General features: G+C 41.4%; 11 protein-coding genes and 1 long non-coding RNA gene across 30 annotated transcripts in view; 7 read left to right on the forward strand and 5 right to left on the reverse strand.

Moving 5' to 3' along the window:
- Positions 1-9,040, forward strand: part of LOC122770819 (son of sevenless homolog 1-like) — a 29,974-nt gene extending 20,934 nt beyond the window's left edge. The window contains 15 exon segments of the mRNA XM_044027959.1: positions 2,035-2,116; positions 2,246-2,362; positions 2,434-2,537; positions 3,898-4,120; positions 4,224-4,343; positions 4,492-4,654; positions 4,842-4,959; positions 5,042-5,214; positions 5,334-5,450; positions 5,522-5,795; positions 5,908-5,952; positions 7,750-7,871; positions 8,175-8,355; positions 8,358-8,579; positions 8,582-9,040. Coding sequence (XP_043883894.1) covers positions 2,035-2,116; positions 2,246-2,362; positions 2,434-2,537; positions 3,898-4,120; positions 4,224-4,343; positions 4,492-4,654; positions 4,842-4,959; positions 5,042-5,214; positions 5,334-5,450; positions 5,522-5,795; positions 5,908-5,952; positions 7,750-7,871; positions 8,175-8,355; positions 8,358-8,579; positions 8,582-8,652 — 2,132 coding nt within the window. The 3' untranslated portion in view covers positions 8,653-9,040.
- On the reverse strand, positions 5,786-7,417 carry LOC122770852. 5 transcript variants are annotated; one of them, XR_006360563.1, is made up of 3 exons: positions 7,166-7,417; positions 6,393-6,529; positions 5,786-6,002 (listed from the first exon to the last, which is right to left on the reverse strand). It is a non-coding gene; the product is annotated as an uncharacterized LOC122770852 (long non-coding RNA). The 5 variants fall into 5 exon arrangements; XR_006360560.1 differs by lacking the exon at positions 5,786-6,002 and adding an exon at positions 6,109-6,238; XR_006360559.1 differs by lacking the exon at positions 5,786-6,002 and adding an exon at positions 6,109-6,238 and having other exon boundaries at positions 6,335-6,529.
- Positions 9,041-12,108: 3,068 nt separating the features above from the next.
- Positions 12,109-18,856, reverse strand: LOC122770834 (opsin-5-like). 2 transcript variants are annotated; one of them, XM_044027993.1, is made up of 6 exons: positions 18,592-18,856; positions 13,626-13,831; positions 13,446-13,545; positions 13,255-13,302; positions 12,900-13,135; positions 12,109-12,690 (listed from the first exon to the last, which is right to left on the reverse strand). In XM_044027993.1, the coding sequence occupies exons 1-6, from the start codon at positions 18,725-18,727 to the stop codon at positions 12,229-12,231; spliced, it is 1,188 nt and encodes a 395-aa protein (XP_043883928.1). In that variant the 5' UTR covers positions 18,728-18,856; the 3' UTR covers positions 12,109-12,228. The 2 variants fall into 2 exon arrangements, with proteins under 2 accessions (XP_043883928.1, XP_043883927.1); XM_044027992.1 differs by having other exon boundaries at positions 13,255-13,359; positions 18,592-18,855.
- Positions 18,857-22,562: 3,706 nt separating this feature from the next.
- On the forward strand, positions 22,563-31,221 carry g3bp2a (G3BP stress granule assembly factor 2a). Of its 6 annotated transcripts, XM_044027980.1 has the most exons (14): positions 22,563-22,745; positions 22,992-23,039; positions 24,394-24,512; positions 24,593-24,674; positions 24,884-25,057; positions 25,372-25,462; positions 25,591-25,696; positions 25,825-26,005; positions 26,610-26,711; positions 26,880-26,982; positions 27,088-27,147; positions 27,324-27,455; positions 27,546-27,673; positions 28,020-31,221. In XM_044027980.1, exons 3-14 carry the CDS (start codon positions 24,418-24,420, stop codon positions 28,299-28,301), a joined length of 1,536 nt encoding a protein of 511 aa, XP_043883915.1. In that variant the 5' UTR covers positions 22,563-22,745; positions 22,992-23,039; positions 24,394-24,417; the 3' UTR covers positions 28,302-31,221. The 6 variants fall into 6 exon arrangements, with proteins under 6 accessions (XP_043883915.1, XP_043883914.1, XP_043883918.1 ...); XM_044027979.1 differs by lacking the exon at positions 22,992-23,039; XM_044027983.1 differs by lacking the exon at positions 22,992-23,039 and having other exon boundaries at positions 27,546-27,664.
- Positions 31,222-34,498: 3,277 nt separating this feature from the next.
- Positions 34,499-36,114, reverse strand: LOC122770993. The gene is made up of 2 exons (XM_044028244.1): positions 36,073-36,114; positions 34,499-35,739 (listed from the first exon to the last, which is right to left on the reverse strand). Exons 1-2 carry the CDS (start codon positions 36,112-36,114, stop codon positions 34,522-34,524), a joined length of 1,260 nt encoding a protein of 419 aa, XP_043884179.1. The 3' UTR covers positions 34,499-34,521.
- A 445-nt stretch (positions 36,115-36,559) lies between these two features.
- uso1 (USO1 vesicle transport factor) lies at positions 36,560-52,611 on the forward strand. 5 transcript variants are annotated; one of them, XM_044027965.1, is made up of 27 exons: positions 36,560-36,789; positions 38,517-38,603; positions 39,085-39,149; positions 39,273-39,349; positions 39,599-39,610; positions 39,836-39,889; positions 41,591-41,691; positions 41,788-41,890; positions 42,039-42,094; positions 42,200-42,320; positions 42,435-42,613; positions 42,698-42,838; positions 42,930-43,018; positions 43,129-43,283; positions 45,260-45,465; positions 45,613-45,633; positions 47,461-47,571; positions 48,045-48,163; positions 48,458-48,639; positions 48,734-48,855; positions 48,981-49,119; positions 49,625-49,791; positions 50,015-50,080; positions 50,244-50,342; positions 50,427-50,531; positions 50,884-51,099; positions 51,776-52,611. In XM_044027965.1, exons 1-27 carry the CDS (start codon positions 36,724-36,726, stop codon positions 51,851-51,853), a joined length of 2,937 nt encoding a protein of 978 aa, XP_043883900.1. In that variant the 5' UTR covers positions 36,560-36,723; the 3' UTR covers positions 51,854-52,611. The 5 variants fall into 5 exon arrangements, with proteins under 5 accessions (XP_043883900.1, XP_043883901.1, XP_043883902.1 ...); XM_044027966.1 differs by lacking the exon at positions 45,613-45,633; XM_044027967.1 differs by lacking the exon at positions 39,836-39,889.
- A 2,925-nt stretch (positions 52,612-55,536) lies between these two features.
- On the forward strand, positions 55,537-87,684 carry coro2aa (coronin 2Aa). Of its 2 annotated transcripts, XM_044027976.1 has the most exons (13): positions 55,562-55,619; positions 70,352-70,431; positions 74,966-75,166; positions 77,611-77,727; positions 78,308-78,457; positions 78,789-78,968; positions 80,310-80,426; positions 81,760-81,864; positions 81,961-82,057; positions 83,216-83,328; positions 83,424-83,514; positions 83,808-84,067; positions 84,145-87,684. In XM_044027976.1, exons 3-13 carry the CDS (start codon positions 74,966-74,968, stop codon positions 84,277-84,279), a joined length of 1,566 nt encoding a protein of 521 aa, XP_043883911.1. In that variant the 5' UTR covers positions 55,562-55,619; positions 70,352-70,431; the 3' UTR covers positions 84,280-87,684. The 2 variants fall into 2 exon arrangements, with proteins under 2 accessions (XP_043883910.1, XP_043883911.1); XM_044027975.1 differs by lacking the exon at positions 70,352-70,431 and having other exon boundaries at positions 55,537-55,619.
- A 1,460-nt stretch (positions 87,685-89,144) lies between these two features.
- Positions 89,145-94,899, reverse strand: anp32b (acidic (leucine-rich) nuclear phosphoprotein 32 family, member B). 2 transcript variants are annotated; one of them, XM_044028002.1, is made up of 7 exons: positions 94,412-94,899; positions 91,954-92,103; positions 91,737-91,859; positions 90,844-91,036; positions 90,511-90,635; positions 90,358-90,424; positions 89,145-89,320 (listed from the first exon to the last, which is right to left on the reverse strand). In XM_044028002.1, the coding sequence occupies exons 1-7, from the start codon at positions 94,463-94,465 to the stop codon at positions 89,238-89,240; spliced, it is 795 nt and encodes a 264-aa protein (XP_043883937.1). In that variant the 5' UTR covers positions 94,466-94,899; the 3' UTR covers positions 89,145-89,237. The 2 variants fall into 2 exon arrangements, with proteins under 2 accessions (XP_043883937.1, XP_043883938.1); XM_044028003.1 differs by lacking the exon at positions 94,412-94,899 and adding an exon at positions 92,527-93,092.
- Positions 94,900-96,737: 1,838 nt separating this feature from the next.
- hemgn (hemogen) lies at positions 96,738-98,772 on the forward strand. Of its 2 annotated transcripts, none has more exons than XM_044028001.1 (4): positions 96,738-96,898; positions 97,145-97,223; positions 97,610-98,238; positions 98,345-98,772. In XM_044028001.1, exons 1-4 carry the CDS (start codon positions 96,805-96,807, stop codon positions 98,455-98,457), a joined length of 915 nt encoding a protein of 304 aa, XP_043883936.1. In that variant the 5' UTR covers positions 96,738-96,804; the 3' UTR covers positions 98,458-98,772. The 2 variants fall into 2 exon arrangements, with proteins under 2 accessions (XP_043883936.1, XP_043883935.1); XM_044028000.1 differs by having other exon boundaries at positions 96,739-96,898; positions 97,145-97,235.
- Positions 98,773-100,048: 1,276 nt separating this feature from the next.
- trmo (tRNA methyltransferase O) lies at positions 100,049-104,508 on the forward strand. Of its 2 annotated transcripts, none has more exons than XM_044027989.1 (6): positions 100,049-100,088; positions 102,079-102,248; positions 102,391-102,565; positions 103,180-103,337; positions 103,485-104,003; positions 104,120-104,508. In XM_044027989.1, exons 2-6 carry the CDS (start codon positions 102,083-102,085, stop codon positions 104,353-104,355), a joined length of 1,254 nt encoding a protein of 417 aa, XP_043883924.1. In that variant the 5' UTR covers positions 100,049-100,088; positions 102,079-102,082; the 3' UTR covers positions 104,356-104,508. The 2 variants fall into 2 exon arrangements, with proteins under 2 accessions (XP_043883924.1, XP_043883923.1); XM_044027988.1 differs by lacking the exon at positions 100,049-100,088 and adding an exon at positions 100,999-101,030.
- Positions 104,509-107,462: 2,954 nt separating this feature from the next.
- spag5 (sperm associated antigen 5) lies at positions 107,463-117,205 on the forward strand. The gene is made up of 24 exons (XM_044027958.1): positions 107,463-107,504; positions 107,602-107,712; positions 107,912-109,980; positions 110,091-110,277; positions 110,398-110,514; positions 110,698-110,790; positions 110,936-111,070; positions 111,362-111,481; positions 111,574-111,666; positions 111,797-111,931; positions 112,036-112,129; positions 112,237-112,384; positions 112,510-112,560; positions 112,842-113,016; positions 113,422-113,555; positions 113,689-113,857; positions 114,296-114,443; positions 114,924-115,161; positions 115,298-115,430; positions 115,526-115,606; positions 115,723-115,872; positions 116,232-116,306; positions 116,455-116,535; positions 116,655-117,205. Exons 1-24 carry the CDS (start codon positions 107,466-107,468, stop codon positions 116,724-116,726), a joined length of 4,848 nt encoding a protein of 1,615 aa, XP_043883893.1. The 5' UTR covers positions 107,463-107,465; the 3' UTR covers positions 116,727-117,205.
- Positions 117,206-117,508: 303 nt separating this feature from the next.
- foxe1 (forkhead box E1) lies at positions 117,509-120,169 on the reverse strand. Its single transcript, XM_044027995.1, has one exon. It carries the CDS (start codon positions 119,870-119,872, stop codon positions 118,775-118,777), a length of 1,098 nt encoding a protein of 365 aa, XP_043883930.1. The 5' UTR covers positions 119,873-120,169; the 3' UTR covers positions 117,509-118,774.
- Between the last annotated feature and the right edge of the window lie 21,224 nt (positions 120,170-141,393).

Consider the following 141,393-nt stretch of genomic DNA (forward strand, 5'->3'; position numbering starts at 1 on the left):
GTTTAGCAGTAGTAGTTGGCCAGTGTAGTAGTAGTAGTGCCAGCGTAGTAGTAGCAGCAGCACTGTAAGTGTAATAGCAGTGTAGTAGTGCAGTAGTAGTAATAGCAGCAGCAGTAGTAGTAGCAGCAGTAATAGTAGCAGCAAGCAGTAGTAGAAATAGCAGCAGTACAGTAGCAACAGCAGCAGTAGTAGCAATAAGTAGCAGCAAGTAGTACAGCAGCAGTAGTAGCATAGCAGCAGTAGGTAGCAGTAGTAGTAGTAGTAGTAGTAGTAGCAGCAAGCAATAGGTAGTAAGCAGCAGCAAGTGCAGTAGCAGTAAGCAGCAGCAGCAGTAGCAGCAAGTGGCAGCGCGGCAGTAGTAGCAGCAGCAGCAGCAGCAGTAGTAGTAGCAGTAGTAGTAGCAGCAGCAGTAGTAGCAGCAAGCAGTAGTAGTAGTAGTAGTAGCGCAGCAGCCAGCAGTAGTAGCAGCAATAGTAGTAATAGCAGCAGCAGCAGTAGTAGTAGCAGCAACAGCAGTAAGAGCAGTAGTAGTAGTAGTAGCAGCAGTAGTAGCAGCAGTAGCAGTAGTAGCAGCAGTAGTAGTAGCAGTAGTAATAGCAGCAGCAGCAGCAGTAGTAGTAGTAGTAACAGCATAGTAAGCAATAGTAGGCAGCAGCAGTAGTAGCAACAGCAGTAGTAGCAGCAGCAGCAGTAGCAACAGCAGTAGTAGCAGCAGTAGTTGTAGAACAACAGCAGTAGTAGTAGTAGTAGCAGTAGCAGCAGCAGTAGTAGTAGTAGTAGCAGCAATAGTATTAATAGCAGCAGTAGTAGTAGTAGTAATAGCAGAAGTAGTAGTAGCAACAGCAGTAGTAGTAGTAACAGCAGTAGTAGCAGCAATAGTAGTAATAGCAGCAGCAGTAGTAGCAACAGCAGCAGTAGTAGCAACAGCAGTAGTTGTAGTAACAGCAGTAGTAGCAGCAATAGTAGTAATAGCAGCAGCAGCAGCAGCTGCTTGAGTAAAAGTCTTAAAGTACCTGACATTTATTGTACTTAAGTATCAAAAGTAATATTCTGATATAAAATGTACTTGAGTACCAGAAGTAAAAGTATTTAAACAAAGTGAGCAATTACACTTTTGAATATGACATTTATTGTGACTTCTTAACAATAAAAGAATAATAATAGGTACAGGCAAACAACTTCAATCAATATTAAAATGAACATTCTCTCTCTGTCTGAACCTCCCTGTATCTGCTTATATTTTTGAAACTTTTTGGAACCTTTGGAGTCTGTGGAGCTTCTAGACACACTGTTTAACTTGGAGAAAAAATCTGCGGTCTATCTGCGTGAGCTCGCTAGCTCACCGGTTGGCTGTTCAGGTGACAGCTGAGAGCTGAAACAGCTGATAGCTGAAACCCGGTGTCCGGAGTGAAACCTTGTAGTGTTTCCACCTTTTGTCGATTTGCAAATCACAACGCTATTGCTCTTCATCTGTAATTCGAATCCCGAAATACCTCCAAATAGCAGCGCCATTATTTTTTTTCTTGGCCACCAACTGCTCATTCTCCACTGTGTCTGCCATGTTTTTGTTCAAATGTCTGTTTTGATGCGTGGGTGGGAGAACACTACATAGTACGTACATGTAAGGGGCGTGATTGGGCAGCTGAACTAGGCTTGTAAGCTCAAAGAGAAGAAGTCGGCATCATTAAATAGTGTTCGCAAGGCAACATAAAAATAATATATAATATACTGGTATAGCGATATTGTATCAACTACATATCTCTTTCAAAAATATATCGATATAACTCTTGCCGGTATATCACCCAGCCCTAAGCAGCAGCAGCAATAGTAACAACAGCAGCAGTAGCAGCAGTAGTATTAGTAGCAGTAATAGTATTAGTAGCAGTAGTAGCAGCAGCAGCAGCAGTAGTAGTAGGTTTCTGGTTGGTTCAGGTCTTTGATGACTGTTCTGGTCGGTTCAGGTCTTTGATGACTCTGGTCTGTGTGTGTTTACCTGTGTTTACCTGTGCTTACCTGGTTTCTCTGCTCCCTCAGATCCAAACTTCGTGCGGACCTTCCTCACCACCTACAGGTCATTCTGTAAACCTCAGGAGCTGCTGGACTTGCTCATGGAGAGGTAAGATCACATGACCCTGCAGACCAATCAGCTATTTGATCTCTGACTAACTGATCAATAACTGATGACAGCAGGTGATGACGTCATGTTAGAATTGAGGTTCTGATAGTTCTGGTCTGGGATATTCAGGTTTGAAATTCCGGAGCCACGACTGAACAATGTGGACCAGATGGAGGGAGGAGAGCAGCTGCTGAGTGCCGAACTCAAACGCTTCCGGAAAGAGTTTGTACAACCGGTTCAGCTCAGGTACAAGACTCTGGTTCATAGATCCTGGTTCTGGTCCTGGTCTTGGTCCTAATTCCCTCCCCCTCTCTTAGGGTGTTAAATGTGTGTCGTCACTGGGTGGAGCATCACTTCTACGACTTTGAGAGAGATTCTGATCTGCTGAAACGACTGGAAGAGTTCATCTGCTCTGTGAAAGGTGTGAACACACACACTAACACTGACGGCTCTGAAAGCGTGTGGCATCACGTGGATCTGTGCAATATAGCACATGATTTCCGAAAATATATACTATACTATACTACGTTGATATCAGCTCGATATCAGGAGGAATATTTAGCTGATTTGTCTCTGTGCATGTCCTCACACAGAGCGACACAACATAGGAGCTCAGCTTCGCGGCTGATGATTATTAGACTAAAACAGTGAAATATTCTGATATGTTCACATACTCAAAACAGATGGAGCAAAATAACGCAGTCAAGTTAGCTTACCGTTTTTATATGATATGTTTGTAATCGTGCTGTGATATGCAAACTGTTGCTGGCAAACTTTCTATTTGACTTTGTTATCGCCGCCACACTGTGATGTCTTTGACATGGATGTTGGAGGACGACTGACTGTAGCTCAAATTAAATAAAACCACAACGTCCTTTAACGTTTAACCTTAACGTACTAATCCAAAATACTGAAAACAAGGGGGATGTTCTCTGAAGACACGCTGTAACATTTAGAACTGATGAGTTTTAAGTCTGGATTTGAAGGATGGAGGAGGAGGATCTGAGGGAGCAGGAGGAGGTGGAGATGTAGAGAAGGTCCGAGAGATACAGAGGGGGTGATGTTGATGGCCTTGAAGGCATAGTGGAGGTATTTGAATTTCTGAAATTAACCAGGAGCCAGTGGAGTTGTAGGATGGGGGTTCTGGTGAAGTTTATGGTGGGATTTGTGAGGGAGACCACAGAGAAGAGAATTACAGTTGGGGATGCAGGAGGTGACAAGGCTGTGGACAAGGACTGAAGTTGTATGGGGGGTAAAGGAAGGAGGCGGAGTCACTTAATGTGGCGTAGATGGAAATATGAAGCAGTGGAACTGGATATTAAATTTGCGGAAGATATTGCCAAGTGAAAGGAGGTAGATTATAAAGAGAAGGGGCCCCCGGACTGACCCCTGGGGCACACCTGTAGTGACGAGAGGGCTGGGATTTGAAGAATTTGAATGAAACCAAGACAGAGCAGTACCGTTGAGTCCAAGGTAGCAGTAGCAGTCAGTAGCTAACACTCCCGCTGAGGGAAATCAGCCAAAACTTCCCCAAAGTCACATGAATCCCCGTGGTCTGGATCACCAGACGTCGTGAAGGCAATGGTGGCCTGATGTATTAAAATAAAGCTACAGTTAACAATTATGATACTAATGTTTATTTTTGACAAATATTTAGTCATGAAAAACATTGACAGTAAAAACTGAATATTGATCTGTTGACAACATGTACAAGACTTTGAAGAATGGTGCAGATTAAAACTGTCCTACACTCTTCAGATAGATGATGTCATATGTTCCAGGTAAGGCAATGAGGAAGTGGGTGGAGTCTATCACAAAGATCATTCAGAGGAAGAAGCAGGTGCAGGTGAGTGCATCCAGTCACAGCATCACCTTCCAGAACTCTCCTCCTCCAATCGAGTGGCACATCTGTAAACCAGGAAACATGGAGAACTTTGACCTCATGACACTGCACCCAATCGAGATTGGACGACAACTGACGCTGCTTGAATCCGATTTCTACAGGTGAGTCACCCCCTGTCACTCACCTGTCTCTCACCCGTCATTCATCTGTCTCTCACCTGTTACTAACCAATTATTTGTCACTTACGTGTGTGACATCATCAAGGGCGGTGCAGCCATCAGAACTTGTTGGCAGCGTCTGGACTAAAGAAGACAAAGAGATTCACTCTCCAAACCTGCTGAGGATGATCAGACACACCACCAACCTGACGCTGTGGTTTGAGAGGTAACTCTTTGTCTCTTCTATTTGTTCATGTGGAGTGTCTCCTGTAGCCTCCCATCTCTCCTGTAGCCTCTCATCTCTCCTGTAGCCTCTCATCTCACCTATAGCTCATCACCTAGTGAGTCGGCTGTTCCGATGTTTCTCTCAACAGGTGTATCGTAGAGACGGAGAATCTGGAGGAACGCGTGGCAGTTGTTTCTCGGATCATCGAGATCCTGCAGGTTTTTCAGGACCTCAACAACTTTAATGGTGTTCTTGAGGTGGTCAGTGCCATGAACTCGTCACCTGTGTACAGACTGGACCACACCTTTGAGGTAATCATTTTGTCAGATTCAAATCAAAACATCAATCATCTCAAGGCTTTTTACGCGAACTGGGATGTTACGATACATGAAGAACACTTCATAAACCCAACTGATCAGCGCCATCATCAGACCAGATCTGCAGGTGCAGACATCACATAATGTCACATAAACTCATGTTGATGTTTGTTTTTTTCAGCAAATTCCAAGTCGACAGAGAAAGATCCTGGAAGAAGCTCATGAGCTGAGTGAAGATCACTACAAGAAATACTTGGCTAAGCTGCGGTCCATCAACCCCCCCTGTGTGCCCTTCTTTGGTACAACCTACTTTATTGTCTCCTGTCCATAATATCAGGTATATGGCATCATCAGGTGACTCTCACACCTGTGTGTCCACAGGAATTTACCTGACCAACATCCTGAAGACGGAGGAGGGAAACCCTGACTTCCTGCGCCGGCATGGCAAAGACCTGATCAACTTCAGCAAGAGACGGAAAGTGGCAGAGATCACTGGAGAGATCCAACAGTACCAGAACCAACCGTACTGTCTGAGGGTGGAGAACGACATAAGGGTCAGTCCGAGCCTGGACCACTGTGTTCTGTCTGTTGTATGTTCTGACCAAATGTTGTGTGGTCTGTGTTCTGACTGTTGTGTGTTCTGATTGAATCTGTGTTCTGGCCGGCCCTATAGAAGTTCTTTGAGAACCTGAACCCACTGGATGACATGTCAGAGAAAGATTTCGCAGATTATCTGTTCAACAAATCTCTTGAGATAGAACCTCGAAATGCCCGATCATTACCTCGATTTGTGAGTATCACTATAGTAACCAAAGCTGAAACAACTCAGTCAGCAGACTCAACACTGCCATCTCTGTCCAGGTGAAAAAATACCCCTGTTCTTTGAAGTCTCCGGGGATTCGCCCCACGTCGGCAAAACCCGGGACCATGCGCCACCCAACACCACTGCAGAACGAGCCCCGTAAGATCAGCTACAGCCGCATTCCTGACACTGAGGCTGATGGGAGCGTTGTCTCCGCCCCCAACTCTCCCCGCACCCCCCTGACACCGCCCCCCACCTCAGCCGCCTCCAGCTCTACTGACGTAGGCAGCGTCTTTGATTCGCCACAGGGTCCCAGCAGCCCCTTCCACTCCAGTAAGCCCCGCCCACTGACCAGCTGACATATGTTGTTTCAGTGGTCAATCGATTGATCAGAGTTTATTTTCATCATGTTCCTCCTCCTCACAGTGTTTCTCCTCTTTCACAGACTGTGACAGTATCTTTGCAGTTTTCTCTCTTCCTCACGGTCCACGTTAGTATAATACTCCTGACTGTTCACCTTTGACTCACCTGTGTGTTCACCTGTGACTCACCTGACTGTTCACCTTTGACTCACCTGTGACTCACCTGACTGTTCACCTGTGACTTCTCCTGACTGGTTACCTTTGACTCACCTGTGTTGTTGACTCACCAGACTGTTCGCCTTTGACTCACCAGACTGTTCGCCTTTGACTCACCAGACTGTTCACCTTTGACTCACCTGACTGTTCACCTGTGACTCACCTGTGTGTTCACCTTTGACTCACCTGTGTGTTCACCTTGACTCATCTGTGACTCACCTGACTGTTCACCTTGGCTCACTCTGTGTTCACCTTTGACTCACCCTGTGTTTCACCTGCCTCTGTGTTCACTACCTGTGTCTAACCTGTGTGTTCACCTTTCACTCACCAGACTGTTCACCTGTGTCTTCACCTGTGACTCACCTGACTGTTCACCTTTGACTCACCTGACTGTTCACCTTTGACTCACCTGTGTGTTCAACTGTGACTCACCTCTGTGTTCACCTTTGACTCACCTGTGACTCACCTCTGTGTTCACCTTTGACTCACCTGACTGTGACTCACCTGTGTGTTCACCTGTGACTCACCTGACTGTTCACCTGTGACTCACCTGACTGTTCACCTTTGACTCACCTGTGTGTTCACCTGTGACTCACCTCTGTGTTCACCTTGACTCACCTGACTGTTAACCTTGACTCACCCTGTGTGTTCACCTGTGTCTTGTGTCTTCACCTGTGACTCACCTGACTGTTCACCTGACTCACCTGACTGTTCACCTTTGACCACCCTGACTGTTCACCTTGACTCACCTGTGTGTTGACTCACCTGACTGTTCACCCATGTCTTCACCTGTGGCTCACCTGACTGTTCACTTGACTCACCTGACTGTTCACCTTGACTCACCTGTGTGTTCAACTGTGACTCACCTGACTGTTCACCCTCACCTGTGACTCACCTGACTGTTCACCATGTCTTTGACTCACCTGACTGTTCACCCTTGACTCACCGTGTTCAACAGACTCACCCTGACTGTTCACCTGACTCACCTGACTGTGTTCACCTTTGACTCACCTGTGTGTTCACCTTTGACTCACCAGACTGTTCACCCTTGATTCACCTGTGACTCACCTGACTGTTCACCTTTGACTCACCTGACAGTTCACCTTGACTCACCTGTGTGTTCACCTGTGACTCACCTCTGTGTTCACCTTTGACTCACCTGACTGTTCACCTTTGACTCACCTGTGTGTTCACCTTTGACTCACCAGACTGTTCACCTGTGTCTTCACCTGTGACTCACCTGACTGTTCACCTTTGACTCACCTGACTGTTCACCTTTGACTCACCTGTGTGTTCAACTGACTCACCTGACTCTTCATTTGTGACTCACCTGACTCTTTACCTATGAGTCACCTGACTGTTCATCTGTGACTCACCTGACTCTTCACCTGTGACTCACTTGACTTGTCTTTGGGGCTGAGTTTGTTTCATTGTGGACATTTTTAAAACGGCTTGTTCTACCAAACGAGGGTTCTTTTTTTATTTAATAATCTTTTTCATTTATTATTTTTAGCCTCCACTCTCCAGCCTTTTCCTTGTCCTGTTTCCATAGTAACGGTTTGTCTCCATTAAAGCCATACGCTGTTTCTAACATTCTCTCAAGGACAAGAATATTAGCAACAGTGTCATCACAGCTGACCATGAAGATATCAGCTTGTCTCAAATGTGTGTGTGTGTGTGTGTGTGTGTGTGTGTGTGTGTCCTCTCAGGATCATCCTCAGTCTCCTCCATGATCAGTTTTACTCGGGGTTTAGATGATACCCCGGTTCCTCCTCCGGTTCCTCCACGAAGACGGCCAGAGTCAGCACCTGCTGAGTCCTCACCCTCTAAGGTACAACACTGCTACAGTGGGACTAGAACCTGTGAAAGACTGGACTAGAACCTGTGAAAGACTGGACTAGAAACTGTGAAAGACTGGACTAGAACCTGTGAAAGACTGGAAAAATGTGTTTGACAGTTGATTGACGGGTCAGTTGGTCTCTTGTTTGTCCTGTGTCTTTGTCTGTTTCTCTGTTTGTCTCTGTCTGTCTCTCTCTCTCTCTCTGTCTCTCTGTTTGTCTCTCTTACTCTGTCTGCCTGTCTCTCTATTTGTGTTTGTCTCTGTCTCTCTCTCTGTCTGTCTCTCTCTTCACAGATGATGTCAAAGGTGGACAGCCCCCCAGCTGTCCCCCCTCGTCAGCCCACCTGTAAGCTCCTCCCCCCTCGTTACTCGTCGTCCTCCCCCCCTGACAGCCCCCCTTCTCTGCCTCCTCGGGAGCCCCTCAGTTCTCCTCTGCACCTCCTCCCCCCCCCTCAAGGTCGGCCCCGCTGTGACCTCCATCCTCAGGCTTTTTCCCTTCCACAACTTCCTCCTTATCCTCTATAAGCTCCGCCCCAGCAGCCTCCTCGCCCCCCCCTGTCACCCCAAGTCCTGCCCCCGTGTCCAGGAAGACGCCCCTGGCCTCGCTTGTCCCCTTTGATGGTCCCCCTGTGCCCCCCCGCCACAGTGTCCCCAAACTTCCTCCCAAGACCTATAAGAGGGAGTCTCTGAGCCACGCCCCTCTACTGGACACACCCCCTGCACTGTGATCATTTGGCATCATTCAAGTGGCTGTGTGGAGGGGCGTGGCTAAATGAGCAAACACTATAGCTGATTGGATCAGCCAATCAGGAGGCTCTGATCCAGACTGATCATGTGATTGGAAAAACATTTATGGAACATTTGTCTGTGATTGGATCATCATTTTTGTTTGTTTGTGAACTGGGACCTGGTCAGAACTGGGTCTGATGAGACCGGGTCCGGGTTGGACCAGATTGTGTTGCCACTGGATTTTGGATAATCCTCGACAAACTGATTTGGACTCTGAATCTGAGGTGTTGGATTATCAACAGCCTTCAGGTACTAGACCAGAACCAGAACCACAGCGGTTCTGGTGGATGTAATGTCTTTGCCAGTTGATGGTGTTAAAAAAAAGTCATGATGCCTTCTTTAAAACAAGGGAATAAATGTGTTTGTATCCAGTCCTGGTCTTCATTCAGTCCACTACAGTCAGTTTTGGGGAATAATTACATGTAACGACGTTACAAAATGTACGTAATCTGTTACATTACTGGGAGAAAATATGTCATTAAATTACAGTTTTTCTTTTGGAAATTTCCATGATTACAATTTTATTTACATCAGCAACCGAATAATAATAACGGCCTCTTAATGATTTAAACGTAATCATTTCAATTTAATAAAACCAATAACGTAATAAAGTTGTTGAGCCAATAACGTAAGAACTTATTACATTATAGGCCTTGCATTAAAAAAAATCCTTTGATAATGTAACAACTGAGGTATCACTTTATTGTATTTTAGAGAACGTGTCACACTTAGCCTTAATATCCAACCTTGTAGATACCCCTCCACCCTCAAACCCCCCTCCACAGGAGGCCTAAAGGATTTACATATATATATATATATATATATATACCCAACTCCGTGACCATACAGACGCTTTGACGGGGTTGTGCGTTGCAGTTTTCAGTATGGTACTGCAATTCACCGCCCGAACACTAGGGGCTGCAGAACTGACCAATGACAGCACCGTGGTCTCCATGATGATAACATGATTTGGAGGCACACGTCGGGCTACAGAGAGCACTTTGCCAGTATCATAAACAAAGCTTTACATTTACTCTGGGATTGTTGAATCGGCCAAAACAGTGTTATGGCCAGTCTGATCTACAAAGCAACATTAAATTGCTTGCAGATTTAAAAATGTAATGACTAACCCCATAATGTAATAATATACAGTATAAATATGACTGCAACCCCCCACACTCAGTCATATCATATCATACTGCTTTATTTACCAATAAAAACCGTAATGTTTGTCTGATGCACTAGATATGCTGCTCCTACATTTATTTAATGCACTCATTCACCCACATGTGCACAACCATGTGAATTCTTCTCTTGAATTAAAGAAATCTGTGAATTCCATAAAGATAGTTTCAACTTCCTGTAATTCCAGAGGTTTCTTATGTGCTGATGTGTAAGGTTTTGTGTAGTTTGCTCATAAAATAGTGGATGGCATTGTCACATAAACACATGTCATATGTACTGTGCACCTCTCTCTTTCTTAGGGTCAGTCTTTTTAACAGCTCATTTGGGTCTTTAGTCATTACAATTCTTACAGATATTGTATAAATAGACAGTTGTTCATAATGGTGTATGTATGCAACTTGAAATCATGTCTCAGTGAGGACCTGAAATGAATTCAACAAATGTTTTCATGGAAAAACATTTTTAATTTTTAATTAAACCTTATTTGAATCTCAAAATGCCTCAAAGGGGTTTACTGAGGGCAACAGAACTCTTAAGTGATTTATTCTGAACAAACAAATGGAACTTAGCATCTCAAATGAAAGATGATCCGGCACTCATTTACAAATGTAAAAAAGGAGAAAAAAGCTTGAGGAATAGTTATCAAAGTGGAACTTAGGCTGGAGGCCTCAGATGAAAAGTAGCCCGACGTGTGCCTCCAAAAAATTTTATCATCGGTTGAGGCAACTGAGACCAATGGAGACCGCGGTGCTGTCATTGGTCAGTTCTGCAGCCCCTAGTGTTCTGGCGGTGAATTGCAATACCATAACTGCAACGCACGACCCGTCAAAGCGTCTGTATGGACACAGGGTTGGATACACAGGGTACTATAACGGAACCCTAAGAAGGACATATAAATCCAAATTGACTCTTAATTGCTCCTTTAGGCCTCCTGTGGAGGGGGGTTTGAGGGTGGAGAGGTATCTACAAGGTCGGATATTTAAGCATCTGTTGCAAGATGCAATATCAAGGCTAAGTGACACTTTCTCTCCAGAAATTGAAAATAAAATAAAGTGATACCTCAGTTATTACATTATTGGCTCAGTTATTACATTATCAGGATTTTTTTAAAGCCCACATAGACCGGAAGCTCCAATTAACGCTGCGTTTGTGTGTGTGTATCTGTGTCATTACCTCGTTTATGAAACCCTAAAGTTTCAGAACAAACAGTTCAGCCACTGCTGAGAAAATAGTCTTGTATTGTTTTCCTGGGCTCTGCGAAGCGGATCGGCACTTCCTTAATTTGATGTCGTCATCAGAAATCCTCACCACTCCTCTCACCACCGTAGCGCCTCCTGGTGCGGGCACTAGTCCGGGCACATCCGATTGCGTACATTCAACCGCAGAAGAAGAACTACTCTGGTTGTAGCTGCTGAGATGCAGAGCATCCACCTTGCCAGAGGGGGAGCTGTGTATCAGAGAGCTGGCCTATCTATTACGTCACTTCCAGGTACCTGGCCAATCACAGGACAGTGGGAAAGCTCTCATTGGCTGGCCAATCACAACACAGTCCACGTTCTGGGGGTGTGGTTTTGGTCAGTGAGGAGATATTTTGATCGGCTCATTTGCAGCGATTAGGAGGTTTTTAACCATGAAAACAAGTTCATATATGTAAGTAGACCTCCATAACTAACATATATGTGTGATTCTATGCATTCTATGTCACCTTTAATGCAAGGCCAATAACGTAATAACTTATTAATAACGTAATAAGTTATTACGTTATTGGTTTTATTACATTATTGGCCGTTATTACGTTATCTGTTGCTACAAGGTGCATCACCTGTATAACATTCTAACACAGGACCAAGTTGTGGACGTCTACTAAAGAAGCATCATTTTGAGTGGATGTTTGTTAGTAACCTGGAGCCTGTTTCAGAAAGCAGGTCTAGAGTTAAAACCTTAACTCTAGATTAACCAACTCTGAGCTGTCAAACTCTTAGTTTTTGGGTTCCAGAACAGCTGATCAGGGTTAGTTCAATCAACTGTGAGTATGTTCACTCTGAGTTAAGCGTGTGCGTTGGGAATGAAAAGAGCCATCATCAATGGAGTGCTGATACTACAATTCAAGGCAGAGATGAGCAGAAGGAGGAGCTTCTGTTCAGAGGAGTGGTCAGACCTGAGCAGGAGGAGGAGCTTCTCCCATTTAAAGTCACTTAAATCTGTTCCTACTTTAATTCATTAAATGTAAACATTTATTTTTGAGGATGAAAAGATTTATTTTTCTGATATTGCATTGATTTGATTTTGATTTGTTTACAAACTTAATGTAACAAACTAACAGACTTTTACTTTTATGAACTGTTACTGTGACTGCAGCGCCCCCTGCGGCTCGTCACAGTCTCTCACATTCATATTCAGAGAGAAGCTCGGACGCTTGCGGCACGTCCATGAAGAAAACCTGCGGCGGTGTGAAGGGTGGAGTTTGAACTGTTCCGTCTGAGGTGGGAGGCGGCTTGGGCCGGTCCTCTGATGAATGCTTACTCTCTGATTGGTTTAGAGGAACTTTGAGTCTGGCTCCACCTCCTGTGACGAGGCCACCTTGGGTATTAATGCGCTTCAGCCTGACAGAGTTTTTGACTCTGCGTTCACACGGCAACAGCACAAGCACGTCTTTTCGAAACCTGGAGCTCAGACCAAAGTAGATGAGCGGGTTATAAAAACTGGCCGACTTAGCAAAGAGACGCGTGAAGACACTGGTCAGGTTTGGGACATGAAAACCACATGAAGACCACATGGACACCACGGCGTACGGAGACCAGGCCAAGATGAAGGCCGTACAGATGACGATGGACACCTGGAGGACACAAAGAGACAGAGACCATAAAGACAGGACGACGAAGACAGAGACAACAAAGACGGACACGACGAAGACAGAGACCATAAAGCTTAAAGACAGAGACAACAAAGACAGAAACGACGAAGACAGAGACAGAGGCGATGAAGATAGACACGATGAAGACAGAGGCAACGAAGGCAGTGAAGAAAGAGATGGTGAAGACTCACAATGGTGACGTCTCGCTCCATCTTCCTCTGACGGTCACTCAGATGAAGCGAGGCCACGCCCTCTGCCGAGAGGGCGTGGCCTCGCTTCACCGTGTTGATGATTGACACGTAGCAGAAGAACATGATGAGTACCGGGACAAAGAAACATGAGACCAAGACGGAGACAATATAAGAGCGGTGGACACTGGAGGACGAAGCTTTGGTCCAGTCAATCTCACATGTCCCATAACCACGATCTGTAGGGCGGGGTCACACCAAGGTCAGAATCATAAAAAAAACCTTTAAAAACACTTAAGGAAAAAAATCACAGGAGTGAGTTTAAACGAATAAGTCAATAAGAGGTCAGAGGTCAAACCTGTGAAGCTTCCCCAGCCAAGAAGTGGAGCTGCAGACCAGAATCCAGCTGAGGTCCAGATCAAGACGAGACACAGTGAGACAGAGAATCTGCTGATGTGACGAGCTGAGACGCACACACACACACACACACACACACACATGATTCTGCGTTCTGGATAGTCTGATGGACAGATGGACAGATGGACTGACCTTTGCTCTGGTGACATCCTTTAATGTAGCGTGTGATGCTAATCACTGTCAGAGTGTTGATGCTGCTCAGTCCAAACACCAGAGTGAAGAAACCGTCCACCTGGTGGACACAGAGGGGACTGCAGTGACACTTGTGCGCGCGCGCGCGTGTGTGTGTGTGTGTGTGTATATCTGCAGTACCTGGCAGGTCCAGATGGACTTGATCATGAAACCACTGTCCTGGAAGATGTTAAAGATCTCAATGATTCCTCTGGAGTAACCAAACACTGAGACACTGGCATCAGACACAGCAAGGTTAAAGGTCAGATAGTCTGTGGGCTGAAGCGCCCCCTTCTGTCTGCAGAGCACGAAGAGAACCACGCTGTTTCCAAACCACGAGAGCCAACCTGAGGACAACATGAGACAACTGAGGACAACAACCTGAGGACAACAACATGAGACAACTGAGGACAACAACCTGAGGACAACATGAGACAACTGAGGACAACAACCTGAGAATAACATGAGATAACTGAGGACAACAACCTGAGGACAAAATGAGACAACGAAGGATTAATCAACGTAACCCCGGTTCTTTGATAACAGAGTGAGGTGTTTCACTATGGGATATCGCTTTGGCATGACCAACCAGGGAAGCTCCAATGGCACCACATCTGTCAGTGACATACAGGTTGAGCTGTGCTGGGGCACCGCCCCCTACATACTATCACAGCCGCCCCGCCCCTCAAAATCATTCAAGACCGGTTTCTTTCCGTGCCTCATGCAAGAAGGGGCGTGTGGTGAAACACCTCAGTCTGTTATCAAAGAACCGGGGTTAAGTTGAGTAACCCTTCATTCTTTCTCTAACTTCGTTCGGTGTTTCACTATGGGAGATATAAACCACTCCCAGATTGCATATGACTCCCGAAGCCTAACTACCACAAAAGGTTGAGTGACAACGTCACTCCAACCCCGGAGCACCGGCACCTAGCACCACTTGAGCCAAAGAAGGACCAGAGACATCTAGCCTGTAAAACTTGACAAAAGTGTGAGGCGTAGCCCAGCTTGCCGCAGCACAAATGTCCTGAACAGACACCCCTCTAAACAGAGCCCAGGAAGTGGCCATACTCCTGGTGGAATGAGCATGCAAACGCTGGGGCGGCAAACCACAGAAATGGCCTCCACAATCCAGTGAGGGTGGTAAATCTCCCCATGTGCCTGGGACAGGAGGTCTCTGCGTATGGGCAGAGGCCAGGGGTCGCCCGCCAACATCTGAACTATTTCTGCCACCCAGTGTTTGGATGGCCATCTTGGCGCCACCAGTATGAGAGACAGATTCTGAGGGGAGGGAATGCGTAGAGCAGCACGTTTGGCCACAGGTGAGCCAGAGCATCCACACCGAGAGGTGCAGTGATGTCCGACAGGGAGAAAAACAGCGGACAGTGGGCGTTTTCCCACGAGGCGAAGAGATCTACGGCGGCTCGGCCGTATCGCTTCCAAATCTGGTCCACAACCTGCGGGTGCAGAGCCCATTCTCCGTACAGAGGATTCCCACGAGACATCAAGTCCGAGCCAACTTGTGTAACCGTAGTGAGTGCCTCCTCACTACGGTTACACAAGTTGACATGTTGACGGTTGACATAGGCTACCACAGTGGAGTTGTCTGTTTTCACCAGAACATGACAGCCTTGGAGAAATTGCAGGAAATGTTTCAGAGCTAGAAACACTGCCCAGAGCTCCAAAACATTTATGTGAATATGGGCCATTTCTGGACCCCAGGAGCCATTCACTGCTCTGCCTGACATCGTTGCTCCCCCATCCTGACAGGGAAGCGTCCGTTGTCATGGTAACCCTGGACGTCACCGCGGGACCCCCGCGGTGAACGTCCCTGCGTTCCTCCACTGAGGAGAGACTTCACACACGTCTGAGTCACTTTAACTCTGTGGTTGAGGTGACAGCGCGGGCACAGGTGCAAAGCTGCAACCCACCGCTGAAAATCTCTCATCATCAACAGACCTAAATGCACTATGGCTATCACTGATGCCATCAGGCCTAGCAGACGTAGGCATAGCTGGAACGACACCACTCTCCCCATCTGAAAGAGGGAGAGACACTGTTTGAGAGATTTTATTCTCCCGTCTGATAGCGTGACGCGATATGACAGGGAGTTTATTTTTAGACCCAGATACTCCGCACACTGTACGAGCTCTCTCTGACTTTTCGTCCAGTTTATACTGAACCCAAGATCCCTGAGATGATTTATCACCACAGCGGAATCCATGACCGCCTGCTCGTGCGAGCCAGTGCATATCATGTATCATGTACGTCTACGTACGAAAGAATTCTAATGCCTTTGCTCCGTAATGGAGACAGAGCCCCCCTCTGTCATTAGCTTCGAGGGTATACAGCAAGTGTGTAATACCCTCGGAGCTAATGACAGCCTGAACGGGACAGTTTGATACTCGTAGGTTTTGCCTTGGAAAGCGAACCTGAGAGATTTTCTGTGTGCAGGGTGAATGGCGATGTGAAAATACGTGTCCGAAAGATCGATCGTTACAAACCAATCTCTCTGACGGATAGAGCGACAGAGCACTTTGTGTGTCAACATCCTGAATGTGTATTTCCGTAGGTGTTTGTTTAGCACACGGAGATCTTGGATGGGGCGAAGGGCTGTGCTTGCCTTCTTGGGAATGAGGAAGTACCAGGAGTAGAAACCCTGTTGTGACTCCTCGGCTGTGACAGCTCTGATAGCTCAAAAAAAACCCGTGCGGAGTCCCCCTTGGCCACTGAAACTAACACACCGTTGAACCTGGGTGGTTTCATGGCAAATTGAAGTCTGTATCTGTGAGATACAGTGGAAAGAATCCATGGGTGAACTGCGCATGCCGAGCTGTGGTGACGTCACCCCCTCGACTCGGTGAGAATCGTGTCTCGCCAGTGGAGCGTGAGCTCCCTCTAATGGCGAGGGGGGTGCATGATATTGATTTGCTTTTGTGTTTTTTATTTTGCATTTCACCCTTGGCTTTGTGCCTGGCTGCGAAAATGCTGTTTTTATTTACAACAGGTTTGGACAGGGTGGAAGTGTTTGGTGACACGTTAACTTGGGGGACCCCTGTGTCTTCTCCCCGTGGGCCTGCCACATGGGAAACTGAACAAGGAGCCCTGGAGAACAAATAACAGCCAGGGTTCCTGAACCACACATGACGGGGTCCTGTTGGTCCCCCTCCATGACTCTTAACTTGACTGGAGAGGGAGAGGGAGAAGCTGGGGTTATTAGGATGCCCGCTTCTTCTTTCCGTCAGTGGGGTGAGACAGGCGGTTCTTTGCTGCCACTGCTGCAAAGGAGTGTTTGCCCCACGGTCTCTGGGCGTCAGACCTGGGCGGCTGGTTGCCCTGCTGACCAGTCTGCCACTGAGGGCGGGCACTGCCCTAACGTCTCCTCATTGCAGCAGCTGAGGCTGCAAAGGTGGTCTTGGTGGCCTGAGGGGGGCGAGGGGCTTGGCGGCCCATTCAGAGAACAAACTGACTGAGCTGCATATTTATACATCCTCTGGAAGATGGAAGATGTGACGCGTTCCATCTTACTGGGCAGAGCGATGTTAGAGGAGGCCGAGACAGAGCGGCGATCAGGGTGAAGGTGGTGAGTCACTGAAGACTCCACCACTGGGGGTTCGGACAGCCCCAGTTCCTTCATCCCATGGATCTCCAGTTTAGAACATCCCTTGGTGGGGAGCTTGTTCTTAAAGGGAGAGGACCACAAATGGCTCATTTCCCTCATGCATGTGGGCACGGCTGGAAGAAGCTGTTTGGCTGGTGGTTGAGCTGGTGGAAGTCTCTTACCATCATAAAGGTCCCTCTCAGTGCCACCTGCGTCCTGAACCGCAGGCCACTGTATTCCCAGCTTAGAAGCAGCTCTTTTACAGACCTCATAAAGGCTGCTGTCAGCTGGAGGAGCGACATCAGATGCACCGGACGGGCGAGATGGCACTGGAAAAGTGGCATCTTTCTCCTCCATATCATCCAAGTTGAGGATGTCTGAGTTGGCATAGCCCTCAGCATCCTCCTCTGGCTCTACGCCAGGGAGCTCCTCAAAGAGTGGCGGCATGTCTGTGTATTCCTCCTCCATCATATCCGCCCAGCTCGTGGTAGCTCGCGGTATATGGAGGGTTTTAGCCACAGCGGTTTCTCCTGACAGACATTGGGTCCTGAGAATTAGCGACCGACGACGTCTCCTCTCCAAAATTTTCTCTGGCATATCCGCGTGTGGACATGAGTGCGGGTCAGCCAGGGACGCACAGGCGTCTCTGTGCTTGTTTAGCACCCATGCACGTAATACACATGGGATGAGCCGCATGACGCGGGACACAGGCGGGATGCAGCCTCTTTGACCTTCGGAACCGGCCCTTCGGCACCGTAAAGTCAGCTCACTGTAACGTGTTTGCTTTACTCTCGGTGACTGATGAAGCTTGTCGGCTAAGACACCGTGCACCGGCAGATTAGCTATGACGCTAAATCCTGCTTTGTAATTAGCATTATCACACGGAGATTAAGGTCCTAGCTAACGAGACACCATAGAGTTAGCTCGTCGCGACACGTTATCTCTGCTCCAGGTAAACACACAGTTAACAAACAAATGTCAACAGTATCCACACTGACTCGCCGCAACGCGTTAGTCTGTGGGTTACTGATCTATAATTGGCCGACCCCCGGTAGGTAATACAGGGTGGCCGGTGGAGCGGTGACGCGGACACTACACCAAGATCTAGTGGAAAACTTCTCGCAAAGTACTTACTCAGCAAATCCAGACGTAAGACAGGCGACAAGGACCTTAACGGCGCTTCTGCGAACAGCTTAGCAAATCCAAGCTAGCCCGAAGAGCTGAGGGAGCTTCCACGACAGTTTCTTCACGGGAAGAAAGCAAGAATGATTTTGTCACTGACAGACGTGGTGCCATTGGAGCTTCCCTGGTTGGTCATGCCAAGGCGATATCCCATAGTGAAACACCGAGGACAACAACAACAACCTGAGGACAACATGAGACAACTGAGGACAACATGAGACAACTGAGGACAACAACAACCTGAAGACAACATGTTGTGTTTGGTCAGATTTATGTGTGTGTGTGCGTGTATACAGTATGTGTGTGTGCGTGTGTGTGTGTGGTCACCCAGCAGCAGCAGGTAAACACCGATGACGGTTTCTCCGTGGTCAGACAGTGGAGGGTCTTGTCCTCCTCCAAACATGAGGCTGTTGTTCCTCCAGGGAACGCTGAGTCCCCTCAGAGATCCACCACTCAACGACATGTTGGTGTGTGACAATGAGCAGACTCTGACAGGGGTCAGAGTTCAGGATGTGGTCACTCGGGTCAGGTTCCTCCTCTGTCAGATAGCAAATCAGCTACACCCGCCTAATCTAATCCTAATCTAAGAGTTGACCTCACAGATTAAACTGTGTGTGTGCGGATCATGGACAGGTGCTGATCTCAGGTCAGATAAGTGGTTCTCTGCCGCCACCATGTGGTGTCAGCTGTAACAACCTCACCATGTCAGCAGCATTTAAACCAGGTCTCATGTTTCTGTGACAAATCTGACAATGTAATTAGTTTGGAGGTTGAGTTGGAGGCCTGATCAGACTTGAAAGGTTTTTGTTTTAAGTTAAGTTTGATTAGGGTTAGAATTAATTTGTGCACTCTCTACCCAGTCCTACGTAGCATCACAACCAAGTCTCATTCAGACCATGTGGAATTAAAGTGCCTAAATTAAATATCCAGACACTCTCAGCTCTCTGTGTCTGGGCTGCGTTACAATTTGGGTTTAATTCAAGGATGGTGTTTAACCAGGTGAGTGTGGAAGTCTTTCTTCCTAAAATATTATGTCTATATTGTGAGAATCTGGTGTAAATGTACACTAACATGTTTAAGGCCACATTGTTTGCAAATTATTATATACGCAATTTTTTGGAAGCAATATTTCCCTTACTATTGATTTTGTATATTCATTTGATTCTATTATTAGACACCTACACTTGCAGAATTTGTCCAGTGGCTTTGGTTTGGGATCAGTAAATTTTGGAATTTTTGCTTTTTCCTTCTCTATCCTCTTTCACCTCTATCTCAAGATCAAGTTCTTTCCCTCTGCTTTAACCTCTGCTCCTCAGACCCTATCCCTTCTTACCTTCTTCAGTCAATTGCTTCTGATCTTCTTCCTTTCCTCAACCATCTCATTAACACATCTTTATCATCTGGTTGCTTTCGTGACTCTTAAAGAGGCCAGAGTGAACCCCCCCTTTCAAAAAACCTACCCTCAACCTGTCTAAATTAAATTACTACAGACCTGTCTCTCTTCTTCCATTTCTCTCCAAAACTCTGGAGCGTGCTATCTTTAATCAACTCTCTTCCTACCTTCACTGGAACAACCTTCTCGATCCACATCAGTCTGGTTTTAAGGCTGAAAATGCTCTTCTTATTGTCACCGAGCCAGGGCTGCTTCTCTCTCCTCTGTGCTCATCCTCTTGGAGCTTTCTGCAGTGTTTGACACAGTTAACCACCAGATCCTGACTTCCTCACTTCAGGAAAGAAAGGAAAGGAAAACATCTTTATTGTCATTATACATATTATACGTATTGCACAACGAAATGTCGAGGTCAGATGGAGGGTTGATCAGTTGAACTAGGTGTCTCAGGCTCAGCACCTGCCTTATACTCTCATCCTATCTTCGAAACCGAACATACAGAGCAACGTGGAGAGGATCTGTGTCGGAACCTTGTCCTCTTACTACTGGGGTCCCTCTCCTCTTCGCTCTGTACACCAACTCTCTCGGTTCTGTTATTCACTCTCATGGTTTTTCCTATCACAGCTACGCTGACGACACCCTGGGTGGTGGATAATCGTGGGGAAGTATTTCCACCAAAAATAAAATGATTAAAGGATAAAAGATAAAAGACATCACTCTAAAAACAAAAATGCAACATTACTCACACAAGGTGCATCACTGGAGAAGAAAGGTTTTAATAAGTGTTTCAAAGAGTACACGGGATCTGCAAACCTTATCTTCTGTGGTAGGTTTCTTACTGTTGACAAACTCACCTGTGTGTGAATGACAGTGAGACGGGTGGAACCTTAAGGATGCAAGGGGTAGAGGCAGCGAAAGTGGATGATTTTAAATACTACCACTGTCAGGGGTGATGGGTGGCAGAAGGTTAGCAGCAAAAGTGAACAGGAAGGTCTACAAGACGGTAGTGAGACCCACTATGATGTATGGTGGAGGCAGTAGCACTGTTTTAAAGACAGGAGCTGGAGCTGTATGTGGCAGAACTGAAGATGATGGACACGATTAGAAATGAACCCATTCAAGGGACAGCAGAGAGGTTGGAATGGTTTGGTTACCTGCAGAGATCGGATTGTGATTATACTGGATAAAGGGGAGGACACTCTTGTGGAGAAAATAATTAACATTGCAGACAGGTGTGAAGTATTTACAGGCTAAGCAAGACAAAGCTTCATTTACAATGTACATGTTAGCAGTGGAGCGACAGTCAAATAGCCTCCCTTGATCTAAAATGTGAGCACTCTTTTCTACACTTTCACACAGGTCTCTCAATGAGCGTGCACCCGTGTGTGTGTGTGTGTGTGTGTATGGCATTACCTTATGCATGTGTTTGTGTTATTTGGAATTCCTCCTTATTCCTGGGAAAACATGTTGCATAACGGGTCACTCTGACTCTGGCTTCTAAACATTCATGTCATCCAAAAGTCTTGGTCAACAGCTCAGTCTATCTTCAACTTGTTAAACAATAATATAGTTTACAGTGGGAACAATCATTAGTTGGAACCAAACACCTCAGAGCCACATCTGGATGTTTCTAACCCCTAAGTTATATCAAAACTTGCTGGATCCCTGGCCCCTGGTCCCCTTTCCCTATATAATTTTGCCTCCACATTGAATTTGCCTTTGAGAGTGTACGCTCTCACAAAAGTCACACCTGTATCTTCTAATAAGATTTGTCACATGAGAGTGATATTTAATATGTAACAAATAATAAAAAGAGACGGTTCATGGATGTTGTGAAGGAGGACATGAGGACACTTGCAGAGATAGAAGATGACACAAGGGAAAAGGCAAGATGGTGACCTCTAAAGTGAGAAGCCAAAAGAAAAACAAGAAGTGGTCTTGGTCTTGAGTGGGTCTCGCTCTGCCTTTTTCTTAATCCAGACTCAGTCTCTGTCCTTAAAAGTCTTGGTCTTGTTTTGGTCTCAGTACTCTCTGGACTTGGTCATAACTTGGTCTGGGTTTATCGTGGTCTTGACTACAACACTAGTGTGAACAAACACTGCGCGGTAAGTAACATGGATCCTGCGATGCAGAAAGTTGTGGTAACTTGTGGCATCTGAACTTGACTCAACTGAGTGCAGATTTTATGTTCATTTCCATGTGAAACTTTCTCCCAAACTCAAACTAAAATTAATTCTGACTTTAGGCAGAGGGCTAGACTGCATGAGTATTTCCAAAGATGTTGACTAGAGCTGCGACTAACAATAATTTTCGCAATCGATTAATCTGTCGAATATTTTCTTGATTAATTGATTAATCGTTTGTTCCATAAAATATCAGAAAACCTTAAAAAATGTTGATCGGTGTTCGTCAACCCTGGAAATGATGATGCTCTCAAATGTCTTGTTTTGTCCACAAACCAAAATGATTCACTTTTAATGATTTCTTTGTTATCCAGAGCAAAGAAATGAAGAAAATACTCACATTTAAGAAGTTTAAACAATCAGAAATCTTGTTTTAATGAAAAAAGCTTCAAACCAATTAATCGATTATCAAAATAGTTGTTGATTAATTTAGTAATCGATTAATAATCGATTCATTGTTTCAGCTCGAGGAACTCAGAGTGAGTTGAACATCACTGGATTCAAGTTAAATGAAAGAAATTAATTTTGACACTGTTACATTTTAGTCAAAGTGAAATAATGGGATGCTTCACTTATTTTATCTGTTACATTTTACAGTGAAAAGTCTTGGGGCGGGATTAGTTGTCTTACGTCATAATTTATGTTGCCTAGTGTAAACAGTCCATTGGTTGAATCGTTGTGATGGGGGTTCCCTGCCCCAGACTGCAGGGGTAAAACAATAAATCGTCCCTATCACTTTAAATCTTCAATCTCTGGTACAACAGAGATCATAAATCGTTAGGTAGTCGAACGGGGGAAATATTTCAATATTTCGCCCTGAACAGTTTGTATTCAGAACAGTATACAATCGGTTACTCGTAGATATTTATTTCAAAGAATTCTGTCTATATAGATAGGTCATTCATAAGGTAAGTTAGCCTTTTTAAAGCTAAATTATCTATGAGACGGCTGACAACTAAGCTAACCATAGCAGCTAATGTTAGCTGCATTGTCTATTCAAAACCTCCGCTGCTACATAGACAGCAAGCGACTTGTCAGTTTTTGCCAGTTAAGCTTGTCGCTACCACATAAAGAGCCCAAATAAGCTTTGTTGATAACCACTTTAACGGAATCGGCTTAATGTGTCAAATCTGCCTTCCTTTGTTTTGTTGCAGGTAGCTCAGCTTTGAGCTTGCCCTTCTGGTAATTGCACAACAGGACCTGTACGTTTTGGGTGCTTGCTGGTTTTTAAAAAACAGTAAAATCGTGTCAAACTTTGTGGTTTTTATTTACAGTTACCATTCAATGCCATTTCAAACGCGACGTTTGTACGATGTCAATCCTTTTACCACACAGATGTACACTTACATTTGCCATCACTGGGTTTGACGGTAGTGATTCTCTTAGCTTCTCTTTGTGCAAATTGTTTGGCGAATTAAAATAACATGATTGTCAGGTGTGAATTGCATGTGCGCACCAACCGCACCATTGCGTTTCTATTCACTCTCAATCTGACCACCGGCTGGAGGAATAACGACGACGCCACAAGTTAGCTGCAGCTACCGAGCTAACTTTAGCGGTGAGCGAAGAGGCTGTAGATTAGCATTCACCTCCTTTCAGTTCACGTTACAGTTCGGACAAAGTTGATTTGATTGAACATTTCGGCGTATAACGTTTTTGAAATATGGAGCACTATCTTGCACGATTCCAATAACGAGTGTGTTATGTTATGACGACAAATGAAATGCGACAAATGTTAGGAGCGACACTTGAGGCCCAGCTAAGGCCTCTTGTTTACAAAGCAGTGCCGTGGTGTGCTTATCACATCTATGGGGTGTATAGTTTCACATGTACAGTTTTAACTCTTGTATAGTTCGCCTTCTGTTGTGCACAACTTTCAGCATTTGTCGCTTCTTCTTTCGTTTACAACCGGGTTCCCCCTTTGTCTCATTGGATTCTCATGATGGCGCAGTTGGACAAATGTTAGCTAGTGTGTTAGCCAGCGAGCTAAACAGTCAGCTGTCTCGCGTCTGCTGTGGGACTGATGAGGGTCCGCTAATCCATGGGCCCAGTGAGACAAAGAAAGTGAAACGCTCCGTTTTTGGACTTTCATACTGAGTGACACGTCATTTGGGATTAATCATGTAAACATCTGACGGACTTTTAAGCTTTATGTGTCAAGCCTTTGTCTCTTGTTCTTCAGGTACCTCGAGATGTAAATGAATACAAAAGCATTTCAATAAGTTCAGTCACTAGCTACTATAGCTTTGTTTTTTCCCAGGTGTTATTTAAATAGTGTGATAATTGATTATTTTGAGGCTGCTAATATATCTGTGTGTTGCTGAATTGTTCTGAGTTTTTAATAATAATAATAATAATATTAATTATTATATCTAATATTATCACAAAGGTCTTGCATGAAAGTTCAGTTCACCAGTAGCACAACCAACAGCCCATACATTTAAAATCTAATTTATTATACAGCTTTTGTAACACTTTTTAGAAATGTGCATCAACTGATTGTGTTGTCTCACACTGGTGGCACCACAACTAAATCATGGCTATCTTCTTTTTCAGCACTTAATATTGTTTACCAAAGAAATGGTGATGGAGAAGCCAAGTCCCCTGCTTGTCGGGCGGGAGTTTGTGAGGCAGTATTACACACTCTTAAACAAGGCACCAGATTTCCTTCACAGGTAAGGTCTAAGATTTTTTTTAGACTCTAAAACCTATGGTGTTGTTAGTAGCTTAACTGTCATAATGCTTTTCCTTTTAGGTTTTATGGGAGGAACTCTTCCTATGTTCATGGAGGACTTGACCCGAATGGGAAGCTGGCAGAAGCGGTGTATGGGCAAGCGGTATGAGCTCTTGGCCACTTTCCCATTTAAAAAAAAAAAAAATCAATTTGTAAGGCTGCTGGTTAAATATCATTTGTGTAAAAGTGAACACAACTGAATTGAAAAAAATGCTCCTCATAAAAAAATTAATTAATTTTACTAAGTATTAACAAAGGACATATTCTCATCTTTTTTGTTTGATTTGTGTCCACCTGCCTCTACTCTCACAGGAAATCCACAAGAAGGTTATGTCCCTGCAGTTCAGTGAATGCCACACAAAAATCAGGCACGTTGATGCCCACGCGACATTGAGTGATGGCGTGGTGGTTCAAGTCCTTGGAGAACTGTCCAACAGTGGTCAGCCCATGAGGAAGTTTATGCAAACGTTTGTGCTTGCACCAGAGGTGAGTACTTCCGTTGTTAAAGTTAATAATAAATAATAAAAACACATTTCTTCCGACTCTACCTCGACTAAGACGACAAAAAAAAAAAATCGCACTTATGACTAGCACTTCATAGTTTGTTCTACTTGAAGCTCTTACTTTCTTCTAGCTCTTTTATGTACCCAAATGTTTAAATGCACTTTTGTAAGTCGCTTTGGATAAAAGCGTCTGCTAAATGTCATGTAATAATGTAATGTAATGTTCATGGATAAAATGATTATAAAAAAAAAAAAAGTCCCTTAATGCTCTATCTGCATGTTCGATTTGTTCCTTAGGGATCCGTGGCAAACAAGTTCTATGTCCACAACGACATCTTTCGTTATGAAGATGAGGTTTTTGGAGATTCTGAAGCTGAACTTGATGAAGGTATGATGATGACAAATACCAGACACAGACCAGGGTTTTTGTTTGTGGGTTTTCGTTTCATATTTCTGTGGTTTAAAGATGGTATTCATTCATAAAGTGAATTCGTTTATTTGCTTTGTCAATGTCAGAATCAGAGGAGGAAGTTGAAGAGGAGCCTGAGGAGAGGCAGCCTTCCCCTGAGCCACTTCAGGAAAGCCCCAGCAGCACCACCTATTATGAACCACACCCTGTTACGTATGTGGAAAATTAATCATAACCCTAATAAACTGGGGTGTGTTTTGCAGATCTAGTATGATGATGTTTGCCCTTTTTTGCTTAATACATGTTTTGAAAGGGTTAATATGTTGATTTGTCCTTTGCAGCAATGGAGTAGAGGAGCCCATGGAGGAACCAGCACCAGAACCAGAGCCCGATCCTGAACCTGAGCCCAAATTAGAAGAGATAAAGCCTGAAGTAGATGAGAAGGTTCTGGAAGAGATGGAGGAGAAAGCACCTTCACCAGTTCCTGTGGAATCCCCACCTAACACCCAGGAGCCTCCCAAGGTCAGTCCAAAGTGTTCCATAGCTTTTAATCATGTCCCTTCAGCTGGGACCTGGAGGGCAAAAAAATGGAGTCTGTGCTTGTTATTAACCCATCTCTTGGATGTAGTGAGCTTTTAAATCATCCAACAGCTGCAGAAAAACAGAGGTATGAATGAAAACTTCAAGATGATGATGATGGAATCCTGTAAAAACACACAACTGTCCACCGTTGTGATTAAAAAAAAATGTAGTTTGACTGATGGCTGAATTGGGAAGCCATGTTGTGCCCTGCTGGTAGTGTTCCTAAAGGAGTGTGATGTCATGTGAAACTATGATTTGTACCTAAACCTATCCTTCGTTTAGGTTCTATAATACCTAGCTGTACTAAAAGTTTGTTATTATAATCTTGTATTTCCAATATTTGTTAGGTTTTGAGGATGATGATGTATCTTTTTCTGTCATTAGTTTTTGTTTGCTTGGTTGGCAGTTTTTTTTTTTTTTTTTATAATTTATATTGTCTTTACCTTATTGCCCTGACCAATACTACACCCACTTATCACGGTAGAATAGTAAGTCATTTGGATGCCATTACCGTCTTAATGATGCATTATTGCATCCCTCACAGACCTTCTCCTGGGCCTTGGTGACCAGTAAAAACCTGCCTCCCGCCGGCACAGTCACCTCATCTGGAATCCCACCTCATGTTGTTAAAGTGTCAAGCTCACAGGTAACCAACAAGGAAAAGTTCAGCGAGAATAGAGAAAAGGGGAGAGACTTAAAATAGACTGCCTCTCTGATTTCCCCCAAATCCCCTCGTACTGTATAAAACTGGTTCTGGGGACTTTTTAGTGCACACGTTTTATTTATTTTAAATCTATAACCTTCTGCAACACAGCCCAGAGTTGACGCCAAGATGGAGACACAGACGGCACCCCTTCGGCCCAGAGACCAGCGCACACGAGACAGACCAGCCTTTACTGCACGGGGGCCAAGACCTGGTAATGATGCCTCATTTACCACAAATTTATCTTCCTTTTCTTTTTAAATTATTTCTGTAGAAATGTTATCTTGGTTAATTCTTACTATCGGCACATCTCTATTAGATGGTGTTACATCTTCAGAGTCCCAACCGGGGAAACCTCACTTGAGTTTTGTTAACAAAGGTAAATATATCTGTTAAAGTCACATCAGAATCATTTTACAGTTGTTTTATGTGACCCGGGTGTCACCTTTTCAATACCAAGATAGTTACTGTTAACTTAACAGAATTTGTATGTATCTTAAGGCGGATAAATGTTCGTCAGCTAATCTGATTTCTCTTTCAACGTCATTGTTGCAGGTGGCAGAGGAGATGCAGAATCTGGTGACGTGGACAGCAGGCGGATTGTCCGGTACCCAGACAGCCACCAGCTTTTTGTCGGCAACCTCCCACATGATATTGATGAGAGTGAGCTCAAAGAGTTCTTCATGAGTAAGTTTATAACACACTTTACATGTCTTCTTTAAAAAAGCTGTGTATTGGACTGTTTTGTTTACACGATATCTTGCTCTCTTGTTGCAGCTTATGGAAATGTGGTGGAGCTGCGGATCAACACGAAGGGTGTTGGTGGAAAGCTCCCCAACTTTGGATTTGTGGTCTTTGACGATTCTGATCCTGTGCAAAGAATTCTGGGGGCGAAGGTAGAAGGGGCACGTATTTACGTTTCATTACCCACTTTCATTCATTTGGTGGTGGTTTTGGTGACTCATTTCTACACTTAATTGGACATTGCATTACACTTCTCTGCTTTGTTGTTATTCTTCCTTTATTCAACAAAATGAAAAGACAAATTCTTTACCCAGATGATCCTACCTCTCATGGTTTCACTAATGTTGAAGTGTGTGGTTATTTTCATATGGGGCTGTTGTCTTTCTGAACACAGTCCTGTGCAGATGGAAAAAACCTGTGTACCATTGAATGATATGGGTGGTGAATTTGAAAAGGAAATATTCAGTTCTCCTTACCCCTGTAGTGACCTTGCTTTTCTCCCTGCAGCCCATTATGTTCCGAGGAGAAGTGCGTCTGAATGTGGAGGAGAAGAAAACGAGGGCGGTGCGTGAACGAGAGACTCGTGGAGGAGGAGATGAGCGCCGGGACATGAGGCGTAACGATCGGGGCTCCGGAGGTTCACGGAACATCGTAGGAAGTGGAATGATGCGTGAGCGCGATGGGCGGGGACCCCCACCCCGAGGCGGCATGGCGCCTAAACCTGGAATGGGCTCTGGAAGAGGTTCTGGTGGGCAGGGAGAGGGTCGCTTCACAACCCAACGCCGCTGAAGAGCGCACCACCTTCAGTGTGGAAGAACAAGAGTTCTTCATGCTCAACCGTTCTCGTTAACGAAAAGAAATCTCCATGTATAAACATATTTTTGTTTTTTGTTTATTTTTTATTTTTTGTTCCCTCTTTGCTTTGGAATGTGACACAGCCTGTCAACCATTTGTTTGTGAAATAGACGAAACAAAATACGCAAACACAAATTTTCCTTGTTATTTGTGAGTTGAGCATACTTTTTAGGTAGCTCAAGAATTCACAAACTTTAATTTGTAAATTCGTGAAAAAAGGCAAACCAACCAGGAGTAATTTGCCATATTAAGAGGGACTGATGAGACTTTAAACTTCGATAATACAGCCCATCATTTGGAAAAGAGATTATATGCCTTGACTTAACTGGGGCGCTGCTTCACGAAATCCCTCTATTGCACATTTTATATGGTAGTTTTCTGCCCATTACTGTTGGAAAAGAGTGAGATGCAAAATTTGTGCAGTACCAGGGGAAAAGGCCTGCCTTTTTACTTTTTCCTTTTGAGAGACCACTGCTTCGAAATTGCATAATGCACTCATCAATATGCACTAATAGGTACTTTTTGTCATGTTGCATTGACACCCATGCTCGGAACGCAGCTGGAGAGACCTCTTTTGTCTCGTAGCTATACGACTTACTGGGGCAGGCCTCGCTCACAGCCCGTCTGCTGTGACCAATGTACTTTTCACACTTTTGACCCAAAACTACACTTCAATTACTGCTGGATGGACAACATGACAAGCAAAATCTGCATTATATTTTTCTTGTTAATAAATCAAATTTAAAAAGTGCAAATCCTGGACTTTCACCAAGAGATTTGGGGGCCAAAGGATAAAACTCAAAGTCGAACAATAAAAGAGTGGTGATGATGGAGAGCTCGCTTCCCCCCCTTTGGATTCCAAGTTTATTTTTCTTCATGTTTTTCCCTGCCAGTTAGATCACAGAACTGGGATGGATGCACCTTTTCCCTCCCTCTTGCCTCCCTTCTTGTCTTAAGTGCAGACAACAGAATAAATGTGCAGCGAAGATCATAGTTTACTGTATGTTTGGTTTTGTGTGTATATATGTGTATATTTTTTTTCTTTCAACTTGATAAAAGCATGATGGTGCCTTCTATTTCACCTTTCCAGTCTTACTAAAGTTAAAAAACAAAAAAAAACAACAACGGTTTGGGACTTGCTGCCTCCTAAGATATGGAGCTGCTCATTTTGAACTATTGTCGACTGGGAGCAGATTAAAAAAAACAAACTGCAGTATTCACAAGATTAAGTTTTTATTTCCAGGTGCAAATTTCATTTTCCATACTGTTTGACTACCTAAGATGATCTGCTGTGTGTTTTATACATTTGTCTTTTTTTATTGTCTGTTCTGGGTTTTTAAGAGACAATAGGTGCCTCGACTTCAGTTTGATGTTAAATGGTTAAGAGGTGCATCAACCAAGCAACCCCCAACCAAAAAAAGGTACATTAAAATACGGATGACGACAGTGAGATGCTTGGTCCTTGGTTTAACAAAGTCATAGCTTCACACAGACATGATCCCAGTGAACTAAGGTTTGTATTTATTGTCTCAATGGGATTCTGACACTGTTAGTCCACACCGTCAGCTTGACCGTAGTTGCTGCCTCTCACGGCAGCACTTGGGTTGATTCTTTAACTCACAAGTTATCGGACTGTTCTTTACTCGGAAACTATTTTGTAATCCGTGCGGATGGGCTGGCGGCAGCTCTAGCCTACAAACAAGCACGTAAACATGTCACTTTTCTAGCCATTAATGCATTTGTGTTTTCATATGCTGATTGTTCATTGTGCTTATTTTTATTTTTTTACTTCAAGGCAAATCGAAATCTCATTGCCTTACCAGTTGATTCCTCCGTGTCGTTGGGAATTGTTTGTTTTTGCCACTCTGTCAGGTGGGAAGGCATTGGGTCTTAGCTGGAGAGGAAAACATGACGCGAGATGTTATCTTTTTATTTTTTGTTTTCATGATCTTGCACTGAAATGGAAGTGAAAATTTACGTAGCATTTTTTTGGACAAATACTAATGAGGTCTTCCTTGTCTGGTATTGCACTATTTTCAACATTTTCTGGGACAATCTCACTTTGAACACAAGCCTCTCCAAATTTCTCCCCTGGCAGTGAAAACAAGATTCAGTGTGAAGTGTTTGCTCTCTCACAGTTGGGACATAATTTGATGTGCACACATGTTCTAATGCAGTTTTTGGCTGCTCTCCCTTGTCAGGTGGGATTAAATATTTTGGGATAGTTTTGTCATCACCCTTTGACACATAATTAGATGTTAACTACAGCCCTTTTGAAGGTTTTAACACAATTGGTGCCGCTACTCCAAATGTTTTGTCATGTAATTGGTGAATACAGGCACTTTCTACAACAATGGTCAGTAAAGAGTGAAGAAGAGCCATCATGCTTTCAGACCAATCTTGTGCTTTTACATTGTAGTGGTGGTTAAAAAAAAAAATTAAGTTAAAACATTGCATTTGCTGTTGAACAGTTCTTCTGTTTTGAGGTTTTTTTCTTTGTCCTTTTTTCCAAACATAAATGGATCCACCAAAGTAGAAGGATGAGTAAAACAAGGCTGTGCATTTACTTTCCTGTGGTTGAAAATGTAGTAGAGTGGATCCTCAATGTGAATCATTCCACCCGTTTTCCTTTTCTTTCTTCCTTCTTTTTGTTAAATTGAAGTAGAACCTTCTTGGCTTTAGTGGATGTGGTAAACAGTTGGCTGCCATCTTCAGTTTATTGTGTTTACTGTTATTGCTATTACAAAACTGTTGCAGGTTGAGAATCTTTTGATTTTTTTTTCTTTTCTTTCGTTTTTTCCTTTCCATTTTGAATGTGTTGGACTTAACATACAATAAACTACTGATATCAGCACCACTAATAAGTTTGTCCTGTTTACAGGTTACTCCATAAGAGATCCTCCATATAACTGTTTGCCCATTGAGACGTTTTCCGCAACGGGAAACTCCCCCTGTGCTGTCCGGCCCTTCTTATAAGACACTAGATTTGACCTTGAGTTGTTGTGCAGTCCAAATGGCGATTCCATCCCATTGTTTTTGGTAAGTTTTAAAAACTAAATAATCCAAGTGTACCTGCCGTCTTTCAGTCCGCTCAAAAGACGTCTAAAGGTAATAAAAAAAAAAACAAGTTAAAAAGAATATCTTTTCTTTCTTGTACCATTTCACATTACATTTCTATATATCTGATTTTTGTTGTTGTGGATTGTTCCACATCTTCAAACTCTAAGTGAAACTAACCTGATCGTAGAGGAGTTCAGTCCTTAGAGATTCAGTCAGCAAAAAAAAAGCAACAATAATAGTAAAAATCTGCCAATTAATTGGTTCCAATTAATTTTTTTGACACTGATTTGTCCAGGTCATCAGTAGCAGTAATCAATCAGGGAATTGTGACATGCAGCTGTAAAATTCATTAATTCATGCACCTGCTAAATAAATAGGCCTAAGATTTCATAAAATCAAATAAATTCAGCCATTGAATAGCTTCAGGAAGGCTAAATTACCTTATAATAGTGTTTCTAAGTTAAATACACATACATTGGGGGGCAAGCTACATCCAAAAAGATAAATCCTATTTTATATTTCTGAATGAACAAAGGTCAAAATCAGCAAGGGGAGGCATAGAATCGTTTTCTATAGATGCATATAGCTTAAAGGTCCAGTGAGTATGGAGTAAAATCACATTTATATTAAAATCTGTTTGTTGCTTGTTGCCTGAGAATAAGTCTTTAATATGTACTTAAGACAAGGACTTTGCCTTATGAGCTGCCATCTTTATTCTTCAACAAACCAGAGAAAAGCTTAACAGGCCAATGAGGAACAGCGACATCCTTCATGTGAAGGCCACTATAGTCCCATGACTCGAAGGAGGACAGTGGTGACCAGCAAGTGGAGAAGGAGATAAACAAGCTCATCACCTGAAGTGATACGGGCCATTAATGAGTTTGAGGTTGCCTGTTTTTTTGCCTCAAGCTAGAAGGAAAGTCTGGAACATCCAGAGTCCTCAGCTGCTGAACACAAGAAGTTCCTCAATCATCTGAAAGAACAATACGATCTTGCAAAGGAAGATAAAATAGTCCATCCCTTCAAAGAAATAGGTACAGAGTACACCCCCCATAGACACTGGTGAAGTCATTGACCATGAGATCTCCCATTCCCTCAGGGAAGCTCCTAATATTGTCAAAGCCGTGTTCACAGAGTTTGTAAGAGACAAAATAGAAAAAGCCACCAAGCAACTGCCAAGGCAAATACAGCTCTTGTCACCAAGCTCTTCATGTCCCTACAAGCCCGTCCTGATCTGGATATCGATGACTTCTTCAAGCATGAGAATCAGCATGAGCCTCCATCTTTGTCCAATCAAGGCTAGCTGTGGTCAGGAACCAAGTCAGATATTCTTGGGTGCTTACCAGGAAGGCCAGGTCTGTATAAATCATATTTTTTTTGTTTGTCTTAGATAGGGTGAACAAGGGTTCTGCACTTTTAAGCTCTGCTTCTGCTGTAACCCTTAATCGTCTAGTCTTTATTTAAAATCTTCTGTTCATTAGTATGATCTGCTACTGCTCGTTGAAATTCATTCATTCATTCATTCATTCATTCATTCATTCACTCAGGTCCTGGCCCCACTCCACCAGCCAAAGAAGCTTCTGTGGTCATTCTTGATATGACAGCAGTCGTACACATCATCAAATCCCAGTGTGCTAAATTGTCTGATTACACTCAGATGGACTTGATACCATACCTACACAGCCTGATAACTGACAGGACCACAAGAGTGGATGCAGTCTGGGACAAGTATATAGAGACAAATCCCAGACTTGCGTTAAGCGTGGTGGGACAGCAGTGTGCAGAACATGAGTCTCCGCTAAGATACCTCTGCCAAAGGGAGCTCAATGGCAGAAGTTCCTCAAGGACAGTCATAATAAAGACATGTTTCAGTACATCAGTGATGAACTTCAGAGGACCACAGCTGGCTCAAGGTACCACCTCCTGACAACAAAGGCTAACTTTGTCCTGAGCAACAGACCTGATGAGCTAGAAGCATTATCACCATGTCAGCAGGAGGAAGCAGACACGCGAATGATGCTACATTTGCGTCATGCTGCTGAACAGGGTCACACCAAGGCTTACCTGAGGACAGTAGACAGTGATGTGGTTGTGCTGGCCATCAATCTGTTCCAGGAATTAGTGCTCTCAGAGCTGTGGACTGGTTTTGGATCAGGGAAGGCATATAGAGATATTCCAATCTATCACATCTCAAAAATGCTGGGACCTCAAAAATGGCCTGAAGTCCCTGGATTCAATCCCCCTGACCCAGCATGCCTTATTCCAGCATGGGAAGCATGCCCTGCACACTGCAGCGTCTTTCTGGAAGCAATCCCTCTCCAAAACTCCAGAGATTCCAGACCCCAGTGAGTGTGGTAGGGAATGGAATGACAGAACCAAAGTCTGGGTGCCATACTGGACAGATCTGGAAGATATCAGTAAGGGATGCTCACTCCTCCTCAACTGTGGCTGTGTGGTTGCTTGTAAGGGCAACTGCAAGTGCCACAGAGCTAGACTTTGCTGTACCACATTGTGCAAGTGTGAGGGAGGCTGTACTAATAATGATGAAGAGTGAAATCATTTCAAAGGGGAGGGCCTCAGCCACAACCAAAAACTTTGAATAAATATATAATGTTTAAGTATGTATTGTTCATTGTGTTATTTTACTAAAATTTAATATTGATCCTTAACATGGTGAAAAGCCAAATCTAACTTTTCACTGTGGCTTAGTTCTGAAATTGTGTTCATTTAAATCCTCAACAATGGTCCTTTTGGTTACCACATGTGATTTTTGACACTATAGTGCTATTGACCTGTCCAATCAACAATGTTATACATTGGAGGTAAAAATATGGGTCAAGGGCCCTGAGTAATATTTCAATGTGACCTTTTCAGAGATATTGACGGTTTATTTTAGCTAAATATGACTATGATAATAGATTTAACATAAATATGGACTTAAAATGAGAAAAATATATCAGAATTGCATTCCTTGTGCAAGAAACATCTCTAGGATGCACTGGGACGCATCCTCAGTGATGTATCCTGGGATCATTGGGTGTTTCGTGTCTTGCAACATCATACACCCTCGCCCAGGTGACCCAGTCAGGGTTGATCAAGTCCCGACTTGCGTCCCAGTAGCAGTCCACGGATCAGCCCTCTTAATCCAAAGCCACCTTGTGGCCTTCTCTGCGGCTCCACTCGCGGATTGGATGGCCCTCTTCTTGGCTGCTCCTGTAACACCCAAACGGCTGAGGACTTTACAAAGTGAACGCCCTGCAAAGCCTCTGCAGCCGACTTCTATAGGCTCATAAAAGGTTCTCCAGCCTCTCGCCTTGCACTCCTCCACCAGTTCCTGGTACTTAGCACGTTTCCTCTCATTGGCTTCCTCAATACGCTCTTCCCAGGGCACCGTAAGTTCCAGAATGATCAGGTGTCTTGAAGCCTCAGAGGTAATGATCATGTCTGGGCGGAGACTTGTTGTTACTATGTGCTGGGGGAACCTCAGCTGCTTCCCCAGGTCGACCTGCAGCTGCCAGTCAGAGGCAGTGTGGAGGAGGCCTGTTGTTAGTTGTGGGCGTGCCCGGGGTTTCTCTCCAGCTTTGATGAAGGGGACTGCCTTCTTTGGAGCATGATGGTGTTTGCTGGTGCTGATGGCTGAGACTAAGCTCTCAGCAATTGCCTTAAGCACCTGGTCATGGCGCCAACGATAGCGGCCATCGGCCAGAGCCTTTGGGCAGCAGCTGAGGAGATGTTCTAAGGAGCCTCTTCCAGAGCAAAGAAGGCAGGAAGGTGTCTCGCTCTTCCCCCAGACATGGAGGTTCGCTGGGCTTGGCAGGGCATCATAGACAGCTTGTATAAGGAAACGGACCCGATGGAAGTCTGCCTGTAAGATGTTTGTCCAGGTGATCCTGCGCTGCAATGCACTCTCCCACCTTGTCCACGCTCCCTGCTGCCGGAGTCCCGCTGCCCTGCTCACTCGCTCTTCCTCTACGCCTGCTCGGACCTCTTCCTGGAGTAGATGGTGTCTTTCCTTGCCACGGGCCTGGCTGACCAGAGTCTTCGGGAAGTAACCCAAGCCTGCTCTGCCTGTCTCCACAGTGCCCACCAGAGCCTTTTGTCTCAGACGTGACTCTGCTGCCTCCAGTGCTTTACCAGCCTTCCACTTCCTTCCTGTCCTCACCTCAATGCCAGCTGATGACACCTTGCAGTCCCTGGAGTCCCTGTACTGTAGGGCTTCTCTGGTGCGTACCACCATGAATTCTTCCGTGAGACCACTGAAGGGTAGTTGCAGGATGTTACTCGTCCCGTACAGTGCAGCAGAATTGGATTCCTTGAATCAAACAAAGTAAATAAAAAGACATTATACAACAATTTAAAACTAAAGGAAGCTGAGATCTTTTTGGAGGGGGCCATTTTGGATTTTATGCATACCGGCCACTAGGGGGCCACCCCAACTTGTATCCATGGATTTTTGAAAACCTTAGGCCTAACACCCTGCCAAAAATCTAAAACTTCACCAGAAGTGCACAATCTTCATGAATTCCCTCGTAGTATCTTTTTTGTTTTGATGCTAACTGAAGGCTACATAGGTTCTCTAATACACTTGGAAGGATATGGTGAGGTGACGGATATTAAAGGCCCATGTATACTCTATGCAAATGACAAGGACGTACAAATCATACTTTGCGTTCATTTCATCCGCCATTGTGCGTCTAAATGGACCAATACCGCTGGAAACTGTGGGGGCAGTATAGAGTCAATTCTGCAATTAGTCAGGAAAAGGATGAAGAAGCAACCTACAGTTGCAGTGAAACAAGTGTAAAACTTGCCAGGAAATCTGCTTGTGTTTCAGTCTATCTATGTTTGTTGATGCCTGCAACCTGGTACTTGTCAGTGCCCCCCTGAGGAAGTATTGTGTAAATGTCCATACCAATGCAAAAGACGCCCGAGGTATGTAGGGTGGTGACGCAGATAACGTTACAAAACGGTGGTAACGGACAAAAATGTATGAGTCTAAATGGATCTTACACTGAAATATGTAACTTCACCAATAATATAATCATTGCTCAATTTTACACACTGTACCTTTAAATGACACCTTCACTAAATTGACTGCTCGTCAGCCACGTAGCGCCACGTTTTCGCGCAGGCGCGGTGCAGTCGCAGTCGTGTTCCGGGCTCGGCCAGCCAGTTAGGACAACACAGTGTTTAAAAAATCATCGCTGTATATCGTCTCCCTCGTTTTGACCACACATTTGTCACACGGGCCGCGGAGTAGGGATTCTGGGACGCTTTGATTTCAGCAGCAAAGAGGATGAACTTCATCAGAGGAGTGATAGGCGGACAGGCACCCGGGCCGCAGCCGTCTGGAGCGGAGACGGTAGGAGACCAGCCTGGCTGCGGCTAGCTGCGGCTAGCTTTCATTTCACCGCAGTGAATTTAACAAACCGACGTCACTGACATTTGTAAAATTGTGTTTTTGTTTAGAAGGTATTTTCTTTCGCTTTCAGAACAGATAGAGATCTTATTTCAAACACCGGCGTCTGTTGTAATGAGGAAACGTTACAAAAGCAAGCTAGTCAGCTAGTCAGAAGGCTAATTAGCTAATGTAGCCGACCTGTCATTCTGTCATTGTACCTTCACAGTATTTATCTTGATTAGCAAAGAATCCCAATGCGTTTACGTTTTTTTTGTTTATTCGTTTATTTCGAACATGTAAAAACAAAAGAGACAAAAGAAAACAAATGCAGATGCGCATTCCACCTCATTAGTAAACACAAACCATCAGTAATAGAGGGTAATATCAACCTAACACGATGAAATGTTCTTAACCAGATAAATTCATGTTGACATAGCAGCACTAAGGAGAGCAGTTACGTTTATTCAAGTTTTCTATCTACAGCTCATTGAAAAACAACTTCCGTTGAACTAAGTGCTATACAAACAATAAACGCAAAGGTAAACAAGACACCATAGGACACAATTAGAATTAACTACACATGCACAATATAACCTAATGCATTAAATATTATATAAGTTAAATAAGGTCATGATAAACACTGAGATAAGAATGAAAATAAAATGTTGGCTAAAAGATAGATAATATTAAAATCATACAATATGGACTGTTAAATACAGATTAAAAATAAGGTGTGTTCCATATTAAAAGCAATATGTGCAAAATTAGTATTTCGGTATTGGGAATCTTGGTTTGTGGGTGCTGCTGTGTTGTGGAGTTGAACAATTCCAAGTCCTTGAAAACTGTGGTTGTATGAGTCTATTTCTGAAAGTGATTGTGAACTGCCTCAGTTATGCACACAGGGAATGAGAGGAATTTTCTACATTGACTTTTGGCTTAGCTCTCATCCTCTTCTCTATCATTAAAGGAAATAATAAATAAAACATGCCTCCATTTAGTTATGCTGTGCACTGCAAAGTTGCAAGTTATTATTTTGTTTTTTATTTTTAGTCAGAAAACATCACATACAATTTAAAAAAATTGAATCAGAAATGTTTGCACACTCACCAATTAGTCATAAGGAAATTGTCCTCTGCATTTAACACATTCTTATTACACACCAGTAGTGAACACACACAAGCCGTGCGCAGGCGCAGGGGGTATCGCGTATCTGTGCCCGGGGAGCAATGGGGGATTGGGTGCCTTGGCCCGTCCTGGGATTGAATCAGCAACCTTCCAGTTACAAGCCCAATTCCCTTTCTCTTGGCCATGGGCTATCCATGCAACACATTTGCAACACATGCCCCGAGATATTCACTTTCAAATATACTTAATCCCAAAGATCCACAAGAAAGACTTAGGACGTATGTTAAATGTCATTGTTTTTCTTCCCAAATAAATCCAGCACCACTCAAAGTGAAAAGAACAACAAATCGACCGACTAGTCTGGTTGTAACTGCGTCACTACACTGAATACAGGTGCCACTGATAAAGGGGGCAGTTAAAATATGTTGTCTCATGCATCATGCATCAGAATTGAAATGTTGCAACATTACACCTTCTCTGATCTGAAAAGTGTTTTGCTCTTTCAAAACACATGAGTATGAATGAGGCACGAACATTAAAGTAATGTTTGCTTTCATCGATAGATCCAGAAGCTGTGTGACAGGGTGGCCTCCTCAACACTACTAGAAGACCGAAGAGATGCTGTGCGGGCGCTCAAGTCCCTCTCTAAGGTATGATGTGAAAGAAAGCAGGTGCAGCAGAAACACACTGTTGCCAGTTGAATAGCTACACCAATGCATCGTTTATGATCCTGTTAAATTATTTAGATCTTATTCATTCACTTATTTGTGTTAATGTAAATGATGCTTCTGGCACTGTTGTATGTGACATAGACTAGTTGTCAACAAATGAGAAAGCGACAGTATAGATGAAGTTTTTGTTGACCTTTTTTAATGTGATATACATCAATGTAGACCTCTGTCCAGCTGCCATTTATGTACAGACAGATTTGGTCACTCATGGTTGCTGTGACAGACCACAGCAACCATGATTAATGAATTTATAAGGCGTTCAGGGGCAATAGGGTTGCAAATTTACAAGCAGGTGTCAGCTCTGGTCAGAAACACCTTTTATTATTGTCCTGTGTTTCTTTTAATGCGTTTGATCTCTGTTTGCATTAAAATAAACTCCCCTTGTTTTATTTGTATCTAGAAATATCGCATGGAAGTTGGAACACAGGCAGTGGATCACTTGATTAACATACTACAAACTGACAGGTATGCTGATATAAATTTGTATTTTATGTGGTTTGTTTCTGTGTCCCTATTGTAATGGTGTAACTTTATAATATATAGTAGAAATGTTTTGTGTGAAAGTGAATCTCTTTGTAAATTGAACAGGTCAGACTCTGAAATCCTGGGCTATGCTTTGGACACACTTTACAACATCATCTGCAACGATGAAGAAGAGGAGCAAGGTATAACCCCCGCAATTATTAGACATCATGAAATTCACCTTCAATTGGTGATCATTTAATGATAAATTCTGTGTCCATTATGAATAGTTTTGACTGATTGAGCCATTGTTCTGTTTGCATGTGTATAATTAGTTCCACTTGATTTGTCAATTTGCGTTTCCCCTCTTCTGTGCACTGATGATGATGATGATGAGCGTTTCATGTTAAGATTCTCATCTCTCTTTTCTCTTCCATGTTTTAACCATACAGATGAATCAGAAGGTAAAACTCATTGTCTGTGCATGATGCCACCTTTCTAACAAGCAGCAAACAGCACTCACAAATCATAGTTCTTCTTGGGTGGGATGTGGAAAAGCTGCACATTTGTAGTTTTGACCTTGTGCAGTGTCCGGATTCAAGTAGACTATGTTTGTATTGTTACTGCCATGTCTTCATGAGAATCTGGCCACTTACTTTTAAACTTCCTCTTCCCCGCTGCCCTCACAGATGCAGTAACCCCTCTCCCTCTATCAGGGAAGCATAAGAATGTGTCCGTGCCTGGTCAGTACAGTGTGTAGTGATATTTGTACTCAACTAACTTACTCTAAATTTAGTTGGTACTGGTGTAGTGACGGGAAGGAATTTTGGGTGGTAACAAGAATGCTTCATTAATACTATCACATGCTCTAACTTTCTCTCATGTTATTGCCATTTTTCCTCACATCTTAATACTTTTTATTGCACCGTGTGATAAAGGACTTACATTATTGAGTTTTTCTGGGTGACTTGTTTTCTGTCCATATCCAAATGATAAATGACAAAACACATTATATTTCGTTCCTCTGAATGTATCGAACAGTGCCGAAAGTTTCATTAACATTAGCTGCACTTGATAAATATAAAAGTCTTTATATTGACTCTCATTTAACTGCTCATTTGACCCTCACTGGTCCGTAATAAAACTGAGTGTCAATGTGAGGATCACCCCACCCAGGGCTGGACTGGGACCACAAAAAATGGCCCTGGCATTTTTGGCCATGGCAACCCACTGTGATTATTCATACAATATGCGAGGCACATGACATACCAGAGGATATATGCGCACATTGTGTTGTTTCAAAAATTAAAATAAAGCACAGTGGCCTACATGGAAGAGAGCTAGTGTTATTTCTCTGGTTACTAGGGCTGCAACTAACGATTATTTTTAGAATCGATTAATCGAGTATTCTTTTGTGCATAAAATGTAGTTAAAATGTTCTCAAATGTCTTTTCAGTTTTTTTGTCAAATGGAGCAAAGAAACCAGAAAATATTCACATTTTAAGAAGCTGAAAAATCAGAAAGCTTGTAGTAATTGTTAACTAAAACCAATGAATCAATTACAAAAATAGTTCTAGTCATCGATTTACAATCGATTAAATGAATAATCGTTGCAGCCCCACTGGTTACCTAACAATGATTAATCATCCATTTCGGCAAAAGAATGTTTCACTAATATTACATAATAATAACTGTAAGCTGTAACACCTGCAAACTACTACTTTACGGCAAGCTAAAATAACACCAAGTTGGACACCAAGTCTACTCCTAGTATTATTTCAGAACAAAGGCTATAAAAGCGATTGACACAGGCGCACGCACCCACCTCCTCAATCTGTCCTTGCTGAGTCTCGTGGGTCTCTCTCCTCCTCTGAATCCACCTGAATAGGTACTTGCACATGTGCCACTCCGACAGCCACATTTTTATTTTTTTAAGCTGTGGGCCGGCCCAAAAATGGGCGTTGGCCCACCGGACATTGCCCGGTATGCCCAATGGTCAGTCCATGCCTGACCCCACCTGCCCAAGGAAAACAAATCCTGTTGGACTGAGGCTTTGGAGGTGTATTTGTCTTTGAAGCACAGTTATATAACCATTGACCTATCTTCATAGTTTGACAAGTATACCACATTTTTTAGAATGCTATTTTTGTCCCAGAAACCCTATAACTTAAATGAACCGTGTTCCTCCTTGTGACCAGATGTTCACTAATGTTGTATGTCTCACCCCGTTTCCCCCTCCAGAAGACGACAAGTATCACCCTGAGCATCTGCATTGTTTTCACATTGGACAGATTTGCATATTTTTTGTTGCTTGATTACTAAACGGCAGATAATCTAACTCATGCTGATTGCTATGAACAAACCGTCTGGTTTCTTCATTAGAGAGGAGTCTTCCAGTAGTGGTCAGTTGTGGTCTGATTTTAGCTTTAAATCTTCCTTCACAGATGAGACTATCCAGAAGCAGGCAGATGATTTGGGTGCCCAGTTTACAGAGACTTTCATCCAGGACCCTGAACATGTGACCCTTCTCCTCACTGTGTTGGAGGTACTGAAATCTGACCTCTTCAGTGGAAACACCTCTGCACTAATATGTTTGTGTGAAAATAGTTTCTGATGCATTTATGTGTTGTTGTAATTCCAGGAGTTTGACTTTCATGTCCGTTGGCCGGGAGTGAAGCTGCTGACTGCTCTCCTGAAGAATCAGGGTGTCCAAGTCCAAGGCATCATCCTGGTCAGCCCTATGGGTGAGTTTATCCTCTGTAAATCAATTTAGTAACTTTACCTTCAGTTTTTAAATCCACATTTCTGCTTCTATCTGCTTTTACCCTTACTGTGGCTGTCTGTCAGCTCTGGAAGAGATTTAAATTCTCACAAACTGTTTGCTTTTCAAAGGCGTTTCCAGATTGATGGACTTGTTGGCTGACTCCAGAGAAGTAATCCGCAATGATGTGAGTACTACTTCTCTACTGAACACTGGTTTTCATGTTACGGCAGTTAAATGTAAACCAAAAGCACAGGGGATGCGTGACAACCTGTTTTCTTCTTTCCAACAGGGACTGTTGTTGCTTCAGCAACTGACCAAAGGCAACGCTGCCATTCAGAAAATTGTGGCGTTTGAGAATGCATTTGAGCGTCTTCTTGATATAATAACAGAAGAGGGCAGCAGTGATGGAGGTAAAAATCAATGTCGATTAACTCAAGACCTTCAGTGTAGAATTGCTTGGAATAAAACGAGATAAGTGTTATTGTGGAGTAATATCTGGACCTGATTGTCCTCCCTGTGTGCAGGTATTGTGGTGGAAGACTGTTTGCTGCTGCTGCTTAACCTGCTAAAGAACAACAGCTCCAACCAAAATTTCTTTAAGGAGGGCTCCTATATCCAGAGAATGAAACCCTGGTTTGAGGTGGGTGATGATAATTCTGGCTGGTCTGCACAGAAGGTCACCAACCTCCACCTCATGCTTCAGGTATGGCAGAGCAGTAATGTCAACAGTTTCCTTCAAATCTTGAAACTTCAATTTCGCCGATCAATAATCTGTTTATAATCCCAGCTGGTGCGAGTTATGGTGTCTCCAGTGAACTCTCCTGGAGCAACATCGAGTTGTCAGAAGTCAATGTTTCAGTGTGGCCTCCTGCAGCAGTTGTGCACCATCCTCATGGCCACTGGAGTGCCTGCTGACATCCTGACTGAGGTAATCCTCGTAAGAAACGCAACACTTTTCCACTTGGGCTTGCCTCCATAAAAACAGTGTTCAAGCTTGTGATTTCAACTCTCTTTTTCAGACTATCAACACTGTATCAGAGGTTATCAGGGGCTCACAGGTCAACCAGGACTACTTTGCTTCTGTCAATGCCCCTTCAAACCCACCAAGGTAAGATACAACGAGTGAACTAACCTTTTAAATCTCCCATATCCATCTGAAAGTAAATCTAATTAATGACCCAACTTTCTGTCTGCTCTCTGCACTTCATCTCTTCATAGACCAGCTATTGTGGTCCTCCTCATGTCCATGGTGAATGAGAGACAACCATTCGTACTTCGCTGTGCTGTCCTCTACTGTTTCCAGTGTTTTCTCTCTAAAAACCAGAAAGGCCAGGGGGAAATTGTGGCAACACTGCTGCCTTCCACCATCGATGGTATGTTACACTAATATAAAAATGATAAGTAGTTTCATCAGTGTTTTTTTTCCATAATTTTCTTGTGTCTTTGGAGAATTTATACATCAACAGTATCAATCATAGCAACTAGTTTTGTAGCCTCTTCTTCTCAACTTTAACACATATTAGACATTGCCATTGAAGAGTAAAGGTCACAGTTGCTCATCGGTATTTGTTTACAAATTGAGCAAAATAATCTCATGTTTCTTTCTGGAGATCGTCCAGTGAGACTGTATGTGTGAACACAGAAGTCACTGCAGTGATTTTCTGCTTAATGTCCAGCTAAGATAAATTATGTGCCAGAGATTCTTCTGCTCTTATCAGTTCGAGATATTCCGATACCATTTTTTCCCTTGCGATACCGATTCCGATACTTGTGCTGTGGGTATCGGCCGATACAGAGTACCGATACCGATACCAGTGTGTTATAAATAAATATATATCATACTACGCCTGCATGACTGTGATATGATTATCATTGGTGGTAAGGTTTGGCTCAGGTTAAACCCGCTGTAAAACATGAACGAATACAGCAAATGGACACCATTTATTTTTACCAGTGATATGTTATTTCGTTTTTCAGCTAGTACGTTTGTTTTGACTCTGGTCCAAACACCGCAGCACTGGCAGAGCTTCATGTTTCCATGACGACTGACCGGGAAAGAACGCACGTGACATAATTTTTACTTGACTCCAGATTGTTAAAATGAGTCTCTGAAGTAACACTGAACTTTCAAAACAGAGGCATACATACGCAGGACACAGGTACGCTGGTTAGTTGTAGTGCTGCTCTTTTTGTTTAATAAACGGGCCGCTCCAGTTTGACTGTAGGCATGCTAACGGAGCTAGCGCAGCTAACCAAGCTAACGGAGCTAACTGGTAAATACGGCCAAACTGCTGACATGATGAGCTAACATTAGCTCCTTGTCTACAGGTGTCGGGTGATCAGTTCTTCTTCACACCTCTAAAACAGCGCAGCGCAACTGTTTCAAGAGCGGCGAAGAAGAACCGCGTCAGAGCTAACGGAGTGCTAATAAATTACGTGGTATCGGATCGGTGCATGGACTCCAGTACTCGCCGATACCGATGCCCACATTTTTGGCAGTATCGGAGGCATTTCCGATACTGGTATGGGAATTGGAACAACTCTATTATCAGTGTGTCTTATCGAGGCGATGTCCTGCAGTGTTCGTCACACTGTGTGTGAACAACAATTTTCAGCAGACATTACCTGGAGGTAAAGATGCATCCTCCTAGGTTAATCCACACAACATGGAACAGATCTAAAATGACAAATGGACAATGTTATGTACAAGATGCTGGCAATGCCACATGCTAAAGACCACTCTCTAGCAGTTAGGTTTGAGGAAGAAGGATGAGGTGATTAAAGTCATCATTTGTCTTAATATCAAAACGTTTACCCACATTTATATGTATTAATGAATTACTCGTATACATACATGCATATCCTTAATCTATGTTTACAGTAATAATATTGTGAGCAATCTGACCAACTCAAAATGAGCAATTTCTGTTTTTAGCATGATGTTAAGCAGTAACACAATGTACATTTAAATGCATCTTCAGCTTTATGTATGTATTAGAGATGAGTGGATCATCTGCACCCGCTGCTCAATATCAATAATCCACCCGCCATCCACCCAAAGCAATATTTTTTTCAACAATACTAGCAGTCTGCTAAACATGGAACACAGCAGCACCCCATTTCTGCCTGATGAAAAATAATGTTTTTAGAATGTTCACATTTTAGATCTGGTCAATATGTTAACCTACGCATCATTTATTTATTTGTTTGTTTGTTTGTTTGTTTGTTTGTTTGTTTGTTTCAAACGCGACCCCCCCGCAATTCATCCAAATGAATTAATATTTTTCCCACGCGATCCACCCGTGCATCTCTAGTATGTACAGTTATTTACTGACTCCTTGTTTCCCAGCCAACTCTATCTCAGCGGGCCAGCTGCTTTGTGGAGGCCTGTTCTCAGCAGACTCTCTGTCAAACTGGTGTGCTGCTGTGGCCTTGGCTCATGCCCTGCAGGACAATCTTACCCAGAAGGAGCAGCTGCTGAGGGTTCAACTTGCCACCAGCCTGGGCAAACCCCCGGTCTCTCTGCTGCAGCAGTGCACCAACATCCTTTCCCAGGTAGGACTTTTTAAAAAATGATGCTGCCGTGATGCTGATAGGCTCATTGTATTTGGGTTGCATAAGTTATGTTAAAAAAAAAACAACAACATACTTAATTGTGAACAGCAGTGACTAGAACAGTGTCACATTATTGTGGTTTTGCAGGGAGATAAGATCGCCCGGCGGGTGAGTAAAGAGTGTGCACTGCGTTCATATATGTGTGTTTTGAGTGTTTGGGCGGCACATGTCCGGGTTATTTTGGCTTGGCATCTGTAGTAGGGGTCTCAGTGACCCACGTGTTGGGATATCTCTCTTCCCTTTAACTCTTTACTACCCCTTCTTTGTTCCTAACCTTTGGCTATGACCCAGTTCTTCCTGATAAGGGTGCCAATAATACAAAGGGCACTATGCAGTGTGATACATCCGTTGAACCCATAGGTGTTGCATACTTTGTGGGGAGAAACTCAACAATCACAAGCAAGCTGCTGTTTTGACATTCTGTGTTGAATGTGTGACATGGAAATATGCAGAATTAATGACGGTGACTTGCACTTCTTTCTCTTCAAACCCACTCTAATGGTGGCTTTCAGTGTAAAGGGCAAGGGGCATTGTTTCTGTAGTGCTGACCACGAGTTGTAGTGGAGTTGTATAGGAGGGAGATGTGTTTGTTCTATTAATCCTTATGATCATTTTCTTTTCTTTTGTTTTTATCTCTTCATTTTGCATTACGTCATATTTGGAGACAAAATCTGAAAAGGTGATTTCGTAAGTTCTTGCAGGATGGAATGCTGCGCAGTTTTTAGCTGAACTGTCTATGCTCAGATCTCCCATGTTTACACAGTTAACTGATTTCACCACAGATCAGATATTTGTGCTGCTTAAAGCATGTCGTGCATCAGGTTTCGATGCACCAGCTTACTCGTGTGTACAGACTTAACTCATCTCTGCGCTGTGTTTACATCTGTACACTTTATTAAAGAATTTATATTTCAACTGCATTAAAATCATCCCATCCTTTTCTGCTGTTTTTGAGATTTCCGTTTTTTTTTCTTTTTTTAAAACCTGGCACAAGTTTCCTGTAAATCTCCTAATATGTGCCATTGTAAATAGAGAATAGAAAATCCCGGCTGAGGTTTTTAGTAGATCATGAACCTCATACATGTTTCCTAAAGCTGTTTCATGGAAATGCACCATTTTTTGTTATTTCTCATTTTAATTGCTGTTCCTTTTTCATTGTTAAAAGGTCATTTGATAGCTTTTGCTTTGCATGTGCTGATAAATAAACAATACTGTTTTAATCAGCAGTTTTGATGAATTGATTCTGTATCACAGGACTGCATGCTCTAAACTAATTCTGTTTGAATACACTGCTTGTATTAATTCCAAGTATGTCCCAGTTTTTTGTTCATGAAAACCTAATTAACTATTAATTTGATGTGATTAATGCAAAGTGATTCATGTTGTCCGTATGCTTCTAGTCCAGTTTTTTCTAAACTAAATGACTGGATGGGGAAACCTTTTTCAATATTCCACACCATGGTTCTTTTAAAACGAACTCGTAACATGGCTCTTTTTGTTGTATTTTAGCTGCTTTTTTCCCACTTGTTTTGAAGATATTTACAGTCATTTTGTGGATTGCATCTGGCAAATCAAATGCTTTGGTCATTTGCTTTGAGTTACTTGAACATCCATTTGTAAAAACATGTCTTTTCTTGAATTGGGGCTGAACATCAAGCATTTTCAAATTTGAAATGGCTGAATATGTAATCATTGTACATGTTGGAAACATTTCATATCTTCTAAGTTTTCATTTGTGCATTAGAATATGAAATGTCATGTTTTAATACTGCATCACATTTTAAATTACTTTTATTCCACAAATACTGAACTTGCTTGAATTCTAATCAGACATTTCCCCCCCACACTGTTCAGCCCTACTTTCTATCACATATTATTGACATGTGGTGTGTGTGTGTGTGTGTGTGTGTGTGTGTGTGTGTGTGTGCTCTGCAGGGCAGTAAAGTGCAGACGAGGGTGGGCCTCCTCATGCTCCTGTGTACCTGGATCAGCAACTGTCCCATCGCTGTCACACACTTTCTACACAATCAGGAAAATGTTCCTTTTGTATCCTTGAGGCAGGTGACGTGCAGTCTGTCAGTGTTTCATTATCACCACAACTGTCGCGTCATAGCTGAACTTACACACCATTACCTAAACTGTTCACTTATCACAGCAAAAAAACACATTTCATTGCTATCCAGTCTTTTAACTTGTCCATTTGCCCACAAATCAAACGTATTCAGTTTGAAATGATTTCCTTGTTAATGAAGCAAATAAACCAGAAAATATTCACATTTAAGAAGCAGAGAGCATAGTAAAATATCAAGAATATCAAAACCTCAACCACGTTGGGTTGTTGTTGGCTTTCATCCCAAACTCTGTGAGATGAATTAACCTTGTCATTCCGTTAATATCAGGTACCATCTTTGTCTTTACTGAGTTGACCCTGGATCTATTGTGAACGCATTCATAATAACTCTGTGCAGTATATTCCAGCTCCAGGTGGTGAATGAATCCTTGACTTCATGTTCATGTAGCTAACAGCTCAGATCTCAGAGAACCTTGGAGAAGATGAAAGGCTAGTTCAGGGCTTGTGTGCGCTGCTTCTTGGCATCTGCATCTATTATAACGACAACTCACTGGAGAACTACACCAAGTAAGTGTGATATGTGTTTGAGTCAAACAAATGGTCCATTGTTCTGCTTGAGAAATGACTCGTTCTTTTCCTAACTCAGCTCTTCCTTTCAGTACTACTATAATAGCTCCAGCTCTGTTGGTTGTTTGTATTTGGATTGGAATGATATGACGGAAAATGGTTTTTTAGACAGTGAGTTAAACTCATATAACGTGTATGTAATACTCACGCACCCGTGACAAACACAGGTTTGAGCAATAACCTGTATGTCAACCACTGTGTCCTGTTCAATACTCGTCTGTGTGTCTGCTGCAGAGAGAAGCTAAAGCAGTTGATCGAGAAGCGCATCGGAAAGGAAAACTTTGTTGAGAAACTCGGCTTCATCACTAAACACGAGCTGTACTCGCGGGCCGCCCAGAAGCCGCAGCCCGTCTTCCCGTCTCCAGAGCAGATGCTGTTTGATCACGAGTTCACCCGGCTGGTCAAAGAACTGGAGGGTCAGTCAGAGACTTTGTTTGTTTTTGTCTTCAGGTGATGATACTTTTGTTATCACAGTTTTTAAAGACAGACGTTCCTCTCCACTCCTTACAGGTGTAATCACCAAAGCAGTTCACAAATCCAGTGAGGAGGAGAAAAAGGAGGAGGAGGTGAAGAAGACGTTAGAGCAACATGACAACATTGTTACTCAGTACAAAGAGCTGATTAGAGAACAGGTAAAATTACTCTTCTTTCAATTACACATGTGGTTTGTGTTTAATTTCATTTAATTTCATTTAATTTGATTAATATTTGATGTGAGGTGATGTTGACTGTTTTCTCTGAACTTTGTGGTCGTCAGGATGCTCAGATCCAGGAGCTCAAAGAGCAGGTGGCGTCCATGTCGTCCCAGAACGAGCAGATGCAGGCGACAGTCACGCAGCAGCTGTCCCAGATTCAGCAGCACAAAGACCAGTACAACATCCTCAAGCTCAAACTAGGTGCATTCAACTTCTCAGTTCTCTACAAGGAGTAGGAATTAAAGAAGAATCTTTAGATTTATGGTCTGTTAATCTGAGAAAAATCAGGCATTATTGTGTTCACAGTCCTGTATGGATTTAATTTTATTTGGCAATCATGGAACACAACAGGTGATATGAAGGCTCTTCTGTAGGCAAACGTGCAGACGTGCCCTGTGTTTATAATTCTGGATCTTATCCCCGTTTATGTTGTAACGTTTTACATGTGGCAACACGTGATAGGCTGCCACATCCTGAGATACAGTTTCACAAACAAGCACATGAAGCAACCACAGGCACAATCAGATCAGGTTATACAACAACAGTTTGGTTCTCTAAGAAATACACAGGGTTTGTTTGACAAACAGAAATTAGCAGTATGAGACATTCACGTTGTATGTTCCAACTGTTTCAACCAGAAAGAAAAAGCATCAAGGTTTAACTTCCATTGTAACTGGACGTATGTGTATCTGGTTACGACTCCCAGGTAAAGACAACCACAGTCAGTCTTGCAGCCAGGGAGACGGCTCTCAGGTGAACGGGCTGCAGACAGAAGAGCTGACGCAGCTTAAAGAGGAGGTGGAGGAGCTCCGCAAACAACACGCACTCCTTCAGACGCTGCTCAAGGACAAAGATGCACTCATCGACTCTCTGGTTAGTAAAGATCTGTGTCCACCACAGAATCACTGATTGACTCATGGCCCTCCATTTTGACATCATTACACAATTGATGTTTGTGTAGTCTTTTTGTAATCAGACACACACATAGATGTTACATTACAGGAGTAGTTGCTGCTGCTGCTGCTGTCAAATATGATCTGACCATAAGAACCATATGTAGAGCTTTATGTGTTACGTCTGCACTGTGTGTCTGTAGAGGCTGGAGGCAGCACAGCCAGTGGAGGGTTCAGCACGAGGATCAGAAAACACAGAACTACTCAAGGTGACATTTATCATCATCATTATAAAGGTTTTATAGAGTGTTGGAGCATAAGACATCCAGTAGTCAATGCATGTAAATGAGTGGGTTTTGTTAAACAGCTGAAAGCATGTTTCTAATTGTTAGATAATGTAACTGTGTCTTCTAAATGTCTCGTCTCTTGCAGGAGCTGGAGGTTTTGAGGAGTCAGTCTCAGTCTCAGTCGGTAGAAATCGACCAGCTGAAGACGGAAAAACAGGAACTCGTCAGAAAAGCTGAAGCTGGAGTAAATATGCAAATCATGCAGCATGTTGCAAAGTTACCGTGGAGTTCTTATCTTATAATAGATAACTCATCTGATTTCTTTCAGTCCTCAGACACGGTCCCCAGCAGTGCCGGCTCATTAGACACAGCGAAGTTGGCAGAACTGGAGAGCAGACTCACAGCACAGACAACTGAAACAGAAAGACTCAAGGTATGAGGCATGACTGAGTATTAACATGTTTCCTTAAGCCACATTTGGATTTGAACAGGATTTCTGATGTTTTTAAACAGTCTGACTTTACAGACATGTGCAGAGTAGAGAGGCGAGTCGGGAAGTGCAGAGAGATTTTAGTCATTTTGTGATCAGTGTTATTACTGATGAGTGAGTCTAATGCACGTTGAACCAAAATCAATATTTGATTTCATACAGGAAATGAACCCCAGCCTTTGACCATTTCATGAAAACACACAAAAAACAAGTGGCTTAGGGAGCTATGGGATGTTCATTAGGGTTTGATCAGTCTTTTCTTGGACAGTCAGACCTCTCCTCTTTGTTGGTTCAGGAGGAGACAAAGAGCTTGGTGAAGAGCCGAGCCGACCTTGAGCAGCAGTTGGCTTCAGCCACCAGCACAGTGGCCATCCTGCAGACGGAGAAATCAAAGCTACAAACGGAGGTTCAAGAGTCCAAGAAGGAGCAGGATGACCTGCTGATGCTGCTGGCAGACCAGGACCAGAAGATCCACAGTCTGAAACAGAAACTCAAAGACCTGGGAGAAACGGTAGACAAAAAAATACAATAAAAAATACTCACTTGCAGTCGACTTGCCCGCATTACGTTTTTAAGATACACAAATGTATGTAACTGAGGGCAACCAGGGTCATTTTTTTTATTGTTGATGGATGAGAAGAATAAAAGTTAAATGAAGGTAACGAAGATCAGGGAAGTTTCCGGGCTAATGAGGATTATGACAAAAAGGACAGAAGCATCATGTTCCTCCAAAAACTGTAACAAATTTAAATAAAAAGTACTCCCGTCTCACTGTCGGGACATTAGATGTCTTTGTAGATTTCAGTCACTTTAGTGTTTGTTTCCAGATCTAACGCTTAAAGCTGCAGTTGAGAGGAAACTGTTGAGTGTCATCTTCAGGTTGTTAGGGTTTGGTGTCGCGTCTGTCCGCCCTAAGCCCCTCCCATCAGATGGGCGTGGACAGATTTATGTGCTCCATTCGGGAACATGTTGAAAATGGGCCAGATTTCTCTATAAGGAAGAAGCGCTTAGATCTCTTAATTTACAATATGCTGAAAGGTTATTTTAGAATTATTGATCAATAATGACAGAAATGTCATGGCAGCTGTTGGTCATAGTTTTTCTAATATCATTTTCAGTCTGCTTTAAAACTATTGAGCCGCGTTTTGTCTGTTTGCTTTAGTGAGACTGTGACTCTTTGCTTACAGGTGGAAGATGAAGACGACCTTGACACCAGGGACCAAACAGACGATGACGACGAGGACGAGGAGGACGTCGAGGACTAAAGGATGAACACTGAAAGGAGAATAAACAGAAGAGATATATATGTCTGCCAGCAGGCAAGAAAAGACTTTACAGAAGCGCGTGAGAAACTGGAGAATAGGACTAATATATTGAAGGAGTTTCTCCTCCCAGCTGCCATGCCATCTTCACCTCTCTTCAGTTTTCAGTGACGACATAAGGAATTGAACACGTCAGTGCATTCATCTGTTTCTCTTCCCATCAGTTCACGATGGATTTTACCGATCACGTGTTGTATTGTAACATATTTTCACATATTATGTGTTCACACAAGTTAAAAACAAACACAACTCCAGGTTCATTTTAAGTGCACAAGAGTTTTCCGGAGCGTTTGTGGAGGAGGAGGATTACAAATGTAGCAAGAGATGCAACAAAGAACACATTTGACATTCTTCTCAATTTATCGTATAAATGCTGGCGAGCTCCTCAGACAGGCTTGTGGCCCCGCCCCCCCCCCCCATGCATCAGAATCCGCTGCAACATGTCACTGTGCTGTACCTTGAATTCATCTGCCTTCATGCCAGTGTCAGTTCCACTTTGACGACACGTAACGTAACTGCTCTGCGATATGCTGCAAAACACTGACGGAAAAAGATATTTTTGCAACTTTCTTTGTCCAGTACTGGCGTTCAGCTTCTGTATGATGCTGTGTAACTTATCAATTTATGAGCCACATTGAAATGATGGTCTGTTTGCCTGTATGGAGAAGTAATTGTAGATAAATTAAATTTTACTAAATCCACACAGAGTTTGCTCGTCTTTTTGGATTATTTATGTCTTAATATTTGGCTCGATTTATTGAATATTTCAGTCCTTGTGTACCACGTTCTTATAGATGTACCCGTGTTTGCCTTATGTACTGGTTTCTATCTTTTAAACATGCTTGGGTAGCAAAATTTGTTCAGTGTAATTTAAAAAATAGTCAATTTGTGCTCAAAATAGACATTTGGGTTCACTTACAAAAATACAAAATAGCAGTGTTCAGTCAATAGCTGTCAAAACTGTACACAGGATAAACAGTAGTTTCTTTCTCTCTTCACATACAGTATGTAGGGGCTTCTAGAATAAAACAAAACTCTCTTTCATTTTAGTTTATTGTATGAATGCTGAACTTTTCTGGACTCTTGAATTGAAACTGAAGACCAGAAGACACTACGTTGACATTTGATTTGTGGAGATTGTGCATTAAATCATTCATTCACCTGGATTTTTCCAGGTTAAAGCGAGACGTTTTCTGGGCAACAGCTCGGATCACCTCATTCAGTTACTCAAAAAAACACAAACACGCACACAAATCCATTTACATGGAGCAATTCTAACATCCATTCACACGCTAGACAGAAATAAATCACTAAGAATAGAAAATGCTTTCTCAACATTGCAAATAATGTAACACAAGGGCCAGAGTAACAAAAAAAAGAAAAGATAATTGAATCGAAGCATTAAATTTTATGTCTCGGACTAACAAGCATTTAGAATTACGTCGGTCCAGGAGATCAAATAAACCCATGAAATAAAAAACATGACAGTAATGAATTCAATAAAAGGAGGAAAGAACAAAATAAAACATTCAATTTGTAGTCTATAGTAAAACGCCCTGGAGTAAATAAAAATGCAGAAGTGGTTGCTGAAACAAACCCACAGTTGAGTCTGTAACATTTGTTTTCCATTCTCGGGGAGAATTGTGACTCCAGACAACTTCAATTATTCAAGCGCTCTGAGCCTCTGGGCAACGAGGATGACACAGCTCTCACTTTGGTTTTTAGGTGAACTGCTCCCTAACATGAGATGGAAACTGTGTCAAAAAATAAAATACGAGTTGATCTTCCTTTATTCTTCAAAGGGTTGATTGTACTTAATGAGATTTATTAATTAATGTGCAACATAACGACACAATTGTACAGAAAACCATAGAAAAACATGGGTTTCATCTATGGAATTTGGTGTATTTCAAGATCTGCAGATGAAAACCATGTAAGACCCAAGATGTTCTTCTTGTTATTGCGGAGACAATTTTTTCATTTATATTCTTAAACGCCCCCAAAAACCACTAATGCAGCCAGACCACTTGAGTCCTCTTTGCTACTGACATCAGGAAAACTGTCACCTCTGTCATGGATCTTCTTGTAATAGCTGAGTTTTAACACCAGGGGGCGACAAACTCTCAAATAAAGTTATGGAAGTTATGGTTTGTTGTTTGTTTTAAAGATACCTTTAAAACAAGGTATGTAGTGTGTGGAATCCAGGACAAGGTGTTCACAGAAACACACTCTCTGGAACTTCTTCCTTTAGCCATCATGGTTAGAATAAATGAGGACAACAAGCACTCAACAAACACTTAACACCATATGTAAGGAATAAGTGACACTTTATTTATAATCAAAAAATAAATAAATACATATTTTACATGATTTTCTTTCTAAATTATCCGTTGTCCCGACTACTATAGGCTTCAAAATAACTGACATGATATGAGATTTTTCTGTTTTACATATACACTTTTTTCAAACATGAAACTTTTTGTGGATTAGCAAATCAATTGACATTTCAGTCCACTAGATGGAGCCAATTGCTCACTCTCACTGGAGCTGTTGCGTGAGCAGAGCACAAAATATGATTTTGCAAATACTCCTACTTTACGATAACGTGATAATATTGTATCGTGGTGTCTCTGGCGAGTTCAGCTATTCAAAAACAAAATGAGGTGTTACAGAAATCTACAAATCCTACACTTCTTTGTGCATTTTTCTTTCTTTTTTGTTTGTATTATGTTCACATGTCTGATAAATTAAACGTGACTTCATTCATTCATAAACTGGGTCGCACGCAACACAAGGTACATCTATCTATTTACTTCCCACATTTAATTTAATTAGTTTACAAACAACTTTGATTAAAAAAACAATAGTTTAATATTATATACAGTGCTTAACAAATGTGCAGACCACCATCCAAATCCACAGCTGCCCTAAATACACAGCAATGGTAATAATGAAAACACCAGTATGTCGATGCGCTTTAACCAAGATGATATTTTGAATTAACTGTATATACTGAAGTGGTGTGTGCGCATCATCCTCGATATATGTCATCATGATGGATTATGAAGATACAATTTTTCATTTCTAATCTCTAATCCCAGACCAGTCTAGAAGTTCACTGGCCCCCAGGTCACTTGGACTTTGAAGCCCCTGCAATAAAATAAAATGTAGACACTTGTAATTAAAGCAAATTATATGTAAATGTGATACATATAACCACATATATTATTATTACTATTATTATTATAATAAATAAATGTTCACTGTTGCTCAGTTTGGGCCAGTTTTCATTGTAGTTTTAAAATAAGTTGAGGGCCACAGGACATAGGCTGGGGGGGAGGCATGTGGCCCGCGGGCCGCCAGTTTGACACCACTTGCTTTAAACCAACCTGGTTGCCACGCCCCTCCCTCCTCCCTCGACGCGTCCTCTCATCCCTTCCTCCTGTTCGGTGCTCGGGGAGGATGACTGTCCTTCGTCGTTGAGCTTCTCCCCGCGTTTATTTACTTTGTGTTGTCCTCTCAAGGTCAGCGCGAGCGTCATGACTTTTTAATAACCACCGCCACAACTCGTCCCTGTCAACTGAAGTCTTCCTCCTCCTCCTCCTCCTCCGGGGACACCGCCGCCGCCGCCGCCGCTGTGTCCTCCTCGCCGGTGGAAACCATCACCACCACCTGCCGACGCCTTCCGCGCCATATGACCGTCTCAAAGGTGAGCTCACTCCCGCCTCACTCAACTCCTGCTCCTCACTTTTTGGCAGCCAGCTCCTCCTCCTCCTCCTCCTCCTCCTCCAGCTCTGCTGCGGCATGGAGCTGGCAGCTTGTCCCGGGAATAGTTGAGTTAAATTCAGGTTGTGGTAAAACTGGATGAGAACTGTGAGGCTGTGAGCTGCTGCTCCTGCTGCTGCTCCTCCTGCTGCTCCTCCTGCTCCTCCTGCTGCTGGTCTGTGTGTGTGTGTGTGTGTGTGGAGCACAGATTATGTTGACACTTCTGCAGCAGATATCGTGCACGTCATTATGTGCACAGCTGCTCAACATATACATTCTTATGTATGTGCATTTGTTTAACTTCAGAGTTAATTATTGCATTATTGTTATAATATTATAATATACCAGTGTACCAGTGTATCAGTGCAGTTCACTACATTATCTCATTTGCTCCCTCAGGTGACAAAAAGTGGATTAATAGTTGGATTAATAATATTTTCAGATTATAACATTAAAAAGGAATTTTCTTTTTTTCAAATCTTATATATCCTGATCATTTTATGAGATTTTTTACGACATCCTTTATGAACCCCTGGCAGTGTATACTCAGGTGCCAGTTTATTAGGTACACTTATCTAACACTTAGCTGTTTTTAAGTGTGTGATCACTCTGGAGATGGTAGTTAGTGGAGTTGAGCTTGTTCCTTGAGGTCGGAGGTGAACCTTACTGTATTGTAAATCCATGGTGAATGAAACGTTGTTCAAATGAATTGAGTTTACGGTCATATGTGTGATATAGGAAGTCATTGAATCCTCCAAAATTGCTTTGTATTTCTGCTTGTGGGAAAAAAACCAGATTGAAAACGGTTTCAGTCGTTTGAGTTTTGAATACAATCCTCATTTTTACTTTTCCTGTCATTGACCTTATTCCCACCAACATTGATCTCATCTTGCACTTGTTACTTGTTCAGTAACTCTGGATAAAGTGTCTTCACAGCAGATAATGATGAGGACAGTTGCACTCTGGCGTCGTTGTGGTTTGGTGTCGTTCATATTTCTACTGGAAATAAATGCTGCTTTTTCATTTTTTTGAATGAATGAATGAATGAATGAAAATGTTTTGTGATCTTTGTCCTGACCTGAATCTCTTCATCTTTGAAACTCTGTGGCAACATTGACACGTGTTTTATTGTTTTTATCGGCAGCATAGGAAGCTTTTTTTTTTGTCAACATAATGACAATGACATTTAAAACACCAATTACAACGACAACAGCATAATTGATAAGCGATAGTGTTGGATCACTTTAAGTAGATCCGTCATCCACTTAGTGAGTGAACTCCTGCCAACACGTCTGGAACAGCTCTTCATCTGTAGGAAACCAAGAGTACAGGAGCGATACGACACGCTGTGATGCGTTCAGGAAACGTTGTCACGGACGAGTCTGTTTTTGTGTCTCTGGCATGTTCTCACACCGACTGTGAGAACAACACATACCTGAGACTCTAGCGCTCTGTCCAACCTGTGACCTGCACAGTTTTCCATGAAGAAGCACAGAGTTTGGATTGTTTTTGAAACGACTTTGTGACTTCAGTGCTGCTCACAGCCGTCACAGTCTGGTTTGAAGGTGTGCTCTTGAGCAAGTGCATCCCTGAACCTTGAATGGTAGAAATATCCGTCTGGTAATCTAGTTGTGACCCGTATTCTGGAGTAAGTTTATGAATTGATGAACTCAGAGGCTTTTTATTTATTGTACTTTGAACTGCTGGTGTGATCATCTCATCTAAAAAAAGACAGGAGGAAATGAAAATAATGAAACTAAGGAAAGACAGGACTTTGGACGATTAATCACATGATCTTAAATCGATTAAAATAAGTGAATGTTGGAGTGTATGTTGGGTGATACCTGATCCTGGGCCTCAGAACAGTTGCTCTCGTTGACCTTGAGGTGAGATTGTTTATCGCGGGGAAAAAACCTTGAGGCTGTTGGTAAGACGAAACAAAAATATCTGAAGACATCATCTCACTTTACTGAAGTATGTTCACTGAGAGTTAACATTACTGCTGTGCAGCGCTTATCTGCAGAATGTGTCAAGTTGGTGGCATCTTTTTCTTCTTCTTTTGATCAGTACGTGTGCTAATACACACTGAGGTGAAGAAACCAGTAGAAGGTTAACTGTAAATCATAATTATTGTGCCAGTAAAGGACTCGATACCTTATCTTGTGGTTGAAAGGGTGCGTCTGCTTCAAAATGAGGATCGTATGTGACAGAGTATGGCCCACCGCGTGGTTCTGGTTGGACGCGGTCAGACTTGGACAGCTTCTTGTTCCACCTCACACTCACAAAGGTGACGGTCTTTTTTAAATGACGGACTTTCACTCCGCTGGTGCTTGTTACCAACAATGTGCTGCTATTAGTTTCCGTTGCATCGTAGGCCATGAGTGTGTTGAAGAATTAAGAATGAGTCCTTTTTGCACACACATCAATTAGTGACAGTGAATTTGTCCTGTGCATTTAATACAGCGGTGAATGCAAGAAGTGGGCAACACTTATCTCCCGTCCCAGGATTGGACCGGCAACCTTCCAGTTACGAGCCCAATTCCTTTCCTCTTGGGCAGCCCGTGGCCAAGAGGAAAGAAGAAGATGATGATGATATAACAATAATAAAGAAAACAAATGCTGACTCAGCATTCCCAACTAAACACGCCCACAAAATAGCTGCTGTAAATGCAAATAAAGATTCTATCACTCATTAAGTAACAAAGAAACAGCCTGAAGGTGAATGAGATGGTGTCACTCTGTTGCTTTACAGAAACAAAGCAGAGATGTTTGACGCCTCATACATGTTCAAACCCACAGAACAAAGACCCCCGTGACTCCACCACCACTCGCTCCCCCTGAACCCTCCACGCACCAAGGTGACTTCATGATGCATTTAATCCCACCGGTCACTGTTCACCTCTGACTCGCTTTCCTCTCTGAATTTTACAGATATAAAATGTACTAAAGGAAAACTAAAATGTAGTGCTTTCATGGTGATTCTCTTTAAATAACTGTTTATTATTTATTGAGTAAAGAAGGCAACAGTCGCCATCATTGCCCAACACCGGCAGTTCCTCTAATGCAGCTGAAGTGAAACCACTTAATGTAGTAGACAGATTTCAGCAGTTTGAAAGTGCATTTATTAAAGGTTTAACATTAGATATTCAGACAAAGCTCTGAGGCTATGGTGGCTGTAAACAATGCTTATCTTCCTTGTTTGTTGATTCATTTCATTGGTTAACCTGAGGTTAATATCGCTGATATCCCCAACGTTGAGCTGACATATTTAAGTTGATTGTTTTGTGCTACAGACATTTTTTTATTTTGTTAACATGTTCCTCATCTGTTGTTTTGCATATGGGCTGTGCATATTCATTTAGTTGACACTCTCTTTTTAAGCAGACATTTGCTTCCTGCCAGTTTTATCACAGTTTAAAGTTTAAAACATTGTTTACCTTCTAAAACTCATCGTTTGTCCATTTAAGGTCCAATGAACTGATGAATGAGTTTAAGTAGTGGTGTTTTTGTCATTTGGTGATTCAAATCTGTCATGTGTAAGTGCACCGGCTTCAGGTCACAATCTGCCGGTGCTTGTTAAGGATGACGACTGTACTCGTCCTGACAATGGTTCTGAAATCCTAAAATGCTCTTATGTAAGTGTAGAGTCTGCGTGTGACCACAGAACCTCTCACTGTTGTTGTCAGGTACACAGCGGTGAGCGACCACCGTCGTCCACGCACAAACCTGCCGCTGCAGGGCTCGGTCATTTCCACAGTCAAGCGTAATGACTTTTTAAACAATGGCTTCAAAAGGCCTGTTTGTATTTCCAGTCCGCGCCCTTTCACGTTACGTCACCCTCAGATCAGCTGTGGCAGATTGCACGTTTCTGACGTGACAGCTGTTCCACTGTTTGAGGATTATCTGGTGTTGCTCCCACGTGTGTCACACGGGGAGAGGATTACTTTGAAAAGAAAGAGAGAGAGAGTGAGTCGGGGTATCTGTGCAATGACAAAGTGAAGCTCTGTGTCAGGGCGGGGGGTGAATGTGTGAAAAAAGTCACACCGCTGGTTAGTTGTTAAAGGTCCTGTGTGCAACATTTATTGATTTTTTTTTGACTATATAAGTGTACGATTGCTTTGAAACAATTCATAATAATCTTAATATTAAGCAGCATTGCTTGCACCTGCTGCCTTGCCAGCAGGTGGCGCTTTGCCCTTGACTCAGTTCTCATGTTACCTTACATGTCAAGTTTTGTGCAGATTGTTCTATATACAGCAAAGTTACAGGGCACTTCCTGTTTCATGGCAAAATGACTGACTTCCAGTTGGGTCAAGGTCATGTTCATAGACGCGTTCAAGGTCGGCCTCTTGTGTTACGTATGAAGTTTCAAGCCAATCCGTCAATGTTCGGCAGAGTTGCAGGGCGCTTCCTGTTTCGCGGCGAATGGTCGAAAATTCGGCAAATTCACTCTGGTTGCCGTGGCGACGCCCTTTTGAATCTGCAAGAGGTTGTGATAACGTTCAACTTTGATGTGTCTCGTACAAATTCATGCTTTGGGATTTATGTTGGTGCGATTGTCGTCCTCAGACCAGTTTGTTTATTTACGAAACATGGACGCCAAATTCAAAATGGCTGACTTCCTGTTGCGTTGAGGCCATGGTCCCTGTGGACTTTTTTGTTCATCTCGGACTGTGACAGGTCTCTGCCAAGTTTTGTGAAATTTGGTGAAACTTAGTTTAGGCTTTTCCTTACCGGGGTTTCACCTTTGAGGGCGCTACTGATCCATTTTACACCACTTTTATGTATTTGACTTATTTTATAAAAAATGTTGCCAGCTCTGATTTGCGTGGCAATTTTTTTAACCAACGTTTAGTACCTCGTAAACCCGAAATTCTAGGGAATGCAATCGGCCCTCGCTTCAATGTGTGAGTGCTCGGGCTGTAATAAGCCTTTTCTAAGTTAAGCGTCAGTCAAAGCAGTCACAGCTTGCTTTTCACATGTTTTACATTCTGTGTACCAAGAACAACAGAATAAAAAGAGAAGATGAATGCACACATTGTAGTAATGAAAGTGCGTCTTGATTGTGAGGCAGATGGTTCAGTGGAGTCTGGTTCATTATTCATGAAGTAGCTTGGGTTCTCCACTGATGTTTGCTCACCATATTGATTGCTTGAGCCGCTAATGGCGGCGAAACATGCTGTCAGAGCAAATGTACGTTGGCTCTGTGACGAGGGAAGTGTGTACATTTGTTTATTGGACCTGACAAGCGTTTCCTTTCTAATGCTGCCAGATGGATTTACAGGAACTTTGAGCAGAGCACTTAAACCTGAAAACCGTGCAGGGTTCAAAACAGCTCATTGTTGCTGGACTCCTAATATGGTGGTGATGGTGGTCTGCCACTCTTGATGCACACTGCAAAATATCTATAAATCACATTAGAGCTCAAACAATTCATCGATTAATCGTTTATTAATCGATTTCTAAATGAATCGACAACTATTTTGTTAATCGATTAATCGGTTCAAAGCTTTTTTTCCACCTATGGTCCCAGCTCGCCTCAGCACGGCACTGCCAAAATAGTACCTACTCAATGTGGGCGGAGTCATCACAGCACGGCCGCATGAAACCGCCGTGCGTGACCAGAGCACAGACTCCGTCTGACACAGTCACTGAGCTGAAATACAGCGGCAGGTCGCGATCAGCAGTGCTGTCGTTAAATACACCAGAATCCTCTGTTAAATATTGAGATTTTAGACATTTCCCTGGTGATTGTTGGAGATTAACCCACGTTTTAACGATTGTTTAACAGTCTTTTTAACTGATCTACAGTTCGGCTTGATTCTTGTGTCGGACGTCTCTTCCTGTGACGGCCCTCTGAACAATCAGTGGCCGGCAGTCTGACGTCGTCACGCACGGTAGCGCGTCAGCTCGCGTGGAACCTTGAGCAGGTACTCAAAAAGTTCCAGGTACTCTCGCTAGTGGAAACGTAAAATTACTGTGCCGAGGCGAGTCGAGCCGAGGCGAGCCGGTGGAAACACGCCAGTTCAAAACTTGGCTCGACTGTGTTGCGTATGCTTTATTTCAAATACTCAGGCCCTCATAGTATAAAGTAGGGTTGGACAATTTAGGAAACACGTCTAATTGTGATATCATGATTGTGATGTGTGGGACACATGAACCACATGCTGTCAAAAATGACTACTCACATGCACATTTGACATCCTTACACACTTAAAATGAAAAATATGTTTAAACTTGGAAGAAGGGAATAATGAAAATGTGTTTTAAAGGTGCACGTCCATGCCAGGGTGTGTCACGTCTCACCCACTATCTGCTGTGGGGCAGTTGTGACTCAGAAGGTCGCGCAGGTCGTCTTCTAAACTTCACCCAGTGACTCAGCTCCTAATGCCAGTGTGTCCCAGGGCGAAACACTTAATCCCTCTGTGTGGGCAGTGTAACGAATGAATGAGTCAAATCTTTATTTTGAACATGTAAACTAAAACCATGTATATGAGAGCGTGTGCATAAATAGAGACCAAAGAAACACAGGTGAGACACAGGTGAGACACAGGTGAAACACAAGTGAAACACAGGTGAGACACAGGTGAAACACAGGTGAGACACAGGTGTTCTTCTGAACACTGCGTTGACTTCCATTCATTTGGACCGTCTAAACAAAGCTTTATCACTAACCCTAACCAATACCTCAGAAATGAGGTTTTGCCTCATTAGGACTAGGTTTTGGGCTCCTCGAGGACCCGTGGTCTACTCACAACTGAAGTGTATTTTTCATGGAGTGAGTGAGCTGCAGACTATCATAACACATTAATGCAGTTAGCTAATGGGCATTATCTGATTAGTGGCCTCCTTTGGCCTGAGTGTGCATGGACGCAGCAGCAGCAGCAGCAGCACAGTGAGCAGCAGCAGCAGCAGCAGCAGCAGCAGCAGAACAGCAGCAGCAGCAGCAGAACAGCAGCAGCAGCAGCAGAACAGTGAGCAGCAGCAGCAGAACAGTGAGCAGCAGCAGCAGCAGAACAGTGAGCAGCAGCAGCAGCAGAACAGTGAGCAGCAGCAGCAGTGAGCAGCAGCAGCAGCAGAACAGTGAGCAGCAGCAGCAGCAGCAGTCTGTATACACACGTAGAGTATAAAGGCGAGATAATACCCTGGAGTCACATGAAGTGAAACTCACCTTGGCTACAGTTACTATGGTTAGGATGCTTGAGTCTATACACTGTTTCAAGGATTCCTGTGACTAGGTCATTGTCTTTGCTCCATAATCCATCATTCTTCAGCCATTTTGTCATTTATCATGTACTGAAGGTAAATTCTGTAACAAAAAGAACCTCATTTTACATAACCATCTAATTTTAGAACATCAAAGCGTATCCGCCCCTTCCCTGTGTTCTTTGATGGTGAATATTTATTAGAACTGTGTTTTTTCCCTTCTGTCTGCACATAAGCTTTGATTTTGCTGTGATTAACACAACAAAAGCTCTTCTCACTCCAACACCAAACACTCTTCACCGAAACTGTGACATGATTCCTAATCAGTACGACACAGTTGTTAGTTAGTGAGAGATCATTAACTGTGCTCTAATGAAAGCTTGGTAAACGTCCAAGATTTCAAAGTCAAGATTTAAGCAGTGGTGTGCACAGACATTTGGAAGGGCAGGGGGCGGGGACATCCTTTACATCAGCGAGATTATCTATACAGCACTGAACATGAGGACATGTGTCTCAGGACACATGTCATGTAAGGACAGTAGGGAACTTCTTTGATTGGAAGGACCCACAGGAAACAAAGCTGCTAGGGTTCGATTCCCATCTCTGTGAATGGGTGAATAACAAAACTGTAAAGCAGCGTTGAGTCGTCATCAAGAGTAAACTCGAGCTGCAAATAACGATTATTTTCATAATCGATAAATCTGCCGATTATTTTCTCGATTATTCGTTTGGTCCATAAAATATCAGAGAATCTTAAAAGACGTTGATCGGTTTTCATCAAACCTGGAAATGATGATGTTCTCAAATGTCTTGTTTGGTCCACAAACCAGAATGATTCACTTTTAATGATTTCTTTGTTATCAGAGCAAAGAAATGAAGAAAATACTCACATTTAAGAAGCTTAAACAATTGGAAATGGAAAAAAGCTTTGAACCGATTAATCTATTATCAAAATAGTTGTCGATTCATTTAGTAATCGATTAATAAACGATGAATCGATGAATTGTTTCAGCTCTAATGTAAATACAGACCGTTTTTATTGTGGTCTTTTCCACTAAACAGTTCTAGCACGGCTCGGCTCGACTCGGTTTGATATCAGGCACGTGGTTGTCCATGACTATAGCACCTCCTTAATGTGGAGGAGGTGGTCGAAGGCGTCGTGCTACACGACACAAACACTGATGAGTTCAGTACTTCCTGCATGACTGGAGCAAAGACACAGTCACTGCCACTGAAATACAGCTGAACAGGTTGTGGCTCACTATCTCCGGCTTAAACACACCACAATCCAGATTGAGAGTTTAGACAGTTCCTTGTTAAATGTTGGAGATGAACACGTGTGATCAGGATCAGGATCAGGAAGTCTTTTTAACTGATCTACAGTTCGTTTGAGCAGCTGTTTCCTCAGCTCTCTCTTGACCAGACAAGATGCTCATTGGCCCCCAGGTCATTTGAGTTTGACACCAGTGACCTAGCATGACTTGAGTCTGGACCCTCTTGTAGTAAATCAATAAGGTCATTGATTCCAAGCCAGTATTTGTACGTGTTCTTTTCAGAGCGATTACATTCCTCGTGTCTTAAGTCATCGTAGTAAAAGACTGCATGTGAGAGCGGTGCACATGGTGCACATGGTGGACTGACTGTACAACAGAGTCTCACTCTCTGTGTTTGTTTGTGAAATCTTCTGGAGGAAAAAACAGAAACATTTGTGTGTTGATGTTTTTGGGGAAATGTGTGTATTTGCCAGAGGTGTGCTGTGTCTTTGACATGAATCCAGATGTTTGTTTCTTTGGCCGTTCAGTCCACAGCCCGCTGCCAACGTTGATGTAAGCAGGTATGTAAGGCTGTGATTTCACTGCATGGGAATTGTTTCATGGCTGTGTTGATGCAGATATTGGGCGTGAAAGAATGAGGTGTGCTGCACAGGCGTGTTGACGCGTGACTCCCGCAGCATTTCATCTTCGTCACAGCATGTACTGTGCTCGTCCATATGCTGGCTCTTTATTTCACATGATCAAATACTTTGTTTCCTACCATCGCTCTCTGTCTCTTGATTGTCTGTTGACGATGTGATTGAAGTGATAACAACCAGACTGTCCACATGCTCAGAAGTCAATGTATCCATACTTGTCTGTACTTGTGAGACGTCATCAGCCTCAGTCCAAGTTCTGTTCCACTTCTAAAGGACGCGAGCAGCGACGGCGGTTCTCGCTCCGCCCGCTTTACCAAGTAAGCATCGGGTGGTGACTTGAGCGTACTTGGGAAAGCCATGTATCCCAGAATGCATTTCGGCGGAACGCAAATACACAAATATTTTCCTCTGTCCCGGGAACAAAGTTTTAACATCATTTGAGATGAGACATGAGTTATTTAGAATTCAAACATGTGGTTTGTGTTTTAAGATCTGACGTATTTATAGTTTGGCAGCGACGTTGTCGGAGGTGATAAGCTCCGCCTCTGCGGACGCTCGCTGCTCTCGCTGTTACCTCGGCCTGATGAAGTAATGGCGTCTCTGTCATTATTGTTATTTACATGCTCGGTGTGATCCATAGATTTGTTGTTGACGTGTTATTTTGTTTTAAATGTAAATGTTTTGACCTGACAGTTTGAAAGTGTGTATATTATTAATGTTTTGTTTATTTTAACTTTGAATTTTAGATTTATATTAAAGTCGCACGGTCATTGTATCTGTATTTAAATATAATATGTACTTATATGTATATATATATATATATATATATATATATACATATATATGTATGTATGTATGTATATAAATACATATATGTATTTATATATATACTACTGTACACTTCTGTAATATATCTATTTTCCACATGGTACTGTATATTTTAATAAAAGGAAAATAAGTAAATGAAGTTAAATATTTAAAATGTGAAAATAATAAGGATATTTATGCATTTATTAAAAGTATTTCATATGTTCATTTATCAACACTGTAGGTGGCGGTAATGAGGCTTAAGCACTCGCCCCACCCGCGATACTTGTGTACTCCAGTGTTACGAGAAGTTCTTGAGTATTGAGAAAGGGCCAGAGTGTGCTTTCGCTTTTCTGTGCAACACAGAAGCTGCAAACAGAGTTGCGTGTCATATTTAGGCTAGTGCAGACAAAGATTTATCACTCAGTGATTTTATCACACCTCGGCCTGTTGAGACACTGAGTCACTAATGATCTCACCTGTGCTTGTTCTCACAGGTTGAACTTCTCAAGTAACTTTATATTGCAGCATTAACATACTTTAGTATACTGTAGTATTTTCAAGCGTCTATTGACCAAACGGCACAAGAGCTTATACCATGTTTTCTATTTTGTTTTATTTAACCTTTATTTAACCAGATAAAACCCACTGAAAACCCATGGAAATCTCTTTCCCTGCAGTGTAGCTGACAGGTCACAAACAATAATTGTACACAGGCCCTTTTGTAATGGTTTCTCATCATGTGTCTCATAAGAAGAGATGTAACAGAAAGTTCACAGTGATGAGTGAGTCGACAAATCTCAGGGCACCGTGAGACGTTCAAAGAGTCAAAGCTTCCATAAACAGCACATCACCATCGTCACGTGAAGAAATCAGAAAAGTTCCCGATACTAAAAGTTTTCTTGATTTGAGAAAGAAGCAGGTTTTATTAATTATCACATAAGTATGTGATATAAAGGAGAGTTATAAATCAATAAGTAAACATCCTTACATTTGAAACTAGCTCTACATATAAATATGCTGATGTGCTTTTATATCAGATGTAGGTTTTTGTTTATTTGGACCAAGGTTGATTTAGTTTCTTCCAACACACACCTAACCTAAAGTATTAAGTTAGTATTTTCATGACAGTTGCGTTGACCTTTTTGTTCCAGCAAAAATAACTTATCCATAAATATTTGAGTCATTCTGTCTTATTAAACGTGTAAATCTTTTTTTTTTTACGGCCTGTGCTGTGACATAAATGACTGTCAATGCGTTGTGAATAGTTTCCTTTTTCCTGAGTGTCCTGTGAGGCGACGTCGGGTCTGTGTGGTGAGCACAGGTGTTCCTCCACATTTGCACCGCGAAACAACAAAACCATGAGCGTAGAGCATGCAAATACATGATCATTTGAAAAAGCTTGACCCTCCCTGTGTTTGCTGCTGTGCATGTGACAGGCTTCTGCACACAAACCTGTTTTTAATGGAGGCCTCTGTGGACAATGGCCGTCAGTTAGTAGTGGAGCTGACCTTTTCAGAAATCCACTACACCTGTCTGCTAGAACGAGACTTCACTATTTGCCCGATTGAGTGTTTGAAGCCCAAAGAGAAAACAGTTCAAGTACAAAAAGCCCAAACCTCACAACACCAGTTAAAGCAACACACACTGGATTGCACTTGGCACAGAAAGCAGGTGTTTTGGAGTCAAAACACAGTCAGACGGATAATCAGCAATGACAACGTGAGGAAGGGAAGGTCACCGCGTCTGTGCACTGTCAAAGGCTTTGGACTATTTTCTCGCAGCAGCTGGCTATTTGTCTGTGGCTGTGTGATCTGTGATTAGAGAGCAAGACTCTGGTTTGGCCTCGCTGGAAAGAGTCACAAGCTTTTAAAGGCCTTGCTGCCCTGTTCTTAGTCGGACACACAGTCACACAGTTAACCAGAGCCAAGACGTGAATGAAAGAAAATACAGAGTGGAGCCTCAGCCGCCGATAACTATCATGAATCAGCGCGACAACATACACCAGGACAGTCCTCTGTCAGTCTGCGCCATGATACTGACATGAACGTGAAGTACAAGTGCACAATGATCACTTTTGTGAAGGTGAATAGAAATGGTGACGATCTTCAGGTGTAGGTGTGTGTGTCGAGTCCTTTTTGATGAGCCAGGTTTTTACCCCTGTGTGTGTGTGTGTGTGTGTGTGTGTGTGTGTGTGTGTGTCCTGTCTCTTATCTCACAGGCGTGTGTGACCGTTGGACTTTGGTTTGTCACTAGTCTGTTTGTGCATTAGTGGTTGTTTGTTTAAAGCTTATTTTGCGATATTATTTTTTACAGTAGACATTGTACTACTGTATTTACTCCACTGTATTTATCTACTGTCACCATTCACTTTGTAGATGAAGGTTTTACACTTGCAGAGAATATAATGAGCTATAAATGTAATTCATTCAATGCTGTGGAAAAACTGCCCCAGTCAACCTGCTGCATCAGTGAAGATCTCCTTATGGAGGAAGATCACATTGCTCTTCTTCACCTGCTGCCATCTTGTCCTCTTCTGTTGCACCCGACTGTCCTCATGTCCTCCTTCACGACATCCATGAACCTTCTCTGTGACGTTCTCAACTTAAATGTGTCTATCGCTCCACCGTTTGCAGCTCCTACCTTGTGATAGACAGATTATACCTCATCCAGTCCTTTGTACTTGTTGCAATACACTTAAAGGGCCAGTACAAGTCATAAAATGTACATTCCCACTTGCATTCCCTTGTAACCTAAACGTGTTTTCTGCCCTAAAATCACTTGATTATATTATATAATATTTGGCAGATTATACCTCGCCTATTCCTTTTTGTTTGTTTGAATAACTTAAAATATATCAGTACAACCCATAAAATGCTCATTTGCACTTTATGAACTTTATTCTTTTAAACTGATTGTCGCTCTTACCATTCAACCTGAGCTGTCCCTTGAATAAGGTCATTTCTAATCCTAATCTCAATTTCTTCAGCTCTGCCTCCAAGACATACATCATAGCAGATCTCACTTGTTATTTGTTTTATAAATGTCTCTCATTATATATTTTATTTTGATATTTACTGGACCAAATATGTCTGAGGCCTTTGATGCCAAAATGCTACATGCTTATATTCAGCATAATCCAAGCACCCGTAATCTCTCAGAGTTGTAAGAATGTCATCAATATATGGACATTTTTCTGTTTTTGCAGACCTTACAGGTTTAGAACAGGGGATAAGTTTTTATTTCACTTAATCTTTATACTGCACATTATTTTATTGTCTCTACTCGTATAAATTCACACATTTATTTCCACCTTAAATCACGCAGGGTGGTCCAGTGTATTCACTCTTGTTTTTATAGGTCAGTGAAATCTAAGGCAAAGTTCCAACTATTAGTTAATAAACTTACAACACTGCAAAGAAAAAAGGAGTGTTAACCTCTCACCACAGTACACTTTATAAATTACAAATTGTCACACTTATAGCACAATCTCAGGTGTGTGAAATACTTTACATCTTTCTTTTAATCATCTGACATGCAGCGCCTGATTCCCTGCCCTTTGTCACAGTCAATTTTGTGTGTGTGTGTGTGTGGTTGTGTAGTTTGGATGGAGATAACTATGTAAATACTAGCTCAACACACAGTGTAACCTGCCAATACATTCAATAAAAGAAATAAAGAACAAGAATCACAGTAAGCACAGCTCCTCACTTACAGTTTTAAAAAAAGAAGAAATGTCGTAATGCCATTCCCTTTTTCACTGACGCTCAGACCTGGTACCCCGACTGAATCACTACATGGTATCTTCCACAAGTGCAGGAATGCACGTTTTGTGCAACAGCTGTGCGATCGATCCGCCGCCACTCACCAGCTTTTTCTCACCCCGTCCTCATATGGACGCGTTGGCGCGGCCTCCGGTGCCGCTGCTGTGCCATTATGTAACGTTTGAGTTTGACGTGAACGATTCACTGGGCTCTGCAGCAGCTGGGCGTTCGGCCAAAACAATCCAGCTAATTGAATTTTAAGGGGGAGAAAATGTGCATTTGTGCTTTTAAATCAAATCTCCTCAGATGGAGAAAGGTCAGACGTCACAGAGGTGAGGTTTCGTTTGTCCGACTCTGTTTTAGTGCAACTTTAACGATATATTACAATTACATAGGTATTCATGTAGCTGATTTACTTGCAGTTCTTGGACACATGTCCCCGTTACTGTATACTTCCCTCAGTGAATCCAGGAATAGTTGTGTATTAATAAGAAATCAGAAAAGAAAAAAAAAATGAATGAGAATGAGCAGCCCTCCCCTCATCTTCTTCTCCTTTAAAGATGAAGCGACGCATCGTGATTGAGCAAACAGTGAGGAGGAGTGACGAGAGGGAGTGGCACTCCAGGAAAGACAGCGAGTGTGATTACCTGCTCTCTCCCTCCCTCTCTCCCTCTCTGTGGGAGTGTACACACTCTTGCGTTCCTCTTGTGCTTGTTCACACACGCTCTCGTCTTCATGCCTCTCACACACACACCCACCTCCTCTTCCTCTGTGTGTGTGTGTGTGTGTGTTCATCAAAGAAACAGATGAGATTTTGGACAGGCAGCTTGTGTGTGTATGTGTGTGTGTGTGTGTGTGTGTGTGTGTGTGTGTGTGTGGTGTATGTGGTAAAAGACTAAAAGTTTGACCTAAAAGACGGGTTTATGTTTTGGGGATTTTTTTGGGTCGCCAATCAAACACAGAGACATAACTTTTTTCTCACTGAAGGACCTGCTGCTGCTGCTGCTGCTGCTGCTCCTGCCGCCGCTGCTGCTGATTCTCGTACAAGTGACAACTCAGTTGACAGGGTGAGTGCTGCTGAACCAAGCTCCCCTCACACACACACACACACACACACGCCACACACACACACTCTTGCTCAATTGCATTGACATTTATTTTCTTCCCTTCCTGTTGTTGTCTCTCTGTCTGTCTCTGTCTCTGTCTCTGTCTGTCTCTGTCTCTTGTCTTCCATGTTCTGCATCTGCAATTTGACATTCTGTTGTGTGTGTGTGTGTGTGTGTGTGTGTGTGTGTGTGTGGGAGAGAGAGACAACTCACTTTTTACCCCTGGGGATTCAAACTCCAGTTTTGTGTTTGCATGTGCAGGAGACGAGCTTGAACAGGATCAAACAGAAAGTATTTCATCACACTAGCTCATTCCCTCGACTTGACTCTTTTTTTGTTGTCCTGTTTCTCTCCTTCACTCACGAGTTGAAAGTATCTTCCATTTTCTCCCCGACATTCAAACAAAAACAGTGAAAATGACGTCATCGTCGTTCACCGTCCCGGTCAAGTCGTCTCTGCCCACAGACGGTTATTTATGGTCACGTCCACCCTTGAAAACACTACCATTGACTGAGTGATGTGCCCTGTGGTTTGCAGTGCAGTCTGTTTGAGGTCTGTTCATTATGTTTCATTATGAGCATGCATGGTTGGTCCAAAGTGTGGAACTTCCTTCAGGGCTGGATTCTCTGGCTTCTTTACTCATAAGATTTTATATGTAACACATCTTTCATTAAAATGTCTAAAACGATGAGACTAATGTTGTATATTGAGTAGTATGCTTACGTTTCCACTGCTCTTTAAATCCATGGAAATGTGTTAAAGTTCTTTATTTGACATTTGTGCGTTCTGCAGTCAGCATGAAATATAAAAAGGTGAAAATTGCCCTTAAGAAAATATTGAAAATGTTCCGTTTCAGTACCAATCTTTCAAAACTGTGTGTTATAGCGTTGGTGCTCTGTGTCCAGTTACAGTGAAGCTCTGTCTAGAAGTGCATCCATGATTTTGAATCACGCTCCCTTGCATTATTATGTTTGCAGCACAGGAAGTGTTCACTCTCCTGAGGCTGAAAATGAATTGAAAACTCTCCATTGAGTTAATGGGAAACCTTTATTCTTATCATTTCAGTTAAGAGCTTATGAAAACAAACCTCATGCTTGACTAAAGTTCCTGTTTTAACTTTGACTCACTCTGCTTAACGTACTGGTTTGTGCACAGTTTCCCTGAGTTACCTGGGATGAAGTGGTTAATCCGTCAAGCTAAACCATTTGGCTTGTTTGCAAACTATGTCGTGACATAGTGAATCTGCTGTGTCGTCACATCTGGGAACATTTTTGTCAGAGCAGATTCTTTTTTAAATGCCAGTGCATTAGATTTGAACTACATGTACTAGGATAGGGAACAATCTTTTATGGTATTCTTGCTGCCAGCAGCTGTGGCCTGAGGAATTATGTTTCTGTCCGTTTGTCCATCCATTATTTTAAATTGCAGTGTCAGGAATGCCATGCAAGAATCTCCACAGATTACGCAAAAATGTTCCTGATTAGGTTTCCTTAAAGGTCGCGATGACCTTCAACAACTTAAACTGTGGCTGTGATTATTATAATTTTGAAAGAAAATGATGCTTTATATTCAAAAACGGTTAAAGATCAACTAAAACAAACACTTCTAGTCATTATTTAAACATATACGTCAAGCACAGAAGACGCTGTACTTCATGAAATGACCTGTATTAGTTGGTAGGACGACGTGATTCGTTTCATTCCACATCTCCACGCCCTCCACAGCATGTTAATCATTACTTCCCTTATATCTGTTCGTGAATTCATATGCCTGTAAAACAGCCACCTAATAGAGAGGGCGTGTGATTGTGTGACGGCCTGAAGATCGGGAAGTTCACAAATGTGAACTTTGATGTTTGTCCCTGGTTATAGTTACTGAGTGAAAGAGAAAATAAAATGTCTTCACCAACACGATGTACACACACACACACACACAGAATGACATACGTGGCCATGTGTGCTGCTCTAAAGCAATAGCAGCTATAGGATTACCGGTCTGGCTGTTATCCTATTACAAGACAGAGGTTGTAAGCTGTCATCTGTGTGTGTGTGTGTGTGATATCAGAGTCCATGGACACACAAACCGCCTCAGCACAGACACTCACACCTGTGTATCCTGCGTCTTGTGTTTCACTCTGAGCGTTTACAAAATATTACGCTTACAGGATGAGGAGAGCGGGCCGGTGCGTGCCTTAGATGCTGGATTCTGGGATTAGGTTCAGTGTTCTTCCAGGACAAGACTTACACGCGTGATAGAAGAATGTAGCTGTAGGCCCCGATGCTACATGAGTAACAGACATCTTGACACCAGTGAGTAAACTTTGAACTGCTCCTTCTGCAGCAGAGAACCAAAGAGAGGAGCGGCTGCCGTGGTGTACGATGTTTACGATGAGTTACGAGTTACGAGATGAGATGGGGAGAAAGCTTTGCACAAACGTATACAAGTGCAGACCACTCGTGACTTCTGGCCAAGCGAAACAGATTAAAGTACAATCTTATTTTAAAAAGTCATGTCTCCATGATCAGTGTGTAGTTAGTGCACTAATGGCAGTCACTTGAAATCAAACCAAACTTCCCCAGCTGTCTGTGAATGTGCCTGTCTGTCCTTTGATCAGCAGAAGCTGCTGTTAAAAATATCCAGAATAGTGTTTTCGTCATCAGCTCCGCGAGGATCTGAGGGACAGACCGTCCACCGCGCCGCAGCCCCGAGCTGAGAGAGGGAGCTGATTACGAGCTTCTGCCTCTGGACCTGTGAGCCTCAGCAAATCATGAATGCTGATTATACTGAGCGCACAGAAATGGACATCCACTGGCTGATGCATTTAAACACCTTATGTCTTCATGGCCTAATATGTTACTGTCACGTTCACGTATGAGGAAGTATTTTACTTTTACTATGGTAGAGTGAACAGTGACGCTGACAACGTCGCATTGCCTCACATATGTTATCAGAGAACTTTGAGTTTACACAACTATGCAAACCTCTGAGGAGGAGGAGGAGGAGGAGGAGGAGGAGGGAACTATGCTGCTGAGTCGGTCTGAACATCCTCTGATAACTGAATATTGGCTCACACACACACACAAAATCAGAACGTGTCTGTGCACTTTATTACTGACATAACAAACACTGAAGACGCTTGACCACAGTGTCTACAGCTTTAACACATCAAGACAAACTCTGTGTCTCACCTAACGTATCCATTCGCAGCACGACAAGGTTAATATTTGTGGTTTTGAGTTGAAAACTCTGCAACCACTGAGTTTAAATGTACACGTTCCCTAAATCTTCCCCAGGTTCTCATCTGATGCCAGGTCACAACTGACTTTTTATTCCCCAAGACAAATGTCAACCCATTGTATAAACATGTACAGCACACATTATACCCAGCATACACCTTCATATGAACAGTTCCATATGGTACAGACTGTGTTTGCAGCATATACAGACGTTTCTACCTCAATGACATTATCTTACAGTGGATTTTTAGAAATAGTTTGTACTGTCAGAACTGTACTGTAAGTTTTTTGGGCCTTACATCGTTTTCTTGTATTTTTCGTTGAAAATACTTTTTTGTTTTTTTGGTAATGCAGAATCTTTATGTAAACAGGGCAAACACAGCCGTGATCATGTGGATGTGACGTTATATTGTGTGAGCCTCTTAAACACCTGAGCAGTTGAGTGCAGCTCTTTGTCACATTCCTGTGTGACAGTGTGAGGCTCGCCACAACGGCCTGAAGGTAGAAGGTGAGAGGTGGAGGAGAAAGCGGAGATGCACAGACTCATCATCTCCACCCCCTCCGTTCATGTCTTTGGGATGCTCCTTTTTTTTTCTCCAGACATTTTTCTTCCGTTTCTCTCCAGCTTCCACTGCTGCAGCCACACCTGCATCATGAAAACCTAATAGTTCTTTTTATTGTCATTGTGGTGTGTGAAGATGGGCTTGTATGTCTGCTTGTTTTGTTCATCATCTGTCTTCGCTCTCCGCCCATGTTTGGGCACAAACGTCTTGTCCATCAACCTCCTCCGCCCCTAATTCATAAGTAATGACCGTGCAGCAGGCGAGCAGGGAGCCAGGCGGAGCAGCGGCGCAGACATGTTGGCTGGCTGGACCTCGTCCCTGTGGACCAGAGCCACTGATCACTCACAATAATTACATATACATTAAAACGTGGCTAAAAAGAGACGTGAGATTTGACTGGCAGACGTCGCTCTGGTTATTCTTAATGTGTAGTTTACCTGACTGTGTGATTTATTTACAAATGATTTCATCTGTCTGTAACACAGATGAAATATAAAGCGATATAATGGTTTTTATTTTTATTCTGAAATTCAAACACACCACTTTGTTTGTGTGTTCATGGATAGCCATGGATGCTGTGGATGGAGCAGAGTTATTAATGCCTATAAAAAGCCCCATCATCATGACTGTGCGAGGTGGAGGATTCTCCTCGACTGACCTCTCCTTTCCTCTCTCGTCTCCTCTGTCCTCTGTCAGATGACATGGCGTCCTCAGTACCGCAGCTCCAAGTTCCGCCACGTGTTTGGTAAGGCCGCCACCAAGGAGAACTGCTACGATGGCGTGCCAATCACGCGCAACGTCCAGGACAACAACTTCTGCGCTGTCAATCCACGTTTCCTGGCAGTCATCACTGAGTGTGCCGGGGGAGGGGCCTTCCTGGTCCTGCCTCTCCATCATGTGAGTGCGTCCACTACGTGCTTACATGACCAAACAGATGGTCTTTCAAAATACTGATTATAGATCCTATTGATGCTATTTTTCTGGATTGCACTTGTGATCATTAATGTTAAGTTTGTGTCCTCACTTACAATCTAATCACCGTATTTTGACAATAATTAATATAAGAATGGGCTTGTGCCAGAATTGTAGAAGCTGTGATATACAAGGACAATGTCTTTCTGGAATACAGTGATCACTTTCCACGTCTCTTTTGATACGTTAGACATACTTTTGTCATCCAGACAAAAAAAACCAAAACACTGGTTTAAATTGTGAGGAGAAAAACGGAAAGGCAAGTTTGTGCTTTGTAACGAGGGACACACAGGATCGCAGCCCTCAACGTGCCTCGAGTAAAAACACCTGTGGCTTCTCCCTCATGCTTTCATAGATTCAGGCTCTGCAGGTGAATGTCCCCTAAAGCTGTATTTAACAGCTTGAAGGAGGCCTTTAGTTTTTCATTATGATTTACAGTAGTTGTATAAGGTCCATACAGTCCATACAGGGTAAGGTTATATGGGTACAGGTGGACAGGTAGGTTCATAGATGCTAGCAGTAGATACCCGCTGTCATAGATTTATTTGATTTGCAGTTTCAGTTTTGTTTATCGTTGAAAACGAGGCCTGCGTGAAATGAGAACCTCACCCAGAGCTAGAGTGTGTTCACAGCAGTCATTGAAGAGTGTAACCAACAATCTCCACCATGTGTCAAACCCATTAACCCGATATGAACAATAAAATGAACATATAAAGTACTTTCATAATGGCTTAATTCAAAATAAATTCAATAATTTTTCCTTTGAAATGACACATGACTCATAAAGTCCTAGAGTCAGACTAAATTCTCAGTGTCTGAATAACGACTTCAGACAGCTTTCATGGTGTGTGTGTTCCTGCACACACACACACACACACACACACACACACACACACATCACACCTGGTAAAGACAGCTCTGCTCTCAGAATATAAATAGTTCAGCCGCGATGAAGCCAGAAGGACTTGTAAACACTGGGAACCTCCCACAACCTAAACATGTCACTTTTCAAACACACCTTGGATATTGTTTATACATATTATGGCATCTGCTGCTCTTATCAGTATCAGTATTGATATCTCTAATGCACTCGTGCACAGGTTGAATTTACAGTCCTGCTGTAGATCTTCACTCCGGAGTCATTCATCAGCCAAAACTGTATCTTCCACCTTTTTTCCCTCTTTCTGTATTTCTCTGTTGTTTGTATAAGAATTGCATATGAGCTTAGGAATGACATAACTCATGGTTAGACCCTCCTCTTCAGCACCTCCCCCTCCACCTCCTTCACATCCCACCTATGTGTGTGTGTGTGTGTGTGTGTGTGTGTGTGTGTGTGTGTGTGCACTTACAGATAAGCTATTGTCCAGAATATTGTTGTTCTTTTTGTGGCACGGGCCTGAAACCAGACGTTACTCAGGCTTTGATAAGAGTTGGGGACATTAAATCCACCATTGTGTCACTTTAACCCTCATAGATATAACAACACAAGTACTTTGTCTAATTACATGTGTGTGAGTGTGTGTCTGTGTTAGTCCTTGCATAATACCAGTGTTCCAAACACACCCAACTACCTGCACAGTCATCTCGCCCACAGGTGTGTGTGTGTGTGTGTGTGTGTGAGTGAGTTTCTACAAGCAGGGGTAATTAACAATCCTGTTCAGGCAAAAATACTGAATGACTTTGACTCATTTACTGTCGGGACGTGTGTCAACATCGATGCCACAGAGCACGGGTTCTCAAGCTTTTCATACCACCTGAGGAAGATATTGAGCTCTCAAAGTAACACCATCATCATCATCATCATCATCATCAACATTAAAATACAGTGGTGTAAATGGGCCGAGCAGCAGATCAGTCATTTATTTAATTGTCTATGCACTTGAAACGTCCTCTGCTCCACTCCTTTCACATACCCAGGTACAGTATACAGTAGAACAGTATTTCTGATTGTTTTCTACCACCAGAGGAAGCTCACGTACCACTGATGGCGCACGTACCACAGTTTGAGAACCATGGCCATAGAGGATTTGAGTGGTTGAGAGCTGCAGTGGCACTCCTAGTCTGCACACACACACACACACACACACACACACACACACACACACACACACAGGCTTCACCTTTTTAACATAGCAGCTCATGTAGACGTTCACAAAAATAAACAAAACAAAAAAAAGACAAACTGAGCATTAAGTTTAGTGGATATTCAAACTGACCTTCATCACATTGTCAGACACATGAATGAAAATGAGTTGATAACAACTTGGCTCCAAGTGGCCAAACGATCACTTAGCGCTGCTTTAACTTTTCTGATTGTTCTTGTTTTTCCTTAGCTGCAAAAGAACTGGATTTCTGTGTTTCTCTATCAGACAGGTAAAGTGGACCCACACCACCCCAGAGTGTCGGGCCACAGAGGGAACGTGTTAGACATCAAATGGAATCCCTTTGATGACTGCTGCATCGCCTCTGCTTCTGAGGACACAACGGTTTGTACACACACACACACACACAGTCTGGTTTCCATGACTTCAGAGGACATTACATTGACTTTCATTAAAATGCCAGAGACTTACTTTAAACACAATAATATATAACATGATCTAACCCCATCATGTTTTTCCTCCCCATAAGGAAGACAAGGTACCATAACGTGACATATTTAGGTCCCCACAACATGAGTAATACCTGGAACACACACACACACACACATCTTTTTAAGGACTTGCACTGACTGCATTTCATTTGGACAAAGTGTTATCATAACCACAATTTAAAACTTTGCCGTAAACATAACCAACTATTCATTTTTTTTGTTTTGACAAGGCCAGAGGAAAGAGGATACTAAAGAGGAAGTGAATACAATAATAAAAACACATTCACTTACATCTCACCTGATGGAGCCAACTTCCTGCAGACAGTTCACTGATTGTTCACAAAGCATGTCCTGGGGCTATGTCTTTTATTTTCCATATTCTGTCGTCTCAACCTCCCCCCGGATTATTTCACATAAATGTAGAGGTGTAGATTGCAGAGACTGAGCGTGGTGCATTTTTCTCGCGTGTGCAGGTGAAGGTGTGGGAAATCCCTTCTCACGGTTTGCTGAAGAACCTCACGGCGTCGCTGAAAGAGCTTCAGGGTCACAGTCGCAGAGTGAGCCTCATTGAGTGGCATCCAACTGCAAACAACATCCTCTTCAGCACAGGCTATGATTACCAGGTAACACACACACACACACACACACACACACAAAACTGTGTCATTGAACAACAATAACAATAAATAAAATGTTGTTGGCAATGACATAAACACATCAGAGAGTTCTCTCTCTAGCTGTGAGGTTGTTCTGCGTGGTTTGGTTGAAGGGACCTGTACTTCTGATTAGATTAAATAGAAAAGATAATCAAACCTCCGACCTACAATATACATTTCTGGCCAAACGAAGCCAATCCACAGCAAACGCTGATCTGTGCGTGTACAGTGTTTCCTGCACTGACCTGAGAGCGGTGACGATCTCATACTCATGCTCCCCGTCTGATGCTTTGTTCAGATCATGATCTGGAACCTGGACTGTTCAGAGCAGGTGATAAAGAACCCAGTTCGTACCATTAGCCACCACACAGACGTGGTCCTGTCCATGTCTTTCAACGCAGACTGCAGCCTCCTCGCCTCCTCCTGCAAAGACAGGAAGATTCGACTGATGGAGCCGCGCTCAGGAAACCTACTGCAGGTAAAGCTTTAAAGCTGTTGTTGATGTCATCATTGTGCCTCTCTTTGCTCTTTGTCAACAGATACGATTTAACATTATTTGTATGTTGAGTCCTTCATATGTAAGTGGGCTCTGTCAGCCAATACTATCAGACCTGACTGAGAGAAGCATGTGTACATACGGCAGGAAACATTTATTTAGCTTTTTGTGGTAACACGACATTTAAACACTGCTCTACTGAAACATACAGAGAGTGTCTTTAGCAGCACTGTGTGAACTCATCTGACAATGGTTTGAATGTAATGGGAATTTGTTTCAATTCAAAAGTTACCCATTACTGTTTAAGGAGGAATTTGCCTCTGTAAAGTCGATTTTTTTTTCTTTCTTAAAACTATTTATTACATTGCCATCCTGATTTGCATGTATTCACCTTTTAAGGTGGAATCTTATGAATACAATTAAAATGAAGTCATTGGAAAAGAAAAACACAAGTTTTCAGAAATCCAATAATTCACCTTTTATTTTTTGGCTTGATCATTTTTGTTTTTCCCCTTTATTTTTCAATTTGTGTTTTTTAAGGAATTATCTTACATGTGATTACTGCAATCAAAAAAGATATGGATAGAAATATAATAAGGATATAAAATCTTAATTAAATTCAAGAACAACCTACTCCTCATATCTCCCTTGAGTTCCCTGGACTCATGAGTCTCTGTTGTGCTGTCCAGCGTTACTAAGTTTCCTCTCAGCCAGGGCACACAGTCACTCTCCAGCACCACACAGCCAAAACTGACACCTCGTTCCTGGCCCTCAACATAACTCTGCAGACCTCTGGGTCACCAGCCAATAACTCACATACATTAGTCTGCAGGCACTTGCTTTGCCAGACAAATAAGTATAATAAGTGCGAGAGTAACAAACATTTCAACACATGATATTGATTTTGTCTGAAATAAATATATCTCAGTGAAGCCAGATGTTTAAATGTGATATACATATCTATATATCTATATATAGATATATAAGTATAAATGGTAAAATATAGCAACAGCAACCAATAACATACTGTAAAAACATTTAAAATCCATGTCCAGAAGAAAAATATTGACACTGACATCTCTACTGCAGACTTAATTTAGCTTTTCCTCTGCTTTAGACGCTTAGAAGTGAAGCTTTTTAGCCTCAGTAATACAGACCAAAACTGTGACTGCACTATTGTCAGAACCTCAATGTAAAATGTTTCCTTACTCTCTGATGATGATGATGATTTTATGGTCATTTCATGTCTTATTAAAATACATTTCTTACAGAATGCACCTTTGATATGTTTGACTCCACATTTGTTGGGTTGTGTGTTCACAGGAAGCCAACTGTAAGACACACAAAGCCAACAAGGTGCTGATCCTGAGTAACCTGAAGAAGCTCGTCACATGTGGCGCTTCACGCTGGAATGAGCGACAGATCGCTTTGTGGGATCAGGTGAGAGCGACTGCGGGGCGACTGCGGGGCGACTGCGGGGCGACTGTGGGGCGACTGCGGGGTGACTGCAGAGCGACTGCAGAACAACTCACAGCGAGACAGGAAGTCTGCTCGGTCAGGGAGTCAGTAATCAGTAAATGGAGCTGGATCAGTTGTTGCGGGGTGACTGCGGAGCGACTGCGGGGCGACTGCGGGGCGACTGCGGGGCGACTGCGGGGCGACTGCGGGGCGACTGCAGGGTGACTACAGGGCGACTGCGGAGCGACTGCGCGGCGACTGCAGAGCGACTCGCAGCGAGACAGGAAGACTGCTCGGTCAGGGAGTCAGTAATCAGTAAATGGAGCTGGATCAGTTGTTGGGACTTGGGCGACTGTGGGGCAACTTTGGGCGACTGGGGCGACTGCATAGCGACTGCAGAGCGACTGCAGAGCGACTGCGGGGCGACTGCAGGGTGACTGCAGGGCGACTGCAGAGCGACGGCAGAGCAACTCACAGCGAGACAGGAAGTCTGCTCAGTCAGGGAGTCAGTAATCAGTAAATGGAGCTGGATCAGGTGTTATCACATCAGACCACATTTCCGGTGATGTGACGACACATGAGCTGCATCTCATGGAGCTGAAAAGGCTAAAATATTGATCTTTTTGCAAACATCCATGCTCATAGAGTTTCTGCCGTAGCGACGCATTTTCCTACTAAATGTTTCTTTGTTGTCAGAAAATCATAATCTGCGCCTTAATCTGTGTCTTAATCTGTGCCTTAATCTGTGCCTCTTGAGTTGACCTCTGAGTACACATACAGTAATCAATCAATAGCACACGTGGCACTGTTTCCTGTCCTGTTTATTTATACTACTGTATACTATATGTGATCTTTTATTATCATTGTCAAATAATGTTAATCATTCTGTCAATAAAATGTGGATATAGCTGTTGCGATGACCAGTATAATTACTGCCCATTAGTCACGACCAAGAAGCTGAAACTAGTGACTGTTTTACATGTGTGTGCGTGTGCGTGTGTGTGCGTGTGTGTTCATTCATGTTCAGTCATTCATACATTGTTGGATAAGCATTTTAACATGAGCGCAGGTTCTCAATCTTCCTCCAAATATGCAGAACTCTGCCATCTAGTGGACACGTCATCAGTATGCCAGTATATGAATTCACTGTGTGTCTTGGAGCCATAATTCTTTTTTTGTTTCGTTTATGAAGCAGACAGTTTGTGGAGGATTATGGCTGAAGCATGGATGGCATTGTTTTGATATCAAGGGAATGTTAAGCATTGTTTGACATCCATTTTTGTTTTTCTCTCCACAACTTTGTGTGCGTTTGCAGGACGACATGTCTGTGCCTTTGTTGACAGAGAACCTGGATGGTTCTTCGGGAGCACTCTTTCCTTTCTACGACCCTGACACACACATGCTGTACCTCGCTGGGAAGGTGAGTCTCTGACTGACAGCAACCAGAAAGTGTCCCACAGTCATTCATACATGGAATAATGTTATAGTGACGTCGTTGTCTCCCGCGTGTTGTCAGGGCGATGGGAATATCCGATACTATGAGATCAGCTCAGAAAAACCCTACATCCAGTTCCTGACAGAGTATCGGTCAAACACACCTCAGAAAGGAATGGGTAAGGAACAAACGTACATAGACCAATCTTTCTTAGTGTAACGTGTACATGACATGTTAAAGGAAAATCTCTCTTGCACCTGTAAGCAAAGGTGCTGTGCAAATATAAACTGACCGTATTTGAATATCCAAACCAGGTGTTCAAAGCGAGGTCACGTGAAACTGAATCGTGGATCATGCACGGGTCGCTCTTCATTTTAAACTCAGATCTTTACATGAAGATGTGGGATGTAAGATAAAATGAGATAATAGAAGAGGGCATTCAATAAATTCAGAGATGGTGCCATGGACACACCGATTAGATTAGATTACTTGTGATGCCAATGCTCTCGTGAAGCGGCGACAATAGCCACAAATGATTGAGTGTGTCATTGAAACAATTCCTAATTTCAGTACAGACGAATGACTTCCAATGTTTGGGGGCGGAGCTTTTATTAGAGGGCTGACAGGAGGTGATGAGGTGCACTAATGTCCTGTTATTGACAGCTTTTGCAATTTAAACTTGAGTAATCAAAACAAATCGGTATTTAGATATTGTTAACCCTTATCCTTATCCCATGGTAAATTGCAAAATTTAAAGAATAATACACAACTCCTTAGGCTTTAAAAAAAGCATTTTTTTTCGTCTTCTTATGTGTTGTTGAGTCAAAGTTATGATTCATTTTATATAGCATTTTAGTAGTGATATAAAGTAGCAATAATTGTGCAGAAGTCACAAAATAGACCGTTTTTCTTGTTTTGTTGTTCATAAAAATGAGCCAAGTGAACAAATTTCACAAATTCAATCTGATTTTAATCATTATGAGTACTTTTTGCTCAGGTGTGTTTATTAAATGACATTTTTTTCATATATATCGATATAAGACACTCTAATCTAAATTCTCTGCGTTCTAAGGGTTAAAGTATGCAAAGTAGTATTGCACTCTTTCTTATCAAGTGTTTATGTATTTATTTTAATCTCAGCATTCTCTAGCATTTTGACCCGTTTTCTTTAAAAACAAAATACACCGACTAACCACTTCAATGAGTCTGTCACCAACAAGCGCTTGTTGACTGTTGTCATTTTACTGACAGCACATGTAGATTATACATTAAACATTACATTATATAAACACGCCCTTCTGTGTGTTGGTGACTCTGCATGTGTGCTCTCTGACAGGTGTGATGCCAAAGAGAGGCCTGGATGTGAGCTCCTGTGAAGTGTTCAGGTTCTACAAACTCGTAACAATTAAGAGCCTTATTGAGCCACTATCCATGATTGTACCCCGCAGGGTAAGAGTCCACTGAGTCACATAAACCATGAACATTTAAAACCTCTCAGGAACGTGTAGTTTGATGTCTGTGTGTGTGTGTGTGTGTGTCTCCAGTCAGAGTCGTATCAAGAAGACATCTATCCGATGACACCTGGGAACAAGCCTGCTTTGACTGCAGAGGAATGGCTCAGTGGCATCAACAAAGGTGTGTGTGTGATATGTACAGTGCTTACCAAATGTATTAGACCACCACCCACAGCCACAGTTGTTCTAAATGACCAAAATCATCACATTATGTCTTGATTAAGATGTCAAATTATAGTTATTATTACTGGCATTCTTGAACATAAAAAAATGTTTTTGTGATGGAAAGTTAGTGTTTTCTTGTTTTTATGACAGGTGGTCTAATATATATGTTGACGACTGTATTTGTGTTTGTATATTTGAGCCACGCTGTGCATCTCATCCTCGTCCTGGATCACTCTCTTTGTCTTCCAGACCCAGTGTTGATGTCTCTAAAGCCTGGAAGTCAAATCGTTGAGTCGAATTCAGAGATTAGCAAAGGGCTTGGAAATCAACGTGACATTCGCAGGTCTCAGAGCAGACCGGGCATGCTACAGCTGGCGTACATTCAGGACCAACTAGGAACCAAAGACAGCACAGAGGACAGTAGCCATGCCGACGGCGACCGGAGTCAGCTGTCCGTTAGCAATGGAGAAGAACTGGCACTTTTCTCTCCTCCAAGGACAGAGAACGAGGTACATTTTGGTGATTTCATAGTTTTGACCTTTTTCCTCATCACCCTTCATATACTGTGTATGTGTTGTGTCCACAGATGCTTCTAAAGTTCCATAAGCAGCAGGAGGAAATCCGACGACTCAGGGAGCTCCTTAACCAGAGAGATGTGCGCATTAAACAGCTGGAGCTGGAAATTAAGAACGTCAAAAACTCCTCTCAGTCTCAGGGCTGACTTTAACATTTTCATCCTCACTTTCTCACGGGACACATGCATTACTATATAAACTCACTCACCCTATTTTGGCACCAACACGCACTTTTTAGGGTCCTGACTCACGTTTCTTCCTCTGACGAGCTCCGATATTCACTGCACAGGGGAAATTTAAACCTCAACTTTGTTTTCGCAGTCTTTGTCAATTCTACACCAGTTGCACATATTTTTTGGTTCATGTAGATGCAACGTAAAAAAAACCCTCTTTGCACCTTTTTTGCTCTTTTCCTTGCTTCTTTTGTATACGCTCCACAGCTATGCAAGTTTCTTGTCATTTTTAGCTTTGAATGCTCTTTGTATGTGAGTCTGTGCCTGTCATGAGTGAATGATGTGGCTGTTTGAGTGTTGTCTGAAAGTTGTTGCAGGACAGAATTGATGTGATTGTAATGATAATGCTTCCATGCTTGGTGATTTTTATTTTTATTTTGTCATTACAAACTACTGTTGGAACAGAGAGGTCCAAACTCTGAGACGTCTCAGACTTCTGGACTACAGAATCTGTGCTTACATGAGAGTGAGAGCTAAATGAATGACTTTAAATCCATTGAGCTGCATTTGCCTAATCGTTTTTTTATTTCCGAATGACTGGAAAATTACTGGAAAATCAATGTCACTCACTGCAGCTATTGTGTAAGCCAATTTTACATTTGATGCCATGTTGCAGTTTTGCTTTTGATTTTTTTAATATTTATTTTAAAATACAAATGATGACAAACACAACAAAACCAATTACTTCACTTTACTTCAATTTTGGAAAATACTGCACACAAACTGTTTCCTTCTGCTGTTTGGTGACGTGAAGTCAGTTTGAGGAAAAAGCCATTGCTAGAGAAACCATTTTAACACCATTTGTGTTCCATCATTGTAGCTTTTGATTTTCACTGTATTTTTCAATTTAGCATCTGTTTATTGCTCTTTGTAAAACATCAATGTGTGATATTGCGGGTTTCTTTTCATATTTGACGCTAAAGGGAGTTATCTACAGTTATTTGGACAGTGGGACAGTGAAAGACATCTGTATGGACCAATATCAAATTTTAAATATTTGCTATCATTTTGGACATGCTATAATTCTACATTTTTTAACTGAATGTGTTGCGTTTCTAGCAACACATTCTTCGACGTGTTTAATAAAATGGTTTATGACCACACTGATGACATTCCCAACAGCCTCAGGTGTTCTCCATTTAGAGGGCATTTGCTATTGTTAACATTCTAATCTTTGTTTTGTTAAATACGTCATATTGACAGTCCACGTTACCACAAAACATTTAAATGAAAACAGGTCATTTACATCCTTCAGTTTCATTTCAAGACTGGGTTTTAACGTGAATATTCAGAATGTCAGAGTGTTTCAAATACTTCTGTCTAGTTAGCTAACATGCTAATCTGAAATTAGCTAAACTTAAAACATAAGTGTATTGCATCATCTCTGTGAATATGTTAGCATGCTAGCGTTAGCCTTTAGCTCAAGGTTTTTCTGCATTTAATTACACACTGCCTTCATTAGCATATATTTAAGAAAGTATCCTGTTTTCATATGATCTTAGCATCAATGTGAGGAAGTCTTTAAGTTTTTAGAAAAAATAAACAGATTTTCTTTAATGGTAATTTACCGTAGCACAATGGGCCATCCAGACAAACAACACTGCAATAATCTGACTTTCTGGAACAAACTATTTCAGATTTTGCACAGACCAAGAAGACGTTGTCATGGTTAAAGTACTTATTGATCCTGGATCCTATTGAACCTGTTGAAAACAAATCTCATGATCCACTTACTCTGGAGCTTTCAGTGGGAATTCATTAGTAGCTGGTACATGGACCATTTGTGGATTATTTGAGTTTATGAAAAATGAATTGTTCAACTTTTGAGCCAATAACGCGAATAAGTCCTGTAAGTGTCTAGAATAACAATGTTTTATAGAAGCTTTATATTAATTTGGAAATGAAAACTTGTGCTGTGATTGAAAGCTCAAAAAACAGCAGTGACTGTAGGTTCTGCTGTCAGATCAGTTTTCTGATAATTGCTGCTTTTAGAAATGCGGCAGATTTTTATTTTTATTATTATTTTTTTCTACAAAGAACAAGAAAGTTTTCCCTCTTCTGACACTGAGGTGCGGAGAGAATGGATGTAAATGTGCATAGATTTCACTAGTATTCGCTTACACATACACAAATGTAGTAAATAAACAAGATATATTCAGTTTAAATGACTATACGTGCCCGAGTTCGATGACAAGTGATAATAACGATCATTTAAAAAAAGTGATGAGTGGAAACTGGCACGTCAACTGACAAAGTGGTTTTGAATGCTGTTGTGACCTCTTTGACCTCTTTGACCCCTCTGTCAGGACAGTTCTAGCTCAGTTTCAGCTCTGGCTAGCTTTTGTGTCAGCCAGGGTCTTTTCTAACTGCTGCTGCTGCTGACAGTGAACACGTTTCAACACATTTGCCCTGTGAGCTGCTGCTCTTGCTGCTGGTCAGTGGACTGGGGGCTGTTTGTCCACATTTTACCAGTGAAGAGAAACAGATTCATTGACGTCTTCTTTTCTGTCCCAGAAACATCAGCAGTAAAAGTTATCCAAATAAATGTTTTTTTTTTTTTAAATTGGTATTACAGCTGGTGCAACCATATTAATACAGTAGGACAGTCAGACTATAATTAGCAGTGTAAAGTTGACTATGACCCTGGGGACAATAATATCTTAGATGGCACTTGGTGTCTACAAAGTGTGTGGAGTTTGGACATGTACTGCATGGAAAAGGTCTGGATTGTTGTAGAATGGGGAATGTAGGCCTGATTTGTGTTTTTCATGACTGGTCCACTACTGACCAAACTAGACGGTCTGTGGCCCCCAGGTCATTTGAGTTTAAGACCCCTGGTTCAGTTGTAAATGACCGCAATAGCCTTTAAACTGAATCAGATTCCACAAACTCCACTAACTGCAAGGAGCAACAAATGATCCAACTCAATGAACTGTTCACACCCTTTCAGTCTTCTGGTGTATTGTTACATCTTGCAATACTTTGAAATAGAGTATATTAAGACATACTTTATGTGTGTTTTTTCTTTTTCAAAAGCACTGAGCGAATTTTAAAAGTGTGGTACACTGACGATTGCATTTTCTCACAGAAAACTGTCGCAAATGATCATTATTGTGTTCCTCTGTTATGGTTATGGCCAATACCAAGTCCTCACACAGTAACCTTTCAACAAATCAAATCAGAAATAAAACACTGTCAGTCTATTCCAGAGAGTTCTTTTAAAGCACATACATTCTGACAGTCTGTCTTGGCATGATGGAGCAATAATGTAATGGCAGAGTCAGAGTCTGATTTAATAAACCCATTTCATTGCTGTAAGGTTTGTATGAGCCTCACTGTGCCTGGCTTAAATGCTTTTTATTTTCTTTAAAAAAAACAAAACAAATAACTATTGTAATGTTTTTAAATTGTACGTTCAATGTATTGAGTAAAAACTAAAAAGAGATTTCTATCCCACTTCTTTTAATATTGTTTCTATATTGCAAAAACACATTTAAGATTTAAGCAGAATTTTAGCACCATTTGCTGTTTTGTCACATACAAAATCACTCAGTTAACTGTGGAACGTTTTGGGCAGGAAATATTTTTATATATATATATATATATATATATATAAAAATTGTCTTGCTCGTTTAGAATTTACATTAAAAATGAGCTCTAAACAAACGAGCAGTCATGAAGTTGTTCTGCAAAAATCAACAACAGTTTGTTGTTTCTGCACTTCATTAAAAGTGACTGAATGTATTGTATTATATTAGCTTTGCTGTGGAAAACTGTTGCAGACACAAAATCTAGCTTTCTGAATAGTTCTTCCACCCATTAGCCGTTTAAATACTCGACCTTGACACTGCACCATTAGGCATAAGTCAAAAATGTAGGAAGGAACCTGCCAAGCATCGTTTTGCATCAACTGAACTGACCAAAGTTGACAGGACAAAATGGACTCATCCTACACAAAAATGTCTGACACTGACTTTGTCAAATCAAGTGGTTATGTTCCACTTCCTTGTAAAACAAACTTATAATAATTCAAAAGTATTAACACTCACACACATACTTGATTTAGCTATGGACTCATTCAGCCCATGCTGACGACTGTCCACGTCCAAAAGCACCGATAATGGACATGTAGGTGCTTTGACGTCACATGTGACGTCACACAGAGCTCAACAGCAGAGGCAAAACCAGTATAAGTGGTCATATGGGAATGATTTCATCTCTTTACAATAACTTTGGGAAAACAGAAAAGCACAAAATGTTAACATTTTATTTACAAAGTTGTTTTTTTGTCATACAGAAAGTAAAAATGTAGCTACAACCATGATTTGTGCAACAGGCAGCCAATCTAAAAATCATGGCTTGCTGGTTGCACAGCTGCTATAGCAATAATTTTATTGGGAAAAAATAAGGGACAGAAAAAAATAAAAATAAGACAAAAAAAATGAGAAATAATAAACCCAACAACGAAAAATAATTCAATTCATTCAACAAAATATTAAAAGCACAGACCCAAAACTAGATACCAGTCCCAAAGTTCTCACACGGGAATACATAAGAGGGATCGACAGTGAAATTGTGGAATGCTGAGTGGTGGGCTGCCTGAGAACCTCGGAGGCCGTGGGGTGGGTGAGGTTGAGGATGTTGGGTGGCTCTCAGTTCCATTGAGGGAGGGAGGAAAAAAAAGGGGGGGGGCAGCTCCACTCGGCCCACCCATCCGGTACAGTCTTGCCCCATTAAAAGAGCTCAGAGCCGGGGGAGGGGGTAAGGGAGTGGACATGGATTACAAAGGTGGTGAGAGTTGTAGAGGGCGGACATCTGGGTTTGTGGGGGAGGAAGGGAAACTCGGTAGGCTTATGTTTTCAGTTTTGCTCTTAATCGTCGTCTTCATCGTCGTCGTCCTCATCTTCATCCTCTGGGTCTCGCTTTCTCTTCTCTCCTTTGCCAGCTTCTGCTTCTGGAGGCAAACAAAAGAAAGAAGAGTGAAGATATATTCATTGACAATTCAATGAAATGTCATGGATTTATCATGGACTTGTTTTGTCCAAGCAACAGTTCAGAATATTCTTCTTCTTCACTCTAATCTCACCAACACTAGATCAGAAAATAAGGCACATCACACTAAAGGATATTAAAATTATATCTTGAGATATAATTTTATCTGCTTAGTTGCTCGGACAGTAAAACAAAAGTGAGTCTGGACGAGTAAATCATACACGATTATAGTCGTCGATTTATATTATTTCTCGTCATATGGACAAACCTGTCCTCCAACTATGTAAACAAGGTGAAATATGAAAAATATGATGGCACAATTAGAAGTTAAGTGATCACAGTCTCGTGCAAAAACAGAACACGCCAGTTAAAGCATCAATAGATCAATCTTGTTAGGAATCAAATTAGTTGAAATAAAGTAATGTTATGTATTTATTTAGAGGTCACATCTCAGTGTGTCAGAATCTTTAAACTGGTACAGACACATGGAAATTAAAACTACTGTCAATCAGGTTCATGATCCAGTGCAAATTACTGCTGTAATTGAACCTGAAGTTAAACTCAATAACTGTAAGTTTCACGTCCCCTCTTGATTTAACTGTCTTGTGTCTTCACAGAAAACACAATCACTGACAGCGAATCAAAGACTCAAAACCACGATAAATCAACAACGCCAGATGTATTTTGCTGATAGAGTGTCCGCCAGCATTTCAAATTCTACTTTGATGGTGCCACGTGAGAATCTTGTATCCATGACACCATGAAGCTGTAGTTATAACGAAGCTGTAGATATGCAGGTAACGGTCATCCATACAAATACATGCTGATGTAATGTGTAGATGTGTTTAAACGTGCTGTTGTTAAAACTTTAAAAACTGATGAGGCAAAAATGGCAACAAAGTAAACAAACATCAGCAACTGCTATGAATGGCTTCCTATTTACATCCCTGCGTCAAGGCTAGTGTATATTGCTTTTTAAGGAGATGGTACAGTACATACCGTCTTCATCTTCATCCTCCTCTTCATCTTCTTCATCTACTTCCCCATCCTGACCAAAGTCTTCCTCCTTGGTAAACGTAGTTAAACAAATCAATACAAAAGCAACGCATTTAAACTCAAAATAATCCATCCAGGTTTGTTTCGTTTCTTTACCTCATCTTCTCCGCTGACCTCCTCGTCATCTTCTTCTCCCTCTACCTCCTCTTCATCTTCCTCCTCGTCCTCTTCCTCATCAAAGTCCTCCTCCTCTCCATCCTCATCTTCTTCCTCCTCTCCTTCTGCAATACAAAAGCAAAAATATTCAATCAACCACAGAGATGATATACAGCACACGGTAATTCTATCAAGAGCAAATTTAGGAGGTTTGAATATGATTTTCTATTGATAGATACAAAGTATTATAATTAGTAGCTTCTGAGACACTAAGTAAGAAGTTTAGGCTGAGACTGATCAGCAAAACCTGAGCTAGAGAGAGTAGCATCTTACCTTCATCTTCATCATCGTCTACTCCATCTCCGTCCACCTCTCCGTCAGAGTCAGACGCTTCCCTGTCCTCCATGTCATAACCATCAAGGTAGGTGAGCTGGGGTAGGAGCTTAAACACACTCTCTCTGTAGTCGTTCAGGTTTGTCACTTCACAGTTGAACAGGTCCAAACTCTTCAGGTTATCCAGCTTTTTCTGTAGAATAAAAACAGTGAAATGATGGTGTGCCATGAGATTATAGAACTAGATGCTTGTGTGTGAACTGTGAATGAGATTTGTGAATTAGGAGACCATTTATCATTCATGGTGTTAGAAACTGAATATCTAAAAAACAAATGAATATGTTGCAATTAAGTTCACCCCTAAACAGAAGTATGTTCCATGATGTGTCTCCTGCACATTTTGATCATGTGCTTCTGCAGTGATAACTATCCTTATTATTATTTAAATACATAGGGAGACTCTCTCCTGACATTATACCAGTGTACAATCCAGTAGAATGTGGTGAAACCAGGTAGGTTTAAAAATCTACATTACAAAACACACAAAGCAGTGCTTAATTTAGAAATGTAGTCGTTTGTGTGCTTGCATATTTAGCAAGATGACATAATCACTTTCACAACATGTTTAAGCATCACAACATTATATCATAAATGCTTTGTGCCTAATATTCTGCACCATCTCCAGATAGATATATGTGCATATATATATATGTGCATATATATATATACACACACATACATACATATATATACACATATATATACACAAACATACATATATACACATACATACATACATACATATATATATATACACATACATACACACACACATACATACATACACACACACACACACACACACACACATTAATATTCTAAAAAAAACATACCAATGGTTCCAATGTGCTGATGTCTTTGAGTTTGTTGCCACTCAGGTTTAGATGTGTGAGGTTGGGTAGTTTCTCTGCTAAAACATCAAGGCCACCACTGATTCTGTTGTCACTTAACTCCAGCTGAAGAAAAGAGCAGAAAGAAAAATCAATCCCGCTGACCGTCCCCACCACCCTTTTTATCATGGAGGTCTGAAGAGTGAAACATTACTTTTACCTTTTTGAGTTTTCCTAGTTTAGGCAGGTTGGAAACTGAGATTAAGCCAACATTTATCAAACTGAGAAACTCCAGGTTGACAAACTCAGGAGTGAGACCTCCAACTTTTCCTTCAAGTGATCGACAATTGTCAAGGACAAGTTCTTGTACCTGAAACAGAGAAAAGTGTAATTTACTAAAAAAGAAAACTCAAGTATCATTTATGTCATGTATCTTGTCAAACTATTATTACTATCACTCCATAATTTAAATTACCTCAAAAACGTGGAAATGTCAAAAAAATATATGTTATATGTATTACATGGTTTATTTTGCAAAATATGACAACAACAAAATAAATGTGTCCGGTGTTTTTAAATAGACTTTATTGCGCAGCAAAACAATCACAAGATATTGGTATAATGCTCTAAATCACACGAAAAACAAGTCCGAAGGCGGAGTTACTGGGACAGTTCGAGCTAACACTGGTTGCGCAATTCAGCGTTGGGCAGAAAAAAAAACGTTGCAAAAAAAGTTGTTGTCAAACGTCAAAGAGCATGATTTCAGCGGTAAAACAGCTAAATGCACACTAACGTCTCCGTGTAGAAACGTGCGCTCCGTTGAATCACGAGCGATCATTTACTGCACTGATTGCTTTGAAACGAGCAAGCGTAAAGCACTAGCTTCCCATGGCCTGCTGATGCACTCACTAATGACAAATGCAATGATTTTTGTGAGCTAGCTCGCTACAGGCTAGCCATTGCCCCTTTTAAACGCTGCCGTGCCATAGAGGAGCAGCTCGAGCTCCGTCTGCCCGCCATTAGCCAACCCAACAGCAACGGAAAGGATTGCGAATACACCCTTAGTTCAGATGTTCTTTTTTCCTGTTTAACCAGCTTTCATGTGGGAAGTGGAATATTCCTCGTCGTCGAGCGAACGGCCGATATTGCCAGTTTGTTACAGGGCACGGCATCGTTTTCAGGTCGATGTGGCGAAGGAAATATATTGAGAACGGAAATTTAGTAAAAAAAAACAAAGATGGAGACGGTTCCTTTCTCCCAGAGCTTCAAAGACGACAGAATGACAACATGGCGATCCCTGCGATACAGTATGCAGTTCTCTGAACACTTCAATGGCGAACAGTGATGCTTAGGAAATGTAATAACCGTTTTCTGCACATGAACGAAATACTTCCTCGATGGTACATTTGTTTTATGTCGTGCATGGCTCGAGAGGAAACGCCGAGCGTCGAGTTTTTCACTGCCCACGCATCAAGCGCGGTACACCGGATCTGTGTGTCATTCAAGCAGGCTGACTCGGTGCACGAAGCCGCTGGCCGACAAATAGCGATGTTTAGTACGAAAGGACGTCGAGTTCCGCTTAAAGTGCATTTACTATGAGGCATAATGGCTGTGTTTGACAATTGAAACGCTTGAACTGGTACATTTCGTTGTCTTTGATCAGTGTAGCGAAGGGGGTAATATGGCGGGAACAAAAACACTAAGTTAGGTGGCTCCCGTCTGAATGATAACAGACTCGCCAGACTTCACATCAAAGTGTGTACTGTTTTAAAACGGCGAGTATATGAAAATTAAAGCACGGCTGCTGCACAAGCGTCAAGGCTATTTTAAGGAATTAACTGATGCACACTCCCTTTCAAACTTGGGGGTCGCATCATCTCAAACGTGGCTTTAAACCACCGACGATAACAAGAATACTTGCTGCACCGGTTTCGCTGTAGTTTGCGTGGAAATATCAGCCACTAATGGTAGCAGTGAGGTTGAAGTGTTCATGGTATGGATGACTCGTTAACCAAGTGACTATTTTTTGTTGTCGCTGCTGATTCTGGCCATTTGATATTAGCGTTAGCGTGCTCGGCGCACAAATGTTCAGACATGATCGGCGTCGCTTCGTTGTACATGTCGGGAAAACTCGATTTCGGCACAAATGCCGTTTTTAAAGTTGTAAAGTGCATTTTTGAAATAAACGAGCCCCCGTTTTGAGCAAGTGTGCTAGCAGCAAACATGGCTTCCGAGGTCTGTGTAAAATATATCGCTGTGTGAAAAGCAGACGCGGCGCAGGGTGCGAATACTCCAAATAAATATTAAGTTTACTAACGCTGCTACGGCGGTACAGTCCATCTAAATGGTGTGTGCACCGCCGAGCGAGGGGGCTGCGAAACGGTTAAAGCACTGCAATAATGCCAGCAAGCTGGAGGAATCGCCGTTTCAAAGTAACGATTGAATGTCGCTTTTCTCGTCTCCTCGTCCATATACGCCCATTCCAGACATAATGTGCGGGATTAAACGTGTTGTGCGAGTGTTTTCCGCCCGATGATGAAGGAGAAACACAATCTAAAGCCCATGTGGTCACCATTACGTTAGCCACACAGGTCACTCGCAAAGCAGAAAAAGTAGCAAGCTAGCTAGCAAGAGGCTAGCCTGAAAACTAAGGGCTGGTTTTAAAAAGCACGACTCACATCAGACGGTGTCCTGTTTCTTAGCTCCAAGTGGATCCTCTTGTTCATGTCCATCTCGCCCTGTGAAAGTTCAACTTTTCTCTCCTGGGTTTTCACGGGATCTTCAGTCCAAAGGCAGAGATGCCCTAATGGAGGGAGAATATAGGACTGTATAATGAACTGAGCCAAACGCTAAGTTAGTCGGAGAGAGGAGACAACCATGGAGGGAAACGGGACTGAAACAAAATATATGCTCAACAGCGCCATCAGCGTCCAGAAACGCCCATCGCCTTCACAGAGCCATTGCAGTCACCTAACATGACGACGCTGCCCCGAAACAGTGCTGTGGTGCAATTTCTTTCCGTAAAGAAAGTACTGTACTGTGTTAAGTGGCGACAGGAGGCTTTTGTCCGTAAATGGAGGCATGCACACAACACATATGCACATTCACGCAAAAACCAAAATGGTTTTCAACCAACTAGATATTGAAAAGAGCGAGTCGATCACAGAGTCAACTCGAGCTGTCTCTTCACTGTAATAATTCAATCAACTTTCATAGCTTAGAAAAACGCCCTCCTTTGATATACATATATATCTATATATGTATAGATACATATAGTTGTGTATATATATATGTATATGGATAAGGGCATTTCGTTTATTTTCTCATATTCCGCGTATGCGCTTGATAAACATTCATCACTCCTGTTTTGAATCTTACTCAAACCTGTTGCCTCCCGAAACAAAATATCCTTTGTTTTATTATGGTCTATGGATTGTAATAACTGTGAAAATGTACTTCAATAAACAACATGATGAACGGCCTATGTTGTACTCTGTTGATTCATAAGCGAATACGACTTCTTGTGTTTTCCCCCCCCCCTCTCGCCTCCACCATGTTGGGTACTTTGCTCTGGGGTATATTTGGTTTGCAGTAAAGAGATCATTGTGAATGCATGTGGTAGGGTTGGGTACCCCTCAATCCCCAACCCCCCTTTACTTCCTGAGACACCAGATCCCTCAAGGAGAAGTTTACTGACTATGGGCTGTTTTGGTCAGATCGGTCAGTTTTTGTCAAAACAACGATGAACGATGTCAAACTATGCATATGCTGCACGTTAGTCATGTAGTAGAGATATAGCAGAAAATAGATTTAAAATAAATAAATACATTATATAATACATGCAATAATAGTGTAGATCTGCTATAATCGCTGTCAATGTCACAGTATCCAAGTACCCCATGTTTGGCCTTGTGTGTGCTCTACAGCTGTATACTATACTGTATATTTGACTTTATGTGCAAACTGCTCTAAATACTAGACTCTAGTAGTTCAGTGAAATCACCAGAAGATGGCGCTGCTATCTCTACTTTCAATGTGCACCAGCAGGGGTGTGTGTGTGTGTGTGTGTGAGAAAGAAAGTTGTCGTTTGCAAAGATGTGCACACGGTGTTCCGTTTCTTAACTGTGAGCAGCTTATGGTTTTCAGCAAGTCTAAACATCCTGAGGTCTGAGGTGTTCATTATCTCAGTGTTGTTGGTTTTTTTATGCATGTTACATTTTCTTTACAGTAAGAGTTCAAACCATAAATTAGAAAATGACTTATGTGTGCTCTGATCTCCCTTTATGATTCCATGTTACTATGTGTCCATTGAAAGACATTATTTCAGCACAGAAGCAAGTCCATTTCTAATAACAGGGGACACTCAAACGTTTCCCCTGCAGTGGTGGGAGGCAATAAGCAGCTGAGTGTTATTTACTCTGCTGGACAGCTTCGCTCACTGAGTGGCTCAAATACACACATCAGAGCTCAATGTGCTGTGAGAAGATTGAGCGCACACCCCAACTGAGCAGCTCTCCATCTGTGAGATAAGATGGGTATGCCCTGACTACAGCTGAAGACAGGATTTCTGTCTTGGTATTCAGCCATCAAATGGCTTTATACAGAGCACTTATTACCTAAAGTCATTTTATGATATATTCTTTACTAGAAAGACACGTGCAGTATCTTGATTGTTATTGTTGCACAGTATTTATGCAGAAAGCAACACACGGGGCTCTGTTTAAATCAACCTCCCAATGATTTCTGTCAGTCTAAAACTTAAATAATGAATTGACTCAGTCAAAGTAAATAGACATTTTATTAATCATACTTAATTTGCCATTTTACACACATTTTATTTGATTTTTTTCACTGTCATGCACTGCCCAACACAACTTGCTCCACTCTTCTTCTTTTTTTTTTTTCTTCCTCTGTTGTGCCAACTCCTCCAGCTTTACAAATATGATAAGGCCAAAGCTGCAACCACTCTCCCCACACGGTGGTAATGGTTAACCAGATAATTCATTTAGGGGTGGGAATAGAAAACAGTCAGAAGTTTTTCTGACTTCTTTTCTGTGCTTGCGCGCCTTCAATGAGCTGTTCATTCATAGTTGGACTAAGAATGGAGGACACATTGCAACAAGAGAAACAAGAGCTGGATTTTCAAAATCCAAATGAGGACCAAGGTAACATTTGCATTGTCTGCTCTTTTTTTCTCTGACTGACTGATCCAGCCCGTCATTCAACTCAGACATAGAAATATGAAATATTTACATTTACAGTGTGTCACAACAACAGAAATGCAAATGTATCGTAGTTGTTATTTTTCAAAGCATGTAACAACATGTCATGCATATACCAACCATGTTTCTGAGTGTATTAAATGCTGCATTTGTTTACATGTTTCCTTTGCCTGGGGTTTTGTTTGAAAGGTGGGATCCGTCGCCGATTACGAGACCGGGATCTTCTTAGGAAGAGAAAGGCTGAAGCAGAACAGAAGGAAACTAACCAGTGGGTTTTTGGGTAAATTTATGGAAAAAAACTCCAGCTTTATGCTCATTTGTATCTTTTTTACTCCAACTAAAAACGTACAGCTCTGTGCTAATACTGACATTATATTCAAATGGAACAGAAAACAGAAACAGACGTTTCATTAATGATTAATTAAAGCTGATGCGCTAAATTGTTATTATAACCTTTGCAGAACAGTGAATAAACAGAAACTTAGCTGTTGATCACTCCTCTGGTTGATTTTGAATATGGAGCAAGAGGAAACCAAAGGTTGCTCTGGTGTTTCTGTTAACGCCCCAGAGCCAGGTCAAGGACTCTGTACTATTAGCTTTGCAAAAGTACGTCCACAGTTTTTGGCCTTGATGACAACTGTTGTGCTCTTTCAGGGTGGCGAGCCAGAGAAAAAGATCAAGGGGGGATGAGAAGAGTGGCACAAAAAAGAGAGGGAGGCCCAGGAAGACTGAGCCCACAGTGATGATGCCTATCGTTCAGGGAGAGTCAGCACTTGCTCATGAATCTCCTGCAGTAGTGGTGGTGCCTGAACCTGTGGGGATCATCTCAGATCAAACACCAGGATCTCTAACCCCCTTACTTGCTGCTGAAAGTGGTGACAAACTGGAATTGCAGCCACAATCTGCAATTGCTGCCCCTGCTTCTACACCTCTGTTTGGATCTGTCCAAAGCTCTGTCCCTGCTCCTTTTCTGACTCCTCCAGCACCACTGAACCAGACTCCAGCTCCTGTTTCCCTCTCAGCTCCTGCTCCTGCTCCAGCTCCTGCTCTTGATGTTCTTGATGCAGCTGCATTTCCTGTCCAAAATCCAGCTCCAGTTCTGTCCCAAGCCTCTGCACCAGCTGCTGCTGCTGCTTCTGCTGCTTCTCCCGCTTCTCCCCAAGTAGAGACCCTCTTCACAGAGTCACAAGGCAGGGATGCATTTGACCAGGTCCTGATTGAGGATTTGGGACCGGATGAGGAAGAAGACCTCATTCCACTTCAAGACAAATCAGCCGATGAAGGTATAACTGGTGTGGAAGCACAACAACACATGTGCGCATTTGAAACCTTGAATAATTTCTAACAAACAAACTTTCTTTCTGTACATTTCTGTCTGTTTTTTTTTAGATCTGACCGAGACTCCGTTGCTCAACGTACCTGAACAAAACAAAATGTTCTCAATTCCAACTTTGTCCACTCAACCTCCACCGCAAGAATATTTCCCTAGGAATTCAGTCTAATTCGTGAAAACATAACATAACATTTTCTAATGCCACCTCAGCGCTGTATCTGAGTATTAAGTTGGTTGTTATATACAGAATATACAGTACATGCTAAATGTATGCATTGCTTTGTTTAAAAATGTATGTATTCTGTTTGCTTATTTATTCTTTATTTGTGCTTCACTGCGAAGTTCACAAGTTGCATTTTGTACTTTAAAAGTTAATTAGTCACTGTTAACGATGTGGTTTTAATTGTGGATCAATTTGAATTTGAATTTTGTCTTTGTGAATTTGTTTTTTCACCAAATAAAATACACTGCTTACATAATCTTACTATGGTCAATATTATGTGTAAATGTAACAAATATGTGAATATTTGATTTATCAGTTCATCAAGGTTTTTTTTCCACAGAGATGAACACATTAATGGGAATTATAAGGAGGAATTCCACCCAGTGGATATAGATATGGACCAATTTGACTCTTGATACATGTAAACACATTTTTCTGTTCTCTACAGTCAAATAAGATATATAGTATATATATATATATATATCTATCTATCTATATATATATATATATATATATATATATATATATATATATATATATATATATATATATATATATATATACATATATATATATGTTGCCTTGATTAAATTCATTAAAATATCAGTATACTCCAAATTGCTCATCATGCAGCCGAGTGACACATTTTACTTTAACAATAATTTCATATTTTTCATTTATTATCCGAATCCATAAAATTAAATCTATCAGATAAGTGCACATCATTTCCTTTTTACACATTTTTCAGCCTCTAACCCCTAAAATGAGGGGACCAGAGACCCAGGACACCCATTACTCCAAATGACATTTAACACATGGTAATGTTTCTGGAGATGCTGTAAATTAACAGGTCAATATGACGCCAGAACCACAGGGGTCATATGGGGAAGGAAAATCAACAGTCTGCTAGCATATTTCTCACTTTTTCACTACATTTTTAACAAATCTCATAACTAAATTGCAAATTCTGCTGCTAACTGTAGTTGTTGCTTTTGCATATCTTTGTTTATTTATTTTATGTACACCTATATCTCCTTACCATTATGCACTTCATTAATAAAATTGCTTATTTGTGTTTTTAACAAATGCTTTTTTTAAGTCCTGAATTTGAACTGAAATGAATTAGAATTTACACACCGTTTTATATCACTTATGGCTGAAATATATAATTCTAATTATTTTTGGGGTCCTAACCCCTAGTCATAGGAACCACTTTTGCTGTCGAACAAAACATGTTTGTGACTTGTTCAGTGTTATAAATAAAGCTCAATTCAAAAACAGGAGATCGAATCCCTCTTTGCTGCCCCCTGCGGATACTAAACACGCAATGGCCAACAACGACTGAACAATTCATATTTTGCCACATGTTTTTTCGTTATATAGCACACACGCGTTAAAATAACACTGGGAATACAGATTATGACAAAGATGAAACAAACAACGCAGAAACCGCAGAGGCGTTCACACTCACAGTCTTTTCACATGAAACACCTTTGGTTGGCCAACTATATATCATTACTTCCGCTTTGGGAGACGCTCACGTGTGTCGTTACACAGCGGTGTGCCCGGAGCCGCGGGTACAAACTTGATTTGTTCAGATTGTGTGTTTGTTAGGATCAAGATTGTGTGTTTGTTAGGATCAAGATTGTGTGTTTGTTAGGATCAAGATTGTGTGTTTGTTAGGATCAAGTGTGTGTTTGTGAGGATCAAGATTGTGTGTTTGTTAGGATCAAGATTGTGTGTTTGTTAGGATCAAGAGTGTGTTAGGATCAGAGTGTAGGATCAAGATTGTGTGTTTGTTAGGATCAAGATTGTGTGTTTGTTAGGATCAAGATTGTGTGTTTGTTAGGATCAAGATTGTGTGTTTGTTAGTCAAGATTGTGTGTTTGTGATCAAGATTGTGTGTTTGTTAGGATCAAGATTGTGTGATTGTTAGGATCAAGATTGTGTGTTTGTTAGGATCAAGATTGTGTGTTTGTTAGGATCAAGATTGTGTGTTTGTTAGGATCAAGATTGTGTGTTTGTGAGGATCAAGATTGTGTGTTTGTTAGGATCAAGATTGTGTGATTGTTAGGATCAAGATTGTGTGTTTGTTAGGATCAAGAGTGTGTGTGTTTGTTAGGATCAAGATTGTGTGTTTGTTAGGATCAAGAGTGTGTGTTTGTGAGGATCAAGATTGTGTGTTTGTTAGGATCAAGAGTGTGTGTTTGTTAGGATCAAGAGTGTGTGTTTGTTAGGATCAAGATTGTGTGATTGTTAGGATCAAGATTGTGTGTTTGTTAGGATCAAGATTGTGTGTTTGTGAGGATCAAGATTGTGTGTTTGTTAGGATCAAGATTGTGTGTTAGGATCAAGATTGTGTGTTTGTGAGGATCAAGATTGTGTGTGTTTGTTAGGATCAAGATTGTGTGTTTGTTAGGATCAATTGTGTGTTTGAATCAAGATTGTGTGTTTGTGAGGATCAAGATTGTGTGTTAGGATCAAGATTGTGTAATGAGGAAAGAAATCAAGAACCTGAGGTACGTTGATGATAATAATAATGATAATAATAATAATAACTCTGCCGTAGTGTACAGACTGAGCAGATTTAACAGCTAGATTCCAGGTCGGTGAATTAAAACATGTTATTGAATTGTTCATTATTTCCTTATTGTAATATGCTTTTAGTACCTTGTTTTTTTGCTAGAATGTCTTCCATGATTCTATGTGAAGTGTAACCCCATATTTCTGCTCTCATACGCGGTATCGGTTTGATTATTTAATCCTGTTTCCCTTTTAAAGTCGTGATTTGTCTTTATTTTATTACGTCGATGTCATGAAGGAGTTTGTAATATACTCTCTGATAAGTACCCTCGACACAAAGTTACTACTATCACAAATACTACAGCACAATATCCAAATTGTGTTTACATGCTTAAAGGGCCAGTGTGTAACATTTACAAGAGTTTACAGAGGGAAATAGATTGAACTACACGTAAGTGTGTGTATAATCACTTGTTTTTCACAGCTTTATCCTAATGGACAAACTGCTTTTTAAAGTGTAGAAGGACGGCATCTTTTTTGACATGAGAAGACCACTGTAGTTCATTGTAGTCCTCAGTCCCACCATCAGATATCACTCATTCCCACACACTGAACCTTTAAGGAACAATTAGTGAGATGTTACACCAAATATCACTGTTATTTGATTAAATGAAAACATGAAATTCATTGAATAAGTGCAAAACCATGTGCTGAAGGGACTGTATATACTGTAGCATCAAAAGGATCAGTTGGTTGTCTCACTCTGAATCTTTTTCCTTTTATTTGATTTTTTTCCTGATGGAATAATAAAATTAGATTGAACATTGACATTAATGAAGATCATGTAATGCTTAATGAGTTCACACTTCTTTCTTACTCCGTTTAGACACACAACAATAAAGTTAAATCTTCTTATTTACCTGTGATTTTGCAACTGTTTATTTGGTCATTCTTGTCTTTTATTTATATTTTCATAATTTGTTCAAACAAAATTGAATTCATTCATTATTATAAAGTGATTTTCTTTTCTGTCTCCTCCCAAAGGCACATGTTGGACAGTGCAGTTCGAGCCAATCGTAAACACATGGTATCCATTCAGTCTGCTGTGTCAAAGATTGGACCTGGCGAGGGAAAGAAAAACCAGACACCACCTTCACTGTTACCACCACCACCACCACCATCATCCTCGTCATCACAGTCAGCCTTAGAACAAGGTGATTACAGCTGTTTTCTGAATTTTGGACAAAAAACAGGTCAATACAACTACAACAATCTTAACATTTGTGAAGCTGTGCAAAAAACCCACACATTTGCATTTGTGTTATTTCTCTGTCACTGATGTTGTTTTCTTTCCAGGAAACATCCGGACGGTCCCGATCGGTTACATCACTTCCTGTTTCTCGGTGAAAAATGGGACGCCCAGGCAGCCCACCATTTGTGGACCCTCGCGAGGAGAACTGCGCATCCAGCAGAGCGTTTTCACTAACCCACAGCATGCTCTGGTAGGACTGGAGCAATACTCTTATGTTTGGTAAGTATTTTCCCGCCAACTCAAAAGGAAGAATATTAGAATAGTCACCATACAAAGCTAGTACTTTTTATTTCATCATTAAATTTCAGATTTCAGGAGTTGCATATATTGGGTTTATGGACATATATCTTAAAAATGTTTGTCCTAGAAGCATTTGTAAAAGCTGGGAACTGACTTTTTAAAATAGTTTAGATTTGCTGAATTGAACTAGCTGTGTTTCTAAGCTGAAATTTGAGTTTTCGATTGTGTAAGTAGCATAAACAAAATGGCTGTTTGCATTAGAAGTGTCAAAGACGTATATACTTTTTGAACGTAGTCATTCTAATGTCTTTGTTTCTCATCCCGACTTTCATAGCTTGACTGACTTTTCCTTGTTTCTTATCTAATGGTGGCATATGAAGCGCATTGAAACTGATATTGTTTTAAAGGCATTACAGATCAGCTTTACATTTTATGGGGAATATTTTTTGCATAAATGACAAAACAGAGAGTCAGTGACTGGATATACATGCAATATTCTACTTTGCTAAATGCAGCCCATTTCAGCGGAACTTTGACCCTTTTTTTTGAATCCACTCTTCATGTCACAACTTCCCTGTTTTCTGTGTTCACAGGATCATCTTTCTCTTTCACAAAAATGGACACCTGAGCTCCAAAGCTAAAGTGAAGCCTCCTCGACTGAACGGGCAGAAAGTTGGCGTGTACTCCACACGCAGTCCACATCGACCAAATGCTTTGGGTTTGACTCTGGCTAAACTTGATAGAATTGTAGGTGAGTAACAGCTTTTTGTGGATCAGTAAATAAAACTTGATTTTTCACATACAGTAAAAATCAAAACTATGTGTTCATAATAAGTTAAGCCACAGAAACAACACAATGACTTTGCTTAATGGCTTAATCCATTCTTCAATTCTCTAGGTGACACCGTACATCTGTTAGACATTGACATGATTGAAGGAACCCCAGTACTTGACATCAAACCCTACATCCCTGAGTATGACTCTCCTCAGACCAGGACTCGTATGGACATGGAGGCATATGACCTAAAAACACACCAAACTGCTGAAACTACAACGGAGGAGTCAAAGCTCTCAAACATCCATCATTATGACGACATTGAGATTCAGTTCTTAAAAGACAAATCTGCAGGTGAGATTCCTTCAGTTGATTCACCCGGAGTCGGTGACCTGCACACTGTTCTGGAGGAGGTCATGACTTATGTGTCCCACCGTGACCTTTTCCAAAACGAGGACCAAGTTTCAGACTCTTCAGTAAGCAAACCCTCAGAGACAGCAGTGGACCGCCCCTGCTATGGAGAGGATGCCTTCAGTAGCATAGCTGGCTGGATCAGGGAGCCTCCTGTTTCCAGTCTGGAGGTACGCTTCACTCCTCATGCTGAGAGGGAGCTAGCAGAATTCCTTCCTGCACATATATCAGGTAAGACTCTTTGTTGGACTGTTTAATTCCCTCCACAAGAGGGGGCTGTTGTGGCACTGATAAATATGAAAGCAGTCATTCATCACTGGGAAAAAAAAAAATCATATGCCACACAGGACCCTTTGAAAGTGTGAGACCCAGGTTCAAGTTTCTGCGCAGTCCAGAAGAGGCTGCTGCTGCCATCAGAGGGGTTCTGTCAGCAGACCCACGCTCAGTGTACAGGAGGACACGCTGCAGGGACAGACTCTTCTTTTTCACCCTGGACACAGCTGACATCACCTGCTGGTTTGGACAGGACTTTGCTGAGGTCCTGCAGGTCCGACCTGTCGAGAGCCAGATTGCCTCCATGTAAGAAATCACGTCACAGGATTCACAAGTCCGTAAATTCTCCTCCACCTCAACATTTCCAGGTTATTTTACAACAGATATGTATTTCAGGTGTACAGAGGGGAAAAAAGACATACATCAGATTCTGTATAGGTTGATTAAATAAGAGAAAACAATGTGTAAATTGTGTATTATTTATATTTTATTTTCCTTTTAATCATTTCTGCCCGTTGTGACAAATGAACGAGTGAAATTGTTCTCTTTTTTTTTTCTTCGCATGACGGTAAATAACTTTCCAGCTTTAGTTATATTCATGTAGTTTTTTCAAGTCAAGATAAGGTGGAGTTGAAAGGACAAAGGCAATATAACATTTTTATTCATTGTATAAATTGTCACCAAACCAGTTTTTAAATTTAATCTCATGTGCATGTCTCCATTTGATATTTGATGTCAGCATGTCAGCCAAAGCAATTTTGCTGTACTGTCATTTGAGGAACATGTTTTATTGTCCAAAAGAGTTTGGATTCTTATCTGTTGCAGCAACCAAATTCATATATTATATAACATATAAACATACACCATGACATCTTTAATAATCATCAACAATAATTTGTTACTCTGATCATCAGACATGGATTCAATTCTTTTTTTTTGTATTAAACTTAATTATTAAATCAAAATGTTAGCACCTGTTTTACAGCTTAACCGTTTGTGCACTATAATTGGGACAGTAACCAAACCTCTTATATAATTATTAATAAAGAACAAACTTCCCATTACTACTTAAATACGGCCCGCCCACCACTGTGCGAGGTGATGGAATAGAGACAGAATATAAGACTAAATGTATTTGCCGGCAATATTTTTATAATAGTAATAAGACATTGGGTTGTAATCATTGCTTTATTAAATGTATTACACTCAACATAAAATTACATATATTTAAGCTGTTTTAATCACAATTATCCTCGTCATTATTTGCTAAATTTTCAATTGAATTCTCCGTTTTTGTGCAACATAAATCTGTTTTTATTGTGAATTATTTTATATCAAAACAAGCACTTTACTTTGCAATTCTTTTTAATATCATAATGAATATCTTATATTGCCTGCCGGCTATAAATAGTTGTTTTTTTCCACTTTTTTTTCTGTGGCTCCGCTTGACCAGACTAGATGCTCATTGGCCCCCAGGTCATTTGAGTTTGACACCCCCGCTCTAGGACCTCCAACTACACACTTGTGGCATACCCGTGTGGAAAGGTACCATGTCTGTTTGTTGGCCAGAGGAGACAGAAGAGACGCTGGTGATCCTATTTCTCACCATGGCACAAAAGTGATGGATGGAAGAAGAGGAGCAGCTGATGATAGCGACAACTTTTATTTTAGTGTGTCATTTATTTTGTTTACACTTTATTTTGTTGTTTACATTGAGTTTTCTAACTTTCTAAAAATGTTGTTTACTAAAATATGCACTAATGTTACCAAGGGCAGTTCAGGAGTCTTCTGCAGGGTTATACTTGAAACTAAAAGTTTGTCTATATTAATACATTTTTAGTTTAGTATAGTTTTACATGGAAGTTCATTGTAGCCTGCTTAGTTTTTTTTTTATTGTGCCACAAATAAAAAGGTGTTGCATGATTAACAATTGAAAAGAGCTTCATTTACACTAAGACACATTTTATACAGAGATCCTAAATAGTGAGCCAGTCTTTTGAACGGCTCTTTTGCCGTATTTCCACCGGCTCTACTCGCCTCGCCACGGCACGGTTTAAGTTGCGTTATACCGGCGCGCTTCCCTTACCCGGCATGATGGTAAGTTTGCCGATGTTCCAGTAAAACATCAGTTGTTCTCAACACTTAATATTGTAAAACGTAGACAATAAGCAATAATAAATACATCAAAGTAGCTCATATGTCCCTGAGAAGCAAGAGGGATGTACAGTAGGAAAAAAAAGCTGTGGATTTCACGCAAAGACATCAATGTCCTGAGGGGGGCGCTGGTACTACGTCAACACTGCGCGTCACAACAGACGAAGAAGACTGGACCAATAGCAGAGCTGACATTTGTGTTTTGAATGAGACGCGGTTGACGCTCGTTTCAACGGAGCACTTTTGGTGTCGCACTGGTTATATATCAACGTTTGAAGGTAAAGTGCTTTTTATTTAACGGTCTAAGTAAAGTGTACCGTGCTTATAGCCACAGGCTCACATATTAGTTGCGTGCCGGAGAAGAGTTAGGAGTCGTAAGTTAGCTAACTTGCTATGTCGACATCCTTAGCACAGCGTTGCTTCATACGTGTGTGTTGTGGTTAGTTATACGTGTGTTTGCTTATTTACTCTCATGAATTGCCCCAAATATGTTCCTTGGCTGCTGCTTATAAAGACAATGACCTTGTGTGATCCTTGCGTATATTAACATCACTAGGAGAATTCATTTTATCGGTAAAAAAAAAATATCCTCAAACAAATTCAACAAATTATTTATACCCTGCTCAATCTTATAGGAATACTATTATGAATTGACGAAATTACATAATACCCATTTCCACAAAAAAAAGAAAATCCACTTCACAATAATGAATGATATCTATTCTTCCAAAATTTGGCTTCAAGGTAAATATTGTTGTTATACTGAAAAAACAGAACGTCTTGTTTCATGCTGTCATACTCCATTGTTCTGGAAACTTTATAATGATTCATGTTTTGCTTATTTTAGACAAGTCTTTCATCCACAAGGGAAAATTTATAAAGACCCCACCCATATTTACATGCTTTTGTAATGAGATCCAACTTTATATAAAGTCCCTAAAAGTATGCATTACTAAAAGAATGATCTCACAGTCTTCCTTTCCTTTTTTTCCACCTAATTACTGTCTTTCTTAACTACAACATTACAGGCAACGTGCCCCATGTAATGCAGTATATTTATAGGGCCACTTTATCAGGTCTAAAGTAGTTTTCAAAGTTTACACCATTGTTATTAAATATCTGTCATCAACTAATCAGTGAAAATATGGCCTCAGTATTTTATTTCCTTGCATGAAAGGAGAGGAGTGTCGTACACATAAATCACAGAGAAAGTTGGAATTTATTGTGAATTTTGTTGTTTTCTTGCAGTCGTACAGATACAGAGTAATGTCCTCCAGGAAGTCAAGTTCCCCAGAGGAAGGCTTGGTAAGACATTATACACATTAATCATGCACATAATACCGCTTTAAACTATCACTGAGCAAGTGGATTACAACTAATTAAAACATTTTGTTGATAATAGCCTTCCAGTAAATATGGAGAGCGTACTCCTCTGCGAAGTCTGGAGAATGAAATGCTGCACCTGCCAACTTCTAGGCTGAAATCAGGTGCTGATGCTGCCAAGATGGCAAAGGTGGGTTTATTTTAGCCATGACAATAATCACTGCAACATTACTTTCTTCAAAAGCACTACAATACGTTTAATTAATAACAATATGATACTTGTGCATACACACTGAGATGTAACACATAACTATTTATTATTTTTACTCAAGAGCAATAATATTGGGAACATTCAGTTTTTATTATGTTTTCCATTTCTTTTCATACAGGATGACGTTCCTCTCCGTGATCCAGTATCTCACTTAGACTTTTCTCCGTCCATCAAAATGATGCAGATGCACAATCCCACAATTGCTAAGACTGTTTGTGGACTTGGAGACGTAACATTTAAATCCTTTGTATGCCCTGGTGGGGAGGTTGAAATTTCAGACTCTTCAGTGTCTGCAGAACAGAGCATTGTTTTGCCTCAGGATCAGGCTACATGTAACACTGGATCAGAAGATACAGTCATATCTGACAGTATGATTGTGCAGTCATGTGCTGATCACACAGATCATCCCTATTACAATTCAGAGACAACGAATGCTACATTGCGTGAAACTGAAGAAGCATGCCTCTGTGAATTTCCCAACAATACACTGGCCTCTGGGAGACAGGATGATGAATGTGCCACACAGAAATCTGAAGTTTTTGAGAATGACCAATATGCAGATGAAGATATTGTCCAAAAACATGACACCGCAGCTCTGCCACAGGCACAGGACATTCAATTTTTACAAGACAACAGTGTAAATTCAACATATTCCTCTCACTATGGTCAACTGTGTGAAACAGAGCATGCTGATCATCCCAGCTGTAGCAGTGTGAATGTTCCTGACATCACCACTTTCTCCGAGGCTCCAAATGTTTTTGAGAAATGTGCTGATGGTCTGAGTGATGTAACCTTCAAATCATTTAACTGCTCTGGGGGAGAGGTAGACATTTCAGAACGCACCAACATTATGAATGACACAGTTCCTGTACCGGACAACACCATGACAAGCAGCGAGCCACACAGTTACAGCATGAATCAAAGCCTTTTAGCCAATGATTACGACGTGCAAAATGGTAACCGGCATGTGGATCATCCATACTGTCATCATGAAAGTTCTTCATTGACCTCAGGTGATAAAGAGGAATCGTTGCCGTGTATTATTAGTGATGTGGATGAGGTTAAAACAGGGGATGGGGATGAAAAATCCAATTGCTCCCCATTGCCTGAGAAAATACACCCTCTGCTGGATAACGTCTCTAAATCTGCATGTGTTACACAGGAACTGTTCCTGTGTGAGGAACAAATCCATGGTGACTATGAAGCACCAAACTGTCATGTGGAGAATGATGAAGTTGTTTTAGATTCTCAGTCACCAGCTATCAACGCATCGTCAAAGCCTTTGGATAATGAGTCTGTCACCTGTCAAGAGCAAGAAACAGTAAAGCACTCAATATGTTCAGAAAATGTGGCTTCAGCAGAGAATCTGGCACCTGTGGAAGTGCAGCAGCTTCTGGGACATGTGTCTCAAGTGCAGTCGAGCAGTGCACCGCCTGAATCCAGCGAAGCAAAAGACAGTGCTCTTGGTTCATCGGGAAATGAACCTGTACTTAGTAATTCTGGAGAAAAACCTCACCACCCTACAGAGAATCCTGCGGATATTTTGAAAGCTCTGTCAGAGTTTTCTTCAGTAGCATCAGCTTTGCAGTTTAGAATCCTCAGTCCTATTGTTAGGAGATCCTCAAAGTCTGTATTCAAGGCTCTTGACGATCATGCGGTGGATAATTATTTGGCTTTCGACTCTGCCCTTGATGGTGAAAAGAGCTTGGTGTCTCCTGTCGTCGCTGATCCCTCCGGGTTGTGGGTAGAGCACTTGGAGAGCCCCATGCCACGTCCCCTGTTCAACTCTACAGCGATGTGTCACAAGCCTCATTCAGGCCCAGGCACTGAACCGGAGAAGGGTGTGGGTGAGAAGCCTTATGTTGTCCCACCGTCAGAGGGAGAAAAGCCAGCTGTCCCATTGATTCTAGATGGGCCACTTCAGCAGCAACTCCGGCAGATGGCAGAGTTCCTTCTCTTGGCAACTGGAAAAATGGTTCCTGCTGGTGTTTCTGTATGTGCACCACCTCCTGCTGCCACTATGGCACCACCACCAAGAGCTACTACTGCAGAATCCCACAGTGTCTGTGTGGGTACCACTGCTGTGAAACTGGTGGACCACAGCATCAATACATCTGGCCAGTTTGAGCTCAAGAGAGATTTTTCTGTGGCTGATTCCTGCGCTCAGACTGACCCTCTCCTGTGGAAGTAAGTGTTAGCTGTGAATTAATTATTTAATGAACCTTAGGTTGCAAGTGATATGTAGTGATGAACTGTCTTTCTCTGCTTATTCAGTCTTTCTGCTGATGTGCTTTCAGTGTACCTCCGGGGAGCCTAGAGTGCCTGCCTAGATCAGAGCTGGAACAGAGGTTAAGGTCTAGCATGATCATGGTGGAGGCCCTGGTGCAGCAGTTGGCTGCATCCCGAACACATGGATCTACAGGCCCTGCACCTTCAGAGCTCAGGGAGAAATTAGTGCAGACTGACCACACTGAGCTCAGTCAGGTAAGGACAACTGCACAACTTCATAACTGTATGAGATGAAGAATTCAGAGTTGATGGTTGTTTTCTGTCTATGTTAAATAAAAAAAAATTATTACATTTTTAATTTTCTGTTATACACAGACCACAGGGTATCGAGACCTTTATATGGAGGCTCTGAGCAGGATTAGTGAGTTGGAGCTGGACGGAGGTTCTCTCCAGAAACTCATTCAGTGTATGCAAGACATGAGAATCACTATGGTAAGACTCAAACATTGATAAAACACATGCTCTTGTTTGCAGGAATAGATAAAATGTCACTGCAAGTCAGTGTATGTAAGGACCTCTCTGTACAAACAGTTTTTGATCATTTGCATGTGTAGAAGATGTTTTTAAAAACCTATGCTTTATCATTTGTGACAGTGAGTATATTTGATCCCACAGACTTCTTTGAGTAGCAACACAGACACTGCGTTCTCTAACATGATAGAAATGGAAGAGCTTGTCAGAGAAGACCATCAAAGCCTGGTTTCACACGTATGTAAATATGGACTGGATGTCGTATTTCTCAAATTGCATAAATACTTGTTGGATCATTCATTCAGATGTCGTGTATAAACTGTGGGTAAGGTGCATGTTTTTGTTTTTGATTCAAGCTGATATTTATTTCTTCTCTATTAAGTATGGTCAGATGAAGTCTCTATTTGAGAAAACGAGGACGACACAAACACAAATGATGCAGAAGGTCAAAGAAGCTCTTCACCAAAGAGATGACATGAGGAAACAGATGGAGGAATCCTTCCAAGCCAAGGAGGCGGTAATCACAGCAACTCATCTGTTTAATGTTATGTGGCCCTGCTCTGGGTTGCAGCACTAAATATTCTTTTACTGAGAAAAGTTAAAATAAAAAAGTACAGGCCTCTTAAAAGTTGATGTTTTATGTCGCCAGAGTGGTAGTTGTTGCTCACGAGGACTTGACCGTTGCATTATGATATGTAAATCTACGTAGTGTGCACTATGCATAAGTTCATTTTGTCATGATTAGTGTCACTGATATGCTTTTTGCAGCTTTTCTTCCCTCGGTCAACAAATGTGTTTGGTTTTTCAGGCCTTCCGCACGATGGAACAGCTGAGGACACATTGTGCCACAGAAAAGTCAGAGTTAGAGAGGAGTGTTGGGTCTCAGCAGGAACTACTTGCTGCTCTCAAACAGACTTTTCCAGAACAGGCAAGAACAAATGCACAATTGTAATTCATTCAGTATAACATTCTCTAGAGCACGTCTCTCATTTCAGCTTTTTTCCCCCTCTCTTAATGCAGGTTGCATTAAACCAGGCCTACACTCAAATGCTGAACTCTGCTTCTGATCAGTTGTCTGAAACCATGGTGGAGCAGTCCAGTTTGATCAAAGAGGTAGGTTCAGTTTATCTTTTTTAACAAGTCAATAAATGAACTATTTTGTCTTTCTTTACATAATGTCTCCTCGCATCATATCACTTGCTTTGTTTGAATGTGATGGTTTCATGTTGTCATCTTTTCACAGCTCGGCACAGTCAGAGCCCTCCTGCAGAAAACTGCTCCCATGCTCCTGAAGCTCAACGACAAGGCTGTAGCTGCTTTGCGCGAGAGAGACGAGCACATTTCTGCAAAAGACCAAGCTGTCAAAGAGAGAGAACAGGTAAGATTTTGTGACTCTTATCTCACTCGTCTTTTGAGAACGGTGATGGCTGCATATTCTACAGATTACACATTACTATCTTTTTTTTTGTATTCAAATAACAGTTCAAAGAAGAGCTGGACCAAACTAATCTGAATCTACAAACTGCCAGAGAACAGATTGGCGATTTAAATCTGCAGATGACAATTTTGTCCTCAGGTGAAAACTGAAATAAGTATATTAACTTTTCTTGTCATTTTAAACGTTTGCATAAAATAACATTTATCGGAACGTTGTTGACGATCGAATGTCTCATTAAATTTTAGAGATGAATGTTCTGCATGAGAAGTTAACAGAGAGAGACCAAGAGCGGGGTCAGCTGGAGAGGAAGGCGACAGAATTGTCTGCCACAGTTTCCTCAACGCTGGCTTCCTACACTTTCTTGGAGCAGGCACTCGCAGCTGAAACAACAAAGTATGATCTGCACAAAAAATCTATTGGACAAAAAGCACTAAAGATGAAAGGAATCAAAAAAAAAATATACATATATAGCAGTCGAATGATAAAATAGTTTTTTTATTTGGTTTATTATCTTCCAGATTGCAGCAGTCATGGAAAGACATCCAGCAAGCCAGGGACAGAGGAAATGAGTAAGTGTGGCTCACGTCAAGATAGAAATTTAACTAGCTTGTAATTTCTCTGATAGTTTGACTTGAGATATTTAACAAAATGACAGTGACATACAGTGTTTCAGTATCATCTATTTTACATCATTAAAAAAGTACTTTTATATAAGGTGCCCTTGGTTTTCTGTATGCATTAAAGAAGGAAATGTATTTTTTTTTTTATTTATGACAGGAGGTTGGGACAAATAAGCAGCCTCCTTGTCATTCATTGGCCTAATGCCACTGCTTCTGTTTTCTGTGCTCAGGTTGGAGGCATCACTGGAGCAGTCAGAGCAGCAGGTTTCTGAGTTAAGTCAGGCTTTGTCTCACAGTGAGGAGCAGCTCAGTCAGCTGCAGACCCTCTCACAGTCTCAGAAAATGCAGATCCAGCAGCTCCAGGACCTTTGCACACAACTCAGCGACGTACGGGAAATGAGCGAGGTTAGCTTTTTTACAACAAAGTTGAACTTAAAATCTGTTCCCTGATACTTCCTAGATTCTCGGCCTGGAAAGTTTCTATGCCATAGATCCTTTTACTTGTAACATTGCTTTTCACGTTGTTGTTGACGTCCTCAGTCTGCAATAACCTTTGCATGGTCATATGAATATAATAACATTTTTTAAAAATGTCTTTTCTTTAAACCATTCATGCTAATTTAATGCTACTTTCATTGCGTTGCAGAGAAATGTTTCATTAGTGTTGTAGTTCCTATTATCCACAGATTAGCACACTAATATGTGGATAACAATCAAAAATGATGCTCTGAAAAAGTCTGAAAATGAACTTAGACTAGCACCTGACTGATGTTTGATAGTGTGTTTTTGATTTAGGTTTGTGTGTGTCAGTTCTTGCAGATGGAGAATCAGTTGGCGAGGGAGCAGGTGGCTGAAAGTGAGCGCTTGCTGAGGGCCAACTTGCAAGGACTCAGGGAAAGGAACATCCAGTGTGAGGACCTAAAAGAAGAACTTAGTCAGCTTCAGTGAGTTTAACTTAACAACAGCCTCGGTTTATCCATGTGTATATGCAGGCTGCAGCTACTGTATATGTGATTTTTCATGCAGACTGTTCCAACCATTGTCTGACAATGTTAAACGTGTTTGTTTGTGATAAAGGCTTGAGAACAGAAGTCTGCGGGAGCAACTGGAAACCACAAGATCTCAAGCCTGTGCAAAGCAGGTGGAGCTTGGAGAGAAGCTGGCTCAGAGGGACACTGAGATCACTTTGCTGCATCACACACTGCGAGGACTCACCAATGAGCTACAAGCAGCTCTCAACGATGAGGTAACATATGGGCTGTTAAATGGTCTCAACCACAACCAACACAATGAGGATTTTTCTCAGTTTAAATGAACAGAATGTGCAGCTTTGATAATAAATGAAGGCAAATATCCACTTGAAACAGTAATTAATATTAATGGTATAATTAGTAGCAATAATGTTGTTGACATTTTAGGTGATCTTTAAATAAAAAGTACCTGAGGGTCTCGCAAAGATTTTTCTCCATGGAAAACTGCAGTCAAGTGCATCTGTGAGACAAAAGTAAATCCATTCTGGATACCTTTTCACACACCGTATGTTTCCTCTGGGAGGACAATGCACATTATTTTATGAGGTGTCCAAACGTCTTGTGCTCATCAATCAGAAATGCTGACATGGTTTGCTGATAAGTCGATTGCTGCATTGTGGAGATTTTGACAAAAGCATCCATGTGTTTGTTAGAGAGCTGAACAACAGAAGGATAAAGATTCTCAATCAGTCCATCAAATGCAGCGCCGTCACCCCTCCAGCTCGTTTGTGGACAGCATCATGGTTGCATTAACTGTCGAGCAAGAGGAAGAGATGAAAGCAGACACGCCTCCTGAACCAGGTACTGTCACACAGCTTTATCTCCTCGTTTGAAGGCTGGCTTCAGAGATTAGACAAAAATGGGTCACATGTGTTGTTCTTCAGAAAAGCAGCATTTTCTTTACCTTTTATAAACAAATTCACAGCTTTAAGTGCTGCTGCTGGTCTAAATGAGTCAAATGTGCATCATCTAACCTTCATTTATGATGTTTCTAATTTGTACTGGGGATGAAAGCTGAGCTCTATGTTAATATGATGTGATGAAATAATTCTACTATTTAGCAACTCAAACACCAAACGGTTTATTACCCAAAAAAAAAAAGTTTTTAGCAGGTGACAATGACATTGCTCTTGCTACTATATTCAGTCGACAGCTAATATTGTATATTCTATTTTAATGAACACACCTATGTAACGTCTGAAACCGAGTTCAGAATACCTTTTGTGACGGTCCACAGTTGTAAATCTAAGTTGTAGTCCTTTGTCTCTCGACTCCCCTCAGACACGCCTGAAGCACAGTCGGAGACGTTGTTCAGTGAGAAGAGTGCCTTCACCCGAATTGCAGCCGTCACTCCTAAGAAGAATGTGAGTGCAGCGGAGATTGAACCAGTAGAGGACGACGAGAGCGGTGTGGCAGAGCTGGTCGTCGACGTGAGCAGCACCGTCGCAGAACTCATCAGCACGCTGAAAGTGCTGCAACAGCGCAGGGATGCTCAGCTGGAGGAGCTGCACAACACCATGTAAGTTTGTGCTCCTGAAATTTAAATGTGGTTTTCATGTAGGAATCAGTTGTATTTCTATGTACTATTTGTGCAAGTAATCCTTTTCTATTTTGCTAGTTATTAACACCACATATTTTGAACTGCGTTGTTCCAGCTATGGCCTGCAGGAGGAGCAGCAGACTGTAAAGAGCAAACATGAGGCTGAAGTGTCGGAGCTCAAGCATCAGCTGAACCGACTGAACGTCCTCGCTGAGAGAGGCAATCAGGCCTTGCAGCAGCAAGCTCAGGTCAGAAATGGTTCATCGTGTCAGTTTTACCTGTGATGCCTAAACAAAGTCCAAGATGGTTTAAGAAAACTCTTCTTTACGTTCTCTTTACACAGGATGAGAAAACGGTGGTAAACTTGTCAGAAGAAATACAAGAAGTCCAGGAAATTCTTAACAAACACAAGTTTGACAATAATGTAAGACAATGTACACACTGTAAATATGAAGTGAATTTTTTCTACATCCACTCAGGAATATTTCATTTGCAGCATGAGTGAAAATGGCAGACAGATTTTTATAAATGTATTCACAGGAGTTGCGTAAGGAGGTGACAGACCTTCGCCTCACTCTCCAGCAGTCCCAGGTGGAGTCTCAATTCTTGCGTGAGGAATTGAGAAAAGCTGGTGGTGTGTCGGCTAACCCTACACATTTGATGGAAGAGAAGATCCTGTTATTGAAAGAGGTACATATTTGTTATAGAGCTGCAACTAACGATTATTTTCTCGATTAATCGTTTGGTTCATGAAATATCAGAACGCCTTAAAATATGTTGATCAAACCTGGAAATGCTGATCTTCTCAAATGTCTTATTTTGTCAATCAATCCAATCATGAAACGGCTGCAAACCGATTAATCGTTTATCAAAATAGTTTTAATTTATTAATTGTTTCAGCTTTTACTCGTTATATAATAGAACACCTTTATTATCATACAATACAACCGTTTTCCAATTGTTTTATAATAACTATACATTAAACCCTACTTTACATTTGAAAGTCGTTTTCAGCGTGCATGTTTTGTGCCCTTTGTCTTGAACCCCAGGTGGCGAGACTGAAGTTGAGTCTTCAAGAGGTGGAGCAGGCCCGAGTGAAACTCCTTGAGCGAGCAAAGAGACATGTAAGTGCTGAGGAGAACCACAGTGTCACCGGTTTATGCAGCAGCACCATTTGGTACCATTTGTTATTGTCTTGAGAGAACGTTTGATTGTTTTCACGCCACTGTCTCGTGAGGACGTGATCCAGTGTTTTTATGACTTCTCTCGCAGCAAATGATCCATCAGAACAACCAGCAGAAAAGTGAGAATGAACTTCAGATGTTAAACCACATGATCAATAAAGTCAGAGAGGTAAGAGATCATTTTCTTTTATTTGCTTTTCTGCGTTTGTTGACTTTGTGTATCTTGACACGAGCACTGAGGATGCAGTGAGGACACCTGATGTAATGGATGTTTTCTTCCCCACACAGACTCTGATGTCTTTGCCAGAGATTGTGAAGAATTGTCAACTCCTTCAGCAGCTTGTTGAATACATTGGCTAATGTGTGTTGTTGTTGTTTTCTCTTGTATTCATTTTATTTATGTCTTCATGTCTTAAGCTGGTTCTCACTGTAAGTTGTTACGTTTTTCCTAATTAAATTTCCTTTTTTAATCTTTTTTATTTGTTTTTGTCTAACTTTTGCTGTTTGTTTTTTGTTTGTTTTTGCATTTGAATAACAAAGAAGTCAAATGTTGTACAGTCATGTTAATATTAAAAACAGCAAATTTGAATACATCCAAACTGAATAACTACATATGTTGTGCCATGCTGTAAGGAAAGTTAGGTATGCTCCAGCAAACTAGTTATTAAAATCATACATTACATTCAATCATTTAAGGAATTTCAGTGAATAATTCTTCTTCGTCTTAATTTTCAGACATGATAAATTAACAAAAAAGAAAAATCCTATCACAGTTTGTGACAGCCATGTAAATGAATATGGACACCATGTAAATGTGTTTGAATGGGATGCACAGAAAATGAATAAAATGTTTTTTTTATTGTTTCCTTAAACAGAACGTCTTTTGTTAATTTATACTGATAACAATTTAGATAATGTCACCTTTGGCATTTTTGTCGGCAGTTTAGATTTTGCTTGTCTAATTTTGTAATAAGTTCAGTGTGAGACAAGATGGAACATAACCCTCAGCCTTGTGTGTTTTTTTTATTCATCTTTTATCATTGAAAAATAAGCAAAGCTACAGTTTATGAAGTAAATTCTTGTAATAATATAATAAATGTCCTTTTAAATTTTGTTTATAATTTGACAATTGCTGAAATCTAAATTAAATGCACAGTAATGTTAAGTGGGTCTAAAGAAATGGGTAAAAAAAAGCATCGTAGAACATCCAGACTTAACTGCGAACAAAGCTTATTTTCTGATGGAAAATAATTAGTATATATATAATAAGTATTTTAATTGCAATGGGACGGAATTGTGCGAGAGCTTCTTATATTACGGTCCCACTGGCAGATTGTTCCTAAGAGCTGTGTAGATGTCTGGGCTTGATAATCAGCGCCGGTCACGGTTACTGCGAATGCTGTGGCTCCAGACAACACTTGAAACCTGCTGAACTGACAAAGTGAAGAAAGCCGTGCAAACACAAACCGAACATGTTCTCTCCTGGTAGCACTGTGTCTGGATCTGAACTGAAGTTTACAAATATGTATGTAATATTTCATTCTGAGATTACAACTGATTTAATCTCGCTATGATTAATCTCTTGGGGCATGAAAAATGATGGAAAGATATTTTGGTACACAAACGTAATCATTAATTAAAAAGAAGTTTTTCTTTGTTTTTATATTAGTTTTATTTCCAAAAAGAACGTAACCTGATATGCATTTTCATTTAGCGACACATACATGAAAAATAAAATAGAAAATAAAGCTGACGTTCTTCATACAAGCAACACTAAAATGCAAAGCCTATGATCAGAGAACAATAATTTAGAATAACATTTTGGCAACGTGAATATTAAACTTGTACATTCAAGTCACGACAAAAAAAGCTCACAACCACACATAAAAAAAACTGATGAGTTTTACATTCTAGAATGCTGTGAAGAAACCTTGACACTTGATACCAACATTAAAGCTTGAAGTAAAAGTAAATTAAAGAAAGCACTCCAAGCACAAAACCTCTGTCAAAGTTTCCTGTAGTGTTCATACACTCAAGTCCTGATTTGGATATCACATCATCATTGCTTCCTTATTATTATTATTGTTATTATTATTATTTGTTTTTAAAAATCAAAATCAGTCTCTTATACTTTGTATGTTATGCTTCTCACAGACACATGCAACCAAAAACGGGACTTTCTTGGCAGAGGTAATTACCCTCCGTGCTGAAATAAATGCACTAGAGCATTAATAGTATTAATCACAGTTGTGTTGGGAAAGTTTGTGTGTATTCACTCTGCTTTGTGTAGTCATAAACAAAGACAAACATGTTTGTGTGGAGACATTCTGGCTCACTTCTTGCTGTCTTGAGTCTCTGGTGTTCTTGTAAGAGGTCAGTAAGATGCTGGGATCTCCAGTCTCAGTTTTTCAGATGGCTGACACAAACCTGTCTATATTCCCCGGGTATGTGGGGTGTCTCAGGTAAGACCCGGGGTTGCCCATGGGACCTGCAGCACTGTTATATGGAGAGATGGACCCCAGCTGCACTGGGGAGATCCGGTCGTAATGGTCCACGGACTCTGCGCCTCCATGTGCTGAGACATGGAGGCGTCCCGTTGCTGTGTACCCCTGGGTGTGGCCCTGTCCGTATGAGCCCTGGTGGCCATGGTGGTGTGGGTGGACATTCGGCGTGGGGTAAGTGAACCCAGGAAGTGTAGAGGAGCGAGAGACCATGGGTCCTCCACATGTTTGGCCCTGGTAAGCTGGGGCCCCCTGGCCGCAGTGAGTGGACCCATTTGGAAGCCCCTCTGGACTGAAGCTCCTGTTGGGTTGCTGCATCACCTCTGGCCCTTGACCTCCCAGCATGCTGGCCGGAGTCGGGTGTCCCATGAGATTATTGATGCTGAACATGCGAGTCTGACTTGGTCCGAACCCAGACGGTGATGAGGAGGAGTAGTATGTAGAATGAAGCTGTTGCCCGTAGGCTGGACTGACCGTCATGTTTGGGTACACTGAGGTGGGATATGCAGCTGACCTGGCGATCTGGACAGGAGAAAAAACTGGCGCCTCATGCACATATGTGGCATAGGTGGTCAAGTCGCATCGCTTAAACCTCTTCCTCCGCCTCAGGAAGCTGCCGCTCTCAAACATGTCCTCGGCATTTGGATCTAAAGCCCAGTAGTTGCCCTTTCCAGGCCTCCCCGGCTCTCGAGGAATCTTGATAAAACAATCATTGAGAGTCAAGTTATGGCGGATGGAGTTCTGCCATTTCTTTGAATTGTCTCTGTAGAAGGGGAAACGCTCTGTGATGAATTTGTAGATGCCCCCCAGGGTGAGTTTGCGGTCAGGTGAGTTTGCGATGGCCATGGATATGAGTGCGATGTAGCTGTAAGGGGGCTTCCCCCGCTGGAGAGGTCTCTTCCTCCTGCGCCCCCGGGGCTGCTCCTCTGTCTGTGGTGCAGAGTTGGAGTCAGACAAAGTGTCTGCGGGAGAGTCTTTCTCCACTTTGACCACTGGCATTGTCATGGAGCGCGTGTGTGCACTGACCAAACTTCCACGGACGAGAGAACAAATTTGAACCTGGTACAGTGGGAACAGAAAATCCTTTTAGAAAAAAACTCACTTTCTTTGAGTCCAAATCCAGCAGTTCTTCAAAAGCAGTAGAAGCAATGTGTTGTTTTTGTGTTGTTTTTTTTCCCCAATTAATCCTGTTTTGAATAAAAGCAGTGCTTATTCAGCGTATTCCCACAGTTTGTTGCCAGGCTAAGTTGACGTGTTCAGGTGTTCCAGTGCCATGTGCGCTGTTTAAGGTGTGTGTGAGAATGATTCACACAGCTTTACCTGAGGAGAGTATTACCTCCACACAGCACCTGAGGGACCACACCCCCTCCAGCTACATACCTCAGCTTTATAAGGGCCTATTGTTCATGTTCAAGTCTGCATACTTTGTGTTGACATATTCTTAATGTGGTGGCAATTAATTGTCTTGTGTCTTAGCAATGAAGATTATCGGCTGTTTAATTTGGTAATTACCATTTCAATTTAAACTTACAGTAACCGGTTTCCCCTTAAGTGCCCCTTTAATGTACTTACTCGCCGTGAGTTATGCTTTTCAAGGTTGTGTTTAGTTTTATAGACCAGAACTGTCAAAACAAACACGGTGTCCTCTTCATATTCAAATCCCCCTTCAAAGCTAACCTCAGTTTATTTTAAAAACTCCAAAATGGCCCACATTGTTTTGACGTTTAACACTAAAAGACCTCTTTAGTGGTAACTTACACTGCAAGTTGTTTTTCTACCTGGCTTCCTTGTTTGTTTTGTGCCAGTGGTTGGGCAAGCCAGCTGTGTTAAGAGATGTAAATGTTTTCCTCACAGAGGCCCTCCTGTGATTTCAGCATGCAAAATATAGGCTATCATCATAATTCTTGGATGTAACTCGAGAGACGAGAATAACCAGCTCCTGAATTGAAAATGAATCGACCAAACTGGACTGGATTAAGGACGTCTTCAAGGACTTGGTGGTAAAACGTGCTATTCCACTGTTGTGGTGCATGGAGTGCTGTGCACTGTTCTGGATCAACTCCTTTTGCTTTTAAGGGAACTTTAAAAACACTGTTCATGATGGATGCAACGCTCTGTGTGAAATCCAGGGGCTCATCACGTGTGTCACAGCAGACGGATGACGTAGCACTCATCACGAGAAGGTGGTTGTTGGTTTGTTTATTTGTTTTAGTTTAGACAAGAGTTCATAGCAGTCGTCAGTTGAGTCGAGTTTAGCTTGTTTTCTCAAAACAAAAACAAAAACTCTCTAAACAATGGAGAGAAAACAGATTTATTTTCCTGGTATTTTCCTGGGAGAGAGACGGGATCCATCCCAGCTCACATGACGATTTAAAGAAGTTTAATTTAGTCTTTTAACTGTATGCATGTATTCATTTTCAAAGCTTAAGGAATGTTTTAATTTTTGAATTGTTGATTTATTTGATTTTCATTCTATAAATGTAAACGAGGTGGTAATAACTGATGCAATCTTTAGTATATACGTTATAATATATATGTTATAAACAAAGCCACGATCTGTATTTATAAAGTGCTTTTTCACTATGTTTTTGCCAAATGAACGTACCACATGATCACAGTGATAGAAATCATCATCATTTTAGAAAACACTATTAAAGGAATAATTATGGTGATGACATTTATCACCTTTTCTGACAATAAATGGACTGAGCAGTTCATCAAAAACAATAAAAACAATTGCTATATGTGTCCTTAATGTATGGACTTGCATTTATCCCATTTTGTCCTTTCTAAAAATGAGATGAGTTTGAGTCCATGTGCTTTGTTTGTCGGTCACTTCAGCGCTTGTCAAATTGTCCGCGCTTCATTTTCACAAAGGAAATTCTTCTTCTTTTTACTGCAAACATGCAGGAAAAAGACACAAGCAGCAGAAACACAGGGCAGCAATAAAAAGAGTAGTTCATGTGACATACAGTACGTTAATATGTGGACCCGTCAAATGAAATAGTCAAACGTTTAACACAAATAATATTTCACTCTGTTAATTCATTCTTACCAGGTTTTTTATGGCTATGCCATTTCACCTTCTGACAGACAGACATGGACCTCACCCTCTGCCTAAGTCAGCTTTGTATGCTCTCTGATAATGAAGACTTAATGGTGAGTTATTTCTCAGGTTTCTGTTGTTACTGGAACTCAGGTTTATAGTTTGCTTATGCGGCACAATTTGGCATCTGTACAGAATTTAAAGTCTAATATTTGCTCATGAGCTTAGTATCTCAGTGTTTGTGCAGGTGGATTAAAAAAGTGGCTCTAATGTCAATGCTTGTGATTAAAAATCTTAATTAATGTGTTCACGTGAAAACAAGTGCTATTTGAAAAGTTGTACTATTTTCAAAATCTTATTTAGACTTTTTTTTTCTCTTTTGAATCTGAATATTTTCCTCATGTTTGCGTCTTTGTTGTTTTATATTAATGCAATTAACAATGCATGCACGTGTAGGGACAAACTCAAGAAGATGACCACACTTTGCTTTGTAGCAAACAAACATTTAATACATACAAAACAACAGTGATTGATTGTGATTTAGATTTCTTGGGAATTTTGTGACGATCAGTTTGATCAGCACCATGTTGAGGTCACATGCTACTGTCAATTACATTGGCGTCCACTCTCTAAATGGACACATCATTTACAAACTCATGTTCCAGGGCCACACCCGGTCAGAACAAGGCTCTTCCTGCATGGAGTTTGCACGTTCTCCCCGTGTGTGTGTGTGGGTTAATGGATAATTGACCACAGGTGTGAGTGTGCGAGTGGACGGTTATTTGTCTCCACGTGTGGCCCTCTGTCCAGGGTGTACCCCACCTTTTGCCCTATGTCAGCTGAGACCCTCATGTGGAGGATAAAGCAGTAGAAGATTCTGTTGAGGAAGACCATGAATCTAGCAGGTGAGAGCATTAAGTCCTTTATAATATTTATTGGTGTCTTAAATCGAGAAGAAGACTCCTTTTCCAATAGAGTGTCATTTAAACAGAGATGTTTTTGCAGCCAACCCAGTTATTAAACGTTTATGCTGATTATTAAATGATTAAATGATTAAATGAAGCATACAGACACACAGTGATGTCACTCTCTGCCTTATATTTAGTATAATATTTGTTTTCTGACACCATGAAAGACTGAATGCTGCATGTTGTGAACTTAGCTGCGTTTTTGGGCTTAGCATTAGCGAGTGTTCAGGGGTCTGGAGCCATGCACTGATGCTACTGTGGCGGGGACTGCACGTGTGCATCCCTCTGCTATGTGGAGACGCAAATGACAGCTGGAGGCTAGAACAGCTTAAAAAGAGAGCAGGGCTGAAGCCAAGGCAAATAAAGGGCTCTACACTGTGTGTGTGTGTCACATATGCCGAGGCTGTGCCAGAGAGAAACGGCTCTCTTCACACAAAGACAAACAAATTAGATATTTGAATTTGAACACTTGACTTTAACCAGTTGGTGGCAACACCTATTCAGGTTGCAGGTGTCTTTTAGAGTTGATGGTATAGATCAGAAGCTGTTTATCTGTAGCTGAGTAAGACAGAGGATCGTTCCATATTCTGTAATTTGTGGATATTAGTGGAGAAAATTCCAATCCCTTTGAATTTACAACAACAACAACAACAAATATGCAAAACCATTTGGCATTTTAACATTTTATCACTTAGCCGTTGATGCAACTTCCATGGAGCAAACTGTCTGGTGTCGTGCCGCTGCTGGTGTCATGGTGCAGGAAATGTTTTCTTGGCACAATTTGATCTCTTTAATCAAACAATCAACATCTGCTTAAATGCCACAGCTTATGCTAATATTGCTGCTCAAACTGGTTTCGTAAACCTGTCGGTGAGTTCAGTAAACTTTGTTTACCTTCCCTTCCCAGTCGTCAGATCTGCAACCATTCCCTTTGAGAAATGTTGGAAGTGATCCACAGCAGGAACGCGCAACTGTGAGCTTGTTTGGATCCGGTTTCAAAAAAAAACAACCCAAAATATATATATATATATATATATATATATATATATATATATATATATATATATGATGATTTTTTATCATCTGTTCATTTTCATGATGTATTTGAGACGAGTATTGACTCAGTCAGGCTTCTTGTTTGCATTCGCAGCTGCAGGCGCTTGGTAAGGATGCAAAGTCTCTGACGGTTGACTTGTTCCAAACCTGAGCCAGTTTACATAACTGAAGCACTGCACTTCTCAGGAAAGCTGCCGTTAAATCACAATGTGTGTCCCTGTGTCCCTCTTTTGAAATGTGAAATAAAACCTCTGGCTGTTGTTTTTGCTCGCCATCATTTTTACTGTGCAGTCTGCGACGTTCAAACCTCCTGCCACAGTTTTATCGTTATCGGTGAATTACACTGTAAAACGTCCACTTGGGATGACTCATGACCAGAGTTTAAGCACAGGTGTGTCCACATTTAAAGAAAAACACTCTTGTGGCACTACATGCACACAGTGATAATGAGAGGTAGTCATGCATCTTCTGTGGGACAGCTTGAACAAATACACACGGGATGGATGGTTTGGATTGACACCTTACACTTACCAAACATCTGAATTTGTCACACGCAACTTCCACTGTCCTTGTTTCAAGTGCTACAAATGTCTTAAAGACACGCACACACACACACACGCACGCACACACACACACTACACACGCACACACACACACGCACACACACACACACGCATTGCACACACACACACGCACACACACACGCACACACACACACACACACACACACACACGCACCACACACACACACACACACACACACACACACATGTTCGACATTCATGACTTGAGGGGACATTGCATTGACTTACATTCATTTCTTGGAGACTTAACCCTAACCACAATTACTACTGGCCTAATCCTAATCCTAACCTAACCTAACCCTAACCCTAACCTAACCTTAAAACATATCTTCACCTTAAAATGTAGTAATTTACGTTATGGGGACTTGCTTTTTGTCCCCACAAGGAGACAAGTCCCCATAATGTGACTGTGTAAACAGGTTTAGGTCCCCACAACATTAGTAATACCTGACCGCACACACACGCACACACGCACACACACGCACACACACACACACACACACACACACACACACACACACACACACTCAAAGACTCCCCACTCCGTGATATCGTTTGCACTATCGCTGCCTTTAGGCTAAAAGTCTGTGACATTTTTTGACTGACGTCTCTTCCGCTAATTTAGACTTAATGTGAATCAGTTTAAATATAATTAGCATGTAAGACTCTAATGTCACCTCAGGGTGCTAATAACTCTGAAATGCTTGGATCCACCACATCAGTGTGTGAAACTGATTAAGTTTTTGTGGAATCTGTGAAACAACAACAATGAATTAAAATGCTGAGGTTGAAGGTTTTTTTCTCTGTCTTTTGAGCACAGTCACAAATTAAATTTTCTTCTTATTTTCTTTAAGGGTTTGGATTGTTTGTTGACGTCATAACTTACACCCTCAAAAAATGTCATCAAAATTCATCTTTTACCCTTTTTTTGAGTTATGCTGCTCACACACTGTCCACTACTTAGACATTTTAAAAACTTGCTACTTCAAATAAAAATCCCTTTCATGTTACCAACACCAAACAATACAACATAAAATACAACAAACCAGGTCTAAGTCACTGTCAACCGTCTTTAACTAATAATCTCTCAGTCGTAAGAGGTCATGATTTGGCTGAGTGTAAGTGAATCCATCGTCACCCCAGTGTTGCCTCGATACTTTGGCATCCAATGAAATATAGATTTGATTGATTATCGACACATTGTGAAGTGTTTTTGAGGTGATGTTGAGTGATGAGTTTCTCTGAGATGCTCAGTCAACACATGGAGACACTTGATGTTTGCGTTAGGGAGACGAACGTTGTTGAGTTACAGGTACAGAGTGACTCGTATGGTGCATGCACGGAGAGTGCATGCATGTGTAAGCCAGGGCCGTCAAACTCAAGTGGGCGGGGGGCCGATCAACGTCTAGTTTGGTCAAGTTTGGTGTTCAGTGGCTGGAGGTCACTATAAGCTTCAAATGATAACACAAATCCTACTGTGATATCGCAATAAACACATTCATTAGACTAAATCTTAGGGGGACAGAGCCTTTTCAGTTGCAGCTCCAAAGCTCTGGAACGCTGTGCCGCCACATGTTCGGCTGTCCCCCTCACTGCCTGTTTTTAAATCAAACCTCAAAACCTTGGCTTTTGGCTTGGCATGAGAGTTGCCTATTTTAAACCATCTTTCCTTTCCTAGTGGTCTTTAATTATCGTCTAACTGTACAGCACTTTGGTCAACTTTGTTGCTCTATAAATAAATCTAAAAATTCGACACTGTCTCTGGATATTTATCCGTCACTTTGTTCACAGGCGCTTCACGCTTAGCTTTTCCTTGTATGACTCACTGTGTCTGACTCACTCTCTACCGTATGGAGAGACAGTATCTGTATTGGAGTCATGCCTGGTTGCAAATGTCAGTGCCTCCGTGTCAGTTGGGTTTCGTTGGGCTCTGAGTTTCAACACCTCGCAGATGTCTGAGCCTGCACAGAGCCAAGCACGGCCTCTCGTGCACATTTTTACCCGTGCCTGCACCTGAACGGATCCTCACTTGCACAATCAAATCGCATGTTGGGATGGTTGTACAGCTGACGTGGACCACCGGCCTTATTTTGTTCTCCTTCATTAACACAGATTCATTCCTTTCTGTGTGTGAGGGGGGAGATGTTGTGGCGTTAACCCCGAGAACTCGTGCAACTTTTTTTTACCAAGTACAAGTATTTACCATGAAGCTAAAGCATTTCTCTTGAGTACTGTTGTTGTATGGGCGTGTAACAGCAGGCAATTCTTTCTGCAAAGTTGCCAGGGGATTAACAAGCATAAATATCCTTAAATACATACAAATAAATGTTGTTTACAAAGGATAACATAATTCACCATTTTTCCATTCTGTGCCTGGCACTTCTGCATGTGAGCTCAACTGATCTGTAAACAGATATGTGTAAAAAGAAAGTAGGGTATTTGAATAAGCCTGAAATAATATGTTATAACAAAGTCCACCAGAAAACCCTTTTCACCCTTAAAAACAGAAAATGTTCAAATACACAATACATAAACCCAGTAAAAGCACGGTGAGATAAAAGTGTTAGATAGAGCTGTTGTTATGTTTTTATTTCCCAATACGTGTATATATATGTGTGTATATATGCACATATTTATATATGTACATATATAAATAAATACAACTCTATTTAGATATATGTATATATGTCTGTACATATATAAATAAATACAATTCCATTTACACATATATATGTATATATGTATACGTATATAAATAAATACAATTCCATTTACAAGTATATATTTATATATGTATACATATATACATATATATATATGTATATATATATAAATAAATAGAATACCATTCATATAAACAAACAAGTATATACATTGCAGCTTGGTTTCTGGCGTGTGTCTCGTGTGTGCGAGTGATGCTCTCCACCAAAACTGTACCTAGCAGTCGTAAGAATTGCATGTTTTATTTTAACTCGATTATACTCACAGGTATTACAATTGTTCAGTGTTACAAAACAAAGGTTTTTTGTGTGATTGCTGACAAGCTTTCACCGCCGTCTAAATCCTCTGATTCCTAAGCAGGAAGATACAGGTATTCATCCAGATTCCTCCGATATCCTTGAGCAGCGTGTTGTTATCACAGCTGTCAAACTCCTGACATGTCTTTTAAAGCGAGGCAGATGAAGCGCTCATGGAAAAGGCCTTGGGTCTAAAAATGTGCGTTTGTCTCTATATGATGTTGAAAGTGTATGTTTTGTTTTAATAAGGAGAGATGATTGATTTGCAGCTAAATTAATCATAAACACTACACAGTTTTTGTCAAAGGATATAAACTCATTAAAAAAAATCATCATCAAATTGCTTACATGATCCAATCCATTCTCACCAAGCAATTTTGAATTTTTTTGTTATGCCTTAAATCAATATTATGCAAATGTTGCCTAAAACTCACCACAATGACGGTGTTGTGGATGGTGTTGTGGATGGTGAGATGGATGGTGTTGTGGATGGTGAGACGGATGGTGAGATGGACGGTGTTGTGGGATGGTGAGATGGATGGTGAGATGGATGGTGTTGTGGATGGTGAGATGGATGGTGAGATGGATGGTGTTGTGGATGAGATGGATGGTGAAATGTTGTGGATGGTGAGATGGATGTTGTGGGATGGTGAGATGGATGGTGAGATGGATGGTGTTGTGGATGGTGAGATGGGCGGTGAGATGGATGGTGAGATGGATGGTGTTGTGGGCGGTGAGATGGACGGTGAGATGGTGAGATGGATGGTGAGATGGTGAGATGGTGAGATGGATGGTGAGAGGATGGTGAGATGGATGGTGGATGGTGAGATGGATGGTGAGATGGATGGTGAGATGGATGAGATGGATGGTGAGATGGAGATGGTGATGGTGGATGGTGAGATGGATGGTGAGATGGATGGATGGATGGTGATGGATGGTGAGATGGAATGGTGAGATGGATGGTGAGATGGATGGATGGTGAGATGGACGGTGTTGTGGATGGTGAGATGGATGGTGAGATGGATGGTGAGATGGATGGATGGAGATGGATGGATGGTGAGATGGACGGATGGTGAGATGGATGGTGAGATGGATGGATGGAGTGGATGGTGAGATGGATGGTGAGATGGATGGATGGTGAGATGGATGGATGGTGAGATGGATGGTGAGATGGATGGATGGTGAGATGGATGGTGAGATGGATGGATGTGGATGGTGAGATGGATGGTGAGATGGATGGATGGTGAGATGGCGGTGGATGAGATGGATGGTGAGACGGATGGTGAGATGGATGGTGAGATGGATGATGGATGGTGAGATGGATTGATGGATGGTGAGATGGATGGTGATGGATGGATGGTGGAAGATGGATGGTGAGATGGATGGTGAGATGGATGGATGGTGAGATGGATGGTGAGATGGATGGTGAGATGGATGGATGGTGATGGATGGTGCCGGTGGATGAGATGGATGGTGAGATGGATGTGGATGGTGATGGATGGATGGTCGGTGAGATGGATGGTGGAGATGGATGGTGAGATGGATGGAAGATGGATGGTGAGATGGATGGTGAGATGGATGGTGGATGGAGTGGATGGTGAGATGGATGGTGAGATGGATGGTGAGATGGATGGTGAGATGGATGGTGAGATGGATGGTGAGATGGATGGATGAGATGGATGGTGGTGGAGTGGATGGTGAGATGGATGGTGTTGTGGATGGTGAGATGGATGGTGAGATGGATGGTGAGATGTTGTGGATGGTGAGATGGATGAGATGGATGGTGAGATGGATGGTGAGATGGATGGATGAGATGGATGGTGAGATGGAGATGGTGATGGATGGATGGGATGGTGAGATGGATGGTGAGATGGATGGTGAGATGGATGGATGGTGAGATGGATGGTGGTGGATGGTGAGATGGATGGTGAGATGGATGGTGTTGTGGATGGTGAGATGGATGGTGAGATGGATGGTGTTGTGGATGGTGAGATGGATGGTGAGATGGATGGTGAGATGGAGTGGATGGTGAGATGGATGGTGAGATGGAGGATGGAGATGGATGGTGAGATGGATGGTGAGATGGATGGATGGTGAGATGGATGGTGAGATGGCGTGAGATGGTGTTGTGGATGGATGGAGATGGATGGATGAGATGGATGGTGTTGTGGATGGTGAGATGGATGGTGAGATGGATGGTGAGATGGATGGATGGTGAGATGGATGGTGAGATGGATGGTGAGATGGAGGTGTTGTGGATGGTGAGATGGATGGTGAGATGGATGGTGAGATGGATGGTGAGATGGGCATGGATGTGGATGGTGAGATGGATGGTGAGATGGATGGATGGTGTTGGTGGAGAGGTGGATGGTGAGATGGATGAGATGGATGGTGAGATGGACGGTGAGATGAGATGGATGGATGGTGAGATGGATGGTGAGATGGATGGATGGTGATGGAATGGATGTGGATGGTGAGATGGATGGTGATGGATGATGGCGTGAGATGGATGGATCGTGGATGGTGAGATGATGGCCGGATGGTGAGATGGATGAGATGGACCGGTGAGATGGATGGTGAGATGGAGTGTTGTGGATGGTGAGATGGATGGTGATGGATGAGATGGGTGTTGTGGATGGTGAGATGGAGATGGTGTTGTGGATGGTGAGATGGATGGTAGATGGATGAGATGGATGGATGGTGAGATGGATGGTGAGATGGATGGTGTTGTGGATGGTGAGATGGATGGTGGTGTTGTGGATGGTGAGATGGATGGATGGTGAGATGGATGGTGAGATGGATGGATGGTGATGGATGGTGTTGTGGATGGTGAGATGGATGGTGTTGTGGATGGTGAGATGGATGGTGTTGTGGATGGTGAGATGGATGGTGTTGTGGATGGTGAGATGGATGGTGTTGTGGATGGTGAGATGGATGGTGGATGGAGTGTTGATGGATGGATGAGATGGATGGTGTTGTGGATGGTGAGATGGATGGTGAGATGGATGGTGTTGTGGTTCTGTCTGTTCCGTACCTGCTGTACATGTTAATTGTGATACAAATTAGATCGAGCATTGTTGTGTCGTCCTAAGAAAGACGCTGTCGTCGTCGTTTGATTTTCGATAACAATACAGTTTATAGTCCGACTCCAGTCCGACTAAGTGTATGCAGGAGTAATCGGACTATGAATTGCATTATCCAGGTATGTTAGTCCGACTTATGTGTTTATATGACACTAAGAAAACCTAATTACTGTCTTAGTCCGACTAAAGTCAGACTTTTAAAGACTAATGTTTTAAACGACCTCTGTATAACTCCAGAGCTTTTTCTGATTGACACATTTTTCACAGTGTTACAACCCACTTACTAAAATGACTCCATTCTCCCTTTTACAATTCAGTGACACCATTACATTGGTTTTAAAGTGGTAACTGCTGCATACTGTATATCTGTGACCATTAAAAAAACCCTGTTATATGTCACAAAAAGTAAAATAATACAATAAAAGACAGTTAGATATTTTGGTGAGAAGAAAAGCAGTCTGTCATGATTATGGTAACATGAAACTCTTACTGTATTTGCTGTCATTAAAATCTATTCCTTTAATTACTTTTCCTCCCCTCGATGAGTCTAAATATCATTGTGCCCTCATTTCATCTCACTTGATATTTAGACTTCACGATAAGCTAAAGTGAAAGTTTGTGTTGACACATGCTAATATTTAATAAGCTGTTATAAGAAGCAGATTCCAAATAATAAATGAGTTCAGATCATTGTTTCCGCCAGGACAGATTACATACTCTCCGCTTGAGAGAGAGGACACATGGAGCCGCATTGGTGGCTCCAAATCTCCATGCATCACTTGAGCATGACTACTTAAACAGGATGCGGTGCAGAGCTTCGCACTTGTGTGTTTACGTGTGAGGTAGAGTGTGTGTTGGGCGTCTCTCTCTCTCTCTCTCTCTCTCTCTGTCTCTCTCTCTCTCTCTTACACACACACACACCTGTATCTGGGAGGTTGCCCTTCTGACTCAGCCGTGCATGCATGGTAACAGGCCAAGTAAGACCGAGAGAGAAGTGAGTGAGAGAGAGACAGACTGGTATGCTGTTTCTTTCCAGTGCCACCTGTGTGTCTGTTACTATGGGATTTGTACCTCCTCAATCACTGACACATGTGGATTATCTGTACTTAGGGCAAAAAGCCTTTGCAGGCCACATCTTGTGAGCAAGCAATCAGGCACTTAAACACAACATATCTTTGACTTTGTGGGTAGAATCATCTAAAGATCCGTTGCCAGTATAATTGGTGTAATTAGAAAAGCTGTGGTGTTTTTTTAAGGTTACCTTACACATTTAATGCTTTTTTGAAAACACACACAGAAGCAAAATCCTTTTATTTTCTATTTTCTATTTTTTTTTTTTATATATATATAGACTGATGCCATATGTGTCATAATCATGGATTTATTATCCTGGCACTCAGTGGTTTGGATGACAAATGGTCTTTGTGGTTTCTCTGAAAAAATAACTGCACTCAGGTGTAAAGACGGGTTAAAGGTGGGTCAACTGTTGGGGAAATATAAAGCAAGAGAGAATATGAAAATACTGTTGAACAATGCTGATAATCTCCCTCATCAGAAATCCACTGCCCTGGATTTCTCTGTGTACAGGTGCAGGTCCAAGTCAGATACTTTCTTTTTCTTTGTTTAGCTTCCACGCCTGCTATTATTGTCTATTCATCATCTGTGCTGTCACTGGCTTTATGTCAACTTACATAATGCACTATTCGTCTGTTATTATTCATAAATAGAATAAATAGGGCAGGAGGAGAGACATAATTGAAAGGGGTTTATGCATATAACATCTGTGGGCAAAACCTGTGTTCAGAGAGATTAAAAGCTTGAATAATGATCCAAATATCAATAAATCAGGCGTATTTAAAGCACACATGATATAGTCTTTAACAGATGTCATATATGGAGATTGATTCCTTTTTTTTTAAGGTTTACTGTAACTTCAGTCTTATTTTTGTACATTTGTCAGAAATGAATTCAGTTTGAGATCAGCAAATGAAAAAGTCGTAAAGCGAATGAAACTTGAAACTCGAGTTAAGACACATTTATATGGAGATGAGTTCACTGTAACTCTTCTGTAATTTGGGGAAAAAACTGAACTCATGCTTGGTTTGCAGATTTGACCAATTATATATATATATATATATATATATATATATGTATGTATACTTACACATACATGTATATATCTTATAGAATTGTCTTTAAATGTTGATGATGTGCCAAAAAAACCAAAACAAAGTTGTGAAAGGTGTGAGAAATGTCACATTGTTACAAGAAAGTTGGCAGATTTGAAAAGGTAGTTTCAAAATTTGAGCTATGTTAATTTTAACATGTTGAAAAAAAAAAATTTGTTTTTGAAAATACAGTGATGTGTAATAGTCTCAGGGCACCAGCAGCTTTGCTGTTTTTAATTCTGTGATTATTGACATCTGGATGTGACTGAAAGTTAGGCTTATATATTATCAAGCTGTCAACATGTTTATGGGATGCCCAAACGTGACTTAAATAAACCTAGCACAGATGTTTGTTCAAACATTAATGAAGGTTGTCTTAAATAAAAACATGGAGTTAACTATCGAGAGGCAAATCACTGTTTGCTAGAGTCAGACACAGACGTCCAATCAGTGCGACGTTTTAAAGCAAGGTGAGGCCTGACAACTGCAAATGCACAATCTCACAAATGTACAAAAACAAGACTTTGCATGTGTGCACGTAAATGAGTTTGCACATTCTTTGCGCATTAATAAGTGCATATAAATTGGGCTGTGCTTGCAGGGAGGCGAACCCAAGCACCTACACTCTGTCATGCATGGAGAGCTGCACAATGGCAGAGTGGGTGTGACTGTCTCTGGGATTAAAGTGGTAGAATAGATACAGAAACAGACAGGTTCCACCGCCTGGATCACAAAGACTCCTCCTTAACACCAAGCAGGGAAATCCTGATATGCTTTAATGTCACAGGTTCTTCATCAGCAGGAGTTACATTGACTTTCTTCTTTATATATGTTGTTATAACGTTGTAACGTTCACATTTAAAGGCACCGGGTTTGAGCCTGTTCCTTCTTGTTGGTGTGACCTCATGAGACACCTTTTGAAAAAAAAAAACCCAAAAAAACAAGAAAAAATTCTGATTCCTGCCTGCAACCGCCCTCCGGTTAATTGCGTTGTTTGTGACACCATTTGAATGGACTGGTGGATTTGCACACCAAATGTTGTCCCATTGTACTGTTTTGCATGCTGTGCGGCTGGAACCATTTGTCATGACAGGCCTTCTCTCTGTTGAGCTGTTGGCTCACACTTTAAGAGTCTTTTACCAAAGCTGAACCACTGAGGAGAGTTTATGGTGCACGGAAAAGCTCATGTAAAAAATAAATCAATACCATTTCATAACCAGCCACAAAATAACAGGTTTTTACAACATAATAACATACAATTATCTTACAGTGCACCTTTAATATTTCTGTTTTCTTTTCACAGCTTTTTTTGTTCAAATCAATAAGTTAATGTACTTAGTTAGTTGAACATTTGGTATTAAATTCTAATTTTAGTCAAAATATATATTCTTTTCATTACTGTCTTCACTTTGTCTCTCCTGAGTGACTGATGACAAATAAAAAGGTTTCAGAAATAACCACCAATAATCGTCTTTATGATCGTGGATGATATTTTGTTCATCATTTCTGTAACAAAAGACGTACTTTCTGACTGAATGAAGGAATGAAGGTTTCCCCTTCCACTGATGAATGAATGAATGAATGAATATGATAAATATGATCTGTTTTAACCTCCATGAGAACTGCTCCATACAAAGATAAAGACACACTCTGTGTTTAGTTTGTAAGAACGTGAAACGTGTCTCACTGGGCATGGAGGTATGGTGTCAGCAGACTCAGAGACCCTCACTCACATGCAGGAACACACACACACATACACATGAAATACCTCCTCCCTGTTGGCACTCACATGCTTTTTTTTCTTTCTTTCCACCTCCTCTCTTTTCTCCCCGTCTTTCCGCTGCTGCCTCTATATAGCTGCCTGACCTGTCTTACTGCCTCGTTTGTCATCTCCAATCACTTGCTCTTTGAGCGGCTCTGACAGACGGGGGTATTAGCTGCTTCTGTCTGGTGTTGAGAGCTGGGCTTTCCTGCTGAATAGAGAAACTATGTATGAACGCCACAGGAAAACATGTAATGACACAGACTGGCACACTCCCACAAACAGCTGCTGCTCCGAGTGCAAAGTGTGTGATTGTGTACGTTTCATATCTTCTTTTTACATGTTCCTCCTCTGGTGTGTAGTTTTTTAAGGTTGTTTACTGAGCACAAGGCAACAAGTAAAAGTCATTGTTTGTGATGATGATGACTGTTGTCGTTGTTGTTGTTGTTGTTGTTGTCGCTGTAGAAACCAAACAATGTCTGAGTGGCATATTATATGATGTTTATTGTGAGCAGCATAACTACTACTACATTGTGGGAAACACACTCCCAGAGTTTTCTCTGGCGTTATGTAACGTATCAATTGTGTAGTTTTATCTATGCATCATACATGTATTTCACAAATGTCACAACGTTAACCTTTATAAATAAAAAAATAAATAATAATAATCAATAAATAGTAGTGGGGAGTGTGATGATTTGATGATCTTATTCAAGGAAACATTTTTATTTCATCACAGTTCATAATGCACTTGTTGTAAGTCTCTTTGGATAAAAGCGTCATGTAATAAATGACATGTAATGTAATTCATAAAATATGAACGTGAATGTTCTCGGTTAAAAGAACAGTACACATTCTGCTGCAGCAGTATAAATACTTTTTGAAACTACATTTCATCACTAATATCTCTGTACTTTTACTTTACTTATAGTGCCCACTCTATTTGGCAGCGAAAAGTAACCACTGTATCATTAGAACAGTCTGCACGAGACTTTCAGATACACCTGACTGAGTTGTTGACAGCATTACACACATTTAAGAAAAAAATGTGACAAATGGAGAGAAAGAAACCCCAAACTGTATTTTAATCACTAACTCTTGCGTCACAATGAACACAGACGAGGAAGAAAGACAATAAGTAAATAAATAAAGTATGAAATGCAACAAATAGCTACATGAACATGAATAACAATGTCTTGACATGATAAGCAGTGTGATATGAATAAAGGCTGTTTGATATCCCAGGTATTCAAGATTCAAGGGTATTTTGCATTGAATCTCAGGGTCAAAAGGTCATAATATGACCTGAGAAAGCACACTTTCTAATTGAGTTGTTGTTATGAAAGAGTGAACTAGCAGTGATCATCTCCAACATAAAGGCCTGCAGATGGGCCGGGGGAAGACACCTGGAGATTTGAGAGGAACCACAGAGTCTTTCTGTGGCCATATATATATATATAATTTATATATATATATATATATATATATATATATACATTTACATGTATATACTTCCCATTTATATTTCCCATTTATTGACAACGAATGGGTCAAATAAGACATGAGTGTCAACAGGCAAAGTACTATGTGTGTGTGTGTTTGTGGGTCAGAGTGAGAAAAACCTGTCCAAGCAAACAGTGAGTCCTATACCAGAGGCAGAGATCATGGAAAAATCCCCGTGTTCGTCTGCTGTGTTATTTTTTTCAATGTTTCATTTTCCTCTTCTTTTATTTTCTTTGCTTTTTGTTTTTTTTTTATTTGTAGGAAGATTTGAAGGGGTCATTTTTTAATGGAATGGAATCACAGCAGCGAAATTCAACTCAAATTGGCTTTTAGGCACTGAAAAGGGGACAAATGGATGAACAGAGGCAGTGGGGCAGATAGAGAGGGAAGTACAACAAGATAATTTGTTCAGTGATGGTGATTATGTGCTGCAGAAACAAGTGATAAAGGGCCAGTAGGGGGAAAAAAAGGATTGATGAGTGTCAGTTTGCTGAGGAGGATGCTTTTCCAGAGAACACTGGTTCACCTGAGGTTGTCATAGGAAAGAAACTCAGTGTTCCTCCTCTCAGATGCTTTGTCCTTCCAACTTTCTACCAGATTAAAGGCTCTGGGAGTAAATCTCAGTTAATATTTTTTTTTAATTTATCAAACGAAATAATGGCTGAACACTGGGATTAAGCGGCATTTCCAAAAATGTTGTAGTACAGATATAAGCAGGAGGACATGGCTCAGGGCTGGTACTGTTACTTTATAACCATACGAGGAGAATCACGGACATATACTCATCCAGGCTCTCTCTGTGTGTGTGTGTGTGTGTGTGTGTGCGCGCATGTGACAAGGAATGGCGTGTCGATCAGATGGCAAAGGGATAGAAGTGTCACTGTTCTGCTACCACTACAGGGCCACAAGACATCATATGACAGGAACAGCTCTCCACTTGTGATTGTGGGAGAGAGCGAGAGAGAGCGAGACAGTCGAGGGCACCTAAAGGTCTGAGAGAAAAGAGAGAGGGAGCCACATGATTGTCCTCGTCTTTGACTTCTCTATCGTTTTTCAACTTTCTGATCACTGCAGGAGAAGAGGCAACAAGAGTCTGCTAATGCCTCTCTGGCAACTCACGAACAAATGAAAGATGCCATGTGGCTCACCCTGAAGTGAGGTTTCACACACACACCTTTACCACACCTCCCTCTCTCTCTCTCTCTCTCTCTCTCTCTCTCTCTCATGTATGATGCATGTGTGTGTTGCATGCTCCTCAAACTACGAATAAATGCCTTTTTTCAAATGGATAATTATTCTTGTGTACATTTTCTTGAATAATGACTTGGTCTGCAAAGTGCCAACATGTTCAGGAAGATGTGAATCACGAGGTCCACTTTTTTTCACTGCCAACTCTGTTGTGATTAAGATTAGATAAGATTAGCCCTTTATTATTCCCACAATGGGGACATTTACAGTGTCCCAGCAGCAAAGACCAATAATGAATGTGCATTTTCACTTGATGTGAATGTGCAATATGAACAAGTCTAGACATTATAGACCTTAAGTAACCAGAATATATACAGTATGGACTTCATATTTACATTGAGTTCATTTATTGAACTCAATGTTTTATGTATTATTATTTTTTATTTATTTATTATTAATTGATTATTAATGGATTACTAAATTAAATCACTCAGCTCCTTAAATTCTAGTTTCTGGTTTCTTTGCTCCACATAACAAAGAACATCATCATTCCCAGGTTTGAGAAACTCCGATCAACATGTTTCAAGAAAGAAATAATCCACAGATCAATTGATAATGAAAATAATCATTAGATGCAGATTATTTGTTAAAAGGTTTTCAAATGTTAAATGTATCATTTTGGTAGCCCCATGTAAATACAGTTGTGATGCTTTAGTTGAGTAGATTGAGTTTCGCTGGCGTCTCAGGGCGCGTGTTAGCGAAGAGATGGCAGTATTGTGTGTGGGAAGACAAAGCTGAAGATGAGGATGAGCTCCACCACTCTGTAGCCTAATGACTGGGTTGGTTTCAGGGCATTTCTCAGGCGTGTTATATCAAGGCACCCCGAGGCCATCCCTCTGCTTTTTCTCCCTCTTCTTTTCTCCACAGTCATCCTCACTCACACTTGGATAATTCTCCTCTAATCATCTCCATCTTTCCTCCTCCCCCGCCTCCTCATTTACTTCTCTCATGTCTCCCTCCCTTTCCACTCAGCTTCTTCTCACCTCATCAGACAGGCCTCCACCCCACTTCTCCACTGCCTCCACTACCCTCACTCCTGTCCTCTCTCACTGACCCGTGGTCCCCCCTAGTCACAGGGTGTTGTGTCTCTACCTGCCAGGCTCCCTGACAGCCCCGTCCCCTCACCCCATGAGAGGAGACCGCCTGCCCATCCGGAACGCTGCCGTGGCAACCCTGGCAGCGCCCCCAGTCTATATGCCCTCCCTCCACCAAAACTCAGCAATGAGAGTTTGACAAAGTCCTTCCCCACAGTGTCTCCCCCCTCTCTTCTTCACTAACGCTCCGTCTCTCATTATTCTGTTTTTACCTTTTCTCTCTCACAGATTCTTCCTCCCTGACCTGACTAATATATCTTAACCTCTCTTAGCTTTCTACTCCTTTTGACACCGTAACACGGTCCAGATAGGAGACAGTGAAAAGTCTGTGGGTTTGGTTTTTTTTTGGTAACTTCTCTAGAAATGATGTGATTAAAGGTACAACGTGCAGGTTTTAGCAACACCTAGTGGTGACATTACAGTGTTTCTCGACCTTCAGAAATCGCTGAAATTCACAGTGTGTGAAGTTTGAAATCCGTTGTGAAAGTAGATTTGTGTCACTATCTTCAAACAACACTTTTCACAAAGCAAATAAGATCATAACATGGCAATTTAATCATTCAAAAATATTGTATGTTATTGTTTGAAAAGACACTTGATTGGCTACTGAGAGTGGACCGTGAGGTAGTCACTGGCTTAGAGTCGCTGTCGTTTATAATCCGACAAACGTTAGGTCACTACTTTGTCGGATGGCGACGGGGAAAACTGGAAAAAGGAGTTCCAGACGGGCAGCGACTCCAGGCCTGCGACTACTTCACGGCCCACTGAGCTGTCGCTTCAAAACTGTGTAGAAACACAAAGAAAACACGACAAATCAAAACAAAGAAAAAATATTATTTTCAAATACAATTTTGAATGATTAAATCAATATTTTATTTACTTCTTAAAAAGTGTTGTTTAAAAACATTGACACAAATATAATTCCATAGTCCATTACATATGTCTATATATATATATATATATATATATATATATATATATATATATACATACATATATATGTATATATATATACATATACATATATATGTATATACATATATATATATATACATACATATATATACATATATGTATATACATACATATATATGTATATATATATGTATATACATATATATACATATATGTATATATATATACATTTATATATACATACATATATATGTATATATATATGTATATACATATATATACATATATATATATATACATACATATATGATATACATACATATATGTATATATATATATATACATATATATACATATATATGTATATATAGATATATATATAGGTACATATATGTATATATGTACCTATATATTAAATTTTGCCGACTGGAAATCGTTTCAATCTCAGTCTGAACCATAAGCCTACGACATATTGAGTCCATTTGGTTGAATGGAGAAACTCCCATGATGAGACCAGCTCAGCTCACAGAGACTTGTTGCTTTATGAGTTGTTTGTGTCGTGAGATTAAAGACATGGCTGCCAAGTTGTATCGTGTGTGTGTGTTTATTGTGTGTTTGGTAGTTTGACTTCTGCCCTGTGAACATTTCACTGCACAAGAGTGAAAACTGGACTGTGTGAAGGTGAAAGTGATTAGAGTGCAGACATGTGTGTGTGTGTGTGTGTGATTCACTACACTCAGAAGCTAATAAATCTTTTATTGAATATTGTTTTATCTCTGCTCATTATCATTGCTGTTCATTTACTTAACTCGACAGCACTGAGGTCAAAGTTTGTGGTTCTCCTCTCACTCTATCACAACAATCTCAGGACTCCTGTTTTCTGTTAAACTGTCATTCATTTCAACGAGTTCAGCATAGAAACATCAATCGACTAAGAGCAAAAGAATATTGATAAAAAAATGATATATATAAAACAAGGTTTCATAGGCTGCACCTATTTCAATGAATAAGAAGGTATAAATAAATCCATATCCGATGATCTATGTAATTTGACTTGACTGAAACTGTATTGTTGCCACAGATGAATAAGAAAATCTCTGTAATGTAAACATAAGTCAAAAGTGTCTTAACAAAACAAGTGCTTACATATTTACACAACGTAAAGGATACAATGATATAGTTTTTGAAGTTTATGAGAGAATACAAAAAGTCAGTGAGTCATATTTTTACCTGCATGTGTGTCCAAAGAGGTCATGAGTCACCAGCTGTGCATCTGCTCAGCGGTGATGTCGTGCAGTAATGGGAATCACACATTATACCAGTTAGCCTTTGTGAGCAACAGGGAAGTCCATGACTGCTTTTGATAAAAAAAAATAAAATAAAATAAAAATTCAATGACCTCACTAAAGCTGAAACGTGGTCCAAAAGCGCTGTGTACCATCTGAATCCTCCCCGAAACCTAATAATGAGCGCGGGAGGGAGGTGGGAACAAAAAACATGTGGCTTACATTAGCCAGGGGAGTCTTTATTTATGGCACACACATGACAAGGAACATAACCGCTAACAACACGACAAACACACAAACACTTGTGTCTTTTTCCTGCCAAGGAAAAAAAAAAAAATCCCAAATAAATGTCACACAAATCATCCTGTGGTATTAAAACCACTTTACAAATAAGAAACAACGTTTTGGTCTGAGGCTTCACTTCTGAGGAGAGAGAAGTTCAGTCACACAACAATGTTTGGGTTCAATTCCCACTTCCAGCACATCAGTCTTCCTCATGTTTTGTTTTGTTTTTTTTTACAATGGCAAGTATGAAGAGAAGAAACACAAGAGGTGCACTAACCACTGTGAGTGTTTAACTGAACATAAAAGACAAGTTCAGCTTCTTTCTCTGTAAACCAGTGTTGCTACAGGAAAAATCAGCTTAGTGGACGCAGAGACTACTATTACTATTATTCCACCATCAGGTTTCAGTTATGAGAATAAGACGGGTGGGTTAAGTGAACATCGAGTCATATTAAAGTATATAGGAGGCCACTGGCATCGAGAGACTTTGTTGAAAGCTCTCATGTATTAA

This window comes from Solea senegalensis, linkage group LG6 (assembly GCF_019176455.1).
Source record: "Solea senegalensis isolate Sse05_10M linkage group LG6, IFAPA_SoseM_1, whole genome shotgun sequence".
NCBI classification, from domain to species: domain Eukaryota; kingdom Metazoa; phylum Chordata; class Actinopteri; order Pleuronectiformes; family Soleidae; genus Solea; species Solea senegalensis.

Bases quoted from the DNA above. Each gene is read 5' to 3' on its own strand.
- LOC122770834 (XM_044027992.1), bottom strand. From the start codon at position 18,727: ATGTCGTTGAGTGGTGGATCTCTGAGGGGACTCAGCGTTCCCTGGAGG. The intron at 13,546-13,625 runs GTACTGCAGATA...TGTGTCCACCAG, and splicing joins AGTCCATCTGGACCTGCCAG to GTGGACGGTTTCTTCACTCT. The intron at 12,691-12,899 runs GTGAGTCTTCAC...TGTGTCCTCCAG, and splicing joins TGGAGCGAGACGTCACCATT to GTGTCCATCGTCATCTGTAC.
- g3bp2a (XM_044027980.1), top strand. From the start codon at position 24,418: ATGGTGATGGAGAAGCCAAGTCCCCTGCTTGTCGGGCGGGAGTTTGTG. The intron at 25,463-25,590 runs GTATGATGATGA...TGTCAATGTCAG, and splicing joins TGAAGCTGAACTTGATGAAG to AATCAGAGGAGGAAGTTGAA. The intron at 27,148-27,323 runs GTAAATATATCT...TCATTGTTGCAG, and splicing joins CTTGAGTTTTGTTAACAAAG to GTGGCAGAGGAGATGCAGAA.
- LOC122770993 (XM_044028244.1), bottom strand. From the start codon at position 36,114: ATGGCGGATGAAATGAACGCAAAGTATGATTTGTACGTCCTT. The intron at 35,740-36,072 runs GTCATTTGCATA...GTTTGATTCAAG, and splicing joins AGTATGATTTGTACGTCCTT to GAATCCAATTCTGCTGCACT.
- uso1 (XM_044027965.1), top strand. From the start codon at position 36,724: ATGAACTTCATCAGAGGAGTGATAGGCGGACAGGCACCCGGGCCGCAG. The intron at 43,284-45,259 runs GTATGTTACACT...CTTGTTTCCCAG, and splicing joins GCTGCCTTCCACCATCGATG to CCAACTCTATCTCAGCGGGC. The intron at 45,634-47,460 runs GTGAGTAAAGAG...TGTGCTCTGCAG, and splicing joins GAGATAAGATCGCCCGGCGG to GGCAGTAAAGTGCAGACGAG.
- coro2aa (XM_044027975.1), top strand. The intron at 81,865-81,960 runs GTGAGTCTCTGA...GCGTGTTGTCAG, and splicing joins TGCTGTACCTCGCTGGGAAG to GGCGATGGGAATATCCGATA. The intron at 83,329-83,423 runs GTAAGAGTCCAC...GTGTGTCTCCAG, and splicing joins CCATGATTGTACCCCGCAGG to TCAGAGTCGTATCAAGAAGA.
- anp32b (XM_044028002.1), bottom strand. From the start codon at position 94,465: ATGGACATGAACAAGAGGATCCACTTGGAGCTAAGAAACAGGACACCG. The intron at 92,104-94,411 runs GTGAGTCGTGCT...TCTCTGTTTCAG, and splicing joins GAAACAGGACACCGTCTGAT to GTACAAGAACTTGTCCTTGA. The intron at 91,860-91,953 runs GTAAAAGTAATG...TCTTTTCTTCAG, and splicing joins AACTAGGAAAACTCAAAAAG to CTGGAGTTAAGTGACAACAG.
- hemgn (XM_044028000.1), top strand. From the start codon at position 96,805: ATGAGCTGTTCATTCATAGTTGGACTAAGAATGGAGGACACATTGCAA. The intron at 96,899-97,144 runs GTAACATTTGCA...TTTGTTTGAAAG, and splicing joins AAATCCAAATGAGGACCAAG to GTGGGATCCGTCGCCGATTA. The intron at 98,239-98,344 runs GTATAACTGGTG...GTTTTTTTTTAG, and splicing joins AGACAAATCAGCCGATGAAG to ATCTGACCGAGACTCCGTTG.
- trmo (XM_044027988.1), top strand. From the start codon at position 101,005: ATGAGGAAAGAAATCAAGAACCTGAG. The intron at 103,338-103,484 runs GTGAGTAACAGC...TCAATTCTCTAG, and splicing joins TAAACTTGATAGAATTGTAG to GTGACACCGTACATCTGTTA. The intron at 104,004-104,119 runs GTAAGACTCTTT...TATGCCACACAG, and splicing joins CCTTCCTGCACATATATCAG to GACCCTTTGAAAGTGTGAGA.
- spag5 (XM_044027958.1), top strand. From the start codon at position 107,466: ATGTCCTCCAGGAAGTCAAGTTCCCCAGAGGAAGGCTTG. The intron at 110,791-110,935 runs GTATGTAAATAT...TTCTCTATTAAG, and splicing joins ATCAAAGCCTGGTTTCACAC to TATGGTCAGATGAAGTCTCT. The intron at 112,385-112,509 runs GTATGATCTGCA...ATTATCTTCCAG, and splicing joins CTCGCAGCTGAAACAACAAA to ATTGCAGCAGTCATGGAAAG.
- foxe1 (XM_044027995.1), bottom strand. From the start codon at position 119,872: ATGACAATGCCAGTGGTCAAAGTGGAGAAAGACTCTCCCGCAGACACT.